Raw genomic sequence first — 138,175 nt, 5'->3', positions numbered from 1 at the left:
GCACACTCGGGCTGGGCCCGTCCTGGGCGGCCCCCAGATTCTGTGCACCGCAGACTCCCCGCCTAGCCGCAGCTCTGGCTCATAAAGTCGTCGGCAATAAAATTGCCTTCCCTGGCCCCAACGGCTGGGGATTTGCGAAATTTCAAGGAGGAAGAGCAGAGCTGACAGTGGCAGGGTCCCCAGCCTCACCTAGTAAGAACCTCTGTCTCCTGACCTGGCCCCCTCGTCCCGCCCCACCCCTGCGGAACGCTCTTAAAGAGGTCCTGCGGCTGGAAGTTATTAGCGCGGCGCTGGGGGCTGGGGACCGCCAGGCAGGGCGACTGTAACCGGGGATTCTGGGGATGCCACGGGGAAGCAAGCGCAGGTGAGTGGATTCTGCAGGCTCTCTGGCCGAATCCAAGGCCGTCCTGCCAAGGCTCGGAGGCCCCGAGGAAGTCTAAACACACGAAGAACCGGCCAGAGACCTGGATCTCAGGAAAGAGAACACAGCAAACCAGAGCTGCTGTTACTGCTCAGGAGGCCAGTAAAGACTGGCCTCCACTGAGGGCCTCCTGATTAGTCTTTCCATCTATCAGTCGATCTGTCTGTCTTTGACTTCCTATTAAGCTCCTATAGTTGAAGTATGGGTCCTTCAGCCTGGAGAGGCCCAGAAACCACCCAGCATCTGCAATAGTGGGAACCACCCACTGCCGGGGAGCATCAGGACCACTGGCTGTAGAAGAGTAACCTCAAGTGCAGACTTCATCTACCTAACCAGATCTGGAGACAGAACCCCTACAAACCCAACTGCAAATTCTGGGACCGGGAATATCCTTTTCTATTTTATCCGTGTCCCGTCTTCCTTCTCTCCCACACTTATTCTAGTCCTGGGCTCCCACCACGTCCTTCCACTGTAGGAAGAAGGCAGCTCTGGGACAGCACTGCTCACCAGTGAAGGTTCAACAGGGCAAGGATTTTGTTCACAGGTCACATTACAGAGGCAGAGAAGCCCCACCACTCTTGAGGAACTCACCATTCCTAGGGAATGTGGGGTTTTCTTCAAACAGTGCCATGAAGTCCCTCCTGGTCACCTTCTCTGCAGACTTCCTCCCACCATTTGCGCAGTGATCCTCTGAGTCCACCTGTCTGCTCTGCAGCAAGTGGAGCCTGAAGATGGGGTGCACCAAACGGAGCTTGGGAGAGCCAAGGCACCTGGATAAAGATTCCTTGACAAGGACTGGAAGGCACTTTGATAATGGGGGTCAGGGAACCTCATGTAACCTGAGGCATTGACCTAGTCCACATCCAGCAAAGGTGGAGAAACACAGGGTCTTACTGATAAAGGACTCCCTCCTATGACACTCCCCATCCCCTAAGACACACCCAGATACTCACATAGTACCTTCTCGGCAGCCTAAGCAACAGACTCAGCCCAGTGGGCCCACTGTTGGGTCAGAGAGCAGACAGTGGAAAGCTGAGAGGCCTCAGGACCTTGTTAACTGATTATTGATGGTGGCAGGTGGCAGAGAGGCAGGAGGCCTCAGCCCTCTGAGCCATGCTGGTGGTTTCACTTAGTCTGCAACGAAAGAAGGTCTTTCTAGGGAGGCTGCAGGAAGTGCCTAGCTCGTGTCCCGCCACCAAAAAGACACTCTGACCTTCACTCATGCATCTTCCATGTAGCTTTTATGTCATCTCTTCTGCTCTTACTCTTGTGTGTTCTTGTGGAGTGCTCCTGAAGGGCCTTTGCTTTCCTCCCCTTCTGTCTCTCAACCTTTTCCAGGCTTAGAGATGGGGTTGGACAATGGGCTTGGGCAATCCCCAGATGTAGGTGTGGGGGGAGGAGAGGGAAGGGGAGACTAGTCAAGGGAAGAGGTTGCTGACAGCAGAGCCCAGCTAAGGTCATCCCAGCAGCCAGGGATTTGTCCAGACAATTGTGGGGCCTCAGGAGGGGACTTTTCCCAGCAAAGCCCCTGGAACCTGAGCTGGGGAGAAACCAGATCCTCTGAGGGGTGTAGAAGGAGGGGGAATGATTAATGAGGGAGATTAGGAGATTAAACCTGGGTTGAGGAGGGGGTGCTCAGCTGTCTCCTAGGCTTCCCCCAAGCCCAGCTTGACAGTGGTGCTGTGCTCCAGCGCGCCTCTGCCGTGCCTCCCACCCCCACGGCCCAAGCCTCTCTGCCCTGGGTCCTTCTCGGAAGGACTTGAGCCTACATTCCTGCCTGCCACTCCCCTTCTTCAATGGATTCTCCCCATTGTCCCTTCAGAGGACATCTGGGGGCCCTCTGGTCCCTCACTTGGTAGAGATCCCCTCTTTCTCACTTAAGGATGCCTTCACACACACACACCACCTTCTTTCAGAATTCCCTTTCCCCATCACCCCCATCTTATTTCTCATTCCCTGACACTGCATCTCTGACTCGCCTTTGTCCACTTCACCCTCTCATCTTGCAGATGCCTCTACCAAGGCCTTCTCCAGATGTACCCCTCTTTTTGCCATCCAGAAGTGAAAGTGAAGTTGTTCAGTCATGTCCAACTCTTTGCGACCCCGTGGACTGTAGCCCACCAAGCTCCTCCGTCCATGGGATTCTCCAGGCAAGAATACTGGAGTGGGTTGCCATTTCCTTCTCCATATCAGCTCAATAAATGGTCTTCAGGCCCCTGGATTTCCCACCGCACACATTTCTCTGAGTTCTGTGGGTGAGGGGGAAGGGGGAACGGGGATCCTCAGAATAACTTCCTAGGGGTGGTGGATGACCGAGAAGGACAGCCCCAAGAGGTGTGTTTCTCCTCACCATCCCCTCATCTTAGAGAAAACCTGTTAACCAGGGTGAGAGGGCCATGGAAGAGCTGGGGCCGGAAGTCCTTCCATCTCACACACCTCTGGGATGGTTTTCTCTTTCAGAAAACGTTAATGCAGAGTGACCCGATTCAGACATAAATCTTCATTTCCTTACTTCCAGGACCCTAGGTCTGTGCGTTCTTAGGCTCTTTACACCGCCTCACAAAATGCTTTGTGCAATTGCTGCCAACTCGGGGGGTCTGCAGGCTGGGGCGGGGGAGCAGTGGGATGCTCACCACCCCCACCACACCCCGACACTGGCATACCCCTTGAGGCGCATTTTTCCAGGGAAGTCCCTTTTCCCTGTCTCCTCACCATCGCTCACCTCCAAGTCCTGGGAGAGGGACCAGCCTGAGAGGGACCTTTCCTCCTCTGTGCCAAAGGGGAGAGCAAGTCTCAGTGCCCAAGTGAATGTGGACCACAAAAAGAGCTTGGTGAGAAAGGGCATCAGGAGCATGGGCAAGCTTGGCCCTGCAGGTGAGGACCAACATTTCCAACCTGGCACCCCATGAGGTCTGGGGCACCTGGGAGTATACTGGGGCAGCCCTGCAGCTGCTTCTCTGAGCAGGCATGTGCATTCTAGGCCACTGAACCCAAGAGCAACGCAGGCTTGACTTGCCCACCCCGGCACAGATAGAGACCCAAGTGACTCCAAGGGGCAGGATCTGTGTGGAGCAGGCTGGGGAGGGAAGTAATGGACCCATAGCTAGAGAATGGCGTGGTGCCTGCAGATGGCTAGCATTAGCCAGCTGCCACTGCTGCTGACAAAAAGAAGGCTCTGCTGAGCTGGGGGTCAGGCGGGGAGCCATGCCACCCCAGATCAGGCCTGAGCGCCTTCTGGGGCTTCTTGGCTGCAAGTCATGTGTCATCAAAGGCCTCATCCTAAGGCTTGGTCCTCAGGTCTCCCCCAGAGTTATCTTCTGACTGAGCCTGCTAGACATCAAGCTACCGCCAAGCCCCAACTGGACTACTGTGCCAGAAAAAGTCCCCAGGGGTATTTCCACTCTCCTTACCTCCAACACCCCACCCCACCTGCCTTGGAAATGCCATTTCACACACAAATGCCTTGAGAACAATCTGAGTACTGTGGCTTGAGTGGGCCTGGGAGTACCCAGGGCTTAAATTCAGGGAGAAGAGAATAGGGAACCCTGGGATAGATATAATTAATCAGAATCCTCGAGATATGTGCTGGTGTCGAGGCAGGCCAAAGACACTGGAAGAAGGCCTGATTCTGATTGAAGAAAGGTTTTCTGGAGGAGGTGAATTTACGCTTTCAAGAACAGCTGTGGGCAGGGAATGGGGGATACAAATCAGGCATAAGGCCTGAAGCGTGGGAGGTTCAGGAATCCTGCATATGGTACCAGGAGGGAATTGTGCCTGGGCAGTGTCTACCCTGGGCCCTGTTGCCTGCCCAGTTCATACCAGGGCTCTGCCTTGCCATCTGCAGTCTCTCCACACAGGCCTTTTTTTGGCCTACAGGCTTCATCCATGGGGAGCAAAGCCCCGGCCTACTGTGTCCTGGGAGAGAGCTCAGGGTTTTTGCCCCCAGAGCCTCTGGCTCCTCTGGCCAGTTAAGGATCTTTCACTGTCCCCTTTCCCAAGTCCTCTGCCACCCAGTCTCCATCCAGGGAAGCTCAGGCACCTTCAGCCCTCACAAGCTACGCTCAGTGACCCCCTTGAACTCGTACTGTCAGACTTTGGCCAATGCCAGATTTGGGCTTTAACATCAGGTTCTGGCAACATCTATGCTGCCTGCACCATTCAGCTTGTCCCAGATTCCACAGCAGCCCATTAGCTTCTTACAGGAGGAATGCCTTGCTTTGGCCTCCAGTTCCCTCCTTTGTAGCAATCAACCTACAAGGAATGATTGCTAAACTACTCAAGAGAGTTCTCACCCTGCTGCTTCCCTCTTGTTCCCAAAAGGTGCCCTTTCTGGGAACCAGTTCCCTTCTCTCAACCACCCTCTCCACACCTTGGCTTCACCTAGCCCAGGCACCTGAATCTCACATGGACAGCCAGGTTTCCAATTGTGACAATCCCCAGTGTGTTCTTGCATCCCAATTTTTTTTTTCAAGGCTCCTCCCATGGTGCAATTCTTTGTATTTTCTTTAAAATATCACCCTTCTTCATTCCTGCAGTGGCCACTGTCAGACCCTAGCCCCATTCTCACCACTACTGAATTAGGACACCTGATGCACTCGGGTCTGCTTTACACGTGGTAACATTCAAGGACAGCGAGAGCGCCCCTTCCCTTCACCAAAAGAGGAAGGTATGAGTGACCTGGTTCACTCGGCTCACTTTCTGAGTTTTACATATGTAGGGTCCTCTACGGCTGTCCTCTGTTAACTCACTGAGGGAACACCAACACAGAAAGGCCCTCCTTTTCGATGAAACTCAAGAAGACTTCTCAACAGGGAAGCAGGACACAGGACAAAGCAGGAGTGTGTGGCAGAACGAAAAAGGGCAAGGAGAGATGCTTTTTTCAAGTTTTTATTTCAAAAAATAAAGCCGAAGTTAATTTCACATAAATATCTGGGGAAGGGAGGGGACAAGGATGGGTGGGGGCTTGGCCCCTACCTCCTCTTCTCTTTCACACTGTATTGCAAAAGCAAAGGGGATGGCTAAGGAAAAAACAAGGGGAAGAAGTAGTCAGTGGGAACGTTCTTACCCAGAAGGGCCCCCAGCCCACCTCTGCCCCGGGGACTGCCTTGGCACTGCCTTACTTTGCCGAACCAGTGGGACAGCCATATCTGCTTCATGGTCATGTGATCAGGGAGAACTTCATTGTCAAAAAGGAGCTGCACCTAGGAAGGAGACAGGGGCAAAGTTTCAGAAACTATCCTCTTGCCCAGGTCAAGAACTACCCAAGTATACCGTTGGCTCTGTTCCTCCTTTCTTACCCCTTTCTGCCCCCTCAAAAAAATCTACATGGGGATACTCACATGCTGGGGATTTAGCATCAAGCGATGACATAGGACCCTCCGGAGATGACGAACTTCAGCTCTAACAGAACACCGGACATATTTGTTCTGGGGGTTGGTGGGGGGCGGGAGGGACAGGAAGAAGACAAGATGTGTGAGGCAAGGGTCATGGAGTGCTGAGTCTCCTTAGAGAGGCCCTCCCCTCAGCCCTTCTTACCTGCAGGATGCTTTTATTCTTGTCTTTGCCAGAACTGGGGGGAAACAGACACAGGTTAGGGAGCCCTGGCTTTTCCCCTGCCCCCCACCCAGAACTAGGATATACTCTCTTGAATGGAAGACACTCCCTTACTGCTCGCCTTCTCCCTAGGCCCCTCCCTGGCTCTGGGTCACTGTCATTGTCACTTCAGATAGCCCATGACCTATCCTTCACCTCAGCCGCTCCAGGCATAGGCTCAGCTGCTCATCATAGCGATAGTAGTGGGCTTTTGAGTGGTCGAAGCTGCTGAAGGGGAGGCCAAGGTTGCTCAGGGCTGGCTCTGAGAAAGACAGAGTAACAAGGAAAGTGGCACATGTTCCACACTCCATTTTCCCCAGGTGGCAAATCTGGGCAGGAGGAATGCTCTGGGGGCTTTACCTTACCCGCCTGCTACCAAGCAACATACCTTCCCCACTGGGCTGGGTGACCCGGTCTAAGCCTCGGGACTGGTAGAATTCTCGGATTCGTTTCTCTTCACCTAGAAGAGGGTAGTATGGGAAGTAAAATATAAGCCCTCTCTCATTCTTTGTTCCTCGAGCTGTCAACCTCTTTACCAAAGCCCTTGCCACCTCAAGCTGCCCCCCAGCAACAGTGCTCTAGAGGCCCCTCAAAGTCCAGTTGGTTACTCACTGTCTTGCAAGCCTGGCACTAGCTTGTACACGATGTCCTGCATGACCCGGTCCAGTTTGAGGTTGAGCAGTGGTTGTGTCTCATGGATCTTGATGTTACACATGGGGCAGTACTTGCTGGTTTGGAGGTACTTCACAATACAACTCTTGCAGACTGTCAGGAGAGAAAGACTCTCAAGCCCTCTGAAAACTGGGTTTATGGGTTGGCTGGGTTTCCTGGGTGGTTAGGGCAAGCAGCCTAGAGGCTGACAGACAGCTTAGTGGGATACAGGGCTTGGAAAAAACAGCCAGGGTTCTGGGCACTCACACGTATGAAGACACTCCGTTATGGTGGTGGCATCCACGAAGTAGCCTGCGCACAGGCAGCAGACGATGTGCTCGTTCAAGTCTTTGATCTTCACTCGTACTTCCTCCTGCGGACACACCCTCCGTCAACGATCATTTCCCCAACCCCAACCCCCGTGCCTTCACGATCTGGAAGTGGCCACTTATCAGAGCCCCCGCCAACTCTGCACCCGGCGCCGTCAGCTGATTAGCTCCCAGGGGGCTGACACTCCCCCTCCACCCAGCAGAGGGCTCTGTGCACAGCAGGGGTTCTCTCTAGCCTGACTCACCCGACCTTCCTTTCCCAGGGGAGCCTACAAAACGTCAGCGGCGCAATGCGCAGGCGTCCTAGCCCAGAGTTTGGCAACCCAATCGCAATCGCGCAGGCGCACTGGCCACCCTGTCTCTGCGCAGGCGCACTGGGCGCCCGGCCAGCCACCGCCCGTCCTCTAGCCGGCCCCAGTTCTCACTGCTAGCCGATCGCAATGGTAACCCTGCCGCCCCTTCACCTCGTTCCGTAGTGGGTCCATCTTGTACACTGACTGGAGCTGGTTCCGAAGCCTCATCGCGATCGCAATCTGGCCCCCCTGAGGAGACGCCATCTTAAAGGCTGATCTCGGCCTGCTACTTCCGGTGCCGCCTGCGGGGCGGGACTTGTCGCCCCGCAACGAAGGCTTAGGTCTTTTCGGATTCGCTGACCCTCTGTAAGGCCCCGCCCATGTCCCTTCTCCCCGTGTGCTCACCTGAGCCCCATTGGCCCCTCCCCCTCCTCAATGTGTAATTAGGGAGTCCAGGGGGTTCGTGGGAAGGGGTCCTGTCTCCTCGACCTCCTGTAGTAATCGTCATAGTAGACCCTACATGATCTCGGGACTGACTTTTGGAGCCTGCAAAAGACTGCCGCCTTCTATCCCAAAGGCCCGGCGGTCTCCGCCCGCCACCACTCAGGGTTGTCGATCTCCTGTGGCGACGTCCCTGATAAAAGAAACCCCTCCGGGTCCCCTGCTTGTGTCCTACTACGCGCCCGCATTACGGAGCTTCATCCCGGTGGAAGGCCTTGTCCCCCCTCCACAAGGGAGGTTTCTTGGAGCTCTGCGGAATCTCGTAGAGGGTGGCGGGGAAGGAGGGACCCCAGGGACTTGGTAGTGATCGTGCCCACCCCCATCACTCCCTCCTGCCGCCGAGGTTGGGGGGGCAGGCCCTGGTTAATGATGATGATTCAATCATCGGCGCCTGCGAAGGCCTGGGACAGACTAATGCAGAGCAGATGCCCAAGGAGGAGGGGAGGACGGCTAGGACACTACCACACATGGACACGCTGAGGCAGCGAGCTCCCGAGATGGCATAGATCCAGTCCCGCACTTGGGGGGTATGCAGGGGCACTGGACCTGATACACCGACGTCCCTAGGTACTTTCTAAAAAGTGGGATTCAAAATCCATCGAAAACAAGGATAAGATTACTGTGGAGTATTAACATCACGTACAGTTGGATAATCAAGAAGCGAGAGATACCAGTGGAGACGGGGAAAAACTTTCTGGAGGAAGTGGGTCTTTGTGTGGGCACAATTCGGGATTGGGAGTAGGGGAAAGAAGTGTGGTGGAAATAGAAAAGAAAGGCACAGTGGAGAGGGACCTGAAAGAGGATAAGGTGTAGATTTGAGAGCAATGATAGAGAAGAATGAGAAGCAGTAGAACCTTATGGAGTTGGGACTTTAGTGTGAAAGCAATAGGGGAGAAAAAAAACTTTTCTGAAGAAAGGGGGTTATCCGATGAAAGAAACATATTCATTTATCTTCAGAGTGGATTAGAGGCAAGGAGTTATAAGTGATTTTTAAAAATAACTACTCGCTATAGCCACTGCTTACTTCCCTGTTCCAAGATGCCATTATCTCTTCTCTGGGTGACTGCAGTGGCTTCTTGCCTGCTTTCTTGCTTCTACTTTTACCCTCTTTAGCCTAGTCTAAACATAGCAGCTCACAGTGATTCTGGTAAAACATGAATCAAAATCCAAAAGGATACTTAGAAATGTTTTTTTGAGTTGACAGATGCTTATTATCTGGATTGTGTTGATGGTTTCATGGGTGTACACATATATCAGTGTATCAAATTGCACATCTTATGTACAGTTTATTGTATGTCGGTTTTGCCTTGAAGTTGTTTCAAATGTAAAAATCAGGTGTCTTTTCTGTTTAAAACAATCCAGTCATTTTCCAATTAGAATAAAAGCCTTCAAGACTGTGTGGTCTCTCACAGTCTCTCAGTCTCTCCAGACACACAGGACCTCCCACTGTTTGTTCCACAGGTACACCAATATATACTCTCATTGTATCCCCAACTTGAAATGCTCAGATATCCAAATGGCCCTTTTCTTCCTTCAGGTCTTTACTCCATGAGGCCTTCTGTGATCAATCTAGATAAATCATCATCTCCTACTCTTGTACTTTTCCCCCCTTCCTTGCTTTATTTTTCTTAGCATTTCTGAGTATATGGTATACATTTTCTTTTTCAGTCGCCTCCCCCACTGGAATGTAGCTGTTCAGTGGTAGGACTTTTGTTGTTGGAGAAGGCAATGGCACCCCACTCCAGTACTCTTGCCTGGAAAATCCCATGGACAGAGGAGCCTGGTAGGCTGCAGTCCATGGGGTCACAAAGAGTCAGACACAACTGAGCAACTTCACTTTCACTTACAACTATATTTCCAGTGCCAGGTACACAGTAGCTAGTACGTAGTACCAAGCACATAGTACCTTCAATCAAAATTTTGTGGACGAACACATGAATATGGGGGGTGGTGATGATGGCCTATATCAGGCTTTTATTAAGAATATATTTTTACTGTGCTGCGTCTTCATGGCTGCACAGGCTTTTCTCTAGTTGTGGTGAGTGGGGCTACTCTCTGGTTGCAGGCTGTGGTGGCTTCTCTTGTTGCAGGAGATGGGCTCTAAGGCATGCACAGTCTCCACAGTTGTGGGTCCTGGACCCTCCAGCACAGGCTCAATAGTAGTGGCATGCAGGTTTAGCTAGAAAGTGGCTCCAGAGTGTGGGGTCTTCCTGAACCAGAGATTGCACCTGTGTCTCCTGCACTGGCAGGCAGATTCTTTACCACTGAGCCACCAGGGAAGCCTGGCCTATATTAGGGTTTTATCTGTGGAAATGGAAAGGAAGGGCTGTGCATGAAACATTTCAAAGAATAATAGGAGGAAATGAATACGGAGCTTCGGGGGAAGCATTTCCTTCAGCTTGTTGGCTTAAGGTGGCTAGAGCAAAAGCAGGTAGAGCTGGCCAGAAGACTAGAATGGTAGGATGGAACACAGCAAGGGTCGCAACCAGGGACTGAGGTCACAGAGTTTTCTGGGTAGATGTATTAGATGGAACTATTGGAAAGGATGAAAACTGAGCAGATGTAGATATGAGTAAAGCTGAAGTCTGAGCTCTGAATGCTCACAGTCTTCAGTGGAAGAAGAAAAGTCAGTGGAGGAAAAAGATAAGCAGCAACTGTGAATGTCCAAAGATGTAGAATAATACAATATTATGGAAGCCAAAAGAAGGGATATTTCAAGAAAGAGTTGATGGTCAACAAAGTAAAACATGTCAGAGAAGTATTGGATAATAGACACTGGATACTGGATATCTCTGAGATAGGGTCCATGTAGTAAAGCTAACTTACAGTGGATTAAAAGAATAAATACTAAGGAAATGGAGGCAATGGATATGGGCAGTAAAAAAGAAAAAGAAACATAATTTCTCTTGAAGAGTTGGGCAAAAACTTTGTCCAGACAGTAGAGACCTAAGACAGTCGGCAGTAGGAGGGACTAAGTTGATAAGGAAACTGATGATATAGGAGTGGGGACCACCTCAACCATGGAATACTGCACCAACAGCAGGATGAAGAGAAGATGCAGGAAAACAGGCTAGGAGTGTGGCCTCTCCCTGTGAAGCTGCAGGTTTGAAGAGTTGGGCAGCCACATGCATGTGAGATATGGTGAGATGGATCCAAGGAAGTCTGTATGAGAGGTGGGGGTGCTGACTCCAGAGCCTCTCTTCAACATAAACCAATAGAACCATGCTTTTCATAGAGTCAGGGAATCAGCAAGGTAGAGGCAAACTGAGAAACTCCTAGGACTGTGGCTGACAGAACTGGATGCCTTTTGTCCCTGAAGCAGAGCACTGAAATATATATATTTTTTAATTCCCAGAATATATATATATATATACACACACTACCAGGTTTGTGCCCATTCTCTTCTAAGGATCAGTTGGGCAAGCTCTGGATGGCAGAGCCATCTGTGCTTACCTCAAAAGGCAGGATGTAGAATAAGGAGGTATAAAGGTCTGCACGATGCTTCGTTTTTCACTTGTATTGATTTATTCAAGAAGGATTTTATTCAGCTTGATTGGAGACACACCAGTGCCCACTCTCTCCTCCTAGAGGCCCACCCGTGGAGTGGCAAAAGAAAGTGAAAGATGCTCAGTCATGTCCAACTCTTTGCATGGAATTCTCCAGGCCAGAATACTGGATGGGTAACCTTTCTCTTCTCCAGGGGATCTTTCCAACCCAGGGATCTAACCCAGGTCTCCTGCATTGCAAGCCGACTGTTTACCAGCTGAGCCACAAGGGAAGCCCCCAAGGGAGTGGGGAAAGGGACTGACAAATTCCTAACCTGCCAGAGTTATTTAATCCACTGTCCCCCTAGGCTCTTTGTTCTCATCCAGGGGAATCTAGCCCATGCTATCTCTGAAAGGTTTGCCTGAACACCAGAGGTTTCATGCTCTCTAGTAGCCCAAGCCCTTAACTGCTGAGAAAAGATGCCTGGAGTTCTGTGAAGGCTTAGGGAAGGTGATATTATCTGTCTTCTTCACCAAAACAAAAACAGCTACCAATGGGCAGTACCTCCCCACCCCCAACCCTTTCAGAAGATTGTTGGCAGGGTGGGGGGAGAGCTGGATAAGTGGGTGATGAAGGTGGACAAGTCTGGGGGAGGATGTCTAGTGTTATTAATGCCCACTGCCTCCCTGCCCCATGGTTCCCTGCCTCAGCCTTCACCTTGAGGCTTCTGAGAACACTGAGGTTTTGTGTGGGGAGAAAGCCTACCCCCTTCTTCCTCTTCCTTATCTTCCTGCCCAGATGCCCAAATATCACTCCTGGTTCCCTCGAGAGAAAAGACCTCTTACCCTGCCCTAGGCTCCAGGCTGCCAGCCCATCTGCTAGGGAGAAAGGAGGGGCAGAGTTTTCCCCAGGAGACCCTGGAGAATCAACTGGAAGATCCGTGCTCCCGGGGAGACACAGCTATTAAGACTTAGAAGGCACTTCAGCTCACAAGGGTCACTGGCAGTCAGGATCAGAGCACCTGAGTGGGCTGCGGTGGAGGGGCCAAGGACTGCCACAGCAGGGCAGGGTCCTTTGGCCACCAAGTGTCTGAGACAGGCCAAGCTGCTCATCGGGTGCCCACCCTCCGAGGGATGGTAAGAACATCCGCCTCCAGGCGCCCAGTCTCACCGGCTCGGAGGCGCCAGGATTCCCCCCCCCAACCCCCGGGGGCCGGGGCGGGCCGGGGAAGGTAATGTAATTCCGACCCAGCTAACCCGATTATGGCGGCCTGCACCGGGCCGGGTGGCGGCAGGGGCGGGTCTAAGGCTCAGGGGCCCGGCAGGCCCGGGGTCCCATCCCGGGGAAGGATGCAGAGTTCACACGCTCCCAGCTCCTGGGTCCGCGGCCAGAGGTCACAAGGTCGCTGAGCGGCTTCGGTCTTTCCCCACCTCCCTTCTCTGACACGCTCCAGGCACAGTTTCCTGGGCTTGGGTGGGGTGAAGCAGCTATGCGAAATGAGGCGGTTAGGATCCTCCGAGGACTTCGTAAGGTTCCAAGTGTCGCCTGTGGCGATTTCGTTGGAGGCTGGGCAGGAGTGTGTGAGAATAGACTTCCTGGGCGAAGAGTCGGGGCGCAGAGTCCGCGTTGCTGGTTCCCTGTCGGGGGCAGAACGCCAGCCCCAAGTCCTCACCGACCTAAATTGGCTCGGGTACAACCACCGGTCCGCTTTACACCGATTTACGGAAATCGAAATTCTAAGAAACACTGGCCGCCCATTACTGGCGCTCTGGAGAGGAGTGGGGCCCCTACGGGAGAGGCCGGGAGGAGCACCAGGATCACTGGCCCAGTGATTCCCCGCCCTAGCTCACCGGACACCCTGCCACACCTCCAACTGTCCTCTTCCCCAGCCTCCAACTCGCCGGCGCCGTTCCCCAGCTGCTTCCCATCGCAGCCAGAAAGCCACAACGAAATTTGGTCTTCGAGAGCATTTAGGCGGGGGCCACAACGAATCCGGGAGTCGTCAGGCTGGACCCATCGGGAGGCGAAGAGTGGGGGCTGTGGGAGGCGGCACCTGCAAGGAAGTTGGTGAGGAGAGGAAACCCAGAGGCGGAGGCCAGTGAGGATGGAGTCGCCTTGCGCATCTCGGCTGACTCAGCGCGCAGCGGCCCGAGCTCTGGCCCCTCCCGTGCAAGTTCATAACACACTCGCCACCTTCCCCCTTCCAGTACCCTCACCACTCCCGCCGGCCAGTCTTGCCCGCGCTTGGAGCAAACAGGCGTCTCTTCCCCTTTAACGGGCCCGGCCCCGCCCCTGCCCTACCCCCAGCCCCCACTGCCCACCCAAGACTGATCTGTCAGTCACTGCCCCAGCCCAAGTCGGCCAACCCTCTCCACCCTGGACTCGGGCAGAGGCCCTGGCAGTCCAGCGTCCATCCGCGCTTCAGAGTCAAGAAGGGCGCTCCTGGGGCCCCAGGCGGTCGCGCTCCCCCGGGATGCGAGTCCCTGCGCCGACACCCGGCAGAGGCCGGCAAGGGCTGGGTTACTTCCAGTACATAGGGATGAAGATGTCCTGGGCGTCCCGGCGCCTCTCTGCGGCCAGCCCGGCAGGTCCCTGAAGCCACCGCCCTAAACGCTCCGCTGCTGGGCTCCCACAGCTGTTTGGGGGGCCCTCCCTAACCGCCAAACCTCCTGAGGTCCTCTTTGACCCGGACCCATGGAGCCGGGGGTGCTGGCCTCGCACAACCTCCCGCACCACGAGCCAATCAGTTTCGGCATCGATCAGATCCTGAGCTGCCCGGAACCCCCCGGGAGCGGCCTAGGCCCGGGTCGCATGGGCCAGGGCCATGGAGAGAGTGCGGCGTTCTCGGGTGGATTTCACGGAGCCTCAAGCTACGGCCCCGCGGCCTCGCTGGCCGCGGTCCCAGGCAGCTCTGGTGTTGGCCCGGGCGGCGTGATCCGCGTCCCGGCGCATCGTCCTTTGCCAGTGCAGCCGCCCGCGGGAGGCGCACCTGCAGTTCCTGGGCCCTCGGGCTTGGGCGGCGCCGGGGGCCTGGCGGGACTCACCTTCCCCTGGATGGACAGCGGCCGCCGCTATGCCAAGGACCGGCTCACGGGTGAGGTTGCCCGATCCCTCCAGTGTCATGCCCCACACTGACCCTGTTTTCTCATCTTTGATCCTTCTGCTCCAACTCAAGGTCCCTTTTATACCCTTCGCCCCTAATCCCAGGGGATCCTCCCTCAACTTGTATCTCTTGGTTCCGCTACTGAGAGGCGCTGGGGAGGTAGCTGCCGTCGATGCCCGCGCTCTCCTCTGCAGTTCACTGTCCGCACGGCGGGGAGGGCAGGGTGAACTTACATGGGAGGTTTCTCCCTCACCCAAGAGGGAGGGCCATTTCCGAGGCTCCCCTTTTTTGTGTAGAAGACTCTAGTGGTGCGGAGTCGAGGTTGGGGCACTGTAGGGACCCGGCGCGGGAGCTCTGTGGCCTCAGCAGCCGCGCTCTCTTCTGTGACACCTCGGGCCGCCCGGAAAACCTAGCCTTGCTCTTTCTTCCTCCTTGTAGCGGCGCTCTCGCCCTTCTCCGGGACGCGCCGTATAGGTCATCCCTACCAAAATCGGACCCCCCCAAAGCGGAAGAAGCCGCGCACATCCTTCTCCCGCTCGCAGGTGCTGGAGCTGGAGCGGCGCTTCCTGCGCCAGAAGTACCTGGCCTCGGCCGAGAGGGCGGCGCTGGCCAAGGCCCTGCGCATGACCGACGCGCAGGTCAAGACGTGGTTCCAGAACCGGCGCACCAAGTGGCGGTGAGGCGCGGGGCGGGTGAAAGACCGGGCTGGGCCAAGTGGCGGTGAGGCGCGGGGCGGGCTGGGGCTGGCCTCGCTGACCCCGCGTCTCCGCCCGCCCAGGCGCCAGACGGCCGAGGAGCGCGAGGCGGAGCGGCACCGCGCGGGCCGACTGCTTCTGCACCTGCAGCAGGACGCGCTGCCTCGGCCGCTGCGGCCGCCGCTGCCTCCGGACCCGCTCTGCCTGCACAATTCGTCGCTCTTCGCGCTGCAGAACCTGCAGCCCTGGGCCGAGGACAACAAGGTGGCTTCCGTGTCCGGGCTTGCTTCAGTGGTGTGAGCGACGCCTGCCCGAGCGAGCGAGCGAGCGAGCGCTCTTCCGGACCGAGGCGCCTCGTGGAGCCCCGGAGCTGGGGCCTAGGAGCGCATGGCCGCCCACTCCGTGGTTCTGTAGCAGTGGAGCGTGTGAGGGGAGCTGGCTTTGAGGCTATCGCCAAGGGCTCCTCGGCCACCGTCGGTTTGCAGGCCAACGTCGCGCAATTGCCCCGCGCGCTTAAACGCGATCTTTCCCGCCATTTCCCACACTCTTGTCGCTCGGCGGCTGGAACCGGGGGCTGAGGGGGCGGGACCTGCAGTTTGATAGCCAATGAGGTGCGGGGAGGAGAGCAGGCTGTCCTATGGCTGCCCTCTCGAGGGACTCCGGATTCTTCCGTGGGTGGGGTGGAACCAGGGTTCTGTCCGGCCCAAGCTGTTCACAGGCCCCGCTGGGATTCGGCAGCTGCAGCCTGCCGGGTCTGTACCAAAAGTGTGAGGGAAGGAAGGAAGACGCCAATGACAGGGGAGTAATGGAGGAGGTGCTAGAGGGCGAGTCTGACTGTGATGGGAACCAGAGGGTTATCCATGCTGGGCATGTCATTCTTCAACTGTAAAATAATCGCTAAGGACTTTGAGCCCCATATTGTCTGTGTGTTTAACCTGCTGACTATGTCCTCCCACTTGCACCTCCCAAGTGAGTGGTGGGCGAGACACACTTGATGAAAGAGAAAATCTAAGAACACTAATCAGGCTCTGGTGTCCCTCAGGGACAGAGAGGGAAGCAATGGACAAAGTTAATGGGCCCAGGGGAGTTAGGGTGAGCAGAGTCTGGCAAATAATAGGAAGTGATAGGCTTAAAAATAATCAGAGATAACTCTTAGGTTGGAAATGTAAAGGATCAAGAAATCAATGGTATTGTGGATGATGAAAGGGAAATTGGGAAGACAAGACCAAGATTAACTCTGCAGGCAAAACTAAATGCTAAACCTAGAGAGAAGGATCCCCTAGAGTAGGAAATGGCAACCACTCCAGTATTCTTGCCTGGATAATTCCATGGACAGAGGCACCTGGTGGGCTACAGTCTATGGGGTCACAGAGTCGGACACGACTGAGCGACTGAGCAAGCACACTGGAGAGAATACATTCTGGAAAAATGCCTTTCAGGGGAGGTCAGTTGACATCCACATAGAGGAGGAAATACATGGAATGATAAAAGCAGACAGCATCTCCAAGGGAGGGAAGTCTGAGTAGAAAAGCAGAGTTCTAAGGATTAAAGGTTTCTATCAATTTCTATAAACACATTTATAATGTGTAAGATGATTGAGGATATCAAAGTTAATAGTCTAAGGAAAGAAAAGAGAAAGGAGTATCCAGCTGGTAAAAGCATGATGTTCCTGAAGTTGCTAGAACTTATGGGTGGGCCAGGGGCTGCTGGGAAGCTTGTTGCTGGAAAGTTAAGGATTTGGGTACAGATCCAACAGCCTTGAGTTTTAAGAAGGAGCAAGATTTAAGTTGTATGAGAACAAAAGGGTCAATTGTTTCTTATTCTTATAGCACCCCCATTCTTCCTCCCCTGCAGGCAAGAGCAGTTGATAGAGTGAGGTAAGCTTTAGGCAGGGTCAGAGGCCAACTGTAGTCAAACTACCTGTTTCCCATGTTAGTGACAGCGAGGTCAGTCAGAGCACAAAGGGTCGACCAGAGGTGGGAGCCAGGCAAGAGGGTATCACTGTTGAAGTTCACCCTGATTCTTTTATGTTGTGTCATCTTTAACTCATAGATACTGTAAATGATACTAGAGAACTAAACTCAAATTTGGTATCATATAAACAGAACTTTTATAGACCAAAAGGATGGGTTTGGCATAAGTTGGGGGTATAGAGGGCATGTCAATTCCTCTTCAATAAATAGCAGAAAGCTAAGAAATCGGTCCTACCCTGTATAGACTGGGGCTTAACCAATTTGCTCCACTCCCAGCTCCATTTCTTGGGACTCAGGTTCCAGTATTTACATTTGACCCTTGGGCTTCTAAATCTGGATGGCTGCCTAGGTGCTAGCCTGAGGGAAGATCTCATGTGATGAGATGAATTCAACTTCACCCCATAGGCAGGTCACTGCAGGAGACAGGCATTTTCAAGTTCTTGGGTGGAGGAAGATTCACTCCTGGTTGAAGAATCTGTCCTTTCTTCCCTCAGCTGGTTCAGGAAGTCTCTGCTCTCACTAGGGGGTAAGTTACTCAGGAAGTATGGAGGAGCCAATTCCACCAGCCTGATAGAGACAGTCATAATTAGATGGTTTCCATGTCTTCTTTCATAATGCATATTGTTGAACTTCTTACTACCCCTTCCACAAACCTGTCTCCTCAAATCATGTTACTACAAACCGCAAAGACCCTCTCACTCCCCTCCATTCCCGCCCTTGCCATCCCACCCCCCACCCCCACTTAGCTTCTCTAAGTCTTCAGCTGTAATTTTGGCCCCAGGAAGAGGAATGGACAGTGCAGGAGGGGTGTCAGGGAACTCACATCTGTGGCTGAATTTCAGAAACAATGGAAAGACAGTTGTCTTTGGAAATGGAGAAACTGTGGTAAAGCACCCACAGTGGGGGTCTGGCAGGAGCCCTTCGGCTTCTGTAGCAGCAGTATGGGGACAGCTGGGCCACATGCTTATGGGTTAGAAGCAGGTAATTTCCAGTTCCATCTGTGTCTCGGGCCACCTCATTGAAAGACAAAGATATTGAAGGAATAAGTGAGAGTGAAGTGTCAGTCAGTAGAAGAAAGAAAGGGGGGTTGAGAAAGACTTATCAGCAAGGGTAGTGAGAGTATTAAAAGTAAGGCATACCTCTAGGTATTATAGCCCTACCATACTACCATAATGTATGGCATTTCCATAGCCCCTTATACCCCAAAACATCAAAGGAAAAGTTTCTCCTGGTTCTAAAGAGTTCTTTGAATGGCCACCTGGGTCCCAATTTCAGAGGTGGCATACATTAACCTTTGCTCCCTCTACTTTCTGTTCCTTTTATGATCCTTACCCCAACTCTTTCCCCTAACCTTAAGGAAGTATCCTGACACCAGCGCTTTCTGAAGGTCTCTGCGATTCTGCTCAGATCCAAAGGCTGGTTGAGACAAGGGAAGTTCAATCCGTTGCATGAGTTCTAGGAGTTCTCCCCGAAGTTTACGGGCCTGGCACAATGCTGCCCAGTTTAGACCCCGAGCCTGGCACCAAGCCTTGTCTGCTCCACCTAGGAACAGAAAGGGACCAGTTATAGCTAAAGTCGTTGAGACCCCTAAAAGAACCCAACTCTCAGTCAAAGGGCTTCCTTTTCCTGGGACTAGAGATCTGTCAGCTGGCTGCACACCACTTCCTCTCTTTGGAAAATCTGGGATTCTGTAAGAGGATGCAGAGTGGAGCACTCACTCTGTATAAAGGCTTCATACACTTGGATCAGAGAGCTGTGATCACCATCCACGTGTTCTAGCGCTCGACGCAGGGCAGCTTCTTCTGCACAGAGTGGAGGACGAGTAAACCCGGGGGCAGCTGGAGGCAGAAGAGAGGAAGTTCACTGGGGGCATGAGAACAGATAGCAGTACACTGAAAAAGGCAGCAATGTCACTCTGGGAACTTTACTCAAAAGACTTCTAGACACTATGCACTTTATTGGACATTGAAGATAAATAAATGAAAAACAGTTTCTGCCTTCAAGGAGCTTAGAGTCTAGTGGGAGAGACCAACACGTAAGATAGGTGTGTGGGCCAATATTTGAAGTTTGAGAATTAGCTGAGTGGAGAAGGGCAGAGAGGGTATTCTAGATGTGGGAATAGCATGTTTGGAGAACTGCGAGCACCTAGGATTATGGATAGAGGGAACGGTATGTGTGGCAGGGTGGCAGGAGATAAAACTGGAGGGAGGTATGGGCAAGGCTGTGCAAATGAGTTTACATTCTGTTTGGAAGGTAGAGAATAACCGATAAAGAGTTTTTAAGAGAATCCACATGTTTGGAAGAAGTTCACATGACTAGTTAGGAGGCTACTCAAGGAATCCAGCTGAGCAGCGATGAAGAGCTACATTGGCATTAACTCTGAGTATGGAGTGAAGGTGAAGCTGAAGTCGCTCAGTCGTGTACAACTCTTTGTGACCCCATGGACTGTAGCCCACCAGGCTCCTCCATCCATGGGATTTTCCAGGCAAGAGTACTGGAGTGGGTAGCCATTTCCTTCTCCAGGAGATCTTCCCGACCCAGGGATCGAACCTGGGTCTCCTGAATTGCAGGCAGCCGCTTTACCCTCTAAGCCACCAGGCAAGTCCTTAAGTATGGAGAAGAACAGGTGAAGAACAGGTAAATTTTTTTTTTAATTAGGAGATAAAAATTAAAAAAACAAACCTGGAGAAAGGTTAGTCTAGAATGATGATAGTAGAGCCGCTGAGGTGATGGTATGACTTTTTGGTGGTGGTGGTGAGGGAGCAGATTTAAAAAGGGCTCAGCTCAGCAACAACAGAGGTGCTCGAGTTCAGTTCTGGGTTGAAGTTTTGTGGACCATTCTGATAGGAACGGCCATCAGGAGTCAGATATATAAATCCAAGATTCAGAAGAATGATATTGTAGCATTTCAGACCATGAATGTGAATGAACTTGCTCAGAGAGTTCAGGGAATGAGAAGACAAAAGGGGCAAGGGGAGAGCCCTGAGGTTCAACTTACTTTGAGCAAGCAGAGGATGAAGCAGAGGAGGAAGAGCTCAAGTAAGAGATTAAGGGAGTGGCAAGAGAGGTAGGGTGAGAACCACAAGGAGCAGGTCACAGAGGCTTAGGGAGGGGGCAGTGTTAAAGTGGTTGCCATTCTCAAGTGTCAAAAGAAAGTCATGAACAGGGCTCAAAAGTGCTCACTGGATTAGGTCTCTAGGAGGCCACTGGTGAGCAGAAGTGTCACCCTTCTGCTGGGGTGGGCCTGAAGCTGGAATGCAGTGGGCGAGGAATACCCTAGATTGAGCAGGATAGAGATTATTCTGAATAATGAAGGGATTACAGGGTTGAGCACGACAGGTACAGTTTTAGTAAAAACAGGTAGGAGAGACTTGTTGCGGGACCAGAAGCAACAGAGACAGGAGAGGGGTAAGTGATGAAGCCTAACTCTTTAGGCAGTGAGGGCTGGGAACTAGAGCAAAGGGGAAGGGGCCAGCTTAAGGAGCACCAGAACACCAGAGGGAGGGCTGAAGTAGTCCTAAGAGCCAGAGAGGTAAGTGATTCATACCAGTGAGCATGGCGGCCAGGGTGAGCATCTCATCGACACAGTCAAACTCACACGAGGCCAGCAGGGCTTTGGCCAGCTCAGGGGCCAGGGGAAATTCTGATAGGATAACTCCCAGGTCTGACAGGTCCCCATCATCATCCAGGGCAGCCAGATAGTCTAAGTCTTCCAGGGCCTGCATCAGTGCTTCTGGAGCTGGAGAGGCAACAAGGATTACAGGTCAGGGGATCTCAGAACCTGGAGGGCAGCAGGATGTGGGCAGGAAGGGTGCTCACCAGGCCGGTCCAGGAAGTGACACTTCCCTGGCTCTGCAATCTGTCTCCTCTTTAGTAGTAACATCAGGGGGCTCAAATTCTCTGCCCACACTCTGGGCTGGGGCAGGCAGGGAGCCTCTAGTTCTAGGAAGGACTTAGGATACAAGCGGAGGCAGGATCCTGAGGGGAGAAAGATCTGGGAAAGAAGACCACTGTAGATTTCTCAGGGCCTATGGTTCGGTGACTCTTTTCGTGTTTGATCCTACTGAGGGCAAAAGCTCTTACCTGGTGGGATCCCTGCTGCCCGTAGTCGTCTTGCCTCTGCCTGACACTTGCTGACTGGTCTCAACACTTGAGATTCTGCTCGGATCTGAGGACTGTAAACCTGTCACCACCCCCAACCAAGGCCGGGACAGATGAGAGCGGGCTATTTCTATCTTTAGCCCCTGTGTCCCCCTCACTTCTCTTTCACTCACACTTCGAAGCTCCAGTCCTGAGTCAATGACATGTCGGATGGAGGGGAGGGAAAAGGAGAAGTCGGCCAGCCAGTGAGTGACCACAACCTTCCGGGCACCTGATTCTGTGTCCTCGTACACAGCCTGAACAGCTTGTCCACAGCCTGGGTGAAGGGGCAGCACCCGTGGTGGGGGCCCTTGGTTTTCCAAGGACCCTACCTTCCTGGACAAGGACTCACAGCACAGAGAAATTTCCTGAAGAGAGAGGTGGGGTGTTAGGGTAATTCTCACCTTTGTGGGTCAGATCCCTTTGAAAAATTGATGAAAGCTATGGACCTTCACTCTGAAAAAGTGTACATACTCATATAAAGTAGGGGTGCTATAATTTCAGGAACTCACTGAACTGCAAATCTCTACATTGTATGGAATCAAAAAGTTTTTATACCAAAACCCTGGAATTTTTCAAGACCCCAACAGAGAATAAGTACTAGAACTCCAGTGTTCCTAACCAGCATTGCTCCCATTCTCCCCTGGGACAGGAAGGGGCAGACATTCGACATGAATACCTCCTTTCGCGAGCCATTTTTTTACCTCCTCACTGGGCAGGTACACTAGCACATCTCCTGGAGCCTCCTTCCGACACAGTTCAAGCACAGCTTGGCAGGCAGCTTCTACTCGGTCAGTAGGGAGAGAGTCCCTGTAGACCGGAGCGGGACAGCTGCCAGTCTCTCTGGAGACACACACAATAGGAGGATTGCCCCAGAAGTCTTGCAGCTTAGGTTCAAGGGTTGGGTCGGTAACTACAACCACTCTGAGGTCCCCTGGACGGCTTCCCAGCCTGGCATCTCGCAGGAGTCCCTGGAGCAAATCTGAGGCCACTGACCGCTCCTGAGCCTCATCCAGGACCAGCACACCCTGGGCTCCAGTGCCCGGGGTTGAGGCCATCTCCTGCAGAAGCAGCCTGTCCCAGCAGAACCTGTTGACATTGGCAGTGGGCAGAGGAGTCAGTGTGGACACCGACCAGCCCCAGAAGTGCAGAGGAGCTTCTCCCCAGGGGGCCTAGGCTCTGACAGTAAAGGTCAGAAAAAGATCCTGTGACTGAGTTTCTGTGGCCTATTGATGACACTGTTATAAGCTGTACTCCAGTTAGGAAAGTCAGACTTTCATGATGAGGGTGAGGTTGAATGTCTGAGGTTGCTGGCTAGGGTTAAATGGCTGAATTCAAAAGTTGCATCATGCATGATTTAAAGGGTGAGCTAAGCTGAGGGAGGGTACGATGAGATGTCGGAAGCTGGGTTTGTTTCTACAGACTGAGGGGAGATTTGAGTTGGGCCTGCAAGGGGCCACACCTTAGCAGAGTGTCAGGCCCAGTGCAGTCTTCTTGGGGGATGCTGTATCCAACCTCATGACCCAGGGTCAGGTCCATTTCATCAGCAACTCGCAGGGCCAAGCTCAGGGCTGCTAGAGGGTAAGGCTGAGTCACAGTTACCCAGCCCTTCTGGAAACCTCTTGCCAGCACAAACTCTGCACACCACTGTGGGATCTGGGGTAAGCGTAGGAAAAGACAACCCGTCAGCGGGACACAGAACTCCAGTCAAAAGTGCTGGAGGAGCTGTGGCCAGTTTCATCTCTCCTTATTTGAGGAGTCCTCTGGTGCTTCAGTGTCTGTCTCCTTCTGACCACTTCCCCTATTATTCCACACAGCAACCGCCACCCCACGCCCCGCCTTGTCCCAGGAAGAGGCAGTTCCCACCCCCCGCCCCCCCCACCTGGGTGCTCTTGCCGCAACCAGGCTCTCCAGACACCAGTACCACTCCACTGGGGCTACTCTCCAAGTGCTCCAAGAAGATAAAGCGAGCAGCCCAGACAGGCAAGGATCGGCGCTGCTCAAGTAGTTTGTAGTAGCGGGAGGAGAAGGGGAGCCCGTCAAAGGGGTTCACAGCCAATTCAGACTCCTCAGGGTTTGGGCCAGACTCTTCTTCCAACCCGAGAAGCTGAGAGGCCATGGTGACCATCTAGCAGGACCTACAGAAGGCAGGGCATTCATCAAGGCCTCATATTTGGTGACTGACACCATCTTCCCACCTCAGCCCTGATCCCTAACTTGTACCCTCAGGTGATAATGCACTGGGGTTCATCCTTCCTAGTACTTCTTGTCTGCCGGGAAACAGGGAAGAGTTGAGTCTCCAAGTAAGGGACTATCAAAAGTGGACTATTGGGACTTCCCTGGCAGGCCAGTAGTTAAGAACCCAACTTCCAATGCAGGGGACGTGGGTTAGATCCTTAGCTGGGGACATAAGATTCTGCATATGGCAGGGCAACAAAGCCCATGCACCACGACTAAGAACTGACATAGCCAAATAGAAAGAGAGAAAGACCTGGTGGCCTGTGGGAAGGCCCCCTGGGGAAGAGAGTGAGGAACAGGAGTGGGGTCAGGAATCAGGGAGCAGGGCCACAAGGATCCTGGATTCAAACCTTTGCCTGCCGCTCTGAGACGCGTTGGAATGGCAGCCAGTTCCAGACCCACTCAGCAAGTCACCACAAACCCTGACCTGCTGTGAGGTACAAAGGTCAATTCCGGATCCACCCTGGGGCACAATCCTAGAGGCTGTTTTGGGGTGGGGCCATGTGCTCCACCTTATTTAATCTAGTTAGGAGCCTATGGAAAATAGGCTCTAGCCACCACACTGAGCATGTGTGAATTCTACAGACTTTGTGTACTGTGCTCATTAGTGAAAGGTATCCTGGGACTTGCAGTTCTGCCACTGTTTCCTCATGGGCTGAATTCTGAGGCCAGGGTCCACTTGCTGCTGGGCATTCAGCTTAGTTATACTTCCTTAATATCACTCATCTCTTGACATGAGGAGCTGAGTGCAGACAGTTCCATTCTGACCAACCCTCCACAAACCCACAAGGAGGCCCTCATTCCTGATCCCGCAACCAAGGGAAAAGGAACCTGCTACAGGGCTTTTGGGACCCAAAGAGGCAACAGAGACCTTGAGTGAAAACCCTGAATTTAATGTGACACTGGGGGGAGCCCCATTCCTCCCCTTAGCACCCACCCATCCGGCCTGTTGTGAGTTGGGTGAGGGCTGCCCCCAGTCTCCGTCCTGCGGCTCTGGGTGCCATCCTGTACTCAATCAGCCTCCTGGGCCTGCCTCTCTGTGAATCGCCTGTGGGACACAAGAAGACATTATATGGGCTTTGCTGTATTATTCCCTTTCTCCAACCTACCCTTTCCTACCAGCTGCCCTCTAAGCATCTCACCTTCTCGCGTATTCATACAGCGCCTGCTTTCGCTCCTGTAGACTCTCCTGCCGGGCCCAGGAGGACTTGGCAAATGTGAGGGCTGTGGGCTGAGGGGTTGCCGGGCCAGAGCTGGGGAACTGAGGTGATCACAATGTCAGAGGGCTTGCGAAGTCATCATCATTAAACACGCATCGAATGCCTACTTTGCAAGAGAGGTACTGTGCTAGGGTCTCAGGATCAAAAAACAGACGTCAGGACGGGGAATATGCAGACTGCCCCATCCCACCTCAAGTCCTGGAGCTGCTCATTTTCTGGGTCTCACCTTGGGAGTGGAGGCTGTGGCAAGGGACTGGGTCCCCTCAGTGATGTCTTCAGGCATGAAAGCTACGGCTCCCTCAAGCAGGTTAGTGATGGTCAAGTCTACACACCCAGTCCTGGCTGCGGAGGAGGGGGGAGGGGACAGCACGGTCTATTCCTCTGCTCACCTTGTCCCTGCACCACCCACTTTCCCTCTCTGTGCCTGTCTCCTTGGGTAACGCTACTCTTTCTCATACCTAGGTCTCTCTGGATGACGCCCAGTGGAACATGGGGTAAAACCTCCTTCACTCTCTGAGCCAGAGTTGCCAGATGCACATCAGGAGAAGGGCCAGGGGAGTGAGGGAAAGAAGACTGGGCTGCAAAAAAGAAATCCGAAATATGGTGAGTGGAAAACTCGAGGAGAGAGGCTGATTAGTACAGGCATAGGGAGGAAGTCAGAACAGGCTGCAAAAGAGTTGAAAAGCCTTATGCCCAGAGACCACACACCTGACTGCGGGCGCAATCTGGGGTGTCTCTGTCGCTTCACGTGCTCTGCTTTGTCTGCTGGAGTGAGTCGTGTCCCCGTCTGGCCCAATTCTTTGGCCACCAGCTAGGGAGGATTGGAGGATTGGAAGTTTCGCAAGTGTTCTCCTCCTTCCCCCTAAAGAAAGAACCTACTTCCACCCTGCCCATGTCCCCTACCACCTGTTGTACACGGAGGGCAAACTCTTCACTCCCCTCCCCCAGCTGTCGATGAACAGGACGGAGCCACCTGCAAAAAACAATCCAGGTCCACGTTGGGGTCACCCACTCTCCACTCTGATGCCTCTTTTCTTGGAACAGTGGTGGTGACAGTAGGGGAGGTAGTAAATACTTTATATTGCCTCTGTGGTAGAACCTTGACATTAAAAGATCTGCAAATGGACAGGGCAGACAGCTACTTCCTTGACCTTGAGGTGAGTTTCTCCCAGCCACCAAAAAGTGAGGACAGTTAATACCTTACTTGATACACCGTGAAAGGGACGAAAAGTGACCACAGCAGTTCTGAGACCCAGGATGCATCTGACACCGTCTGAGGGGAGGGCATGAGTGAGGTCTAAACCAGGGCCAGGAGTAGGAAACTTCCCCTCCAAACCCAGAGATTCCCTGTGGAACACACTCACCACGGAGACAAGGGGTCTCTGGACTCGCAGGGTAAGAGGCTGTACCACATCCTGGATAGAAAATGGCCAGGAACTAGAAGAGTGAAAAAAGTAAGATGGGATTCTAGCCAATCTAGTCAGCAGCTCATACCTGACTTAAAACAGATACTGCCACACTGTACAAATAGAAATGTGGGAAATAAATGGATTCAGGGGAAAGAACTAAAAGTGGGCAAAAAGTAAATAAACTAGGAAGGTAGTGGGGAGGGCTGTGAAAACCCGAGGGCCCCCAAGCCTGATCACCTACAGTTGGAGACAGATACCTGTGCTCACCCACCTGAAGCGCAGGAGCCCCTCCCGGCCATTGGTGGCCTCTTCCTCGGGAAATAGTAGCAGAGGGGTAGGGGGAAGCCTTGTTGAAGCACAGAATCTCTTGAGTGACTCCACCAACTCGCCCTGACCATCCATCTCCATAAAGCCCCGAGACCAGCACACAAAGCTTGGGGGACTATTGAGTAGAGGCTGGGAACCGGAAGGAGAAAGCAAGAAGAAAAGAATGCTGTGAAGTGAGAAAAATTGACATATGGGTAGAAAAGTGAGGTCGGGGTAAGGGTCAGTATCTTGTGGTCCCCATGGGAAACCCGAACACGGAGAGGGGTGCCTTGAGCTGGGCCCCAGGGAGCCAACTCCGTGGCACTCTCGGTTTCCTCCCTAACTCACGGTGCTACAGCTGGTGAGCAGGTTGACTATGTTGTGGTCGAAAGGTGTCACGTGGTTGGAAATGAGGACCCTGACACGGTGATCCCGCAGTCCAGAGTCCTCCTGCCGGGCCACGAGCCCCAGCACTGCACACATGGTCCGTACCACGAACCTGCGAACGCAGGCAGTGGTGACTACCTGGCCTTGGGCCAGGCCCAGCCCCAACCCTCCCCGACCGCCCGGGTCGGAACCTGCGAAAGACACTGTCTGGTAGCGCGCAGCTGACCAGGAAGACGTGGATCCCAAGAAACAGGCGCAGGACGAGGAGGCAGAACCCGACTGGAGCGTAGAGTAGTAGCGCGAGGAGCAGGAAGCCGTCACCCGGGAGCCTGGGGGCGAGAGGCGGGGTGATTGGGCGCCGAAGGCCAAGTGGACGCGGAAGTCGGTCTCTTCCCGCCGGGGCTCTTACCGGTGCGAATCAAAGAGCCGCTCCGGCCCCGGCGACGACGGAGGCTCCATTGCCGCTGCTTTAGGGTTGTCTGGCCGATGCCGCCATCTTTCCGCCCCGCCGCAGGGGCTCTTGGGAAGGCGGAGTCTTCGGGCATCCGCCCAGGGTGCCGGGACCTGAAATTCTGAGGCGCCCCGGAAGGGCTAGCGGTCCCATCATGCCTCGCGGACCCGTGGGCCACCTCATAACTCGCGTCCCGCGGGGACCACAATTCCCGGCATTCGCGGGGCGGGGGCGGAGTTGGCCTCCCGGAATCCTGGGTCCCAGCGTGCACTTCTGGAGACTTCAGGTACCGGCGTCCTCAGCGTCCAGCTGTCCTCCTGGTCGCGTCTAGGGTGCCGCCTCTGCGCTGGGCGGGCGAGGAAGCCGCCGAGGCGGAGCTGATGGCTGCACTGAGGGCGGGGCGGGGTGCTGGCTGGAGCCTCCGGGGATGGCGGGCTTTGGGTGGGGGTCGCTGGGGAAAGGGACCCCTGTTGACCCCTGACCTCCGGGCCCTGCTGACGTCAGGAACTCCTGACCTTCGGACCCGAGTGACTTATGGGACCCCCAGTTTCAGGGCCCGGTTGTCTGTGGGGGTCCCTGAACCACCGACATGCCTGAGGTCCTGGACTTCGGATCTCCGAGCACGGCTGATCGCTGGGACCCCAGATCCCCGGACTCCGGAAGACTCCGGAACTCCCGGAACCCGTCCGCGCGTGTGGCTAGCGGTGGCGCTGGGCGCTGGAGGGGCGGTGCTGTTGTTGTTTTGGGGCGGAGGGCGGGGTCCCCCGGCTGTGTTCGCCTCGGTCCTTGGCTCGCCGCCCACCTCTCCCCGGAGCCAGTACAACTTCATCGCGGACGTGGTGGAGAAGACGGCCCCTGCCGTGGTTTATATCGAGATCTTGGGCCGGTAATGGTGGGGGTAAACACTAAGGCACCGAAGCCGCGGGCTAGAGGGCGGGCGAGAAGGATGGGTCTGAGCCTCCTCACATCTGTACTGTCCCCCCGCCCCCCTTTTTCCAGGCACCCTTTTTCGGGCCGCGAAGTCCCTATCTCGAATGGCTCAGGATTCGTGGTGGCTGCCGATGGACTCATCGTTACCAATGCCCATGTGGTAGCTGATCGGCGCCGAGTCCGTGTAAGGCTACCTAGCGGCGACACGTATGAGGCCGTGGTCACAGCTGTGGATCCCGTGGCAGACATCGCCACGCTGAGGATTCAGACCAAGGTGGGGGTCGGGGCAGGCCATGTCTGCTCGGGGCTGTGAATTTGTTCACATCTCCAGATGCCGGGTCTCTTGTACCCATTCTCCCTTAGGAGCCTCTCCCTACGCTGCGCCTGGGACGCTCAGCTGATGTCCGGCAAGGGGAGTTTGTTGTTGCTATGGGAAGCCCCTTTGCACTGCAGAACACAATCACCTCCGGCATTGTCAGCTCTGTTCAGCGTCCAGCCAAAGATCTGGGCCTTCCCCAAACCAATGTGGAGTATATCCAGACTGATGCAGCTATTGATGTGCGTCCTGATATGAGAAAAATGAGACTCGGTTGGGGGAGAGGGGAGGGGTGTGTGGTACAGGCACCAGTTGTGATAGATGGTGGATGAGCCTATATACCGGGATTGGGTCGCAAAAAATGTGGCCACTCCTTCACGGGCTGGGAAAGGAGAGGATCTGGAGAAAGTGTCTACATCCTGATTGTGCCCCGAGGCATAGAGTCCCTGGATCTCTGCCATATTTTCTCGTTGTCCTGCAGTTTGGAAACTCTGGAGGTCCCCTGGTTAACCTGGTGAGTGTGACATCCTTTCCAAGAATCCCTCTCTCAGGTCAGTATGGGAAGGGGTGGGTTTCCCCTAATTCACTGATGTTTGGTCAAGTTTCTGAGCAGTTTCTTGTTGGCTGTCTCCCAGAATCCAACTAGATCTCCCCCAAAACTCCCTGCCACTCTTGCTCAGGTACCCCCATCTCCTATTATTTGTCTGGACTAGAGAATAGTGGGCTGTGTCCCAACAGGATGGGGAGGTGATTGGGGTGAATACCATGAAGGTCACATCTGGAATCTCGTTTGCCATCCCTTCTGATCGCCTTCGAGAGTTTCTGCATCGTGGAGAAAAGAAGAGTAAGCCTGGCTTTCGGGGAAACGGGTTTCTTTAGTGGCAGGGGTGGGGAGGGTTTGCTGGAAGAGGGGTCAATTGGGAGGAGGAGGGGAAGTAAGGATATACCTGGGTGGGACTCATTTGTCCTTCTAACACAGATTCCTGGTTTGGAGTCAGTGGGTCCCAGCGCCGCTACATTGGGGTGATGATGCTGACCTTGACTCCCAGGTATGAGCTTTAGGGGTAGTGACACGTAGGGCCATCAGTGTAACCAGTGGTGGGTACCTGGCAGTTCTGTTGAGCTTCGTTCTTAGTTCTGTTTTTATTTAAGATGAGTTGCCTCATTCCTTTCTCATTATCTTGATTTTTCTCACCTCACTCTATTTTGCATACCTCCCATCCTGTTATTGCTTAGATTTACAATAAATACCCAACCTTCCAGACGTGCCTTCCCTATGAGTATTTTCTGTTCCGGCCAACTTGATTTCCTAATTCCGTGTTTTTATGTTGTTCTTGTTTTATATAGTTTAATATCAGATTGATCCTTCTAGGTTAAGCTAAAGTTATAGCATTTCCTAAGTTATAGCTGCTTTTAGGATTCTAGAATGACATTAGTGCTATTGATTTAACCCTGTGTGTCATTTGGAATGTTACCTTTTATATACACATTCTGCTTCCTAACTGCTAGAAGGCAGAAAGTGAATTGTTTTTGTATCAAGAAGGTCTGGTGCACGCCCTGCTCACACACTTGTAGCGTGCTGATGAAAGATGTGAGGCAAACCCTGAATGGGGAGAGTGCCCTGTGACCACCAGAGTGATCTGTGTCCTTTCAGCATCCTTGCTGAACTACAGCTTCGAGAACCAAGCTTCCCTGATGTTCAGCATGGTGTGCTCATCCATAAGGTCATCCTGGACTCCCCTGCTCACCGGTGAGGGAGAGGCTGCATTAGGAGGTGGAGATGGGTGGGGTGTATGCGCCCTTGAAGTGGGCCATCTAGTTCCTCCTTTATCTCTCTATCCTTTGCCATAGGGCTGGTCTACGACCAGGTGATGTGATCTTGGCCATTGGGGAGCAGCTGGTACAAAATGCTGAAGATATTTATGAAGCTGTTCGAACCCAATCCCAACTGGCAGTGCGGATCCGGCGAGGACAGGAAACACTGACCTTATATGTGACCCCTGAAGTCACAGAATGAATGGATCAGCAAGAGTAGGAGGCTCCTGCTCGGATTTCAACCTTGGTTTCGTGGCTTGGGCTCTGAGGGCGCCTGGACAGAGGATTAACTGAACCAGTTGGGGGCAGGTCCCTCCGACTACCACCACCACTTCCTGGGCTCTGAAGAATCACAAAAACACTTTTTATATAAAATAAAATTATACCTAACAACATGTCTTACTGAAAAATGAGGGGAAGGGTGGAACACTGCTCTTTCCCCCCACAAAAAGGCTAGAGGTAAAGCTTTATCTTCCAGAACTGAGGGGAGATGCTGGAATTAAACCATTCTGACCTCCCTATTCAAGAAAACGAGCTGCTGTTGTCGGTTGTCCTGGGCAGCCAGTCAGGTGTGCCTCTCTGTGTTGTGCTTGGCTTGGTGCTGGGCCTGGGAGCAGAATGCCCCGTGCCTGGCAGCAGATCAGGACAGCTGGCCTAAGAAAGAGGGCAGTGATTTCTGCTTGATGGTTCCACATCTGCAGTGCACAATGGAAGAGTGCTGTGGGCATGCTGACGTCAAAGATTCCTTGGTGAGCTCCTGAGGTAATGGCAGCCTCAGACCCCTGCCGTTAGGGGCCAGTGGTGGTCTGCAGAGGAAGGTAGTGGCACCTTAGATGATCTGGTTACTAGTCTGGCCAGGGTAGCGTTCAAACCTCCTGTTGGCCTCTTCACTGAAGGCATCCCCTGCAAGGTGAACAGGTGGTTTGGGTAGGAAAACAGACCCATTGTGGGGAAGGGTGGGTGGAAGTGGAGAGACTGGGAGATCCAGAAGTGGGTGGGGAGACCTAGAAACAACTGAGGGAGATGGGAGTGAAGGCCTTTCCCTCCCACCCCCAGGCCTTCTGGCTTCTCTTCCCACCAGGTACCAGTGTGACAGTTGTGCACCCAGATGCGGTGCCCGTCATATTTGCAGTTACATTTCATGGCGTTGTTGGTGAAGTCGCTCTCTGCTACTTCAAAATTGGGGTTGATGACCACCTGTGAGTAGGAGAAAGCCAACAAATGAGCTGCATTCCTCAAATCCAAAGGTGTCTTTAATAAACACTCCTCCCACTCAACAACTGGAAATCTCAGAGCCCCGGCACCTGCAGAATGTAGTTTCCTGGTTTTACATCTGTGATGTCAATCCATTGACAGTCGATGTCATGCCGGTAGAGATCCCAGCAACCCACAGTGATGCCCTGCTCTCCAAAGTTGGCACACTCATACCTCTTGGAGACATCTGAGGAGATGAGCGTATGTCGTGTGAGGCAAGGCTGTGGAGATGAGGTTAGTGCAGTCTATTCTAGGCCCCAACTCACCCTCCTGACATTCGGTGTCTTCTAGACAGAAACTAGCTTTGTGGCCCTCAGCCACCTTGGTGCCGTTGGGGGTCAGGATATCGTAGTGAGTGAAGATGTCCATACTGTGATAATGCCTGTGGGGACAAGGGGATCCCTGATTCTTTCCCTGCCCCCAGCAGGCTTGCCTCTTCCCCAGTGGCCTTGCCCTTCTGCTACTTGACCCTCTCACCCATGACATTCATGCCACACCCAGGAGTGGCGCCCAGCCTTGGGCCTGAAGTCAGCACGCCCCAGGTTGTGGATCTGGGAGGAGAATCTGAGCAGACGCCGGTGGCCGTAAGGCCAGTTGGCTGAGCGGGCTGAGCTGGCCAGGCAGTTCTCCTCAGCGGCACAGTACAACATGTGCAGAGGCCGGTCCTCGATGTAAGCCGTCTCCTGCACCAGTGCGGAGTGCAACAGCAGGTCTGAGGCGGCTGCACCGAGGGAGGGAGGAGAGTTAGACGCCACTGGAGAGGGGCAGGGACAGGTGGGAGTGCTTCCATCCCCCTCCCCCAGGAAACAGGTGAGACTGCCTCTCCACAGGGAAGGTGTACCCCTCCAGATTGCAGCTCTTCCTGCCAAGAGGTGACCCAGAGCCTCCCCTCCCTGGGTTGCATCCCCCGACACGTCACTCACTTTCAGAACAAATGACTCCAGCAGTAAAATGGCTTCCTGTCCTCCTGCAGGTGACATGGGTGCCATGGTGAGCACATTGGTCCAGGGACAGCTCAGTGCCTGTGCAGCGCACTCCACTCATCACCACCTCTGTTACATTCCCTGAATCCCAGTACCAGGTCTCCTGGGGACATACAGAGATGTTTTTGTGAGGCCACCATCCAGCTTCCCCAGCCAAGGGGCTCATTTTGACAGACCTCTGTCCCAAACACCACCTCTGGAGGCAATAGCCTTGGTTCCCTTCTCCTTCCCACTCACCTGCAGGCCGTGGTTGGCATAGCCCAGTCCAAGCTGCCTGCAGGCAACCATGGCCTCCAGGGTTCCCCAGTCATCTCCACAGATGAGGCCCCAGCGGAAGGACCCAGGTCCCCCTATTTGCACCTCGACTCGCCCTTCATGTCGGCTGCGGCCCCCACTGAGTCGGATCTGTAGTGACGCAATGGAAGTGCTGTGGAAGCTTTTGGGGTGGAGTAGTGGGAGTCCACAGTGGGCCTGTGGCTGAATGGTGATTCAGAAGCACTTACAGGGCTAGCAAGTGGTGGCATCAAGGGGGAGCTGCCTGATGATAGGGGCCTGGGGCAGTGGGCAGTAGGGCCATCAGACTGCATCATGACCAGGCAGGACTGGATAGGACATGAGATTCCTGAACCAGGGTAGAAAGAGTGACTGACCTTGGTCTCTACCCCAGTGTAGGGCAGGTTGCATCGGACGCCAGCATCTTGGCTATGGGAGCAGTCTTCAGCTGTGATGTTCTTGTGGGGGCACTTCCAGAGAGAGAGCTCCTGTCCAGAGCATCTAACTTCACTTAAGTGGATGGCACCCATGCCTAAGGTCAGAAGTCAGAGATCGGGAAGTTCTAACTTTACTGTCTGCCCAGGGGCCTCCTTCCTAAGGAATGTACCCCTCCAGGAGTATGTACCTCCTACCTCCCTCTCCCTCCAACCTGTACCCGCCTCACCCTGCCCCATGCGGGCACCGCTCAGAGCCTCTCGAGCACTCCCGAAGCCTAGCTCCCGACACACCACGCTGGCTGCTTGCACGTCCCACTTGCGATCACAGACCGTACCCCACGTGCCAGCCTTCAGGACTTCTACCCGGCCCTCTCCTGGGTGGGCTCCGCCCTTTAGACGCACTCGGACCTATAGAGGAGAGAGAGGTGCCCAGCAGTGAGTGGGGACATCAGCACAGAGACAGTAGACCTGGGAGATCAAGGAGATTCTGGTGGGAGGGAGCAGGTGGTCTCAGGTCTGTGGCCCAACCCCTGGAAGGTTCCTCTCTGTCCTCAAAGGTCAGAACTATGCTTAATCAAGGGATGGCCAGGCTACGGGGTTCTTCACCTGGGCGGTGGGGAAGGTCATAGTTTTTCACACACCTCCCCCTGAGGCTTCGACTGTTGCTTCTTCTGGCCACTGGACGCTGCGTAGAGAGGGCTTGGCACACAGCTCACCACCGCAGGGGCCCCCCCCAGGCACCTGGTGGTGTCATTGGCTCGATAGAACTCCAAAGAGCAGAGGGAGAGATGGGCCTCCGTGCCCACGCACGCCACCCCATGCAGACCAAAGGAGTGTTGCTGCCGCTGGGCCAGCAGCCTGGGGGGACAGGAGTGGGAGCAGTAGGGTGAAACGGCGCTCCTGCCTCTTTGCCCGCAGCCCTCCCCCCACGCCATGCCTCCACCATCCCCCAACCTTCCATGACCGCTTTAGTTCTTCTCTTCTCTGCAAAAACACAGAGACAAAGAGACAACGGTAATGGGGAGTTTCCAGGCTGAAAGAGCCCAAACAGGGGGGTCCTTGGGTATGTTCTGCAACAGAAGAACCCTGTGGGAAGGAAGGCTAGTTTTGACTTGCCTGACAGAAAGCTTGTTCTGTGTGCTTTCAGGGAGCTGGCCCTAATGGAGGCTGAAGCTGCTGTGCAAAGAGATTAGGAAGCCAGGACTGACCGTCTGGAAGAGATAGGCAGGAGGGAGTAGCTAACAGGAAGCCTGAATGGCCAGAGTAAGCGGATCTTTATTACGACTGAAAGAACTAAATGAGTCAGGATGCAAAGAAGTGAGTAAGTCTTGGGTTTACATGGCTTCTTAAGGCCAGAGGGGCTTCCAGGCCAGAAGATGATGGGCAGTTACAGTGAGAACAGACCAGAGGTGAACACAGGAAAGACGCGAGCTGGTATATATGGGAATGACGATGTACAAATACAAGACAGAGAGAGACCGCAGGACCAGAGAAGGAGAGTGAATATGAACACCAGAAGGGTACGCGTGACCCCAGACCTAAACCTGAACTGCATGAGTCTTTAATGAGGTAGTCCATGCTTCCGTAGGTTTAAATGTAACAGAAAGAATGTTCCATAGCCACCTGAGCAGGAAAATGGGACTAAATTAGAGACGTTAAAACTTTGAAACGCAGCAGAGAGATGCTGGAGAGAATGAGGGGACTTGCTTATCAACACCCACGGAATGGAATGTTGCAGTGAGCCGTGTGATAAGAGAAGTGCTTTCTTCCCAGAAGAGCCGGTTTGAACCCAGAGAGGGAAGGAACCAATGAGGTCTTGTGTTGGTGGGGTGGGCCTGTGAGGGTGGTCTGGAGGCGAATTACTGCACTAATGTGCTCTATTACTTGATGTCAGAGGAGGAATATGATGATTTGAAGCCACCGGCTAGGAAGACACAGAGAGAGGGATAAGTTATAGACAAATCAGACAAAGGAAGCCTGGAGACTTTACAGAATACCTTTGGAAGCTCAAGATAAGTGGACTCTGAAGCTCAAAGAGACTCAGTATTCTTTCAAAGTCCTTTCTGGCTGAAAATAAAAGTGAAAGAGGTCATCACTTTAATGTGGGGGTCAGGGAAGGCCAGAGTATGGCCATGTTGTGCAAGACAACCTAAGCTAGAAGGGCACTATGGGAACACCCCAAATTCCAAGGCATGCTGAAGGCACCAGAGGGAGGAGCTGGGGAGTGAGGGGTGTCTGGGGCCCCTGAGAGACCCTGGAAGGCTGTGAAGAGAGGAGGAGACGGTAGAAAGGGCTGACTTCTCCACAGCTCACCCACTGCTGAAGGAGCTCTCCAGGGGACTTTTCATGCGCGAACTGCCTTCAGAAGCCAAGTGAGACGCAGTCATTGGGACTGGCACCTTTTTGTTCCCTGGGGTTCTGAAGGAGCCCAGGAGGAAAATGATGGAACTGGGAGCCTAACTGTGTTAACTGGGCCAGAGGGCAGGGCTGCCATCTGACTCCTGCCCTGGGAAAGGTTCCACAGGGGATCCTGAGTCTCACTTCCAACCCAGTAGCACTTATTCCATTTAACAATTAATCAAATAAAGGTAGGATGGGAACACTGATCCCTCAGGGAAACTTAACTTCTTGGGCGAGAGGCAAGCATGGCGTCTGAAGGACAAGAGTGCCAGAGTATCTACTAAAATCTGCTGGGGGAAGATAAGTAAGCATGTGGAACAAGAGGAGTCAATGGGCAAACTTCTACGGAGATTTTTCAAAAATCCTGTGATGAGCAGAATTCCTCAGACAAAAAGCATAAGGGGAAAAAAAAACAACAACCCAACGACAACAAAACAACCCCCAAACAAAAGGGACAATCTTACTTTACATTTTGGTGAATCATCTGGAAGGTGGCTTATAACAGTTGCTGCTGCTCCTCGACCTCCTGGTGGAGGCGTCTCTTGCACCCCTTCCTAACCACAGCCCGATGCCCCCGACTCATCACTTGGCACTCCCTCTCCTCTCCACCCAGCCTAAACTTTATTTACCTCTTAATTGGCCCCCTGCCCATTCGGGTTTTGGGTTTGGCTTTAAGCTTGGTGACTGGTCTGAAAAAAGGAGAAAGAAGTTAGTGGCAGTAGTGGTCAGGTGCGTGACCCGGGAAAGGCAAAGGATTCTGTCTTCTTTCTGTCTCTAGGAAGGACCCTTCATGCAGAGCACAGGAAGGGGCAAAGCAAAGGCAGTCAGATTTTCCACATACACTGCTGAATGCCACTTAACTATATGTTTGGAATACATGCTGCTCTCTGGATTCAGCAACACTGATGAGAAATCTGGTGATGTCAGGCCAGGTGGTGAGGGGAGAGGAGATAGGAGGAATGGTGGAGGGAGGAGAGAGTGTGGGAATGTGGGTGAACGAAGGGAGGTTAGGAGTTAGTGGGGGAGGAAGCATGCAGGCGGCTGAGGCTGGAGTCCAAGCTATCTGGGGGCAGTATAAAGATGCGGAGGTCTCTACATTATTTCCTCCTTGTGTTTCCTAAATCAAAACGTACCCATCCCCATGCCTGCCTCCCCTCCCCTCCCTCCTGGAATGGCCACTTTCCAGCCATATCCCTAATTCATCAGCTTGGGTTCTGGGATGGACATGGATAGGCTGCCTTCCATCCATCCACCTCCTGGGGCCACAGGGATGAGCAGGAGGTCCCGGGGCTCTTGCCCCATTACCTTCCAAGGGGTTTGGAGCGTCGGGCCGAGGCTTTGGCCGCTCGCTTCCTCAACTTTCTGTGAGGATAAGACAACAGCAGAGTCAGGAACAGTCTAGAACCAAGTGGGAAAAGTTGGTGGAACAGGGACCAGGGGCAAGATTTCTGTTTTAGCAGTTAGTGGTCTCCTGGTGGCAGGATCTTATAACATTAGATGCCCCCAAGGCTCTACCCTTCACAGCTGTTTGGCCTCAGAAGCACATGAATGAGACGGGTGAGTTGCAATGAAGGACGTGGCCCCAGGGCTGATAAAGACCCTGTACCAGGACCCACAGAAAGTAGGCTAAGGCAGACGGGGAACAGGATTCTTGGACTGATATTAGGGCTGCTCTAAACCTAGGGGGGAGGGCTGGGGGAACAGGTTAAAGTGGAAGGGTGTTAAGATTGCCAGACTGACTAGACAAGGAGAGAGAACTAGCCTGGTCACACCTAGGGAGGCTGTGTATTTTTTTCCTGGATGCGCTCCGGCTTCTGGAGTATCCAGGCCTGAGGCCAGTGAACGAGGACCAAGGAACAAGGCTGGACAGCAAGGGACATTAACTGGGTCTGACTGGGGAGCATGAGGCCAGGATGCTTAGGATGACAGCATCCTTCCTGTCTAAATTAAATCCCATATGCTTTAGTCATTCACAAACAGCTCATCTCCCAAACTTACTTCTAGGGAATTAAGGTCTAAAACCTTATTTCTTCTTAATTGCCCTAAATATTTGACCTATTTCACTCTTCGAGAGGTTATCTTAAGTCTGATGAATGGAAACTAGGTCTGTTTCTCCTCTCATTCTCCCTTTGATTTCAAAGACTTTCATTTTGCCCACTCTTTGTCCTGTCCAACTATATATAGATGAACGCAGGTCTTGTCTGTCTGTCCTTACAAAATTTATGGAATTCCCCATTATCCTCTTAGTTATCGTGTCCTTGAACATGTTCCTGTTCTGCTGTTTCTCTTGAGTCATACTTGGATGTGGTATATTACATGCAGATGTGCTAGGATTTTAATATATGGATTTAAACAAGGCTGAATCTGCTTGGTATTTCCTACCTTGGCTTCTTCCTGAGGATGATCTTTGCCAAAACATCCAATACATCCAACATTCCTAACAAAGAGTCTACAATAACGCTTGGGTCCCTTTCCTGAGACACTACTAAGAGTTTAGAACCTTTCATCAGATAAGTATAGTGTAAAATGTCTTCTCCAAATGTCTTTTTTTCAAACATGTCTGAAATGAAATATATCTGGCACTTTCTATCACCAGTAACCAAGAGAAACCATGTAACAGTACTCAGAAAAATGTAGTATTATCTAGAAATTGAGAAGGACTTCTTCTCTAGTTATTTAAGGACTTTATAAGCTCTTTATAATTATATGGTATATATAATTATTAATATATATCAGGCAAACATAGGTTACATTGAGGCCCTGGCACTTATTTACGACCAGTGCTGAATCTGTCTCTCTTTTCTAAAGCCACCACCCCTAACTGTTTCTGAATTTCTTTCTCTAGGATCCTTTCTCTCTCAATTGAGAAGTTGCAAATAGCCTTTCCTCAACTGAATCCTTTTAAACATATTCAAATCTCTCTCTCTCTCTCTCACACACACACACACTCCACCCCACATTTCTTCTTAGTAGAAAAACTTTTCAGTAGTGTCAACACTCATCATCTTTCCCACTCTCTCCTTAATCCACTCCTTTCTGTCTTTCCCTACCCATCACTCTGTGATAATAAATCTAGAATTTTTTTTTTATCTCACATACCACTGACTCTTGGTAGCATCTGACACTGCTGTTCTCTCTCCCTCCTTAGCTGTCACAACACTATTAGCTTTATTTGAGTCCTTTCTTGGTCTTCTTTGCAGGCTCCTCCTCTATATAGTCATTTACTTTTTTGGAGCTTTAAGGCCTTCTTCTCACTTCACATCCTCACTTTATATGTTCTCATTTACATCTAACCTTGTATATCCCATTGCCTTCTTGATGTTCCTACTTAGATATCTCAAAATTATCTAAAATTTAATGTGGGTCCAATTCTTTTAGCAAAATCTATGCCAGGAACTTAGGAATCAACCTTGACATCTCTCTCTTCTTCGGCTCTCAAAGTCAATCCATAACCGAGTCCTGTCAGTGTTCCTTCCTGAATGACTTTCTAATGCATTTGCTCTTGCTCTTCTCTAAACCATTCTCAAAATGCAGTCAAAGTGGTGTCTGGGAGCCACAAACCTGATCACGTCCTCTCACAGCCCTCCTCTTTAAAAAACTTCAATCACTTTCCATTACTTTTATCATAAAGATTCAAATCATTACCATAGCCTACAAGGTCTTCTATGATCTGGTGCCAAATTAACTCTCTTATCACCTCTGTAGTCTCAGCACCTTGCACAGTGCTTGGCAAATAGTGGGAGTTCAATAAATATCTGTCAATGAATATATCTGAATATGAACAAGAATATCTGAAATGAACTAGAAGAGTGCCTTCTTAAATAGCACTTAAGCTCTTAGAACCTCAATTTCTTTGCCTGCAAAAAGGCATTAAATGGTTCAGTTATCTGTACATTCTTTTCCTCTTCTAAAATTCTACAACTTTCACATGTTCTAGGGTAGAAGTACCAAATCAAGTTGAAAAATGATAAACACATCACATTCTGATTTTCTTATTCTCTAAATCTTACTAACTTCCTCTAAAAGCTAGCAGATGCATCTTCCTTCTCCAAGGAAGGCAGAGTTATTTATAACTATCCTGCCTAGCCTTTATAATTGCATTACCTATGAGGAGTCTCCCTCTGTCTGACTTGACCTGTGAAGGAATATCTACATCAAATTCTCATCACAGAATCTCCCAGGACCACTGTAATCTCTTTCCCTACTAAGAATGAACTCTGTACTTAATATAGATCTCCTTTTCCAGCCTTCATACTCCAGACTCAGTAAGAGATTCCAATATGTACAAATATATTCCTGATTTCTGAAACTTTCTTGAGTCTGTGCATACTTGGGGACAATTCCTGGGCCTCAAAATTCCCAGAGATGGCCCATATCTAAAGCTAGTTCATGTTAACTTGAAGCCCAGAGATGCCGGGCACCATCCTTCTCTTAAGCAGTTTCAGAATCATTTTAATTATCTCTTCTTTTATTTTCTGTATTCTATCAGTCATCCTACATCTATTTATTCCTTTCTCTTTGTCGTCATCCTCCTAATCAGCTTAATTTTATAATTCCTAATTAATCTTACTGCATCTAGAACCTCCTCTTCCAATTCACTACTATCAGACAAACTTTAAAAAAACTGGCCTTATTTTTATCACTGTCTCATACAAGTACTTTTATTTTTTAATTTTTCATAGGATAAAGATAAAACTCTCCAATCTGGCATTAAAAGTGTTCCATTTCCTAGCCTTACTTTATCCATTTTTCTTCCACTGTTTCTCAGTATACATCTTCTCTCTTTCTTCCCTGGTGGCTCAGCAGTAAAGAATCTGTCTACAGTGCAGAAGACATGGGTTCAGTCTCTGGGTTGGGAAGATCCCCTGGAGAAAGAAATGGCAACCCACTCCAATATCCTTGGCTGGGAAATCCCATGGACAGAGGAGCCCGACAGGCTACAGTCCACGGGGTCACAAAAGAGTTGGACATGGCTTAGTGACTAAACAACAATCTTCTACTCTAATCAACTGTCTTTCAAAAGTTCCTATTCATTTTCATCTCTGTGAGGGTCAACAATGACATCCAAGTCACTAACTTGCATTCATTTCTCAGTCCTCATGTTCTCGGAAGCATCAGCAGTAGTGCCTCAGTTGATTCCTCTCTCTCTTCCCTGAAGCACTTTACTTGGCTTCCAGGCCTCCACACTCCCCTGGTTTTCTTTCTGCCTCACCTCCCTGTTTGCATTTTGCCTCATCTTCCTCCCCTCCTAATGTTTAAACTCCCTAGAGTTCAGGCCCTGCGCCTCCTTTTCTCTATTTACACTCCCTCCCTTGGTGATGTTGCCCAGTTTCAGGGCTTTAAATACTTGCATTCAGCTGAACTCTAGAGTCATATGCCCAATAGCCTCACCATTTCAGTGTCTAAAGCACCTCAAATTTAACTGGTCTAAAAACAAGTCCCTAATATACCATCTCCACTCTCCCATCCCCACAGAAAACATGCCCCACTCACTGTCTTCTTTATCAAATGAGGCCAACTCCATATCTAGCTCAGGCCAAAAACCTTGGAATGATCCCTAATTCCTCTCATTCTCTCATACCACAATGAATCCATCAGCAAATCCTGTTGGCTTTATCTTCAACACAGAATTTGATCACTTTTTCACCGCTTTCGCTGGTCACATCACCTCTCACTTTCTTTAGCTGGCTTTCAGGAGACAATAACTGCCTAACTAGTCTCCCTGCCTCCTTGACTCTACACATTCCTTACAGTCTATTCTTAACAAAACGGCCCAAATAATACGCAAAAAGTGGAAGACATGTCACACCGCTGCTCAAAACCTCATCTCACACAGTAAAAACTAAAGTCTCTCAAATGGCCTTACATGATCTGGCTCCTCATTCTTTCCTTATCTCCTCCTAAATTACATCTCCTGTCATTTTCTGCCTTATTCCCTTAGCTCCAGCCCCAGTGGCCTCCTGGAGTATGACAAGAATTCCCCCTAACTCCTCACCCTGATATTTTCTCATTTATGATGGCTTTTCCTGGAGATGCTCGTCAAGATTTTTGCAGAGATTGTGCCCTTTAAATATTTTCTCAAATGATGCCTCCTCTGACTTATTTTAAAACTGCAATTCCAGTCCCACTTCCTAACATTTTCCCTGCTTTATTTTTACCTATTACACTCTTTGCCATCCTTACATTTTGTAATTTTACTTTCTTCCTGATTCTTCCCTAGTTCATGAGATCAAGGATTTTTGCTGTTGTTGTTCACTGTTGAATTCCTAGTGTCTAACAGTCCCTGGCACACAATAGGCACTCAATAAATGTTTATTCTCTATACCTTTGTTCACGCTACCCTCTTCATCTGAAATCCTGCTATTTAAGTAGCACTAATCTTTCAGAACCTGGAGTTTGGATTTGGGAAGGTAAAGAACAAGCACAGGGAAATACAGGCCCAAGGGAGATAACAGCAGCGGAGCACAGCACACAGATGTTTTAAACTGTATATGAGTCGCTATACCAGAAAAAGGATATTCCTTGGGGCCTAAAGAACTTTCAGATGTGTCTCAGAGCCAAGGCAAAAAAAAAATTTCAGCAAGTGTGGAAAAGACTGGAGGCTGGATAATGTACTGACTTTCAAAAAGGAGGAAAAGGATTCCTCAATTTACAGATAATTTATGTTCTAGAATAGTCATTAAGTAGAAAGTTTGTGAGCATTGAGGAAAAAATATGGTGATCCTTAGAAATCTAAAAGGATTTCAGTAAAAGTCAGCTCAATCAAACCACCATGATTTCCTTTAAGATTATTAAAATTGCAGAATGGCTGTGAACACAGTATATCTGGATTTTAGCAAAAGACTAATAAAATCTCCTATAATTTCATTATAGATAAGATGATGAAATGTTGGCTGTATCACTGTAGTGTTCAGTTTGTCTCAACTGTTGAAAAAACATTTCACAACTAATGATTAAAGGTTTGATGTAAATCTGAAGGATTCATAAGAGGAGTTAGACTTCGGTTTTAAAGATTTCAACATATTTAACAGTCACTTCGTTGAAGTCAGGAGGGATAGGTATCATGTCTATTGATCAGAGGGGGCAGGGAGGGATGACAAGTGCAAAATAATGTCAAGATTCAAGATAATCTCTTGGGATCATTATGGTTTTTAAATGATGTATCAAACATGAGATCATGTATCAAACATTTCATAGGGTAAACTCAACAGATTTAGGTTCAAATAAGCTGCTCTATCAGTATCAAGGAGGAGGGAAGACCTAATTTAGGTGATTACAAGGTCAATATGAGCAGTGGGATGCTGCCTCAACGGAAAGGCAGTGCAAAATCTAGATGCTTTCATTAAAAAGAGCTTTTATGGTGTACCCTGCCCCGATCAGCCCTACATCTGAAGTAGCGTGCCCAGTAGGTCACCCAGATGTTAAGAGCTCTTCCTGCAAGTCTGGTCTAAGGAAGAGCTGAAGAAAATGATCCTTTTAATTACAAAGAGATCTCCAAATTTAAAACGGCCAAATTAGATGCTGCAGGGAAGCGAGACGCAGTAAGCAAAGAGCCGGTCCCGAGTGTGATACATTCCCCGGAAGCCGGCGCGTACACCAGGGCTCCAGTGCAGGTGGAGAGGACCGGCCTCCAAGGCTGAAGGATGTTCTGGAAAACTAGCTTAGCAGTCCTGAGTGCTCTCGCGCTCACAGACGCCTAGAGGGCCGCCGGGACCCAGAGAAGGGCCCCGGCCTCTTCCGGCGCCCTCCGGCCTTCGGGGATTGGCGGCCAGGATGGGACCGCCGCCCCGCGGGCGCCCCGGGCCTGTCGCAGTCAGACTCACGGCGTCTGGCCCCGCCCGGGTGCTGCCTCGGCGGGGCGTGGTCGCCAGCCCCACCCCGCGACTCGGACCCGCCGGCTCCCGGGCCGCTGGGCGTGGCCCCGCGAGGCCCAGCTCTAGCCCCGGGGCGCGGAGACGCCACCTGTCGACCGGCGGCCCCGACGCCACCGCCGCCGCTCGCCCCGCCCCGGCTCTGGCCACTGGGGCCAGAACTTCGCTGGTCCCCGCAGCAGATCCGCCTCGGGGACCGCTTCGTGGGCCAAGATTTCTCTCTCAACTCTAGTTTCACAGAGGCCTCCACATTTCCCCCGGCTCCCCAGGTGAACCAACCCCTTCAGAGGTCCCTCAACACCACTCCTTAACAAGCACCCCTCAACTCCAGACTGCTGCACCAGCGCCCACGTCCCTTCACCTGTAGAAGGCCACGTTGACCCGCTTTTCGCTCGGGAAGCCCAGCATCCCGCAGATCACGTGGCTGTTGTGCGCACTCCAGCCTTTGTCACACACTTGCGACCAGCCATCCGGAAGCCTGACTTCGACCAGTCCCTCAGTCACGGGCAGGGGCCGTCTGCCCCTTCCAACGGCTGGCCGAAGCCGCACCTCCTCCACTTGCAGGTGATGCTCTACCTGGGGATGGGACCACAAGCAGAGGAAGGTATCCCAGGGGCCCCTTTCCCATGTCTGGCCACTTAAGAAACCCTGATTGAGTGTACTGGCTGTGAACCCAATGGCGAGATGGGGCTGAGGTGCACGCTCTGTGAGGTGCAGCCACCAGAGTGTAAGGACTTGCTGGGCTCTGAGAAATGACTAAGGGTCCAGAAGAAGCTGGGGAAGGAGCATCTAACTCTGCTTGGAGCCTGAGGGAACTCTTCACAGAGTGGCACTGAAGAAGTAGGAAAAAGTAAGAGTGAAAGGTTCCCTCAGGAATATCTGAACTGAGAGAGAGCACAGGTGCCCTGGGGACCAAGGATGAAGTTGGAGAGATTCATGCCAGGCTTAGTAACTTGACTGCTAATACTAAAATAAAGCTGGACTATGCAAGTGCCTCAGAGCTCTATCATTTTGCCCACTCCCCCAGTCTCCCACTAACCCCAACTATCCCATTGGGCACATGGGATCCCCTACATTCTCGTATCTCCACTCATAACCACCCCACAGCCCTTTCTGTCTTGCCGTCCTGGGTGGTATGTATGCATGTGTGTGTGTGTGATTATGAACTACAGACCTCAATGACATTGGAATCTGAGAAGCCAGGGAGGCGCTCGTCCTTGCAGATGACCCCAGCGTCCTCATCGTGGGTACAGTCACTGTTCCCCCAACCCCGGGAGGCACATTCAGTCACACTCCGCTCAGTCCCTCTGCAGCTCAGGTTGTCCAGCCAGATGCGGCCTGTGTGGGAGGGGAGATAAGGGGATAGAGAGGCTTGGAGAGGTAGCATGGGGATGTTGGTGAGAGTGAGCATGGAAGCCTCACACCTGATAATGGGTAGGGAAGCGACAGGGGACCCTGGAAAGGCATAGGAAAGAGAGTATAGGACTGATGGAGGGTTGATAGTGTTCTGGGGATACGCCAAAATTTGGTAGGGTGAATACAAAGACCCAAGAGTCGACTTTGAAGTTCTGATCAGCCCTTACCCATTCAATGACAGCTGCCTAGTGTGCGTGAGGCACTCTGCCAAGGTATGTACATACGTGATCATTCTTAGAACAGAGCTGCCAGAAGATATCATCACCATTTTGTATAAAGAATTTGAAGTTCAGGGAAGTGAAGTAGCTTGCCTAGGACCATCCAGCCAATGCATGAGGGCTTAGGGATTTGAGCCATTTGTGAGACTTGGAAATGTAAGATCCTTTCACCTTAGCCTTACATTCTCCCATGTGACGGCTCTGTGCTGCCATGATGCCCCATGTTCTTCTCTTGACCTGGGCCAAACTGAAATGAGTATCGCTGACTTTCTCTCAGAACTGGTGGCCCCTCAAAGGGCCACGTGCAGGGAACCCTCGTGCATATCCGGACAGGACTTACCCAGCTTCTGCTGGGATACCTATCTCTTGCCCCATTAGGCTGTTGGAACTATCACAAACTATTGAGATTCTTTTACTACTTTCCTCCACTCCAGGTCTGATTCAGTCCTTTGATGCCACCCAGAAAAATCCCTCAGTCAAATGACTGTCTTCAAAGTTGAATTCAACCATCATGTAATTATTATCCAAAGCTTTTTCATTTCATATCAAATATCCCTGGTTTATTCAGCTATTCCTCCTTGAAATGTGGCTTCCAATCTTTTACATCTGGTAGCTCTCCTCTGAAAGTACTTCTATTTCCAGGAACCTAAGTTCCCTATTCAGGGATTAAACCTGTGCCCTCGGGAGTGAAAGCGCCAAGCCCTAACTACTAGACCACCAGGAAATGCCCAGTACTTCCATTTTCTATTGTCTCTTTGAAAATGTGGCATCTAAAGTGATAGTTTATTCCAGATGTGGTCTAACCAGTGGGAATGGGGGGTTAACTGCAGATTGCGCCAGCTCCACCAATCCCACTGTGAGTTTATACAATGCAAGTGCCCCCAGGTCTCAGAATTGCTCCTAAGCCCCTACTAACCACATCCTGAAGTTTCTACTTGTCTTTGGAAGCCCAGCTTGTCGGTTTCAGCTCTAAATTACAATCTGATCTTGTTGGCTGCAGTATCTGCGATCACTTCTGTCTCTGGGACATCCAGACGTCAGTTACCTGCTCTCAGCTTCCCATGAAACCAGCTGGTCTTTAATCATACAGGGCTCCTCTGTGTCAGGGCTGTCTTTGCATGGGGCTTTGTAGAATCATACTTTTGCAGAAGAAAGTAACTTACAGATCATCTAGTCATTTTGCACATGGAGGCATCTGAGGCTCAGAGAAGGCATCGATCAGCCTAAGTTCACGTGGCTTTATGTTGGTTGGTTTCCCCTCCACGGGTGTACTTGACACTGGCTGTTGTTGGTGTTCTGTGTCCCTGGGGCAGTTCCCTCCCCTACATTTAGGCTGTACTTTGGCAGTACCTAGGCTGTGCCTGAAGCATTGCTCACCTGTTCCAGGGCCATATTTGGCACTGTGGGTCCAGCCTGTGGCCTCTGTGAAGCCCAGCTCCCGGCATAGGACATGAGCAGCCTGCAGCGTGAAGTCATCATCGCAGATGGTGCCCCATTCACCAGCCCGCTGTATCTCCACGCGGCCCTCGAATGGCTTCCTGGGGAAACCAGCCAGCCGAAACCGCAGCCCCTGGCTCCCGGCCCTCTTTTCAGGTGCCGTGGATGGGGTTGGAGATCCCAGGCACGAACTGCACAGCAGGCACAGCAGCAGCCCCCACAGGCTCCACTGCCAAACACTGACAGGTCCCATGGCAGGGAAGGCCTGGGTGCCCCAGAGAGAGAGGAGCTGAAATTGAGAAGCCCAGGTCTCAGAGAGAGGTCATGAGAGGAGAAGAGACACCGGCTAAGACCAGAGACAGAGGGCCAGTGTGACAGAAAGGGAGGGACCCAGGGGCTGAGAGAGACAGAAAGAAATCCATCCTAAATAAGAAGAGAAATGCAGAGTAACAGAGGCACAGACTGAGACGCCCAGACTGGTGGGGGGGGAGGGGGGAAGAGAGAGAGAGAGAGAGAAGCCTCTCCCTCCCTCTGTAAAGAATAAATGCTCACTATTAGTTGTTATGTCTCATAATGTCCTTTCCCTGGTTCTGCTATCATCACCTCTATCCCGACTCACGGGTCAAGGACACCCAGTGATCAAAAGACAGAGATTAGAGACCGAGATCAGAGGCCCATCAAGATAGATAGGTTGAGACTGAGCAAGAGACACAGAGAGGGAGACCCAGACAGACAGGATGTGAGAGGGAGGGAAACTGTGGGAATAAAAGGGGACCAAACAGACAGTAGAGAGAGAGTGTTGAAAATGGACAGAAGGGGGTCAGGAGAGAGTCTGGCACACAGAATTGGGGAGCAACTGAGAAAGGCAGGCAATGAGTAAGGAGGAGTTCAGTTCAGTTCAGTCACTCAGTCTTTGCGATCCCAGACTGCAGCATGCCAGGCTTCCCTATCCATCACCAACTCCCGGAGCTTGCTGAAACTCTATAATTGCCTTGAGAACCCCACGAACCTCATGAAAAAGCAAAAAGGAGGAGAGGGGCTGACAAAAACCAAGGAGCAGAGGCAGGAGGGACCCAGATGATCCTGTTCAGCCAGTCAGAGAGAGGACAGATAGTTCCTGATTGTGGAAAGAGGCAGGCAAGAAGGGGCTTAGGGCACCCTCAGATCTCAGGTCCCCTAAATGGCAGTCAGGCTGAGAGTCCTTTCTGGGCAGATTCCAGGTAGAAAAGGCAGAGAACCAGAATGCATTGGAGAACTTGGTACACATCCTGCATGCCCTTGCAGGGTCAAGGGGCCCAGAAGGGCCAGGCCTCAAGATGGGGGTGGGGTGGGGTGGGGTGGGGTTGTCCAAGCCTCCTGCCAACACAGCCATCTCTTTCCCGGGGCAACAGGAGGCAAGAGCACTAGTCGGCTTCTCAGCTAAGGCCTTCCCTCTGTCGGGAGAACAGCTCCTTTACAGCAAACTCCCCCTACCCCCCCACCCCCACCCCCCTACCCCATGCTTCCCCCAACTCAGACAAACAACACAACAGGGAAGCTTTGTTTGGGGACATTTTGGCTTGGGGACCTAGGGAGAGGGCCTCACAGAGGAGCCCCTAGCCTTCGGGCACTTCGGATGCCCTATTTGGAACACCCTGTAGCCCTCACTCCCCAATATCTGCTTCCTTTCTCCACTCTTCTTGTGTCTTCTTTGACTATACAACCCTCAGTAGCTTGGCTTTCCTTTGATTCTATCCTACATCACTCCTTTTCCCAGGTCCCTCCATCATCCTCTCCATCTACAACTCTCCTTCCCACCGGGAGCGTGACTCCCCCTACCTTTGGCTGAACGGGGACCCTAGCGGCTGGGAGAAGAGTCTTGATCCTGTAGATCAATCCTAGGACTTCCAAAAAAAAGTACTTGGGAGACTGCCCCTCTTTCTCCCCCGCCCCCCCTCTTCGTTCCTCCCACGTCCCCTTGAGCCCTCCCACATTCCGCCTTCTCCCAGGATCCCTCCCAGGCCAGTTCCCTCCTCTTCTCCCCTCCTCCTTGGAGCTGGCCGCTGTCGCCGCGCAATCTCCCTCCCGCCCCCCTCCTCGCCCCTCCCAGCCTGTTTAATAAAGCTCTCTTTTCCCGCGGGTTGGGTGCCGGGCAGCTGCGGTCAGAGAGCTGGACACACGGGAGGCCATGGGGCCGCAGACTATCTCGGGCTGCGCCCCATGCGGCCACTCGGCTCCGAGCTTCGGGAAGTCTTCAGTCCCCAGCCCCAGCCCTTCCCCCACGTCCCCGGCTCTGCGGATCGTAAATAGCCGAATTCCCGCGGAGCAGGGGTCGAGTCAGGTCCGGGGAACTGAAGCCTCGAAGGCCCAGACAGTCCCTCCAATGCCCCAGGGTGCCCGTAGGCATTTTCTAGATGATGTCACGGCCTTCACTCTGATGTCACGTTGAGCATCTGACGTTGTACGCAGTCCCCAAGCCTAAGAGCCAGAGTCCTCTGACCGAAGTTACGAGGTTTCTCTCGGTGAAGCCACTAGTGCGAGACCTAGGGCTGGGAATGGGGGTCTGGAGGTGGTACCCCTTCCCCTTCCTCTGGCCCATCTCCTTCCTCCCCTTTCTGGGTTCGCGGAGGCTGGGGAGGGATGGGAACGCCTCCCGCGAGCCCCGCCCCGCCTCGCCCCGCCCCGCCCCGCCTCCTGGCCGCCGGGCCAGGAAGCGCGGAAGGAACCGCCGGGGGCCATGGACGGGGCCGTGATGGAAGGGCCGCTGTTTTTGCAGAGTCAGCGTTTCGGGGCCAAGGTAGTGTGGGCAGGGGTTGCCGAACCCCATCCGAGCTAGAGGTGGGCGACTGAGCCCAAACGGAGGGAGGGGGCGCGCGGCGGGTAGGGGAGCGGCGCCGGGACCCGGAGAGCCCTGTGACGTTCCCGCTAAAATGCTTTGCACGTTCTTCGGAGAAGCGTCCGCTGGCCTCCGGGTATGCCTCTCTAGCCCTGGGGAGACAGAGCGGCATCCTCTTGGAGAAACTTCGCCAGCGATCGGGAGACCTTAGTGTTGAAATCGGCCCGCGCGGGTCTTTTCTTTCCCCGTCGGGGCCGGGCAGCCGGTGCTTGTCCGCTCCCTCCCCAGCGTCTCTCGGCTCTTTCCCCAGAGATGGAGGAAAACCTGGGCGGTTCTCTACCCGGCCAGTCCCCACGGTGTCGCGCGGCTCGAGTTCTTTGACCACAAGGGGTCGAGCTCTGGAGGTGGCCGAGGGAGCTCGCGCCGCCTGGACTGCAAGGTGATCCGTCTGGCAGAATGTGTGAGCGTGGCCCCCGTGGCGGTGGAGAGCCCCCCTGAGCCTGGCGCCGCAGCTTTTCGCCTGGACACCGCACAGCGATCCCACTTGCTGGCGGCCGACGCCCCGTCCAGTGCAGCCTGGGTGCAAACGCTGTGCCAAAACGCCTTTCCGGTGAGGGGCCCGGGGCTGCACTGGGCCCAGGAGGCGAGGCAGGGTGGGAGCAGTTACAGCGGCAGAGGAACTGGGCTGGCTCAGACCCTGGGAATCGCGGTGAGGGAATCACAGCCTCCTTCATACTCCTTCTCTTTACCCCAGAAAGGCAGCTGGGCCCTGGCACCTGCCGAGAACCCACCCAAGCTTTCTGCCCTGGAGATGCTGGAGAACTCGCTGTATAGCCCCTCCTGGGAAGGTAGATGGCCTGAAAAGCCCCAGCAGGGATGGGGTGGAAAGAAAGTGTCCTAGGAGGGGAAGTAGGAAGCTCCTCAGAGCTGGCTTGAGAGAGAGAGAGAGAGAGTGTGTGTGTGTGTGTGTGTGTGTGTGAGAGAGAGAGAGTGTGTGTGTGTGTGTGTGTGTGAGAGAGAGAGAGTGTGTGTGTGTGTGTGTGTGTGTTTGTGTACAATTTGCTCCCTTCCCTACCCCAGTCCTGGCCAGGTCCCAGTCTAATTGTATATTCCTTCCAGGATCCCAGTTCTGGGTAACGGTGCAGAAGACTGAGGCCGCTGAGCGCTGTGGGCTGCATGGCTCCTATGTGCTGAGAGTGGAGGCGGAGAGGCTGACTCTTCTGGCCATGGGGGCCCAGAGGCGGATATTGGAGCCACTCTTCTCCTGGCCCTACACTCTGTTGCGTCGCTATGGCCGTGACAAGGTAGAGTGCTGTCAAGACAGGACTGGCTGACTGGGTTGGACACCTGTGGGAGGAGGGGTGGACAGGAAGGTGGGAGACTGCACTCTAGATAACTCTTTCTTGCCTAGACCATGACCAACCTCCCTTTCCAGTAGTCTCTTCTTTGTAGGTCCCCTAATTAGTTCTAGCCCTGTGACTCACCTCCTCTGATGGCTCCTGGTAACGTGTTTCCCTCTACATCCTCTTCAGGTCATGTTCTCTTTTGAGGCTGGCCGCCGCTGTCCCTCCGGCCCTGGAACCTTCACCTTCCAGACGGCACAGGGAAATGACATCTTTCAGGCAGTTGAGACTGCTATCCACCGACAGAAGACTCAGGGAAAGGCTGGCCAGGGGCAGGATGTTCTCAGAGCTGATTCCCATGAAGGAGAAGTGGCAGACGGGAAGTTGGCTTCCTCCTCGGCCCCTCTGGAGCTCCCAGGCAGCCCTCCAGCCCTGTATGCTGAACCCTTAGACTCCCTGCGCATTCCTCCAGGCCCTTCCCAAGATTCCCTGTACTCAGACCCCTTGGACAGCACCCCTGCTCGGGCAGGGGAGGGGACACAGTTAAAGAAAGCTCTCTACTGGGACTTGTGTGAGCATGTGCAGCAAAAGCTGATAAAGGCCAAGTTGACAGACCCTAAAGAAGACCCCATTTATGATGAACCTGAGGGCCTGGCCCCAGCCGCTCTCCGGGGCCTTTATGATCTGCCTCAGGAGCCCAAGGATGCATGGTGGTGCCAGGCTCGGGTGAAGGAGGAAGGCTATGAGCTCCCCTACAACCCTGCCACGGATGACTATGCTGTGCCACCCCCTCGGAGCACAAAGCCCTTCCCAGCTCCTAAGCCCCAGGGCCTGGCCTTATCTGAATCTGGTGCTGCAGCTGGCAGTGGCAGCCAAGGCCGTAGCTCAGACACTGCCCTGTACAGCCAGGTCCAGAAAAGCGGGGCCTCAGGGAGCTGGGACTGTGGGCTCTCTGGAGCAGTGACTGACAGCACTGGGGCCAAGTCAGAGGGTTCCACGTGAGACCTGGGCGAAGCTGAGGCTGCTGACAGGAGGACCATGGGGAAGGAGCACGGGATCAAAGAAACCTGTTAGGACCAGCAGGAACCAGAGGGGCCTGTGTGCAGAGACCAGGGTACAAGGGGAGTCAAGGGAAGGACGATCTGTCCCAAGAAGTCATGGAAGTGGGACAGAGTCAAAAAGGGGCTCAGGGATGGGATCTGGGGGAGGCCAGCACCTCCAAGTCATCCCCACCAAAGGAAGGGATAGCTGCTGGAGCACAACTATAGAAAAGGGTATTTGGTCAGAGGAGGTGTGGTTTGAGAGGCTCGTATGCACGTAAAGGGAGACACTGAGTTGTGTCAGGATCCCTCCCCCTTCATTGTTCTTTACCATGTATATATATATATTTTTTTTCTTTTTTTTTTTTTTTTTGGCGGGGGTAAGTTTTATTCTCATTAAAGTCAGTTTGGATTTAAGAGGTCTGTGTCTGTGAACAGTCATAAAAGGGACAGAGAGGCAAGATGTGCTGGGCAGACATTAGGAGAACCAGAAAGGTGTTGGGGGCCACTGAAGGAGGAAAATGCCCCAGGGAGGGGGTGACCATTCAGAGTCTGAAAGGTCCAGTTAGGCCCACCTGGGGTGGGTGGGGCCCTGGGCATAATGTCGGTAACCCTCAGTTTCCCCTGTTGCCCTTAGGTAAAATGGGAAAGCTTAATTATAGGCACAATCTCACAGGGTTGTTTGTATGGAAGGAGCTAAATTTCTCAAGTACTTAATTGATTTGAAGTGCAGAATAAACATTTTACAAAAGGTAGTTATTCTGTGGATGGACAAGGCTGCTGGGAGGGTGTGAGGAAAGGGGAACAGGGAGGGAATAGGCCTTTTTCATACCACCCTCTCCCCTGTTCTCAGCTCTAGGATGCCCCCCTCCCCTTGTCTCTCTTTCTCTCTCTGTCTCTCTCACACACAAACACAGTTTGCATGTAGCTAGCAAGCACCAGCCACTTTTCTGTTTGAAGGCTGATGGGACTTGCAATGTGATGGGAGGGGCACAGGCTTTGAAATGAAGCTTAGATTTCACTCCTACTTGTTTTTCATGAGCTTGGAAAACCTCATCCTTCTCTCCTGAGGTCCAGTTTCCTGAAGGTGACCTGACATCATCCACCTGCTTACACAGAACTACAAGGAGAAATTTGGGTCTGGGAATACTCCTAACAACGGTAGAGACCTACTGGGTATTTATTCTTCATTTGTGTTAACAGTATCAAATGATCCAAAAAAAAAAAGTCCCTTCTTGGAGAAAGAAGAAGGTCAGAAGGGTCTCCTCATAGCCTGAGGAGTGGGGTGCTGAAAGCATTGGAGGCAGAGGAGGGGAAGGCTCTGTTTCCCAGTCACCTGGAGCTCGCAGAGGGTCAGGTGGACAGAAGGCAAATCGGCCACAGAAAGCCACTGTGGGACAGATCTGGAACCTTGGCGCGGATGTGCTTTAGCAGGGGAGTCGGACTATGGTGCTAGTGACTTAGGGCCCTGAGGGATACTCCTCCTCTGCCTCTTCTTCCTCCTTCTCTTCCATAGGAGGCTGGAAGAAGACTTCTGAGGAAGCTTTGCTGGCTGCTGGCATCTTGGGGGCTCTGCCAGGGGCTGGAGTCATATGCAGAGGGGCCACTGTAGCTCGCACTCGATTTATTTGCAAAGGCTCAGCCTGCAGAGAAAGCAAGAAGAGCTCTCTGTGAAGACTAGACAAGTCCTGATTTCCTATTCCATTCCCTGCTGGGTCTCCAGTCCTAACTCCTTCTTGGGTCCCATGAGTGACAGCCTCAAGGCCCAGAGCAGCGGAGTCCCCGTGGCTCTAGCCTCCACAATGCCTGTCTCCGGGCTGAGTGTCCTCCTCTGTTTGCTTGCCTACCAGCTAACTTATGGTGGGTTTTATTCCCACCTCTAGACTGTCTGTAGTTTGGAAACCTCTTTCTCTTGTAACTTCAGATAAAACAAAAGCTTTTTCCTACAGGCTTTGTTACTGAGAAACAAGGAAAAGATTTATAAGAGCACAAAAGGAAGCCCATATACTATAGAACATGGATTTCATTAAAATAAATCCTCCCCCCACCCCAATTCCTCTTCTCTTTTGAACTCTTGTCACTGGAGCCGTGTCTCTAAGCTTCTAACCTTGGTCAGCCTCCCTTTCCTCATCTGTAAAATGAGCATAACACTTACCTTGTAGGGATGCTGTGAGGATTAAATCAGAAAAATATATGTGAGAGTACACGTCATAAAACCTGGCAAATAACTGTTGCTTCGTAAATACTAATTTCCCTTCCCTTGGGCATTTCTTATCCCACCGTCTTTCAACAGAGGCTGCGGTTGTGGTTCCAGTGCAGCCAGTTTGCTTAGTGGGACAGTGATCTGTTAAATGACTACTGAATTTCCCAAACACCTCAATTAAGATAGCTAAATATTTATGGAAATGCCCAAGCAAAAAAAGTCCCACTACTGCGTAAGGTTTGTAATTTTCTTTGTCTAGGGCAAAAGGCTTCTCTTCCCATTGATCTTCCCATTGGTTGTTCCAGAGGAGATCAGGGAGGATCTCCCTTGGATGGGGGACAGGGGAAGAGGACTTTGGCATTCTGGGCATAACGGGGAAGGAGGGAAGTACCTTTCTTACAGCCCGGCTCTTCGAGCTTGGGTGGAACCGGCCATGAGGGTTGGCAAAGGTGCTGCTCAGGTGTGAGTACAGGTGGCTCCAGACTTGCAAGGGGTTGTAGGTGGATTCTAGTTCAAGGTCATCAAGCATGCTCTGAAGAAGAGAGAGGAGGCGCCTCACTGGGAAATGCGAGGTCACAGAACCCAAGATGTCAGGCAGAGACCTGAGCGTGAGAAGCTGAGGAGGTGTGATGGCCCCGGGCTTCACTGAAGGGTGTGAGAGAGATGCGTGTCCTCCTGGGTGTTCGGGCCCCCAGGTCTGAGCGCTTGTGAAGTGTCAGGCAGGGGTTCAAGAAGTAGCAGCAACCGAATGGTGAGGGACACGGAGCATTCTGGCCCCAAGAACCATGTCACAGGATTCTGAGGGGCCAGAGTGCCATGAAGGTTACAAGGGAGCCAGTGTGTGAGGCTGTGAGGGAGGGCGGAGTCGGGGGCTGAGGCGCTCAGCCTGCAAAGCAAGCACACGGTGTTCTCGGCCTGTGAGGCGAGCATAACCGGAGGATATGCGAGCAGAGCATTCCTGAGCAGTCAGGTTTTCCGGCCACAGCATCCTGTGCCAGGAAACAACTGGCCCTGAAGTGAGACGCTGAGTGAGCCACGGCCACTCGTGCCCACCTCTCTCGCATCCCTATGGCTGCCAAGCCAAGAGCACAATCCCAGGCTCTGTCCTCTCAGCACCTAAGCCAGGAATCCAGCAGCAGGGGTGTGGTTCTCTGCGCCGTGAGCCCCCCTCCCACCCTCAGCTGGCGGGGCTGGCAGAGGAAGTCCAGAATCCAAATCCAAGATGAGAGGAGGGGAAGGAGAAAAGTGGCCTTTAGAGCTGTTCCCTCCTTGGCATCATAGTCTCATTTTAAAGCTCTTCCTATTCTCAGCGCCTATATTGGCTGCCCTTTCCTCTTTCTCTCAGAGATAGAGACATACAAACACAGGCACACACACATGCATTCAGAGGTTGCAGAGAAGGACCCATGAGAACACACCATCACGCACATGCGTGCTTTCTTCCGTCTTGCCTCAGTTCCTTGCCTTCTTCTCTGTTCCTCTTACCATACTCTTGGAACCACTTCTCCCTCTGCTCCCGGGTCCTTTCCTTCTGGGGCTGATTCGTTTCCCTCATCCCTTTCTTGAACTCCATTCTCTTCTCTCCCCTCTATCCCATGAGACCTGGGTTCACTTGCCTCCACAGCCTTAAGGCTGTCAGCAGGCATGTCCTCAGGTAGCAGGGGGAAAGGGCTGGGCAGCATCAGTTCCCGAGTGGCCACTGCCTTCACCAGCAGAGTGGGAGAGTGGGATGGCAGGATCACGTAGAAGGTGCTAGCGGGCTCTCTCAGTTTGTGTTCTCGGTTCAGGGGCTCTCCCTTGGCCAATAGCAGCCATTCTCTTTTCTGAAACAAAGACATACAAAAATGTAGGCTCATCTTCAGTCTCTGACATGTTTGGAAGGTTAGTCCCAATTGCTGGCCTGTTTACTCTCCCTCCCCTCAGCTAGTTCTAGACACTTTAAAGCAGTGCCATAATTTTGTACGGCACAGAACTCTGAGGAGGTCTGGTAAGCCAGGCAGGTGGTAGGTGCCTGCAGAAGTTCATGGTTTCTTAACATTTTGCTTGTTATCTGGAGATGTACCGTGTTCCTGAAGAACAGATCCAAAGTGTCTGGAAAGTACCTGATGCTTCTCAAGTCCCTCAAATTGGATAGAAATGATATAGAACTCATGGTATATGTGTGCATGGGGAGAATTTGCCCTGGTCCAAGGACATGGACTTTTTAAGACTGGAAGGGATGTTTGCTGGAAGGGATATTAGGAAATTGCAGGGTACTCCATTTCAGTTGGCTCAAGTAAAAAGTGAGGGCTTATTACTAGACTCTCAATTCTTTTTTTTTTTTTTAAGTATTTATTTATTTATTTGACTGCACCAGGTCTAGTTGCAGCATGCAGGATCTTAGATTTTGGAGCAGCATGCAGGCTTTTTAGTTGCAGCATGTGGGACTAGTTCCCTGATCAGGGATTGAACCTGGGCCCTCTGCTTTGGGAGTGTGGAGTCTTAGCCACTGGACCACCAGGGAAATCCTTCAAGTAACTTCTGATCTGGCTCAGGGTTTAGATTATTATCATTACTTTAATCTTTTTTTTTCATGCTGGTTCATGTATTTATTTGTAGATTAGTTTATTTATTAAGAATTTGTTGAATGCTCATTATGTCCCAAGCACTAGGCATGGGTATATAGAAATTCATTAGACATGTTCCTTGTCTCCTTAGAGCTTATAATATAGTAAGCAGGTTTGTAAACTAATCTTTGTCCAAGATTTAGGATGACCAACTGTTTCAGTTTGTCCATCTTTAGCACTGAAAGTCCTGTATCCCAGAAGACACTTCAGTCCTGGGCAAAGTGGAGCAGTTGGTTACCTTTCTAAGACTCCTTGGAGAATAAAATATCTTGCCACCGTGGCAAGTCTCTGGGGGCTAAAACTATGGCAGTGTGACATTTCTTACACCTCAGGCTTATAAGACAAATTCACAACTGTTATATCCTGGGATTACAGGGTGCTTTAAAATTTCTGGACTAATTTACAGAGAGATTGACAGAGGCTCTGGAAGAAGACAGGCAAATATACCCTTATTAGAATGGTAAAGATATTAATTTATCTGCATTTCCCAGGAACATTCTGAGAAAGTAAGAGGTAGGGAAATTGAACTTTAAGGCTCCTATTTTGTCTCTGAATTTCTAACCTTTTCCTGGACAGTGATTATTTGAAGTCCTGGAACCAAGCTTGAACATGTTACCCAGGTCATGGGGTGACTTGTTCCTATAGGCATTGTACCTGTGATGAAAATATTTAATTGACAAACCAGGTATCTGAGGTTGAGAAAAGGCAGTGGCATGGGGATGTCTCAGAAGACCTTTGGGGTCCTCAAAGTGAACAGTGCTTAATGACTGGGTTGCTATTGTTCAGTCACTAAGTCATGTCTGACTCTTTGCGACCCTGTGGACTGCAGCATGCCAGGTTCCTCTGTCCTCTACTGTCTCCTGGAGTTGGCTCAAATTCACGTCCATTTAGTTGGTGATGCTATCTAACCATCTCTTCCTCTGCCACCCCCTTCTCCTTTGGCCTTCAGTCTTTCCCAGCATCAGGGACTTTTCTAGTGAGTCGGCTTTTCCCATCAGATGGCCAAGTGTTGGAGCTTCAGCTTCAGCAACAGTCCTTCTGATGAATATTCAGGACTGATCTCCTTGGAGTCCAAGGGACTCTCAACAGTCTTCTCCAGCACCACCATTCAAAAGCATCAATTCTCCGGTGCTCAGCCGGAGAATTCTTTATGGACCAACTCTCACATCTGTATATGACAAATGAAAAAACCAGAGCTTTGACTATACAGACCTTTGTTGGAGAAGTGATTTCTCTCCTTTTTAAGATGCTGTCTAGGTTTGTCATCGCTTTCCTTCCAAGGAGCAAGCCTCTTTTAATTTCACAGCTGAAGTCACCATCCACAGTAATTTTGGAGCCCAAGAAAAGAAAATCTGCCACTGCTTTCACTTTTTCCCCTTCTATTTGCCATAATGTAATGGGACCAGATACCATGATCTTTGTGTTTTGAATGTTGAGTTTCAAGCCAGCTTTTACACTCTCCTGTTGCACCCTCATCAAGAGGCTCTTTAGTTCCTCTTCACTTTCTACCATTAGGTTGGTATCATCTGCATCTCTGAGGCTGTTGATACTTCTCCCAGCAATACTTGATTCCAGCTTGTGATTCATCCATCCTGGCATTTTGCATGATGTACTCTGCATAGAAGTTAAATAAGCAGAGTGACAATATGCGGCCTTGTACTCCTTTCTCAATTCTGAGCCAGTCTGTTGTTCCATGTAAGATTCTAACTGTTGTTTCTTGACCCTCATACAGGCTTCTCAGGAGACAGGTAAAGGGTCTAGTATTCCCATCTCTTATTTCTCATAGTTTGTTGTGATCCACACAGTCAAAGGATTTGGCATAGTCAATGAAGCAGAAGTAGATGTTTTTCTGGGATTCCCTTGCTTTTTCTGTGATCCAACGGGTGTTGGCAATTTGATCTCTGGTTCCTCTGCCTCTTTGAAACCCAGCTTGTACATCTGGAAGTTCTCAGTTCACATACAGTTGAAGCCTAGCTTGAAGGATTTTGAGCATAACCTTGCTAGCATGTGAAATGAGCAAAACTGTATGGTAGTTTGAACATTCTTTGGCATTGCCCTTCTTCGGGATTAGAATGATTAGTTGACTGCTGAGTACTTTAGAATATGTTTTTTCTAATTCAAAAGAAAGGAGCATGAGTTGGATGCTGAATTTACCAGAAGGTGGGTGAAAAAATTTCTATATTTATGTTGTGGTTAGGGGCTTTGCTACATAAGGTGCCAGGGAGCTTAGATTTTAGGAGGTGGAGGTGGATTCTTACTAGAACAGGTATGACAGGGGGAGAATTGAATGGCATACTGTATTCCAAGTTCAGCCTGATTAAAGTCATCCTCCCCACTTCTAATCACTAAAGCTAGGAAGGAAGGTGTGGTATGACAGCCACTGTTGGTTTCCTGGCCACTGGTTTCCCACCCCCTTTCTCTCTGTTAGTCTTTCAGTGATTGTAATGTGGACTTAAATAATGAGACATCAGCAGAAGTTGCTAGGTGTGGCTTCTGGAAAAGCTTTGTAATATGCTGGCAGGCTTTTTGCGTCTGCACCCTACCCCTTCTTTCTCCCTAGGACAGGACTTGATCTTAAGGCGCAGCAGCTGTCTTGTGACCATGAGGCAGCAGGCATGAGGATGAAGTACACCTGCTAAGGATGCTATGGGGAAAACGGCAAGAGCCTGGGTCCTTGGCAGCACTGATCAACTGCATCAGCCCCAGAATTCTGTCCTTGCACTTTTGTTATGTGAGAAAAATAAACTCTTAATTACTCAAAGTAGAGTTGGGTTGGTTTTCTGTTAGTTACAGCCAGATGGATCTTTTACATATTTCAAAGAAAAAGAAAAGGATGTGGTTATTTACTTCTAGTATATGGGAAAACAGGAGTAGAAAGGACAATTCAATGGCACTGGTGTAGGCCTTGCTAGAAGGGCAGGTGGGAGTTTATCATCATCAGGTAAAAACTCTAATCTCACTAAACCATTCCTCCCTTGACTTGCCATCAATGATGAAAAAGTGAAAGTATTAGTCACTCAGTCCTGTGTGACTCTTTGCAACCCCATGAACTGTAGCCCGCCAGTCTCCTCTGTCTGTGGAATTGTCCAGGCAAGAGTACTGCAGTGGGTTGCCATTCCCTTCTCCAGGCGATCTTCCTGACCCAGGGATTAAACCTGGGTCTCCTGCATTGTGGGCAGATTCTTTATCATCTGAGCCACCAGGGAAGCCCATCAATATAATGACCTGGGACCAAATCCATCCATTAAAGAAGCACTGACCAGCTCCTGAGTGGCAGTGTTCCTGAGGCAGCCACTGAGAGTGGGGAAGAGCCAAGAGCACTCATTTTGCATTGCTTGTGGGAAGAGACACATTTTACTGTCATAATGTGTCTAGTAAGAGAAATTACAGCCAGTTATAGTACAGCCATGCATACCTGGGGTTTTTTGGAATCCGGAAGGGTGTCAGGAAGACGCTGTTAATTTGGCATTCTTTGCTTATTCTCTCCCTCCAGAAGGCAGGATGCAGGAGGGGGAGAAAAAGAAGCCACAGTGCCAGCTCGCCTGCTGCTCTCACACTGGCCTCCACAGAGGAGACCACGGGAGACGGGAAACGGGATTCCAAGCCCCCGAGCAGCAGACTCTATATTCTTGTCACATGAACATGGAACATTCTCCAGAATAGATCATGTGATAGGCCATAAAACAAACTGTACTAATTTAAAAAATGAAAATCATCCAAAGTATCTTCTCTGATCACAGTAGAATGCAATTAGAAATCAACAAAGAAAAGAAATTTCGGAAATTCATAAGTATAAGAAAATTAAATAACATACTCCTAAGTAATCAATGGATCAAGGAAGAAATCACAAAGAAAATTAGAAAACAATTTGAGATGAGTTTAAGTAAAAACACAACATACCAAAACTTATGAAATACAGCCAAAGCAGTGCTTAGAGGGAAATTTATAGCTGATAACTCCTCTATTAAAAAGAAGAAAGATCTCAAATCAATAGCTTAATCTTATACCTTAAGAAACTAGAAAAAGAAGACCAAACTAAACTTAAAGCAAGTAGAAGGAAGGAAATTAAAAAATTACTGGAGTAGAAAAACATAAAATAGTATAAAAATAATAGAGAAAATCAATGGAACCAAGGTTGGTTCTTTGAAAAGATCAATAGAAATGTAAAAACTTGTTAGCTAGGTTGATAAAGGAAAAAGAGAGAATATCTAAATTACTAAAATAAAAAATAAAAGAGGTAGCAGTGGTTAGGACTCTGTGCTCCCAAAGCAGGGGGCCTGGGTTTGATCCCTGGTCAGGAAACTAGATCCCACACACCTCAGTTAAGATTTACATGCTGCAACTAAGACCTGGCACCGCCAAACAAAAATAAATATTAAATTAAAAAAAGAGGTAGCATCACTACTGACCTTACAGAAATGAAAAAGATTATAAGGGAATATTATAAACAATTGTATGACAACAAATTAGGTAACCTAGATGAAATGGACAGATTCCTAGAAAGACACGAACTGCTAAGACTGACTCAACAGGAAATAGAAAATCTTCTGAATAAATAAATCTGTGTCAGGAGTCCCCAAGACTACTCCTGGGTTGAGTGATTCACTAACAGGACTCACAAGACTTAGCATAAATATGACTTATTATGGCAAGAGAATACAAAAGAAAATCAGCATGGAGAAAAGGCTTATGGGGTGAAGTTCAGAGGAAACAAATTGTAAGCTTTTAAAAGTCCTCTACCTATAGAGTTGGGCTTCCCTGGTGGCTCAGCGGTAAAGAATCCTCCTGCAATGAAGGAGTTGCAGGAGATGCAGGATTGTTCTCTGGGTTGGGAAGATCCCCTGGAGGAGGCATGGCAACCCACTCCAGTATTCTTGCCTAGAGAGTCTGATGGACAGAGCCTGTAGGCTACAGTCCATATGGTTGCGAAGAGTTGGGGGCATGACTAAAGCAACTTAACATGCACACACACACAAACTGTAGAGTCACAGAACATACTTAATTCCTCTAGTGTTAAACTGTGACAATATATGTAAAATGTTGTCTCCCAGAAGTCATTAGAGACTCAGTGCCCAACAGTTTTTTGGAGGCTGGTCACATAAGCACCTTGTATCCAGCACATCCCAAAGTTCTAGACCCCTTTTGCACAGTGAGCCACTGGGGGATGGTGGGAACACTCCCTAAATCCAAATTCCCATATGCTAGACAAGGGTTAATCTCGTAAGCAGGACTTCCTAAGGAAAGAAATCTCAGTCCTGCTATATTAACTTTTTGGCACAATCTATAACAAGTAAAGATATACAATTAGTAATTAGATTTTCCACAAAAAAAATCAAGGCCTAGGTGGCTTTACTGGTGAATTGTGCCAAACCATTAAATAAATATCATTAATCTTTCACAAATTCTTCCAAGAAAATAGAAGATGAAGGAAAACTTTGCAACTAATCTACGAGGCTAGTATTATCCTGATGCTAAAGCTGGAAAAAGACATCACAAGAAAATTACAGACCAATATTCCTTATAAATATAGATGCAAAAATCCTCAGCAACATACCAGCCAACCAAATCCAGCAAATACAAAAAGGATTATACACTAAAAGTGGGGTTTATTCTAGGAATGCAAGGTTGGCATAATATCTGAAAGACCAAACAATATAATACATCATGTTAATAGACTAATGGACGGAACTACACAATTATCTCAACAAAGGTGGGAAATGCATTTGATAAAATTCATGATAAAAACATTCAACAGAATGGAACTTCCTCAACCTATCAACGACCTCTATGAAAAACTTACAGTTAACACCATAGATAGTGGTTAAAGACTGGGTGCTTTGCCCCTAAGATTAGGAGCAAGACAAAGATGTCTGCACTTGTCATTTCTATTCAACAATGTTGGAGATGTATTGAAGGCCAAAGGGCAATTTCCCACATTTCTGGACTATTAGCCCCCCCTAGGATTATGAGCATGTTAATATCCTAGCACTTGAGGACTAATATTTTTAAATTTTTATTTATAAAAATATAATAATGTGACATTTCTCAACATCAGAGAGCTAAGGTGCATATTCATACCATTTACCAGTTCTGTGAAGGTCGAAATAGATGTGACAATGGGTACACGGGTGGGGACAGGGAAAAAAGGATGAGTAGGGGAAGGCTGTGGTGGGAGGCAGGAACAGCTTCATTGTGAAGGTATTTAAGCAGAATCTGGAAAAAAAGTTAAAAAAATTTGTGTGGCTAGAGGCAAGGGGAAGGGAGCAACTTGTAAAAGGGTGTGGGGGTGTGAAGCAGTTTAGCATCTTTGGGAAACATTTAGTAATTTACAAGTATGGCTGGTGTGGAGGATAGAAGGGACATGGTGAAAGATGAAGCAAGAGGCTGGGGCACAAGAAGGCTACTGATGCTGTGCTGTCCTGCTATTCTAGCCCCTGTCTGTATACACTGGAGGCTGCATACTCTAACTACATTCTGATCATTTTTAACAAATGGCTCTTGACCTGCCATCACCCCACTCTCAGCTTAGATTCTGGCTCTTGACTCTTTGGCTAATATAACCACGGAATTTCCATTTCCCCACCCATTTACAGCCCAACCAGGTCATTGCCTATGTACTTCAACTTCTGCTGGGCATACCTTGGCTTGAATCCTGTCACTTCTGTGGCCAATTAGGGCAGACATGGGCTGTAAAGCTCTGGAATGTGTATCCAGAAACTCTGATATTTTAAGTTGGAAACTGAAAGATCTATTAAATATTTAATATAAAGATCTATTAAATAGGTGGTATTTTCATTTCTTTTCCTAGTTCACACAGACATGACTTTGTAAGAGAAATGAGGATGTGGAAAGTGAGTCACTAGCTACATAATGGGGACTATGTAGTAGGATTTTGTAACTGAAAAGATGTTTTCCTAGTGATGAATAAATTCATCTAATAAATACTTGGAAAAATTATATATATAATTCCCTACCACATTCTCCAAAGTGGTTATCCAAGTTTAGAAAAAGGCAATAACAACAGCAAAAAAATAAACAATTAGGGGGACTGGACAAAGGAAATAAAAGGTGCTGCTCCATGCTCCGTCGCTTAGTCATGTCCGACTCTTTGCGACCCCAGGGACTGTAGCCCGCCAGGCTCCTCTGTCCATGGAATTTTCCAGGCAAGAATACTGGAGTGGGTTGAAGGGTGATAGTAGAGCCAAGATTAGATAAGATCATAAAAATGTAAACCGCCCACTTTTGCTAGAAGCTATGCCCAGGAACCTGAAAATGAGAACACGGTGGAACCAGCCAACTAACTGAGGGTAAACTAGAAAATGTATTACAGATTGTCCAGCCAGACAAAGGATGCAAAAGGGAGTAAATGAACATTTAATAACCTTCAACTTCTACATTTAAGTGGGTTGGAATGGCCAGAGGCAGACTGGTTTTCCTGCCTAGAATATCTGTGAAAGCTGAAAAATATATAGAAACCATTTGATTGAGGGCTGTGAGAAAGTGCTGAGACAATAGAAGTGAGAGGTAGCTAAGTTTCTGGAAAAGGAAGAATTCAGAGAATTAAGGCAGGTATTGTAATCCTGAGGGCATATGTTTATCTTGAGTTGAAGGGAATGGTGGTTGGGAACTGAGAATCTAGGATTTATATCTCCTGAGGCACTTGCAAGGGAACAGAGAAACTAGCAGGACTTTTTGGTGGAGGCTTGACAGGGGTAAGATGGGTGCTCAAGTCAATTTCTCACTTAGCATATTTGCCAAATACTGGGACTGCATGGAGCAGAGGACAAAAACACCCAAGGAGAAAGCCTCTAGAAGTAGAGCATTTTAGCAGACTTGAGAAACAGTGATTAGAGTTGGGATCATCATGCGTATTATAGACCAGGTTTTCAGTGGGAAATTCTAGAGGGCCTGGAGCAAACCAGGAGGTAGATTGAGACTTAGCAGAACTGCAGTCCAGCCTTGACTTAGCACAGCTCCTGAGTAGAAAAGGATGATTTGTCAACACTATCTGCTTAGTGCAGGCCAGGATAAACTTGCTCAGAGGAAGCTAACACCAACTGGAGCCTTTATAATTTCTTTAGGCACAATGAGCATCTTTCATTAAAATATTACCAGGTTCACCAAAAGACAAGACACATGTCTAAAAAACCAAATGAAGAAAGAGACAATAGATACAGAACTACAAGTGATCCAGGTGTTGAGTTTAGCAAAGTACCGTAAAATAACTATGATTAGTTTGTTTTAAAAAACATGTTAAAATGTGGAGAACTTCTCTAGAGAATTAGAATCCATAAAAAAGAAACATATGTAATTCACAGAACTACTAACCAACCATTATGTACAAATCATATGCCAGATGTATGCCAGGTGCTTTACACATGTAGTATTACTTAGTCATCTTTAAAAACCACACGAGGTATTTTTTATTGTCTTGTTTTACATGTGAAAGAGACAAAGGTTACTAATATGTCCATCATGCACCTTCTCCCTCTTTTCCCTTCTCTCACACTCCACTTCTCCTCATGAAAGGAGAAGCTGTGTGGATTCTATTCCTGTATATTTTAGATAGGTAAAGAGAGGCCTAAGAGGGAAGAGACTATGTCAGAGAGGCTAAACCAATCTGTAGAATATATGTACATATACATGGCTGAGAGAGGAAGGAGATAGAGGAACAGGGACTGGAACAGAGTCTTAGTTTTTGTGTGTGCATGTATTTGAAAGGCTCTTAGAACATCTCCAGGTTAAATGTGACTGAGGAGTAGAGGAAGAAAATTTGAAAAATATCATTGTGGGTAATGAACTATTTCTTATTTGGTGTTTTTTGAAAGCACACATAAATTTATTTTAAAATTACAATTTGTCTTCTGAGTAGTGCTTCAGTTCAGTTCAGTTCAGTCGCTCAGTCGTGTTCGACTCTTCGCGACCCCACGAATCACAGCACGCCAGGCCTCCCTGTCCATCACCAACTCCCAGAGTTCATTCAGACTCGCGTCCATCAAGCCAGTGATGCCATCCAGCCATCTCATCCTCGGTCGTCCCCTTCTCCTCCTGCCCCCAATCCCTCCCAGCATCACAGTCTTTTCCAATGAGTCAACTCTTCGCATCAGGTGGCCAAAGTACTGGAGTTTCAGCTTTAGGATCATTCCTTCCAAAGAAATCCCAGGGCTGATCTCCTTCAGAATGGACTGGTTGGATCTCCTTGCAGTCCAAGGGACCCTCAAGAGTCTTCTCCAACACCACAGTTCAAAAGCATCAATTCTTCGGCACTCAGCTTTCTTCACAGTCCAACTCTCACATCCATACATGACCACAGGAAAAACCATAACCTTGACTAGACGGACCTTAGTCGGCAAAGTAATGTCTCTGCTTTTTAATATGCTATCTAAGTTGGTCATAACTTTTCTTCCAAGGAGTAAGCGTCTTTTCATTTCACGGCTGCAATCATCATCTGCAGTGATTTTGGAGCCCCCCAAAATAAAGTCTGACACTGTTTCCACTGTTTCCCCAACTATTTCCCATGAAGCGATGGGACTGGATGCCATGATCTTCGTTTTCTGAATGTTGAGCTTTAAGCCAACTTTTCCACTCTCCTCTTTCACTTTCATCAAGAGGCTCTTGAGTTCCTCTTCACTTTCTGCCATAAGGGTGGTGTCATCTGCATATCTGAGGTTATTGATATTTCTCCCAGCAATCTTGATTCCAGCTTGTGTTTCTTCCAGTCCAGCCTTTCTCATGATGTACTCTGCATATAGGTTAAATAAGCAGGGTGACAATATATAGCCTTGATGTACTCCTTTTCCTATTTGGAACCAGTCTGTTGTTCCATGTCCAGTTCTAACTGTTGCTTCCTGACCTGCATACAGATTTCTCAAGAGGCAGGTCAGGTGGTCTGGTATTCCCATCTCTTTCAGAATTTTCCACAGTTTCTTGTGATCCACACAGTCAAAGGCTTTGGCATAGTCAATAAAGCAGAAATAGATGTTTTTCTGGAACTCTCTTGCTTTTTCCATGATCCAGCGCATGTTGGCAATTGGATCTCTGGTTCCTCTGACTTTTTTAAAACCAGCTTAAACATCAGGAAGTTCACGGTTCAAGTATTGCTGAAGCCTGGCTTGGAGAATTTTAAGTATTACTCTACTAGCATGTGAGATGAGTGCAGTTGTGCGGTAGTTTGAGCATTCTTTGGCATTGCCTTTCTTTGGGATTGGAATGAAAACTGAACTTTTCCAGTCCTGTGGCCACTGCTGAGTTTTCCAAATTTGCTGGCATATTGAATGCAGCACTTTCACAGCATCATCTTTCAGGATTTGAAATAGCTCAACTGGAATTCCATCACCTCCACTAGGTTTGTTTGTAGTGATGCTTTCTAAGGCCCTCTTGACTTCACATTCCAGGATGTCTGGCTCCAGATGAGTGATCACACCATCGTGATTATCCGGGCTGTGAAGGTCTTTTTTGTACTTTTTTTGTGTATTCTTGCCACCTCTTCTTAATATCTTCTGCTTCTGTTCGGTCCATACCATTTCTGTCCTTTATCGAGCCCATCTTTGCATGAAATGTTCCCTTGGTATCTCTCATTTTCTTGAAGAGATCTCTATTCTTTCCCATTCTGTTGTTTTCCTCTATTTCTTTGCATTGATCGCTGAAGAAGGCTTTCTTATCTCTTCTTGCTATTCTTTGGATCTCTGCATTCAGATGCTTATATCTTTCCTTTTCTCCCTTGCTTTTCGCTTCTCTTCTTTTCACAGCTATTTGTAAGGCCTCCCCAGACAGCCATTTTTCTTTTTTGCATTTCTTTTCCATGGGGATGGTCTTGATCCCTGTGTCCTGTACAATGTCACGAACCTCATTCCATAGTTCATCAGGCACTCTATCTATCAGATCTAGGCCCTTAAATCTATTTCTCACTTCCACTGAATAATCATAAGGGATTTGATTTAAGTCATACCTGAATGGTCTAGCGGTTTTCCCTACTTTCTTCAATTTAAGTCTGAATTTGGTAATAAGGAGTTCATGATCTGAGCCACAGTCAGCTCCTGGTCTTGTTTTTGTTGACTGTATAGAGCTTCTCCATCTTTGTGGGTAATGAACTATTTCTTATTTTGTGTTCCTTGAAAGCACACATAAATTAATTTTAAAATTACTATTTGTCTTCTGAGTAGTGCTTCTTTATATGCCATTTATATGGAGACTAAAGCACGTGGGGCCACTAGATTTGTTAGTGTTACAAATAGGTAAATATACTATGTTTAGAGAGGTTTAGTATATGGCCTAAGTGCACACAATTTGAAAATAATGAAGCTTTCAGAAACCTAGGACTATCTGATTCCAAAGCCCAATGCTTTTCATGGACAATATAAATTGTATTTTACCACAACAGATTAGAAAACTGCCTGGCCTTACCATCACCCTGATAACAAAACCAAAGATGCCACACAAAAAAGAAAATTATAGGCCAACATCACCGATGAACATAGATGTAAAAATCCTCAACAAAATTCTAGCAAACAGAATCCAACAACATATAAAAAGGATCATACATCATGATCAAGGGGGCTTTATCTCAGGGATGCAAGGATTTTTCAATATATGCAAATCAATCAATGTGATACACCATATTAACAAACTGAAAGATAAAAGTCATATGATCTACTCAATAGATGCAGAAAAAGCTTTTGACAAATTCAATACACATTTATGATTAAAAAAAAAAACTCTCCAGAAAATAGGCATAAAAAAATCTCAACATAATAAAGGCCATATGTGACAAACCCACAGCAAACATTATTCTCAATGGTGAAAAACTGAAAGCATTTCCTCTAAGATCAGGAACAAGACAAGGATGTCCACTCTCACTGCTATTATTCAGCATAGTTTTGGAAATCCTAGCTACAGCAATCAGAGAATAAAAAGAAATAAAAAGAATCTTGACTGGAAAACAAAAAGTAAAACCCTATTTGCAGATGGCATGGTACTATACATAAAAAACCCTAAAGATGCCACCAGAAAATTACTAGAGCTAATCAATGTATATGGCAAAGTCACAGGATATAAAATTAATAACATAAATATCTTGCATTCTTATACACTAACAATGAAAAGTCAGAAAGAGAAATTATCCCATTCACCATGGCAACAAAAAGAATAAAACATCCAGGAATAAACATACCTAAAGAGACAAAAGACCTGTATGCAGAAAACTATAAGACACTGATGAAAGAAATCAAAGATGACACAAATAGATGGAGAGAGACCATGTTCCTGGATTGGAAGAATCAGTATTGTGAAAATGTCTATACTACCCTACCGAATCTACAGATTCAATGCAATTTCAATCTCTATCAAACTACCAATGGTATTTTCCTAGAACTGGAACAAAAAATTTCACAATTTGTATGGAAACACAAAAGACCCTGAATAGCCAAAGCAATCTTGCAAAACAAGAATGGAGCTGGAGGAATCAACCTGACTTCAGACTATACTACAAAGCTACAGTCATCAAGACACTGGCACAAAACAGAAATACAGACCAATGGGACACTGGCACAAAAACAGATATACAGACCAATGGAACAAAATTGAAAGCCCAGAGATAAACCCACGCACTTATGGGCACCTTATCTTTGACAAAGGACGCAAGAATATACAATGGAGAAAAGATAGTCTCTCCGATAAGTGGTGCTGGGAAAACTAGACAGCTACATGCAAAAGAATGAAATTAGAACACTTTCCAACACCATACACAAACATAAACTCAAAATGGATTAAAGACCTAATATAAGGCCAGAAATTGTAAAACTCTTAGGGGAAAACATAGGCAGAACACTCTTTGACATAAATCACAGCAAGATCCTCTATAACTCACCTCCTAGAGTAATGGAAACAAAACCAAAAATAAACAAACAGGGTCTAATTTAACTGAAAAGCCTTTGCACAGCAAAGGGAACTATAAACAAGATGAAAAGACAACCCTCACAATGGGAGAAAATAGTAGCAAATGAAACAACTGATGATTAATCTTCAAAATATACAAGCAACTCATTCAGTTCAATACCAGGAAAACAAACAATACAATCAAAAAGTGGGCAGAAGACCTAAACAGACATTTCTCCTAAGAAGAAATACAGATGGTGATTAACTCAGGAAACAATGCTCAACATTGCTCATTATTAGAGATACGCAAATCAAAACTACAATGAGGAGGTATCACTTCACATGGGCTGGAATGGTAATCGTCAAAAAAATCTATAAACAGTAAGTGCTGGAGAGGGTGTGGAGAAAAGGGAACTCTCTTACATTGTTAGTAGAAATGCAAATTGATATAGCCACTATGGAGAACATTATGGAAATTCCTTAAAAAATGAGGAATAAAACTACCATATGACCCAACAATCCCACTACTGGACATACACCTTGAGGAAGTCATAATTAAAAAAGACACACACACCCCAATGTTCATCACACCACTATTTACAACAGGTACGACGTGGGAGCAACCTGGATGTCCACTAACAGATGAATGGATAAAGAAGCTGTGGTGCATATACACAATGGAATATTACTTAGCCATAAAAAGGAACACATTTGACTCAGTTCTACCACGGCAGATGAATCTAGAGCCCATTATACAGTGTGAAGTAAGTTCAGACAGAGACAAATATTGTATATTAATGCACATATATGGAATTTAGAAAGATGGTACTGATGAGCCTAACTGCAGGGCAGCAGTGGAGATGCAGACACTGAGAACAGACTTGTGGACACAGTAGGGGAAGGAGAGGGTGAGGCGAATTGAGAGGGTAGCATTGAAACTCATACACGACCATAGGTAAAATTAAGTAGCCAGTGGAAATTTACTGTATGATGCAGGTAGCTCAAATCTGACGCTCTGTGATAACCTACAGGGGTGGGATGGGGTGGGAGGTGGGAGTGAGGTTCAAGAGGGAGGGAACATATGTATACCTATGGCTGATTCATGATATATAGTAGAAACCAACACAATACTATAAAGCAATTATCCTCCAATTAAACATAAATAAATTAAAAAATTAAAAATTTTAATGGTATTTATGGGCATTTATTGAGAACCTGCTGTGTTCCAGGTACTGTTCTAATCATGGGAACTATAAAGAAAAATGCGAAGCTGCTTGTTCCCAATAAAATCATTATTGGCATAAAGTACTACTTGAATTATATTGAAAATATTCCTACCAAATAAAGAAAATGAGAAAAGAAAAAGAAAAAAGAAAAGAAGATTGCCTGGTCTTGACTTCCAACAAAGAGAGATAGCAAAAGAAGAGTTTCTACTCTAAACCTAAATTTGAATAAGGCTGAGGAATTAGTTGGTAAAATGGGGAAGTGGTAGAAATTTCAGGAAAAGGCAACCATGTTTTCCTAGAGTCTGGGTAGTCAAATTTATATCATACATAGGCTTTAACCAAAATCATAGGATCATATATTTTAAAAACAAATTGAAATATACTTTTCTCCGAAAAGAAACAGAATGCACAAAGTCTACTGGTAAATATAGGCATCCAGAAAGGCCTCATTGCAGGAGCAACATCTGAGCTGAGTCCTTCAGAATGAGGTAGAATTTGAATAGATGGAGATAGGAGAAGGGACATCACGAAAAAAAGTTCAATGGTGGGGTGATTTTAAGTTTGTATATTAATTTGGTTGGACTGTATGATACAGGAAGGAGAATAATGGGAGGCAAGGATGGAGTTTGAATACCTAGCTAAGGAATATAGACTTTAAAATATGATTAATAGTAAGCCACAAAATAGTTTTAAGCTGAAGAGTGGCAGGATCAGTGTTGTGTTTCAAGAAGATTAACCTGGCAGCAGTATGGAAAGTGGATTGGGAAGGGGAAACACTAAAAGCATTGAGCCGAGTTAAGCGATTACTGTAATATTAAAGGAAAGAGGGGAAGGGGACTTGGCCTAAGATAATGAGAATAAGATAGAGAGGAAAAAATACATACAATAGATGTTATGGTGTTAGAGCAGGCAAGACATAAGTAATCAGGTGACATTAGGGGAATGCTTCACGAAGATAAAACTGACCTAAAGAACAGAGCAAATTAGAAGAGTGACTGGACATAGGGAAGCGAATTAGGAGTTTATTGAAGAAGTCTTAGTGAGAACAAGCGGTGGGAAGGGGAGGGGAAGAACAGTTACAACTCATGAGAAAACATTTGATATGACTTAGGAATGAAATGGGTGTAAATGGTGAGAAGGCTGAAAGTGACTGAGGTTTCAAGCCTGGGTGAGTAGACAGTGGTGGAGCTGCTATTAACAGAAAGACAGAAGTTAGAATGAGAAGTTAGCTGGAGGGGAAACAACAAAGTGAGAAACAGAAGTAAAAAAAAAAAAAAAAAGTCAAAAGATTTACATGGGGAGCCGATGACATCAGATTTTGAAAGAACATATGAAAGAGGTGTGAGAAAGAATTAAACCAAGGATGGGCTTAAAGAAGTGCTGAGAACTTGTAAAAATAGGACCAGGAAGGTTAAAACTCTAAATAAGTCTTGTCACGTAGTAGGGACTCCAAAAATATTTAGTGTTGAATGAATGAACAGAAGCTTGTGAATTTTTCCCTCCATAACACACTGCCTTTCAGGCTTTTTGCTGCTTGGAGATGCCATGTGAGAAGCAAGAAGAGAGAGCCATCCAAACACTATTTTGCTTCTTTCCTTTCTAGAAAAGGAGAGTGGTCTTTGATCTGATGGAGTGGAGCACAAGAAGCACAACATGGGTAAAGAACTAAGTACTTACTACCAGTTTAAGTGAATTCAAGTCTGGTGAAGCACAGAGGCATGGGGTGTTAACTGAAGGGAGAAGGATTAGCTTTCGGGTTGTAGTCTGAGTTTATCTGGCTACACTGGTAGCAGAAACTTAGCCAAGGAGTTAAAAGTATGACATATATTTTTAAAAAGTACGTAGTCAGCAGAACTACATTCAAATTCTGACTAGATCACTTCAGTAGCTGTGTGACCTCTGGTAAGTCACTTGATCTCTTCAGTCTTCCTTATCTGTAAAAATAGGGATAGCAATCTATCTCATGGAATTACTGCGAGGATTAAATGAGTTAAGATATGTAAAGCACTTGGTTAAGTGACTAGCTCTTATTATAATAAGTGCTACCAAAAACGGGTATCTGCTAGATTTGGATCAACTACATACTTGGGAGTTCCCATGAGAGGGGAGTGATAAAGAAGAGGTCTCTCTGGCCTCTACAATTATACCTGGCACACAGTGCTCAATATGCACGCTTAGTTGCTCAGTCCTGTCTGACTCTTTGCAGCCTCAAGGACTGTAGCCTGCCAGGCGCCTCTGTCTGTGGGATTCTCCAGGCAAGAATACTGGAGTGGGTTGCCATTTCCTACTCTAGGGCATCTTCTCAACCCAGTGACCAAGCCCGAGTCTTCTATGTCTTCTGTATTGGATGGCGGATTCTTTACCACTGAACCACCTGGGAAGCACTCAATAAATATTTGTTGAATGAATAAATATGGATTCTCACACCCCAAGTTCAGAGGCAGAGAGACTCTAATCTCATGTAATGTAACCCAGGATGGAAAAGAATAGTCTTTCCCATCCTTACTATAAACTATTATTGCTACATAATACCTCATTGCTTGGGTGAATTGTTCCTCTAACCTTTCCTCTATTTCAATTTAACCATTCCTCTATTTAGGACATTAAAGTTGTTTCCAGTTTTTTACCATTGTAAATAACACTGAGATAAACATGACCATACGTATATCTTTTCTCTCTTTTCTCATTGTTTTCTTGGGCTATATTCCTGGTAGAGGAATTAAAGTGTTGAGGGTTACCACTTTTCAGAAAATTTATACTCCCTCTATCAGTGTATTAAAATGCAAATGTCTGTTTAAGATATCATGTTCAAAAGAATGTATTGAAGCCCCTTGAGAGAAATTTCTCCCCAGGAGATCTCCAAGATCCTGAGGAATCAGGTAGAGTATAGTAAACTGAGCGGTTGGGCTTTAACAGTCAGGAGGTATCTGTTGCCTCCGCTCTGCAAAGATAGGAGATGAGTGTTCGTCAGATAGGAAACAGGAACTCAGTGGGTGGACCTAAAAGGGAGTGTGGGCTTTGAAACAGGAAAAAAGTAGTCTGCTTCTGATAGTGAAAGAGACACATTATTGTGTTGTCTTGATCACCCATATCCTACTGGGTCAAACTGTCATTCTGTAGCCACCAAGCAGTTACAACCCTGGACTGTATTTGCAGTTTTTTCATTTTGCTTTCTCAGTGTTGTGTTTACTGTTCCATGTGGATCATCTTTTTAGATTTTTCATTTCAGGAAATGGTAGACCAGAAACCAGGCAGTTATTTGATACTTTCCTCTTCCTCTCTCCCTATATCCAATCCTTCACAAGTTCTCTTTCTCTAAGATACTGCTTTAATTGGTTTACTTTTCTCATTTTTGACTTCAATATCCAATTCCAAGCCAAAATCGTCTCTTGCCTAGACTACTTCAGTGCCTTCCTACCTCATTTTCTTGTTTTCATTTTTGCTTCAGAAAGTTCATTTCTAAATTTTGGCACAATTAATCATTTAAACATTTAAATAGATGATGTCATTTCTAATGATTTCTTCCTGTACATAAAGTCCCACGTCCTCAGTTTGGGCTAGAAATTCTGGTATGATTTTACCCTGCTCACTTTTAGCTCCTTACCTTTTGGCTCTCTCTATTCTTGCTCATTTTGTTTCAGTCACAATGATCATTCCACTGTTGATTGGAAGATCAGCTCTTTCTGGCCTTTGGGTCTTTGCACATGCATTTCTCTGCACCTGGAATGCCACCCTTCACCTAGCTAATTCCTTCATCTGGCAGGTCTCAGTCTTCCTGCCACCCTTCACCTAGCTAATTCCTGCCACCCTTCACCTAGCTAATTCCTTCATCTGGCAGGTCTCAGTTTAATCGTCACTTTCATAGAAAGGCTGTATTATAGCAAGCCCTTGTTTTCCTTCATAAACTTCTCACAATTTTGAGACCACAGATGATGTCTACCATAATAGACTGAATATCTGGGACTTAGCACAATTTCTAGCATAGACTATGTGTTCTTCATTGAAATAAAACATAATATCCAGCATAGTGATAGGAAGAAAATAGGATTTAAGATATAGTTACTTAAGGACAATTCCCTGTTGCCATTAAAATGTAAAATCAGGGATTTTCAAGTTTAGTATCATATAACTGAATTCAGGAATTATTCTCTATAGCATGAAACCAACAGAGGCAAGTCATACTTAATCCATATTTCAAAGTATGTCCAGTTTTTCTCTGTCCTCTGACTGGGACAGATTTGGGATCAGGGCAGGATTAAATTAGCTGCTTCCCTATGGTGGGTACTTTAACACTCTTCATCACCTGGTGACGTGGGTACTCACCAGTAGGCTGTGACACAAAGCATGGAAATGCTGCTGATTTGTTTCCAGCTCATCCCATTCCAGCCGCCAACAGCTTGTGGGTCTGAGGATGAAGGGGAGTCCATATGTCAATGATTCGCAGACCCCACTGGATTTTAGAGCCCTGGGAAGAGACAATGGAAGTGTGAGGCTCCTTAGTGGTATCCAGAACCTTGACCCAGATCCACTTAAATTTAGCTTAAGTCTAAGACTGTATTGTGAAATCCTTTAGGTTAGGGCCTGTGAATTATTCACCTTAGGATGTACCTATCAGGGTATATGGCACACAGCAGAGTCTCAAAGTCTGTGAATTAATGAACACAGCACCTATTCTGAGACCTCAAGACTCTGATGGGTATTTCCTCTCCTGAGCTTACTCTGTCCCATTCATTCCTGCTGCAGCAACCACATTACACAACAGTATGCTAACGATCTGCATCCCAGACCTGGTTCTTCTGTGGCAAGATGCTGATGGAAGACACAGTTAAGAAGAGATTGCGTTTAAGCAGTTTCCCCAGCAGCATCCATGGTCCCAAGTCCATAGACAAGCTTACTCAGATACCTGTACAGGGGCACTGTGATACAACTAGGAAGCAGTAAAAGTGGTCTTTGCCATCATTCCTAATTCAGCTCTGGAACTGATTCTCTTGGAAACAAGAATTCTAGTACTTAAAGAAATAGAAAGGTGAGGTAGATTCTAGGTGCCACTCATTCCTTGATCAGATCTCTTTCCTGATGTCTAAACATAGTAGGTGTTCAATAAACATGTGCTGAATAGATAAACATTGTTCTGTTTCTTTTTTTCCTCTGCATTCTCAGAGACTTTCTGGATTTTCAGTCTTCATTCAGACTTTAGAATATTCTACTAAGATATATCTTTCACTGTCTCCTCATTCATCTCCACATATTGAGCAGTCTGACCTTGAAATTTCATGCCCACACCTGTAGTTGCTACTCTGGAATTGACCCCCTGCTGCCTGACACTTGGGGATGCCCTTGCCCTCCCTCTATCTTAGTCTTCCTAGCTGGAACCAATAAGAATAAATATTTGCATGGATTAGGGAGGTTCTCTTGAACCATACTTGATCACCCGGAGCTTGTAACAAGAGGCTGATGACTGGGAAACCATCTGGTAGAGGGTGCTGAAGTCTCCTTTGGGGTCATCCATCCTCAAGGAGCCATCAGCTGTTCCAGGGAGTAGGGATGGGCTGAGAAGTCGTTCTTGGAGATCACATTTCAGGCACACTACAATAAAAACGGCATTTGGGGAGGGATTGTTTGTCACAAGTTACCTCAGGCTATATAATTAAGAGAGATCATCTGCCACCCATTCCGTGTCCACCAGGCAAGTAAGGGTTGGGAGGCAGGGAAGCGGACAGAGGAGCAGGTCTGAAATAATATTGCTCTACATAACAGGTAATTTTATTTTCTGGGTGTGACATGATTTTTTTTCTTGTTTTACTTCTGGGCTGGCTGAGCAGTTTCCTCATAGTGAGAGATCTGGCTTGTGTTTGAGTCCGAGAGGAATGTGTGTCCGCTGTGGAGGAGGCAGTTAACACTGCAATATGCAGGGCCTTTTGGCAATCATAGAAGGAAATTTTGCCCCTCCTGCTTCCCTGTGGCTAAGCTTTGGCAAGACTGCAGGTCAGATGAAGGAAGAGCAGGAAAGCAGAAGTCAGGCAGTCAGCTGACAGCTACTGCTTCTCTGTGAGCTCTTCCAGGACATTCGAGGGAGGGGGAGGACTAAGTTCCTGAAATGGTTTATTTTATAATTCCCCAAGTGAATAGAACCTTTTGGACCTTGCAACATCACTGCGGCAACATACAACAGTTCTGAGGGTGTTTGAAGTATGTGTGGAGGTTTTTATGCTTCCATAAGCTTCTTCTCCAGCAGGCGTGTTCACATGTCACAGTGTACAATGTTCTGTTGCTCTAGATTTGAATCCTTGATATTAAGAAGGTTTTAAATGAAATATATATTGGGTTTAAGTATTGTTAACAAATTATGAATATATGAGTGTTCTGTACTTGTGAGAAGGTTAGCTGTTAATGTCAGTGATTTGTGAAATGACTGAAGTACCTGCAACATGAGGTAAAAACAAAAGTAGAAATAATGTAGAAAAAAATAGATCTAGCTGGGCCTGGCATCCAGACCTGGATATCACTCTGGATGAGAGAGCTCTTTGCCAGGTGTGTCCCAGAGCCCAGGAAGTCATTAGGAGGGACTCTGCCTAGGACTCCTGCTACTGCGAAGTCGCTTCAGTCGTGTCCGACCCTGTGCGACCCCATAGACGGCAGACCACCAGGCTCCCCCGTCCCTAGGATGCTCCAGGCAAGAACACTGGAGTGGGTTGCCATTTCCTCCTCTAATGCATGAAAATAAAAAGTGAAAGTGAAGTTGCTCAGTCGTCTCCAACTCTTAGCGACCCCATGGACTGCAGCCCACCAGGCTCCTCTGTCGATGGGATTTTCTAGGCCAGAGTACTGGAGTGGGATGCCACTGCCTGCTCTGGCCTAGGATTCCAGCTTCCCCTTACTTCCTCTGTGCCTGACTGCTTCATTGTTGGGTCCTTGGGCTTTAGGATTAGACAGCTGTGCGCATCTGGCTGAGGTTCTTGACTCTGGCTGCAATAAGAATCACCTAGTGAACTTGTCAGTTACGGATGTCTGGCACCTACCTCACACCAGCAAAACTGGTATCTCTGGGGCTGGAGCTGATATTGGTATTTTTAAAAGTTCCTCATTTGATTCTTACTGTAGCCAAGGATGAGAACTACTGGAACTGTAGTCTCAGCAATGTTCCAAAGCTGGGAAAGATATTTTAGCAGGGTTTGAGTCTAGAACCAGGTATGCTTCTCATCACTCAGACCCAGGTGCAGAGACAGCAGAGACCAAAATGAGAAAAGAAGTTCATTCAGGGCAGACTATGCTCTGTCAGGAAGAGGCCTCTGAGGAAGCATCTAGGGAGAGGGTGAAGGACCCTAGGTGGCTGCAGAAGCAGGTAGTGTTGGGTGGAGAACCTTGTAAGCAGAAGTCAGAATGAACATCTGAGGAGCAGTCCTCAAAAGATTATATATTAGGAGAGCTCAGGGTTTCAATTAGCTTTTTTTCCCTTAGGGAAACACATTTCTAGAAATTCACATAAAGAGCAATGCATCAGTTTTGTGAACAATGGATAACTATAATATGGTCTTTATTGTGCTTGTTTAAACTCTCATGTGGGTCATACCCACCCCAGGAGAGGCCTACCTTCTTTGGACCTCATTCCAACTTGTGCCTAAGCATCTGGATTCCAGCGAAGATGTTTTCAGCAGTTCTACCACCATCCTAGATCTAAGTTCTACCACCCACCCTGAAGACCTGTGGATTTCCAAAAAATAACTGCAGATGGAGATACATTCTGGGTCTGACCCTGGTGTTGAAAGCCATGGGAAAAGAGAGGGCAAAGCAGAGCATTCTCAGTATTACCATGGGCAAATGCCATGTAGCAGCAGAAGAAAGGCTGGCTGCAGGAGATCCTGGCTCTGGATGGCCCTAGCCCTCCTATTGAGAGAAGTGCCCAGCAGGATGCAGGTTGCTTGGTAAGTAAGGGCCCAGGCTCTGGAGGTGACAGACCAGGGTTTGATGAATATCCTCTGGGCTGAGAGTAATCAAACGTATAAAATATAGATTTCTAATCCTAAGGGTTAAGAATGGGATTTGGAGTTGCTTGGCTTCAGATTTTGGCTTGGCTATTTATTTTCTGTGCAGCCCTGGGGGAAATATTTAATTCCTTTGAGTGTCAGTTTTCTCATCTGTAAACAGGGATAATATTATATTTATTGATTTTAAGACACACTTTTTTTCACTTACTATATGTAAGGCAATGGCACTCCATTCCAGTACTCTCGCCTGGAAAATCCATGGATGGAGGAGCCTGGTAGGCTGCAGTCCATGGGGTCGCTAAGAGTTGGACATGACTCAGTGACTTCACTTTCACTTTTCCTTTCATGCATTGGAGAAGGAAATGGCAACCCACTCCAGTGTTCTTACCTGGAGAATCCCAGGGATGGTGGAGCCTGGTGGGCTGCCGTCTATGGGGTCGCACAGAATCGGACATGACTGAAGCGACTTAGCAGTGTCTCTGTGTATGTCTTACAATCACCATGGACCAGGCAGACACTCTTAACCCTTACTTCCTATTCTAACCTAAAAGAACTCTCTCAGTAAGAATAAAATAATATTTCTAAGTGATAAAAAGCAATGTGTCACATTTAATTGGAATTGGTTTTCTTTCTTGGTGGTACATAAAATAATGGTATATCTTATAATTGACACCGTCTAGGCTTCCCTGGTAGCTCAGATGGTAAAGAATCTGCCTGCAATGCAGGACACCCAGGTTCTATCCCTGAGTTGGGAAGATCCTCTGGAGAGGAGAATGGCAACCCACTCCAGTATTCTTGCCTGGAGAATTCCATGGACAGAGGAGCCTGGTGGGCAACAGTTCATGGGATTGCAGAGTCAGACACGACTGAAGTGACCAACACTTTCACTTTTAGATTCAATGGCATGTGATAACAGTACCTGCATCATGTTGTTGTTATGGAGATGAAATAGGCTAATGCAAGGAGAGGAGTTAACACTGTTTGGGAAAAACAGATAAGAAGTGAGCAATTGGTCTTGGGCGAAGCAGGTGGAATGGAGGCCTTGGGAAGATTTTACACACACAGGAAAGACAGTAAAATCAAGCGAAGTTGTTAAAGGCATCCCAGGCCCTAGACTGAAATGGGGGAAAAGGGGAGATATATTAAGAACCCAATGGCTATCTCTATAAAGAAAGGACCAAGGTGTATCTTCCCCTTTGGGGACAGAAGCTGGTATCCATTTTTCTCATTAAGCGCACACTCCTAAAGCGGAAGACAATTTAGTCTTTTCCCTTTGAAGCTGTGGCTGACTATACTGATGGGTCCATTTGAAGGCCCTGCCACCCAGGTCTTAGAACCACCTTCAAAGGGGATGGAGACTAGAAATGGCTTTATCCCTACAATCTAGTGGGACCTGGATTAGCTATCACTGCCAACTGGAACAGTATCCAGGACCTTGCCGGCATGCCTACAACACTGGATTGACCTCTTGGTTTCCACAATTGCCAGAACGTACTTTGTTAGCATTGTCTAGGGCCACTAGTTGAACACCCTGGGGCTTGTTCTGTAGTTGCTTTAGTTCCTCTCAATTTGGTGTCTTCCTATTGAGAAGATCTCTATTTAATCATTTAGTTTTGGTTCTTTTCCTCTCCTTACAGGCCCTATTCATGTTATTGAGGTACCAGCTTACCTGAAATTATGTCAATAATATCTTCCACATCAAAAATGAAAACTGGAGAAAACATATGATTCATTGTTCTCTCATGTAGTGTAGCTGATGCCCTATTATTGAGGTGTTTAAGTCTCTACACTGAAACGAACTGGCTCTTGCTGTCTGGGTTTAATCAGGTTCAGTTTCCTAATTGAAAATTAGAAGTTTAGAAATTCTCATGCTGACATTGGACAGCCTCATCCTCTCCTCCTCCAGTCCCTAAACCTCAACTACTCTGTATTCTGATGAATTTCCAATCCTAATTCTAGACTAGGATAATCATTGTCTGTGTAATATATCTTTTAGGGAGAGTGTACTTGAATCATCTCTGGTTCTGGAAATGTTGCTGATACTCCGTGAAGGAAGAAGGAGGTGAACATGTTCTTGATCTGTTCCGCTGTTATGCAGCCAGGCTTTGAAGAAAATCTCCATGCTGACAATATCACTATCTATAGTCTGAAGATCAATGTCAGTTGCCAGGATAGAACTCTCTGCGGTAGAAAGGGAAACAGTAGTTACAGTGTTTAAATCTTTAGTTACAAATTTTGAAAAATATAAAATATTAAAAGCACCCATTTTTGAACCTATCAATTCTACCTCTAGATATCTAGCCTAGAAACATTCTTGAATAGTACCCAAAGAGACATATGCAAAGATGTTTAGCACAGCATTGTTGCAAAAGCAAATAATCAAAGCCCCAAACAGAAAGCAATTCAAATGTCCATCAATAGGGAAATATTTAAATAAATTATGGCATAGACTATGGAGTACTATGCAGCTGTTAACAAAGTTAAATGTACTGACATGGAAAGCTAGGAGATAGTGCATAAACAAAGTTCTAGAACAGAGTATAGTGTGACTCATTTATATAAAAATAAAACTGTTAGCCTAAGTGCATACATATGTATGGAAATGCCTTTTACAGAGCTCTGGAAGTCTACTATTAGATTATTAATAGTGGATAGGAGTAGAAATGGGGCAGAATTCTGAGATACATTCACTTTTTATTATTTATACTTCTATACAGTTGAATTTTATTGTATTTATGTATTTTCCATATTTAAAAAAATTTTAGAATACAAAAATAGCCAAAAATAATATAGCAATTCAAGTTCAGTTCAGTTCAATTCAGTCACTCAGTCATGTGTGACTCTTTGTGACCCCATGGACTGCAGCACACTGGGTGTCCCTGTCCATCACCAATTCCTGGAGCTTGCTCAAACTCATGTCCATCGCATCAGTGATGCCATCCAACTGTCTCATCCTCTGTCATTCCCTTCTCTTCCTGCCTTCAATCTTCCCCAGCATCAAGGTCTTTTCCAGTGAGTCAGTTCTTCGCAATCAGGTGGCCAAAGTATTGGAGCTTCAGCTTCAGCATGAGTCATTCCAGTGAATATTCAGGACTGATCTCCTTTAGGATGGATTGGTTGGATCTCCTTGCAGTCCAAGAGACTCTTAAGAGTCTTCTCCAATACCACAGTTCAAAAGCATCAATTCTGCAGTGCTCAGCTTTCTTTATGGTCCAACTCTTATATCCACAATGCAAGTTAAATACTTAGTTAATGAGGTCTTCAATTTTATGTTATTGTTTCACAGTGAAAATGTATTCAATTATTTCCTCTGTTATAAAACATAAATTTTAAAAAGACTAAAAGAGAAAAGATGAATTATAAGCTCCACCTTCTGATACAGAATTATACAAGTTTGCCATTGGCATACTATATCTCACAAGTGTAGCAGCCAAGAAGACAGGGATGGTCTGGTGGAGTGTGATTTGATTCCCAATCTGAATGAATGGGACTAGGTAGGCGGGGTGATGAGACTTTGCTGGTCTATTTCCTTCTTTAGGCAACACTAGCTCAGGAATTGGGATCTGGATCTGGACATAAAGTTGGTCAGTAAAAGCCAAATATAAGGTGATAGAGGAAGCACAGAGAGAGGAAATGAGACAAGAGCTGGAAAGAAACCGAAGAGGAACCTGGCTTTTTTTTGCCTCACCATGAGGGACTCTCAGAAATACTTTTACAAAGGGCCTAAGAAAAGTCAGTCACTCCAATGAATTAACTTCTATGTATGACTCATGGACCCCAAGGAGAACGCCGGTTTATTTCTAGAACAACATTCCTGAGGACAAGTCTGCAGAGGTGGCAGACTCTCCACAGGGAACAAAGGGCTTCAGTCCAACGTGTTGGCACCCACACAGGGAAAGTGTGGTGAGACTTAAGTGACTTCATGTCATATTTATCGACTTTTTATGTGGCTGAAAATGGGCACCAAATGCATTTCTCTTTGACCCAGTATAGTTAAAACTTTACCACTGGTTATGCTTGCCTTCTGAGGTGGACCATATTCTGCCTATGGGATGTGAATCTCTCTAAATAAATTTGCTTTCACTTAAAAAAAAAAAAACAACTTCTGCCATCTTCTGTGAATAGTTACGAGGATTCATTAGCTAATGAACTCATTCCATCAAGCAATAATATTAATTATGTACTACACAGAAGGTGAAATACTATATAAAGATATATGATACTGTTTACCTTAATGAGTTTATAAAGCAACATTGTTCTTAACCATTTCTCCTTAAACTCTCATCTACTGCACTGTTTTCAACTACTACAGTGATAAATATGAAGTCATTGTCAAATAAATGCTCTTCATAAGTGAGGAGAAATGTTCTTTTTAATAACGGGAAACTTATTGTGTCATAGGAAAAACAAGAAGTAATTTTTCTGAGTCTGGACTTCAACTTGAGTAATAAGTAGGGAAATGACTGAACAGCTTCTCTTCAAAGAAGCAAAACAGTTATTAAAGTATAAGGAGGCAGATATAGAACTAAATAAATGAAGTAGAAAAAAGGATCTCAAAAAGTAGAGCAGATGATACTGCTTTGAGTTCAAACAACAGAATTTTGGAGAAGATAAGTGTTTCTTTTTTTCTCCCCAGTGAAATGGTAAAAGACTAGAAAATTCCTACCGTGGGTATGGGGACAGAGCAAAGTATCTCCCCATTAAGAATCTGGAAATAAGAAAAATAGGGGTTTCCTCAGATAGTTAAAAAATAAAGTCAATACAGAGTGATTGGGTCAATGAAAAACAGTCACTTTAAACAGAATGGCTTAACTGTTTATAATAGCCAGGACATGGAAACAACCTAGATGTCCATCAGCAGATGAATGGATAAGAAAGCTGTGGTACATATACACAATGGAGTATTACTCAGCCGTTAAAAAGAATACACTTGAATCAGTTCTGATGAGATGGATGAAACTGGAGCCGATTATACAGAGTGAAGTAAGCCAGAAAGAAAAACACCAATACAGTATACTAACACATATATATGGAATTTAGAAAGATGACAATGACGACCCTGTATGCAAGACAGCAAAAAAGACACAGATGTGTATAATGGACTTTTGGACTCAGAGGGAGAGGGAGAGGGTGGGATGATTTGGGAGAATGGCATTCTAACATGTATACTATCATGTAAGAATCGAATCGCCAGTCTATGTCCGACGCAGGATACAGCATGCTTGGGGCTGGTGCACGGTGATGACCCAGAGAGATGTTATGGGGAGGGAGGTGGGAGGGGGGTTCATGTTTGGGAACGCATGTACACCCATGGTGGATTCATGTCAATGTATGGCAAAACCAATACAGTATTGTAAAGTAAAATAAAGTAAAAAAAAAAAAAAAGAGAGAAAGAAAAACATGCAAAAAATAAAAAAAAAAGTAAAATTGAAACTAAAAAAAAAAATAAAAAGAATGGCTTATAGACCAAAGCAAGATTTGGCTGGAGCCTATGGATGGTATTGGCTCATCCAAAGAATGAATGGATCCATTCGAAGGAGAGAGGGTTGACCAGAAATGGAGCATAGAGAAAGGGAGGAACAGCAGTAGATGCTGGCCTTGATCAGCCAAGCATATCTCAAAGGAGAGGGCGTGCTAGCTCAGTGAGGAGTCCCAGCAGCAGGAAGGCAGGATACATTTGTCAAGTTTCTGCTCTTCTTGGTGATTATAGTGGTTATGGTCTTTCCTCTAAAATTGTCTGGCCAACAACTTTAGCCTTGAGCTTGATAAGGTGAGTCTATCTCTGAGAGGATGTTGACAAGATCAACTTTCTGACTCTGTAAAGCTGAAGAAGCAAGTCTGAAACATGGCACCTCTGTGAAGGAAAATGCCAGTCTTCCCTGCAGACACACCATCAATGTTGCTAAGTTCTTTCCAACTTCTTTTTGTTTTGTGATTGAAAGTTTGTACCTTTTACTCTCCCTCAGCTATTTCTCTGCTTTCCTTACTATACTTCCTGTTTATTCCCTATATCTACACCTCTGTTTCTGCTTAGTTATGTTTGTTCATTTGTTTTGCTGTTTAGATTCTACATATAAATGAAATCTGAAAGTATTTGTCTTTCTCATTTCACTTAGAATAATAGCTTCTAGGTCCACCCACGCTGCTGCAAATGGCAAGATTGACTTGGTTTTTTTTTTTTTTTTAACTATGGCTGAGTAATAGTCCATAAAGGATATTCCACATCTTCTTTATCCATTCATCTATTGATCTTAGGTTTCTTTCATATTTAGGCTACTGTAAATAATGCTACAATAAACATAGGGATGCATGTATCTTTTAAAATGAGTGTTTTTTCTTCAAATAAACACCCAGGAGTGGAACTGATGGATCATATGGTAGTTCCATTTTTAACTTTTTGAGGAAACTCCATATTGTTCTTCACAGTGGCTGCACCAATTTGCATTCCACTAACAGTGCATGAGAGTTCCCCTTTCTCCACATTCTTGTCAACACTTGTTATTTGTTGTCTTTTTGATAATAGCCATTCTGACAGGTGTCAAGTGATTGTGGTGTTGATTTGCATTTCTCTGATGATTAGTGATGCTGAGCATCTTTTCATGTGCCTGTCGACAGAACATGTCTTCTTTGGAAAAATGTCTTTTTAGGCTCCTTACCCATTTTTAGATTGGGTTGTTTGTTTTTTGATGTTGAGTTGTATAGTTTCTATGTATATTTTGAATATTAATCCTTTTTCGAGATATGTCATTTGCAAAAGGCAGTAGGCTGCCTTTTCATTTTGTCAATTGTTTCCTTCACGTGCAAAACCTTTTCGGCTTGCTGTAGTCCCATTTATTTTTGCTTTGCTTCCCTTGCCTGAGTAGACATATCCCCCCAAATATTGCTAAGATTGATACTGAAGAGTTCACTGCCTATGTTTTCTGATTTTATGGTTTCAGATCTTACATTTAATATTTTAACCCATTTTGAGCTTATTTTTGTATACGGTGTGAGAGTTCTTTTCAACTTAACCTATAGATTCTTCAGAGAGCCACTGAGTAGAGCTTCTTCCTTTGAAACAGTTCTCAGTAATTGCATAGAGAGTTATGCTTCAGGTTTGAGGGGACCTTCTCAGAAACAGCCATATTATCTAAGCTAAACAGTAATGTGGGAACCAGAACACTTTAGAGGGGGAACTTCTTTTCCACATTCTCTGTCACTGGTCAAGGCATTCATTTCTTTGTGCCTGAATTCTAACAGTAGCCTCTTAGCTGCCCCATCAAACTCCATTCTTTCCCCTCTGGTACTTCTTACTACCAATTAATTTTTCTAAAACATAGTTTCACCACATCCTTCCCTTGCTAAAGAGCACATGCTGCCTTTCTGCTGTCAGCTTCTTTATTCTCTTCACTCATTCTGGACCATTTGTTCCTACTACTCATTACTCCTCAGATACCCCCATATGCATGTGCTCAAGTTGCTAAGTCATGTCTGACTCTTTGTGACCCTATGGACTACAGAGCCCACCAGACTTCTTTGTCCATGTGATTTTCTAGGCAAGAAGACTGGAGTGGGTTGCCATTTCCTTCTCCAGGGCATCTTCCCGAGCCAGGGATCGAACCCATGTTTCCTGCATTGGCGGGCAGACTTTTTTTTAACCACTGAGCCACCAAGGAAGCCCTATCATACATTCCTCTTTTTTCTACTTGTTGAGAGCCTATCAACACCCCTGCCCTTCCATCCTCCGGCTTAGTAGCTTGCATAGAGCTGAAGTTCAGCAAATGCCTATTCCTCAGCTCTTATTACTTTTTCCTGTAACTCTTCTGCTTCAACTAAATTAGTCTCCTTGCCGTGCTGTTTCCTTCCTTAGTGCTTTTTAAATCTACGGCCTGCAATTTCTCCAGAATTCAACTCAGACTGACTTTTTCTAGGAAGTTATGCTTAATTATGGGCTTCCCAAGGTGGTTCTAGTGGTAAAGAACCCACCTGCCAATGCAGGAGACATAAGAGACGCGGGTTCGATCCCTGGGTTGAGATGATTCTCTGGAGAAGGAAATGGCAACCCACGCCAGTGTTCTTGCCTGGAGAATCCCATGGACAGAGGAGGCTGGCAGGCTGTGGTCCATAGTGTCTCGGAGTCGAACACAACTGAAGTGACTTGGCATGCAAGCACATGTTTAATTATATTCTCCCTATCTGACTTTAATCAGTAGCCCCTGAGTATCTGTGGGCTTAGTTTGGGGAATACTAATTATACTTGTTACTTGTTTCTCCTGAAAGGTTTTCTGATTTTTTTTTTTTTTTGCTTGTTTGTTTAATGAAAGGTGGTGGAATGTAGTAGAAAGACAAGGGTTTGAGTCGTGGCTTGAAAGTTGTTAGCTATGTTATTTTGAGCAAAGTAGGGAAAGCACAACCTATTTCATAGTTATAGGAGGCATAAGAAATGAGATGATTATCTATGAATGGCATATAGCAGGTCTAACAAATGAAATTTTCTTCCTTTTCTCTCATCAACAAAATGAGTTGCTCTTATAGGAAAAGAAGATACTTTCCTTTTTAAAAAGTATTTTGCCCCCTACTTGCTTATCTTGGTGACTTTCTCCTTGCCACCAACAAGCATAAGAACATCAACACTTGGGACTGTGTTCTTTACAAATACAACTAAATGTACTAAACCTGGGGAATGCGGAGGAGACTTCTCAGACGAAAACCAGCTCTCATACTGACTGGTGAGCAGGGTAGTCAGTGGGACCGGTCCCACTGAGGTTATGAACTAAAACTTTACTGGAGTCAACGTGTGGCTCTCAGGCTCGGCCCTGAGTTGTTTGGGTGTTCCTGACAGGAGAGGAAGGCCTGGTCTGTTGCAGTTAAGCCGTAGCCAGCATTTTCGTTCAGTTTTTAGACTTACTCTGCCACCTTGTGGCCATAAGCAGTGATATCCTTCACTGAGCTAAGGTCTTCTGGAAGACCCACAATAATGGGAAAGACTAAGAAGACCTATGAGTGCCAAAGCATTGATGCTTTTGAACTGTGGTGTTGGAGAAGACTCTTGAGAGTCCCCTGGACTGCAAGGAGATCCAACCAGGCCATCCTAAAGGAAATCAGTCCTGAATATTCATTGGAAGGACTGATGCTGAGGCTGAAACTCCAATACTTTGGCCACCTGATCTACTCATTTGAATAGACCCTGATGCTGGGAAAGATTGAAGGTGGGAGGAGAGAGGATGACAGAGGATGAGATGGTTGGATGGCATCACTGACTCAATGGACACGAATTTGAGTAAACTCCAGGAGTTGGTGATGGACAGGGAGGCCTGGCACGCTGCAGTCCATGGGATCGCAAAGAGTCGTACACGACTGAGTGACTGAACTGAACTGAAGAAAACCTAAGGGTAATAATGTAATGCCTAAAGCAATGCTTCTCAGAAGTTAACCCTAAAATAGGGTTACAAAATTGAAATGTGCTTAAAATGGGAGAATTTAATACTTTAACGCATACATACATATGTAATGGTTATATTTCTCTCATGACATAGAATGTCTAAAGAAGAGGCCCAGGAAAATTGTGCTCCTGGCCAGTCCTGCACAACCTCCCCAGTCCCACAAAGGTCTTGACCTATAGGAAAATTCTATTTCTTTCTAAATGACTATGATGTTACCTGTCCTTTGGTGTCATGGATGGGCTTCAGGGGTTTTGGGAACCCTTGAAATTGAATACAACTCAGTTTGTAAGAGCATAGGTGTATTTTGGTGGGGTGGAGGAGATGGTTAGGCCCTTAGCTTTTATTAGATTCTCAGAAGAGCTCTGTGATCCTCAAAATGTCAAGAACTACTACAGAAACTATGTAATCATGGTACCTTAGCTTCCTGGGTCAGTTTACAATCAGTGCTATCTACTCTGTGAATACAGGACAGGAGTGGCTTTAGGATGCTAACAACTAGGATAAGTAACCAGAGCAGACAGTTTCCTCAGGAATAACTGTTCAGGTTCATTCAACCACAGTTTTTAAGTCAGTAACTGCAAGGGGATAGTCTCCAACACATCACAGTGTTAGGGGCAGTCCAGCTTGTCTTTCTGAACTTATAACCTCATTTGTGGTGGTGATGATTGAACCCTGGGAAAAAGGGAAAGCCTGTTGAAAGGAGGTGGTGGGGTAGTGGGAGTTAAGGCAGTGTGTCCTCTGTAGAGAAGTGAGCATAGTACTGACCAAGTGGTGATCATCTTCTTAGGGTCCCTGTCCATAAGAGGGGTTAAAACATCAGTAGAAGTGTAATGAGATAGAGAACATTTATTTCTTGGAACTATTCTCAGGGAGAATACTATTGCCATTCATTCATTCATTCACTTATTTAATTTGTCATTCAAATGATTATTAGTACCTTCCATGAGCTAGGCACTGCTTGGGGTCAACAATGAAGAAGACAAATTCTTTGCTTTTATGGTTTACCATTCTAGTGGGAGAACAGACAATAAACACACAAAGTGGAAAACAATTACAGAAAATAATAGGTAACTTTGAAGAAAAATAAATCAGGATATTTGCGTGTGTCTGTGAATTTTTCTCTTGGTTCGCCAGGGAAGAAGCATGCTCTAAGAAGGTAACAGCTGAGCAAAGACTTGAACCAAGTGAAGGAGGGAGTCATGAAAACATCTTGGGAAAGACTGTTCCTTACAGAGGAATCAGCAAGGTCAAAGGTCTTAAAGTGAGAATAACCTTGGTATATTGGAGGACTAGCGAGAAGGCTAAAGCAGAAAAAGGGAGGAAGTGAGGACAGGCAGGTAAGCAGCCGAGGTGAAGGATGAGATCTCCCCAAAGGAACACACTCATGTAACAACAGGTAGTCACTATACCTGTTTCTAAGAAGGGTGGGTTCCATTATTGCAAGCCTTTGACTCTGCTTAGGGGAGAAGTGTGCAAGACTGGGGCAGAAGAGAACCCGTACTCCTTTCCCTTTGCTTCTTTATAGCTCTTGGCTCCTAAACAATTGTTGAATTAGTATTCTAAAGATATTTGTTTGAAAGTGTGCCAAACTGTCAGCTTGTGTGAGATACCCATGTCTCAGTCCAGGCTTCCCACACACACTTTCCTGTCCTGTGGTAGTAATGGGCAGTGGTCGAAAAATGAGAGAGGAATCTGGGAGTCCCATGAGCAGAACTCAAGCAGAGACTCCTCAGCTTGTAGTGGACATGCCTCTTTTCCAGCCCTAGTCAGTTACCCAGAGAGGTTTACAATGGAAGGTCAAGCTGGTGCAGCCTAAGGTGGGCTAAAAGAAAAAGAAGGCTCGACTGTTAACTAAAGAATGTAATACTATTGATTCACAACGGATGATTTACATTATTAGAGACAAAATAGGGACATATGGGCATCTCTAGCTCTGAGACATGTCCTAATATAATTCCAAATGTAAGATTTCAGTCCTTAGTAAGTACATGAATTAGAAAAAAGAAATGTTTCCAGAGCAAATACTTTGGCTGGGAGAGTAATCTTTTCAGAATTGCTTTCTCAGGCCTGTTTGTTCCTAAGGGTGCAGAAGCCTGTGACTGGTTGTAGGGACTTCCCAATGGGAGAAGCTGCATGGGATCCTCACACATCTGGAGCTGTGGGAGCAACACCCCGTGACAAGGAGTGGACAATATTCCCTGCCATCCAATCCTCCCCCACCCCCTCAAGCCACATGGCTTCCTAGTTCCTGACCAGGGATCAAACCTGGGCCCCCTGCAGTGGAAGCACAGAGTCCTAGTCACTGGACATCGGGGAACTCCCATCCAATCCTGCTTTGAGATGCCTGACTTGCCCTGCCCTGGCCAGCCCAAATAGAGAGGAGATCTTGTAGATGCAATAAAGAGGGTCCTGGTTATGGATGGATATCTGTACGCCTATGGAAATCAGGTGTAGCACCTTACCCAGCTCTATAGACCTAGCATTAGCACAGGGTCTGGAATACAACAGGAAGCTCAGAAAATGCTTCACTGCACAAATAATCATAGCCAATATGCTCCTAACTTCCTCATGATCTTAGCCCAGTCACCACTTCTCTCTGAGTTCAATTTCTTCATCTGTAAAGTGGATGATGATAATACCTAGGCTTAGGGTTCAGTTCAGTGCAGTCGCTCAGTCGTGTCTGACTCTTTGCGACCCCATGAATTGCAGCACGCCAGGCCTCCCTGTCCATCACCAACTCCCGGAGTTCACTCAGACTCACATCCATTGAGTCGGTGATGCCATCCAGCCATCTCATCCTCTGTCATCCCCTTCTCCTCCTGCCCCCAAGCCCTCCCAGCATCAGAGTCTTTTCCAATGAGTCAGGTCTTCGCACGAGGTGGCCACAGTATTGGAGTTTCAGCTTTAGCATCAGTCCTTCCGAAGAAATCCCAGGGCTGATCTTCAGAATGGACTGGTTGGATCCCCTTGCAGTCCAAGGGACTCTCAAGAGTCTTCTCCAACACATCAATTCTTCTTTTCTTCTCCAAAAGCATCAATTCTTCGGTGCTCTGCCTTCTTCACAGTCCAACTCTCACATCCATACATGACCACAGGAAAAACCATAGCCTTGACTAGACGGACCTTAGTCGGCAAAGTAATGTCTCTGCTTTTGAATATACTATTTAGGTTGGTCATAACTTTTCTTCCAAGGAGTAAGCGTCTTTTCATTTCATGGATGCAATCACCATCTGCAGTGATTTTGGAGCCCCCCAAAATAAAGTCTGACACTGTTTCCACTGTTTCCCCATCTATTTCCCATGAAGTGATGGGACCGGATGCCATGATCTTCGTTTTCTGAATGTTGAGTTTTAAGCCAACTTTTCCACTCTCCTCTTTCACTTTCATCAAGAGGCTTTTTAGTTCCTCTTCACTTTCTGCCATATGGGTGGGGTCATCTGCATATCTGAGGTTATTGATATTTCTCCTGGCAATCTTGATTCCAGCTTGTGTTTCTTCCAGTCCAGCATTTCTCATGATGTACTCTGCATATAAGTTAAATAAGCAGGGTGACAATATACAGCCTTGATGTACTCCTTTTCCTATTTGGAACCAGTCTGTTGTTCCATGGTCAGTTTGAACTGCTGCTTCCTGACCTGCATACAGATTTCTCAAGAGGCAGGTCAGGTGGTCTGGTATTCCCATCTCTTTCAGAATTTTCCACAGTTTCTTGTGATCCACACAGTCAAAGGCTTTGGCATAGTCAATAAAGCAGAAATAGATGTTTTTCTGGAACTCTCTTGCTTTTTCCATGATCCAGCGCATGTTGGCAATTTGATCTCTGGTTCCTCTGCCTTTTCTAAAACCAGCTTGAACATCTGGAAGTTCACGGTTCACGTATTGCTGAAGTCTGGCTTGGAGAATTACTTTACTAGCATGTGAGATGAGTGAAATTGTGTGGTAGTTTGAGCATTCTTTGGCATTGCCTTTCTTTGGAATTGGAATGAAAACTGACCTTTTCCTGTCCTGTGGCCACTGCTGAGTTTTCCAAATTTGCTGGCATATTGAGTGTAGCACTTTCACAGCATCATCTTTCAGGATTTGAAACAGCTCAACTGGAATTCCATCACCTCCACTAGCTTTGTTCCTATTAGGACGGCATTAAATCTATTGGTGTGGCCCTGATGCCAAAGCAGTAGACAAGGGATCGATCCCTGGGTTGGGAAGATCCCCTGGAGAAGGAAATGGTATGGCCCTGAGAACTCAGACCAAGGAGTTTTGCCTTCTTAATGCCCAAGCGAGCTAAGAGAAGGATCTAATCTGAGGTGAAAGTAAAAGTTGGAGGAACCAAGAAACACTGTAAGATTTACTGGGGATTTAGGTAGAGTAAGGAAATGTTTTAAAAAAAGGGACAGAAACTAAAGAAAGTCCTAAAACATACCCTAAACAACAGCAATGAAAATCTAGATAACAGTTTTGTAATCCTCTATATATGTATGCATTTTTACATTATTAGAGGTATATCTTCAGGGTACTAGATTCTTAGAAGTGAGAGTGGTGAGTCAAAAGTAAATGCGTACAAAAAAAAACCAAACGCCTAAGTAGTTTTGTTAGATACTGCCAATTATTGTTCAGTTGCTAAGTCATGCGTGTCCAGCTCTTTGTGACCCCATGGACTGCAGCATACCAGGGTTCCCTGTCCTTCGCTATCTCCCAGAGTTTGCTCAAATTAATGTCCATTGAGTCAATGATGCCACCCAACCATCTCATCCTCTGTTGCCCCCTTCTCCTCCTGCCCTAAATCCTTCCCAGCATCAGAGTTTTTTCCAATGGGTTGTACCATTGTATAGTCTACCAGCACTGAATGGAAATGTGGCGTCACCAACAGAACGTGTTGTCACACTTTTTTTGTTGTTGTTGTTGTCATACTTTTTAACTTTTGTCCATTTAAAGATGGGAAATGGTATAGTCTTAGTTTTTATTTCTCTAATTATGATCGAAGTTGAGCATATTTTTATGTGTTTAAGGATCATTAAAATTTTTTTATTAATTAAAAAATTATCTGTATATGTCTTTTGTTCATTTTTCTATAGAGTTTTTGGTCTCCCCCCCCATTTGATTTTTAAATATTCTTTATATATTGGAGATATTTGTCCTTTCCCCCTCAAGATATAAGTTACAAATACTTTCTCCTAGTTTTTCAGTTGTCTTTTAAAAATAATTAATTAATTAATTTTTCATTTTTGGCTGCACTGGGTCTCTGTTGCTTTTCACTGGCTTTCCCTAGCTGTATGGAGCAGGGGTTACTCTTTGTCTTGGAGCACAGGGTCTGTGGCGCATAGGTTTCAGTAGTTGTGTCTCAAGGGCTCAGTAGTTGTGGCTTGCGGGCTCTAGAGCGTGAGCTTAGAAGTTGTGGCGCACAGGCTGAGCTGCTCCAAGGCATGTGGAATCTTCCTAGACCAGGGACTGAACCCATGTCCCCTAGCGGATTCTTACCCATTACACCACCAGGAAAGTCCCAGTTGTCTTTTTGATTTTGTTTATGGTGATCTTTGCCATGCCGAAGATTTTAAGTTTTACATAGTGAATTTTTATGTAGCTAAATAAATTATTGTACCTGGATTTTGAGTCATAGGTAGAAAATCTTTCCCTATGCTGTGATTATAAAGAAATTCACCAGGGTTTTCTTTAGCTACTTTAAAAATATCATTCTTAACATTAATGTCCCTGGTCCATATGGAATATTTTCTACATAGCTAACCGCTTGTCCCAGACCAGTTTTTGAACCATCTGTGCTCTAATGATTTGTCATCTTCATCCTATACTAAATTTATATATGTACTTGTGTCTATTTTTGACTGCAATCAATCTTTTTTTTTTTTTTTAACCCATTGGAATGGTTTTCAGTTTTATTGAAAGTCCCTTCGGGGAATCAATCTTTGTACTGTGCTAACTATGCTCTAGTGTTGGGTATATGATAGGTATGATTTCAGATAGAGAAGTGGCCAGATTGTACTATGATTGAGTGGGAGCAATCAAGACATTTGCCAAGTAAAGCAGGGGTGTGTTTATTTCTGAGTGTCAGTGGATGAGGGGGAAAGAACAGGAGGAAAGAAGAGTTGGAATTTAATCAGAATAACTTAAGTCATAATTTCCTAAATATATAGAGAGATGATGAAGAACTTGACTCTATTTATCTAAATAGAAGATGGAAGAGGAGGTAAAAAGAAGGAACCAAACTGCTGAGAGTGATAAGGGTCTTCCAATCTAATACCCGACGAACTCATTTTTCGGTCAACAACAGCTTTAAACTCTGGATAATATTAAAAAACAAAACAAAATAACTACCTGAGGTCTCCTGAGACTGAACAAAGATAGATTTGTGAGAAGAGTTGAAACTTAAAGTAAGTGATCAGCAAGGAATGAGTTTCCCATTTTTTTGTACCTTTGTCTTATAGGTAGCCTCCATCACAGCAGTGTGGGGTCAACTAAAGCTTCAGTACAAAGGCCTCTGTCTTTCACTAGCATTACCAGGGGAAGCAGTCTGGCGCAACCAGAGCCTCTGGTGAGTGAGGAAGAAATCCACAGAGGGAGAAAGCCAGGGTCAGAGAGTCCAGATACCTAGCTAATCCCAGGTGGGACAAACTGAAAGCAGTTCCTAGTTTAAGCTTAAAGAATGAAACTGAGATTTGAGTGAGAGGCCTACTGCAGGTCATGAAATGTTGCAGTTTGAGTCTAACAAAGCTAACTGTTTGCTAAAACAAACACTTTTCAGAGTAATATAATAGAGTCCAGAGTCTATACAACATACAGAAAATACAATCCAAATATTTTTGGCATACAAAGAATCAGAAAATGTGACCCAATTTTAGAGGAAAATAGAGTCAACAGATGCAAACTCAAGATGACAAAGATGTTAGAGTTATCAGACAAGGACTTTAAAGCAGCATAATTAAAATTATGGTCCTAAGGAATGGAAAATTTGTTCAATATGAATGAAAAGATAGGAAATATCAATGGAGAAGTAGAAAATATGAAAAAGTACCAAATGGAAATTTTAGAACTGAAAAGTATACTATCTGAAATGAAAACTTCCCACACGAGCCTAATGGCAGAACGGAGATGAGAGATGAGAATCAGTGAATTTAAAGATAGATCGACAGAGATCATCTGATCTTAAGAAGACAAAGAAAAGGGTTTGGACAAAATGAAACAAACAAGCAGAAAACCACAGAGCCTTAGGGAACTGTGGAACAATTTTAAAAGGTTTAACGTGGGTGATTGGAGTACTAGAGGAGTGAGGAGAGGGGATGAGACAGAAAAGGAGAATGTGAAGAAACAATGGTTACAAATTTCTCAAATTGGGTTAAGGATATAAATTTACAGATTAAAGAAGCTCAGTTAACCCAAACAAGAAATCTGTGCCCAGTCACATCATTATAAAACTGCTTAAAAACACACATGAAGAGAAAATTCTTGAAAGCATCCAGACACTCGATCCTTTACATAAAGGGGAAGGTGATTTAGGGACTGTGACTTTTATTGAGCAACCCTGGAAAGCAGGAAGACAATGGAGCAATATCTTTAATGTGCTGAAAGAAAAAAGAATCCTGTCAACCCTTTAGTCTATGTATAATAAAAACATGCTTCAAGAATGAAAGTGAAATTTACATTTTCAGATAACAGCTAAGAGCAGCTGTCATGACCAGAAACAAGCTACAGGAGATATTAAAGTTCTTTGACCTGAAGGAAATGATACCTAAGGGAAAGCTGGATCTTCAGGAATAAGTGAAGAACACTGGAAACAGTAAATATAAAAACTACTTTTCTCTCAGTTTCTATAATATACACATGGTTGTTTAAAGCAAAAACTTATAATATTGCCTTGTGAAGTTTATAATGTAGATTTAACACACGTGACAACTATAACAAAAAGACAGTGTGTATATGTGTGTGTATGCAGGGGGGTAAATGGACCCACATAGTTGCAAAGTTTGTTTAATATCCATGACATAGTACTGTATTAATTCTAAGTAGGCTATAAACAAGTTAAAATATATTTTAATCCCCACAAGTTTTCTGTTTTATGTGAAGTACTGTAATCTTGAGGTTTCTACGTTTTATGTGAAGTATACTATATTGACTCTAAGTAGACTTTCAAAAGTTAAGAATGTATAATGTAATCCCTATAGAAGCCACTAAAAATAATGCAAGGAAATATAGCTAAATTATAACAGATAAGATTGAATTCTGAATATGTTTGATAATCCCGAGGAAAGCAGGAGAATAGGGAAAAGATGAACAAAAACCAGAGAGGACAAACAAAAAATAAAACAACAGACAGACCTAAATCCAACAATGTCAATATTTACAGTAAATGTTAATGGAGTATACACTCCAAAAAAAAAAAAAAAAAAAAAAGCAGAGAATAACATAATAGGTAAAAAGTAAGACCCAATTATATTCTATCTATAAAAGATACACTTTAAGTATAGAGACACAAACGTGTTGAAAGTAAGTGGATGGAAAAAGATTAACCATAAATATGGTAAGACTTATGAAAAATAAAAACATATGCCCACACAAAGATATGTGTACAGATATTTGTAGAAACTTTAGTAACTACAGTCAAAAACTAGAAACAACTGGACATCTATTAACAGGAAAATGGTTAAACAATATGTGGCATAATCATATAATATAATGCTACTTAGAGATAAAAAGAAACTAATAACTACTTGTTGATATAAACAACATAAATGAATCTCAAAATCTAATGAAAAAGTCAGACAAAAGATTATATACCATTTATACGATCCTATTTATATAAAATACAAACTAATCTACAGACAAAAACCAGATCAGCGGTACACGTGAGGGATGGAGTGTAAAGGGGCAAGAAGAATCTTTTGGGGTTGATGGAAGTGTTCGGTATCTTGATTGTGGTGATGATTTCTGGACATACACAAATGTCAAAACTCATTGGCTTGTACAGTTTGGATGAAATTTGTGCTGTTCTTAGTCACTCAGTGGTGTCCACCTCTTCGCCACCCCATGGAATGTAGCCTGCCAGGCTCCTCTGCCCATGAGGATTCTCCAGGCGAGAATACTGTAGTGGGTTGCCACGCCCTCCTCCAGGAGATCTTCTCAATGCAGGGATCGAACCCAGGTTTCCTGCATTGCAGGCTGATTCTTTACATCTGAGCTACCAGGGAAGTCCATGAATACTGAAGTGGATAGTCTATCCCTTCTCCAGGGGATTGTCCCAACTCAAGAATTGAACCAGAGTCTCCTGCATTGCAGGTGGATTCTTTACCATTTGAACTACTGGAGAAGCGGGAATGAAACTTTTAGTATGCAAATTATTCTTCAAAAGAGGTAAGGAAAAAATTATAAGACCTAATTTTCAAATAACTTTAGGTTTTCTACTGAACTCTAAAAAAATTCAATTGTTAAGAACAGAAGCGGTGCCATTTTTCTGAGGCCATGCCTCCTGTTAATAAATGTCTCTGTTAAAAAATCTTTAGGTAATAAAAGAACAGTGGTTCTAATTTAGTCTTAATGCCACAGAGAAATGACTTCAATATAATTTTCAAAGACAAATTCAATGGATAGCTGCATTTTCCAATGTATTTTTAAGGATACCGAAAAGAGAAAAAAATCAGTAAGTAGAATTCTGACAACTGTACTGAAGCATGAATCATAGAAAAGTTTTTTTTTTTTTTTTTTTTTCTGGAATCCTTTAGGAAGCAATGAATCTTTATCTTGTATGTTTGGGCTGTTAACATTTGGTGTTTCCTGAGAACACATATGGATAAAATAGCTTGACATCGATCCCTGGCAAAGACTAGGAGGAACTACTAAACAGATGGTTTGTGAGCACTTAGAAAAGAAACCTGATATTCTTGTGGCACCAAGGCTGAGAAATGGAGGCCGGCTGACAGCAGCATTAAAATGATTTGTAACTGGCTGAAAGACTTACATACCCACCGAATGCAGACTGCTGTTAACGTGGATGACACCCTCTGGATGCCAAAATGCATTGATCACAGTGCCTGTCTTAGTTTTATTGTATTGATTACTTAGTCATTCTTTGGAAAGCTATTATAAAAATTTTATTACATGCAAATGAATATAGGCAACACATATTTAAGCTATGAAGCATAACAGCAAAATGAACACGCATAAAGCCTTTAACTTAAGATGTAGATCAACAATGCCAGTCAAGTATCTATATGCTTAGCTCTGATCTTCTCTAAGGGAAACACTGCTACGCTGGATTTTTAAAAATCTTATCTTTCCTTTTAAAGCTAGTTTTATTAAATACTTTATTATTTTAGTTTTGCTTGAGCTTTATAAAGAGGTACCTTATTGTCTACATTCTTGGTTATCTGCTTTTTCCCTCAGTATTGAAAAGAGTTGTCACCATTGTTGTAGGCAGCTGTGGGTCATTCATTTCCATAACTGTATGATATTCTACTTTGTGAATATATGTTGTAATGGTAAAAGAATCTGCCTGCCAACGCAGGAGGCATAGGTTTGATCCCTTGATCGAGAAGATACCCTAGAGAAGGGAATGGCAACCCACTCTAGTATTCTTGCCTGGAAAATCCCATGGACAGAGAGCCTGGCAGGCTACAGTCCATGGAGTTGCAAAGAGTCAGACATCACTGAGCAACTGAACATGCACACACATTTACTCATGAGTCATTCAAGGGACATTTGAGTACTCTAGTTTTTGGCTTTTTAAATAATGTCAATATTCATGTTCTTGTACATGTCCTCAAATGCACATTTATAAAAGGTTTTCTGGAGACATTCTCCTAGGGATGGAACTGCTAGGTTGTAGGGTATTATGAATGTTACTTTATGACAAAATGACAATTTGTGAAACAATTACATTCTTCCTGTCAGTATATAAGAGTTTCCATGCTCTGCTATTGCTAACACTCTTGTGAGACTTCTTAATTTTTCGCAAACTAGTGGGTATAAGATGGGATATCATTGTTTTAATTCGTGTTTTCCTGGTTATTAATGATGGTGAGAATTTTTCTTATGTTTATTTTTCATGAGATTTCCTCTTCTGTGACATACCTGTTCAGACTTTTTGTTTATTTAAAAATTAGATGGTCTTTTTTTAAAAATCAAGTTTCAGGCATTCCGTATTCTGGACACCAATTCATTATTGGTCATATGAGTTGTAAATATAGTTATGACATGTCATTATTTTCTTTATGGTGTTTCTGATGAATAGAAATTCTTAATTTTGAAGTAATCAAATACCATAAAATATCAATCTTTCACTTTATGTTTAGCAAATTTACTCTTCCTCCTCCCTAACTTTGGTGATAAAATTTTCTCCTGTATTTTCCTGCAAATTTTTAAAGTTTTAACTTTCATATTTAAGTCTTTAATCTATTTAAAATATAGTATTGTAAATGGAGCCTGGTAGGTTGCAGTCCATGGGGTTGCGAAGAGTTGGACACGACTGAGCGACTTCACTTTCATACCTTGGAGAAGGAAATGGCAACCCACTCCAGTCTTCTTGCCTGGAGAATCCCAGGGGTGGGGGAGCCTGGTGGGCTGCTGTCTGTGGGGTCGCACAGAGTCAGACACGACTGAAGCAACTTAGCTGCAGCAGCAGTAGCAGGGATCAAATTTCATTTTTTCCCATATGGAATACTTATAGTTCCAGTATGATTTAATGACTAGATCCATTCTTTCCCATTGCTTTGTCATGTCAACTTAGTCACATATTAAGTTTTCATACAATGTGGCTGTCTGTTTCTGGGTTCTCTCATCTATTTTAAACTGGACATTTGTCCTTCCCTGTAGAAATACAACACTATCTTAATTTGAACAGCCTTATATTAATAATTATCTTAATATCAGGCAAGGGAAACCTTTAGCTTTAGTATATATCTTCAGTTCAGTTCAGTTGCTCAGTTGTGTCTAACTCTTTGTGATCCTATGAACTGCAGCATGCCAGGCCTCCCTGTCCATCACCAATTCCCGGAGTTTACTCAAACTCATGTTCATTGAGTCAGTGATGCCATCCAACCATCTCATTCTATGTCGTCCCCTTCTCCTTCTGCCCTCAATCTTTCCCAGCATCAGGGTCTTTTCAAATGAGTCAGCTCTTCGCATCAGGTGGTCAAAGTATTGGAGTTTCAGCTGACACATCAGTTCTTCCAATGAACACCCAGGACTGATCTCCTTTAAGATGGACTGGTTGGATTTCCTTGCAGTCCAAGGGACTCTCAGGAGTCTTCTCCAACACCACAGTTCAAAAGCATTAATTCTTTGGTGCTCGGCTTTCTTTATCGTCCAACTCTCACATTCGTACATGACCACTGGAAAAACCATAGCCTTGACTAGACAGACCTTTGTTGACAAAGTAATGTCTCTGCTTTTGAATATGCTATGTAGGTTGGTCATAACTTTTTTTCCAAAGAGCAAGTGTCTTTTAATTTCATGGCTGCAATCACCATCTGCAGTGATTCTGGAGCCCAAAAAATTAAGTCAGCCACTGTTTCCACTGTTTCCCCAACTATTTGCCATGAAGTGATGGGACCGAATGCCATGATCTTTGTTTTCTGAATGTTGAGTTTTAAGCCAACTTTTTCACTCTCCTTTTTCACTTTCATCAAGAGGCTCTTTAGTTCTTATTCACTTTCTGCCATAAGGGTGGTGTCATCTGCATATCTGAGGTTATTGATATTTCTCCCGGCAATCTTGACTCCAGCTTGTGCTTCTTCCAGCCCAGCATTTCCCAAGATGTACTCTGCATATAAGTTAAATAAGCAGGGTGACAATATACAGCCTTGATGTACTCCTTTTCCTATTTGGAACCAGTGTGTTGTTCTGTGTCTGGTTCTAACTGTTGCTTCCTGACCTGCATACAGATTTCTCAAGAGGCAAGTCAGGTGGTCTGGTATTCCCATCTCTTTCAGAATTTTCCACAGTTTATTGTGATCCACACAGTCAAAGGCTTTGGCATAGTCGATAAAGCAGAAATAGATGTTTTTCTGGAACTCTCTTGCTTTTTCGATGATCCAGAGGATGTTGGCAATTTGATCTCTGGTTCCTCTGCCTTTTCTAAAACCAGCTTGAACATCTGGAAGTTCACAGTTCACGTATTGCTGAAGCCTGGCTTGGAGAATTTTGAGCATTACTTTACTAGTGTGTGAGATGAGTGGAATTGTGCAGTAGTTTGAGTATTCTTTGGTATTGCCTTTCTTTGGGATTGGAATGAAGACTGACCTTTTCCTGTCCTGTGGCCACTGCTGAGTTTTCCAAATTTGCTGACATATTGAGTGCAGCACTTTCTTTTCTTTTTCTTTTTTTTCTTTTACTCTATTTTACTTTACAATACTGTATTGGTTTTGCCATACATCAACATGAATCCGCCACAGGTGTACACGTGTTCCCAATCCTGAACCCCCCTCCCACCTCCCTCCCCATACCATCCCTCTGGGTCATCCCAGTGCACCAGCCGCAAGCATCCTGTATCCTGCATCAAACCTAGACTGGCGATTCGTTTCTTATATGATATTATACATGTTTCAATGCCATTCTCCCAAATCATCCCACCCTCTCCCTCTCCCACAGAGTCCAAAAGACTGTTCTATACATCTGTGTCTCTTTTGCTGTCTCGCATACAGGGTTATGGTTACTGTCTTTCTAAATTCCATATATATGTGTTAGTATACTGTATTGGCGGAGAAGGCAATGACATCCCACTCCAGTACTCTTGCCTGGAAAATCCCATGGATGGAGGAGCCTGGTGGGCTGCAGTCCATGGGGTTGCTAAGAGTCGGACATGACTGAGCGACTTCACTTTCACTTTTCACTTCCATGCATTGGAGAAGGAAATGGCAACCCACTCCAGTGTTCTTGCCTGGAGAATCCCAGGGACGGGGGAGCTTGGTGGGCTGCCGTCTATGGGGTCGCATAGAGTCAGACACGACTGAGGCGACTTAGCAGCAGCAGCAGCATACTGTATTGGTGTTTTTCTTTCTGACTTACTTCACTCTGTATAATCGGCTCCAGTTTCATCCACATCATTAGAACTGATTCAAATGTATTCTTTTTAATGGCTGGGTAATACTCCATTGTGTATATGTACCACAGCTTTCTTATCCATTCATCTGCTGATGGACATCTAGGTTGCTTCCATGACCTGGCTATTATAAACAGTGCTGTGATGAACATTGGGGTACACGTGTCTCTTTCAATTCTGGTTTCCTCGGTGTGTATGCCCAGCAGTGGGATTGTTGGGTCATAAGGCAGTTCTATTTCCAGGTTTTTAAGGAATCTCCTTAGTGGCTGTACTAGTTTGCATTCCCACCAACAGTGTAAGAGGGTTCCCTTATCTCCACACCCTCTCCAGCATTTATTGCTTGTAGACTTTTGGATTGCAGCCGTTCTGACTGGTGTGAAATGGTACCTCATTGTGGTTCTGATTTGCATTTCTCTGATAATGAGTGATGTTGAGCATCTTTTCATGTGTTTGTTAGCCATCTGTATGTCTTCTTTGGAGAAATGTCTATTTAGTTCTTTGGGCCATTTTTTGATTGGGTCATTTATTTTTCTGGAATTGAGCTGCAGGAGTTGCTTGTATATTTTTGAGACTAGTTGTTTGTCCGTTGCTTCATTTGCTATTATTTTCTCCCATTCCAAAGGCTGTCTTTTCACCTTGCTTATAGTTTCCTTTGTTGTGCAGAAGCTTTTAATTTTAATTAGAGAGAGAGTGCAGCACTTTCATAGCATCATCTTTTAGGATCTGAAATAGCTCAACTGGAATTCTATCACCTTTTAAATATATTTATTAGGATTAGCTTGTAAGTACATCAAAAAATTCTGATAGCATTTTGATTGGAATTGCATTGATAGATCAATTTGGGGAGAACTGTATCCTTATGATATTGAATGTTTCTATCCATTAACATGCTCCACTTAGTTATATCTTCTTTAAGGTGCCATCAGTAAAGCTTTCAACTTTCCCCAATAACTATTCTATGACTCTTTTCATAGAATAAATCATATTTTACGTTTATTTATGTTATTTTATTTATGTTTATTTATGTTATTTATGTTTATTTCATAGAATAAACATAGAATAAAATTCATAGTTTAAATCTTTTAAACTTTATTTCTAAATATTCTTTTATTATCGTAAAAGGTATTTCTTCAAAAATGGAAGTTTCTAAGAGTTTGTTTCTAATTATAGAAATGCTATTGACTTTGTATGTGTATCTTATATTTCTATATATCTATCTATTTATTTGGAGAAGGCAATGGCATTAGAACATTACAAAGGATACCCCAATCTCTTGAGGAGGAAGGAATTTTTAACTTTCTTTACCTATAATATTTCAGATTTTACATTAATATATATTGCTTCTAAAATTAAAAATAAGATTAAAAATCAAACTCTACCACCTAGAAACACTTTTCTGGACCACAGTGAAATCTGTTGGCTTTATTTCACTTAAGAATATAAAAAGACCATGGAAAATAATATTTCTCAGCTGTAAAAGACTACTCATTAAAATTCTGACCATTCTTTTAACCTTTTCATTTAATCCTTACCCTCATTGCTGGGCTCTTCAACAGGGGATGCTGAGTTAATACATTCTAGGACTCCCTTCGTGATCTCAACCACCTGAAGCTTCCTGATCCTGACTAGGTCTGTATCTTTCAATCCTTCCTCCAACTGTTTGACCACCTCTTTTCCAGGCTGTGAAGTCAGAACGGTAATCTGGAAATAAATCAAAGAATCATTGTGCCCTCTTTCGCTGATGTACAGAGTGAAGAATGTTAACAGGTTAGATCTAGAGGATAAACATCGAAGAAATTGGTAGTAGTGTCTTAGGGCAAAGAAGAGGATTTAATTGTAACTTGCAAATCAAGTTTTATTTGACAGATTCTGGTGGGAGAGGTCTGGTGGGATAGATCATCACAGCAGCCTTCCAAACAAACTGAATCTATCCCAGAAAGGGACTAGTGAGAAGCCATCCTTGTTTCAGTTTTTTTTTTTGGCCATGCCACAGCATGTAGCATATAATTCCCCAGCCGGGGACTAAATCCACACCACCTGCATCGGGAGCACGGAGTCTCAACAACAGGACTGCCAGGGAAGTCCCCCGCTGTGTTTCAGCTTTTAAGATTGCTTGAATCACAGGCAGTATCCCTCTTGCTCAAAATGCTTTGATTTCATGAAGAAACAAAGGAAACAGAATCCTTAAATTCCACTTGTTAGATGTGTACTAAATATCAGAGAGCTTATATGCTCTTTTCTCAGTGGTACTTCCATTGGATGTCTCTCCTTGCTCAATCTGAATCCAGGCTGAACACTAAACTCTGGAAGGCAAGTATTAAATATATGCAGTTTTCTTTTGTACTTAGACATTTAGAGCATAATTATTTTTAAACTCATTTGTTTGATGCCTGGTGTTACAGAGACTGAATGTATTTTAACTCATTCACACACCCAATGGAGTACCTAGTGATGACCTTCAAGTGAATGAAACAGAGAACAATAGAAGGATGGCAAATAATGAAGGATTTAGATGGACTTAAATGGGAAGAAAGCTTAGTGTCCTAAGGCCAGCATCTCTTACCTCCAGGGAACTGTAGGTCAGAGCTGCACCTGTGCTCATGTGTCTGCTGTACTGTTTGAACTGCTGGAGCCCATCCTCTATTGCCAACTGCAGAGAAGTGCCTTGTGGTCTGAAACAACCTTCTCTTTGCAGTATGCGGAGTTCTGAGATGCAGGCCTGCAGCCTAGCAAAGTTCCCTTTCACTTGCTGCAGAGAAAATGAATCAAGGGTGCACATCTTTAGTGACCCAGGTTACAGATTAATTGGCAGTCTAATTTATTATCAATTATTACTTAAGAGTACTTTTCCCTTCCTGAAAATCTATTTATTTGACCAAGATCTATGGAATGCATATTCCATTCTAGGCACTGCACTAAAACCTTCCCTAAATTTCCCTAAAATTTTGCACATTTCTCTAAAATTTGCAGCCAAAAGGCATTGATTATGTGGAGTTACTAGAAACAGAAAATGTGTTTTAATTCATTCACTCACCCAAAGGAAGGTTCAATTGTGATTGCTCAGTTTTATTGCAAATTGGAGGCCTAGCAGTGTCACTCTCAAAATGTGTCACTCTTCATTTCTCAGTCAGTCTAGGAACTGAGAGGCACTCTATTCAAGAGTGACATTTTACCAGAAATGAGGATTTTGATGTGGTTGATCATTTAAAACTGACAGTTCAGTTGCTCAGTTGTGTCTGACTCTTTGCGACCCCACGAATTGCAGCACACCAGGCTTCCTGTTCATCACCAACTCCCGGAGTTTACTCAAACTCATGTCCATTGAGTCGGTGATGCCATCCAACCATCTCATCCTCTGTTGTCCCCTTCTCCTTCTGCCTTCAATCTTTCCCAGCATCAGGGTCTTTTCCAGTGAGTCAGCTCTTCGTGTCAGGTGGCCAGAGTATTGGAGTTTCAGTTTCAACATCAGTCCTTCCAATGAATATTCACGACTGATCTCCTTTAGGATGGACCGGTTGGGTCTCCTTGCAGTCCAAGGGACTTTCAAGAGTCTTCTCCAACCACAATTCAAAAGCATCAATTCTTCGGCGCTCAGCTTTGTTTATAGTCCAACTCTCACATCCATACTTGACTACTGGAAAAACCATAGCCTTAACTAGATGAACCTTTGTTGGTAAAATGTCTCTGCTTTTTAATATGCTGTCTAGGTTGGTCCAGAGAAGGCAATGGCAACCCACTCCAGTATTCTTGCCTGGAAAATTCCATGGATGGAGGAGCCTGGTAGGCTGCAGTCCATGGGGTTGTGACAAGTCAGACATGACTGAACGACTTCACTTTCACTTTTCACTTTCATGCATTGGAGAAGGAAATGGCAACCCACTCCAGTGTTCTTGCCTGGACAATCCCAGGGACGGTGGAGCCTGGTGGGCTGCTGTCTACGGGGTCACACAGAGTCGGACACAACTGAAGCGACTTAGAGGCAGCAGCAGCAGCTAGGTTGGTCATAATTTTTCTTCCAAGGAGTAAGCGTCTTTTAATTTCATGGCTGCGGTCACAATCTACAGTGATTTTGGAGCCCAAAAAAATAAAGTCTGCCACTGTTTCCACTGTTTCTCCATCTATTTGCCATGAAGTGATGGGACCAGATGCCATGAGCTTAGTTTTCTGAATGTTGAGCTTTAAGCCAACTTTTTCTCTCCTCTTTCACTTTCATCAAGAGGCTCTTTAGTTCCTCTTCACTTTCTGCCCTAAGGGTGGTGTCATTTGCATATCGGAGGTTATTGATATTTCTCCTGGCAATCTTGACTCCAACTTGTGCTTCTTCCAGCCCAGCGTTTCTCATGATGTACTCTGCATATAAGTTAAATAAGCAGGGTGATAATATACAGCCTTGACATACTCCTTTTCCTATTTGGAACCAGTCTGTTGTTCCATGTCCAGTTCTAACTGTTGCTTCCTGACCTGGATACAGGTTTCTCAAGAGGCAGGTCAGATGGTCTGGTATTCCCATCTCTTTCAGAATTTTCCAGAATTTATTGTAATCCACATAGTCAAAGGCTTTGGCATAGTCAATAAAGCAGAAATAGAAGGTTTTCTGGAACTCTCTTGCTTTTTTGATGATCCAGAGGATGTTGGCAATTTGATCTCTGGTTCCTCTGCCTTTTCTAAAACCAGCTTGAACATCTGGAAGTTCACAGTTCATGTATTGCTGAAGCCTGGCTTAGAGAATTTTGAGCATTACTTTACTAGCATGTGAGATGAATGCAATTGTGTGGTAGTTTGAGTATTCTTTGGCATTACCTTTCTTTGGGATTGGAATGAAAACTGACCTTTCCAATAAGTTCTTACCTAACAGGCCCCTCAGGGTCACTTCAGTAAAGAAATGATGCTTGTCTGCAATCAGGTCAGGGAGTCAACATGTAAATCTCCTGACTGTCCTCACTCTCCTTCACAAAAACTTGTTCTCAGGAAGTAGTTTAATCTGATATGATTCTAGATCAATGTTACATCTCCTAAGAATATATACATTTTGAATAAATGTGGAATTAAAATTTGTGACACTATTTGAAGGAATGCCAGGCATCAATAGGAGGTGGGAGTGGGTGGGGAGAAATTATATTTGGGATGAAGACACTTTCCTGATCAAAGAGCAGAATTGAGCAATATTTGCAAAACACACATAAAATTCATGAGCATGTTACTTTGCTTACTTGCTCCTCTTCATGAATCTCTGGGGAAAACAGAAGAAATAGGATATAATTTTTACACAAAGAGAACTTGTAATCTAGATAGGAAGATAAGAAACCTACTCAAGAAATAAATGAGAACAAATGAGGCCAGTAGCCTTTAAGTATTTCTTTTCATGTACTCCATAAAAGAATATGAAAAATGATATACTCTATTATATATTATGTTGACATCTAGATTTAAAAATTCAAAGTATAAGTAGTTGTTAAGGACATATAACTTCCAGTATATTTAAATATCAATATTTAAAAATGACACTATAATACAACTTTTTAAAACATAATCTAATTGTTTATTAATCTAAATATTAATATCATAGGAATTTGATACTCTCATTTTTCAATTTTTAAAGTAAGTGAGCAAGCTTTTTTCTTTTTAACAGATGGAAATTAATATTATTCATTTTCTCCCTGAATTCATATTTCCATTTCAACTTCCCAAAGTTTTATCATAATATAATAGAACTTTCTGGTTGGCAATCTTTTATTGATTATCTTATCATATTTCTATGCATCAAAAATATATGTCATCAGATTTTAAAATTTCCTATGACTATAGCGATTCACGGGGTCGCAAAGAGTCAGACACGACTGAGCGACTGAACTGAACTGAACTGATAGGCTCTAAGGAGTTATCTAGATTGCACTATTTAAAAAATTATTGTTCATATCAATTGATCAAAACAACATATATATTATCTATTTTGATAATTATTGACATTAAGGATAAAATTTAATTAGAAATGCATCTCAGTGGTGAGCACATTGGGTTCTTTAATTAGTTAAGGTATGTGTGAATAAATAAATTATTGGTTAAATGGCACAACATTAAGTATTAATCCTATTCCTATTTTCTAGGAGGTTTCTAGTGCTGAGAAACCTCATCCTGATAAATACAGATGTCAAACAAACTGTCAAATTCATTCTGAGTTATATGCCAAAAATTACATATGGATATGCTAATAAAATTATTTTAATGATCTATTAGCTGCTACTCAATTTAGTCTTCCTTCAATTTTGTTAAAATTGGAGATTACCTGGTTGCAAAAGATTTTTAACCCAATCATTAATTCATTTTCTTTTTTACACTGATGTCAATATTTTGAACTATTCCTTTGTTTGGTGCCCTTGGAAGTTTTAAAACCACTTGGCAATTCATCACAGTAAAATTTATAGTGGGTGAAAGACATGTTCCTCTCACCTCATCCTTTTTATTTTGGGTTTTCTTTGTGAAGTGGAAGAGAAGTAATTGTTAAAGGGATGCTAGGAATGAAGAAGGAGCCTGACACCCTCCTCATAGGCATAGTTATAGAAGTTTTAGAAAAGAATACAGTAGAAATGGAAGATCTATATAACAGTTCTTGAAAATTATATATTCCTATGCCCTAGGAACTCTTATAGCCCTAGTTTTGTGTGTATCAGTCACATTTGGAAGAGACTTCTAGGCTACGGATACTTTAGAAATTTAGAAAAAGAGTTGTTGGAAAGGGGGTGAGATCGAGCTTAGAATTTAAAGGATCAAGTTTGTAAAAAGAATACCATATTTTAGGTGTATATGTGTGCGTTTGTTGGGGGGCTGGTAGACAGGCTGAAAGTTCAATATAAGCATCTATGGAGGTTGAAAGTGAATGGAGTGTGCCAGAGAGAAAGAAGGAATATGCCTGATAAGAGCAGAGGATGCTTGTTGAAGAGTAGTGGACAGTTTATGAATAAAGAAGCACTAGTCTTGGTTCAAGTTTTAGATCCAAATGCAACTGGAGTTCCTAACCTCTCTCTTCTTCTTGACTATGAGTCCTTAAGCTAAAATTTCTTCAACCAGAAAATGAGGACAATATAAATACTTGTCTTAAAGAATATTAAATGACTTAATTCGTGGCACACAGTATGTACTCAGTGTTAACTGTTTATTATTTTTTTTATCATGATGATCAAACTCTAAAAACACTTGAGACATTGCTGATTAAACAGAAGGGGTTTGTATTGTAATGGGCCTATTCTACAACTGATGAAAATAAGTGAAGAAAATATACTGTCTATGTAAATGACATAGGTCCATTCACTCATCCATTAAAAAAAAAACAATTATTATTATGTGCTTATGATGTGTGTGAGTGCATGCATGCTAAGCTACTCCAGTCGTGTCCGACTCTTTGCGACTTTATGGACTGTAGCTCGCCAGGCTCCTCTATCCATGGGATTCTCCAGGCAAGAACACAGGAGTGGGTTGTCATGCTCTCCTCCGGGGGATCTTCCCAACGCAGGAATTGAACTAGTGTCTTTTATGTCTCCTGCATTGGCAGGCGAGTTCTTTACCACTAGCACCACCTGGGAAGCCCACTTATGATGTACTACGAACCTTAAAAAAACATATAATTCCCACTCACTACTAACTTTACAACAAGTGAGATAAATAGCCTCGGAATATGAATGGATAAGAGCCACACGAGAATGACATTTTCCCAAAGTATACTGACCAGTTATTGTCTATTTCACTAGAATATAAGCTCAATATAATAATATATTAAAGGAGGAATCTGAGCTCTCTCTTCATTGCCATGTCTGCAGGGCCTAGAACAGTACCTGGAACACAGTTGTATTAAACAAATTATTTTTGAATAAATGGTAAAGGGATGCATATATAAAAAATTTCAGGGAGAGGAAAATATAAGATAAAAATATAGGAATTCTATACTTTGAAACTTTTCGATGTATCTAAAATTACTCAATAATGAGAAACTTATTGAAAAAATAAACCAGGAAAATAGTAGGAAAAAAAGGATACTATCTTATGGTAGGGAAGGTCTTTGGAAACATGACAAAAAAGGTATGAAACCACAAAGGGAAAAGTGAGAAGATCTAACCATATAAAATTAAATTTTTCTGTCAAGTAAAGGAGAATACAAATAAGGTTAAAGACAAAAAACAAACTAGGTAAGTATTTGCAATGTATATAATCAGCATGACATTAATCTTCTTAATATGTTAAAAAAGCACTTACAGGTAAACTAGATATCTGAAACACATTCTTCCACCAGCTAACAATACATATACTAGATAAAACACAAACATCTTTTTTTAAACTTTTTATTTTGTATTGGGGTATAGCAGATTAACAATGTTGTGATAGTTTCAGGTGAACAGAGAAGGTATACATATATATGTATCTAGTCTTCCCTAAACTCCTCTCCCCTCCAGGCTGCCACACAAGGTTAAGCAGAGTTCTGTGTGCTATACAGTACGTCCTTGTTGGTTATCCATTTAAAATATAGCAGTGTGTATATGTACATCCCAAATTCCATAACTATCCCTTCCCCTCATCAATCCCCCTGGCAAATAAGTTCATTCTGAGTCTGTGAGTTTGCTTCTGTTTCATAAGTTCATTTGTATCATTTAAGATTCCACATATAAGGGATGACATATGATATTTTTCCTTCTCTGTCTGACTTACTTTACTCAGTATGATAAATCTCTGTGCGCTGTGCTTAACTGCTCAGTTGTGTTTGACTCTTTGCAGCCCCATGGATTGGAGGCTGCCAGGATTCTCTGTCCGTGGGAGTATTCTCCAGGCAAGAATATTAGAGTGGGTTGCCATGCCCTCCTGCAGGGGATCTTCCCAACTCAGGGATCGAACCCAGGTCTCCCAAACAGCAGGTGGATTCTTTACCATCTGAGCCACCACGGAAGCCCTAGAATACTGGAGAGGGTAGCCTATCCCTTCTCCAGGGGATTTTCCTGACCCAGGAATCAAACTGGGGTTTCCTGAATTGCAGGCGGATTCTTTAACAACTAAGCTACCAGGGAGTTCAGTTCAGTTCAGTTGCTCAGTTGTGTCCAACTCTTTGCGACCCCATGAATCGCAGCACGCCAGGCCTCCCTGTCCATCACCATCTCCTGGAGTTCACTCAGACTCACGTCCATCGAGTCCGTGATGCCATCCAGCCATCTCATCCTCTGTCATCCCTTTCTCCTCCTGCCCCCAATCCCTCCCAGCATCAGAGTCTTTTCCAATGAGTCAACTCTTTGCATGAGGTGGCCAAAGTACTGGAGTTTCAGCTTTAGGATCATTCCTTCCAAAGAAATCCCAGGGCTGATCTCCTTCAGAATGGACTGGTTGGATCTCCTTGCAGTCCAAGGGACTCTCAAGAGTCTTCTCCAACACCACAGTTCAAAAGCATCAATTCTTCAGCGCTCAGCCTTCTTCACAGTCCAACTCTCTCACATCCATACATGACCACAGGAAAAACCATAGCCTTGACTAGACAGACCTTAGTCGGCAAAGTAATGTCTCTGCTTTTGAATATGCTATCTAGGTTGGTCATAACTTTCCTTCCAAGGAGTAAGCGTCTTTTAATTTCATGGCTGCAATCACCATCTGCAGTGATTTTGGAGCCCAAAAAAATAAAGTCTGACACTGTTTCCACTGTTTCCCCATCTATTTGCCATGAAGTGATGGGACCAGATGCCATGATCTTCGTTTTCTGAATGTTGAGCTTTAAGCCAACTTTTTCACTCTCCTCTTTCACTTTCATCAAGAGGCTTTTTAGTTCCTCTTCACTTTCTGCCATAAGGGTGGTGTCATCTGCATATCTGAGGTTATTGATATTTCTCCCGGCAATCTTGATTCCAGCTTATGTTTCTTCCAGTCCAGTGTTTCTCATGATGTACTCTGTATATAAGTTAAATAAGCAGGGTGACAATATACAGCCTTGACGTACTCCTTTTTCTATTTGGAACCAGTCTGTTGTTCCATGTCCAGTTCTAACTGCTGCTTCCTGACTTGCACACAGATAACTCAAGAGGCAGGTCAGGTGGTCTGGTATTCCCATCTCTTTCAGAGTTTTCCACAATTTATTGTGATCCACATATTCAAAGGCTTTGGCATAGTCAATAAAGCAGAAATAGATGTTTTTCTGGAACTCTCTTGCTTTTTCGATGATCCAGAGGATGTTGGCAATTTGATCTCTGGTTCCTCTGCCTTTTCTAAAACCAGCTTGAACATCTGGAAGTTCACGGTTCAGGTATTGCTGAAGCCTGGCTTGGAGAATTTTACTTTACTAGCGTGTGAGATGAATGCAATTGTGCGGTAGTTTGAGCATTCTTTGGCATTGCCTTTCTTTGGGATTGGAATGAAAACTGACCTTTTCCAGTCCTGTGGCCACTGCTGAGTTTTCCAAATTTGCTGGCATATTGAGTGCAGCGCTTTCACAGCATCATCTTTCAGGATTTGAAATAGCTCAACTGGAATTCCAGGGAAGCCCATGACAAATCTCTAGATCCATCCATATTGCTGTAAATGGCATAATTTCATTCTTTTTAATGGCTGAGTAATATTTCATTATATATATGTACCACATCTTTATCCATTTATACTGATGGACACTTAGTTTGCTTACAGGTCCTGGCTATTGTAAACAGTGTTGCAATGAACACTTGGGTGCATGTATCCTTTCAGATCATGATTTTCTCTGGATATATGCCCAGGAGTGGGATTGCTGGGTTATATGGTAGTTCTATTTTTAGTTTTTTAAGGAACCTCCATATTGTTCTCCATAGTGGCTGTACCACTTTACATTCCTACTAACAGTGTAGGAGGCTTCCCTTTTCTTCACACATCCTCCAGCATTTATTGTTTGTGAATATTTTGATGATAGCCATTCTGGCTGGTATGAGGTGCTATCTCATAGTTTTGACTTGCATTTCTCTAATAATTGGTGACACTGAACATCTTTTCATTTGCCTCTTGGCCATCTGTATGTCTTCTTTGGAGAAATGTCTATTTAGAATTATCTTTTAAATGCATAGTTGAATTCATAAGAAATTAAGGGTAATCCCCAAGTACCAAAGGAAACTACAGTGTGAGACAGGTATAAAAGCCTTGACTTATTTGCTGATCTTGGGAACCAAAGGGTTTGTGTTGAAAGGGAAAAGGAGACAAGGCATTAGGCCCTTGTAAAGAAGAGTTGGAACTGCCACCCTGGCTTAAAAAGTTAAAAGGTTATTTAAAGGTTTTTTTCTCAGTGAAAAGGTGGGCTAGAAAGAATCCACCCACTGCTCAAAGCAGATGATAATAAAACTTGTTGACTTATGTGAGCTCTGAGTAGAAATGAGAAAGAAATCACTGCTAAAACCTAGAAACTACATACATTCCTTTATGTCAGTTTAGGATTTGTCTTTATCTACAGAGTCTAGGAAACCTTAAGTTTAAAACATAACTTAAAGTGGTCCTGGGGTGATAGCAACTCAGGCATCTAACTGAAGCAAACACAAATCCTTTCTAGATGCACATATACCATAAACTAAAGGCCTCACAGAATTTTCACACATTAAGGTCAGTTTAAGATAAACTCATAATCCAAAATTACAAAATCAGTTAGAAAAATAAACATTATGAGTGAGAGTCCACAGAAACAACAAAGAGGAGAATTAGAATACCATTTCATATATTGGAAATATCAAATATATTTAAGTACCTTTAAGCTGTTTAAAGAAGTAAGAGGGATTATTCAAAAAGGACCCAAAAGATTTGAAAATTACGAGGCTATCTGTACACTGAAGTAAAGCGAATAATCAGACCTTTCAGTACTACTGGATACTGGCTATGAACGGACACTATTTTCAGAGGTCCTGAACATTATTGTTGCCCCCAATCAGAGCAGGGGCTTATGGCAGTCAAGTGATCAGGGAAATTTTATATTGGGTCTGATGAGTCCCCACATGCATCCTATGGCTATTTCTTCAGTTTTAGAAAGTATAAATGGAATAGACATGCCTAACAGCTGGCAGAATCCCCACACTGGTTCTCTGACCTGTGGAGTGAAGGCAACTATGGTGGGAATGGCCAAGAGGAAGTCTCTAGAGCTGTCTCTGTTTAGGAAAACAATAAGTGCAATACTGAATTCCTGGAGGGACTGTAGAAATTAGTGTACCATCAAGGACTTGAAAGATGCAGAGTTGGTGATTTCTACCACATCCCCATTCAATTGGCCTATATGGCCTGTGCAGAAGACAGATGAGTCTTGGAGAATGAGAGTGTATTATCATAAACTTACTTAGGTGCTAACTCCAACAGCAGTTGCTGTATTAGATGCAGTTTCATTGCTTGAGCAAATTAACACATCTCTTGGTACCTGGTATACAGCTATCGATCTGGTAAGTGCCTTTTCTCCACTCTTGTCTATAAGGTCCCACAGGAGCAGTCTGCTTTCAGCTGCCAAGACCAGAAACACACCTCCTTCACTATCCTACCTCATGGGTGTATCAGTTCTCCAGCCTGATGTCATAATTTAGTTCACAAGAATTTTGATTGCCATTCCCTTTCACAAGTTATCACACTGGCCCATTACATTAATGACATGCTGAGTGGACCTAGTGAGCAAGAAGTAGCACCTATTCTAACTTATTGGTAAGACATTTGCAAGCCAGTATGTAGGAAATAAATTCGACTAAAATTCAGGGGACTTCTACCTCAGTGAAATTTTTACACGTCCATTGGTATGGGGCATGTCGCAATGTCAAATCAAACGTGGCAAATCAATTTGTTGTTTTTGGAGTAGAAGAGAGGATCTAAAGTTCAAACTGCTTTTAAATCAGATGGTTGACATCTTTCTACTTTTAGTTCCATCTACATTCTTACTTTCAAAAGTACTTGATTTTGCTAGTTCCTAAGCCTTTTGAGAAATTGGTGGTTTAAACTTTCTTCTTTGGGTTTCCCACTACTGGCTTAAGATTTAGCTCCCTTGGGGACTGCTAAGTCATTTAACACTTTTCACTTGTATTACAGTTTCCAAAATTTTGTTGCAATTTTTTCCCCTTCATTCAACAAACATTCAAAGGTTACAAAAGAACATGTAGAAAAAGTCACCTTCCTACTCTTAGTTTTCAGCTAACCAGTAGTTTCCTGCAGGCAATAAATATTATCAGCTTATTTGATATCTTTCCAGAGATATTTCTTTACATAAAAGGAAATATAAATGAGCTTCCCTGGTGGCTCAGACAGTAAAGAATCTGTTTGCAATGCAGGAGACCTGGATTTGATCCCTGAGTCAGGAAGATCCCCTGAAGAAGGGAATGGCAACCCACTCTAATATTCTTGCCTGGAGAATTAGATGGACAGAGGAGCCTGGCAGGCTACAGTTCATGAGGTTGTAAAGAGTTGGACACAACTGAGCACCTATCACTTTCACTTTTCATCTTTCTTCTTACCGAAACAGAAGAGATTATGATACTCTTTTGAATCTTGATTTTGTTACACAGTATATTTGGGTAATCATTACATTCAATAGATAAAAAGTATCTTAATTTTTATGGCTAAATAGGATTCCATTAATAGATGGACCATATAACTCTATTTAACCAATTCCCTATTAATTGACAGTAGGTTATTTCCAATCTTTTGCTATTCTAAACAATTCTAAAATGAATAATCTACAACCATTTTTGCACATATGAAAACATATATGTAGGACAAGTTTCTAAAAGCAGACTTGCTAGGTTAAAGGGTATGTAAATTGTGATACTGTCACCACATTGCCCACTATAGCAACTGTGTTAAAATATATACCCAAGGGTGCCTGTTTCTTTAAATCCTCAAAAACTTTGTCATTTAACTTAAAAAAGTCTTTACCAATCAGATACTTGAAAAATAATAGCATCTCAAAGTAGTTTCAACTTGTATTTCTTTTATGAGTGAGACTGAACATATTCAATATTTCAAGGTCATGTGTATTTCCTTTTCTGAAAACTGTACATATATCATATTTCATTTCCTATTAGACTATGGTCATTATTTTTATTGATTTTGAGGAAACCTTTATGCAGTTATGGAAATTAACCCCTTGTGATATAGAAGCAAATATTTTTCCTCATATGGTCTTTAGATTTTACACCTAGTATTTTTTTGGCCAAGTGTATATTTTCTATTTTTACTCAAGTGAATTTATTAATCTTTTGCTTTCGGAATTTTGGGTTTCATGTTATGGTTAGAAAGGCCTTTCTTACTCTTACATTTCCCCCCAAGCTCTGCATGCTGTCAATTTATTGTCAATTAAGCCTTTCTCCTTCACAGTAATCATGATGTTAAGTTTTCTGGGTAGAGTGTACTAGAGGGACATTGCATGAGGAAGGTATGTTTCTGCTGAAACCAATGGGGTGAAGCCACCTCGTAGTGTTCCACCCAAATGCCCAGAACTTATAGGTCCTTGGTGTTACAGACTGACTGTTTGTGCCCCCTTAAAATTCATGTATTGAAGCCCTAACTCCCAATGTGATGAGAGGCAAAGCTTCTGGGACATAATTAGGTTTTGATGAAGTCATGAGTGGGGCCTCCATGATGGGATTAGTGTGTTGTAACAAGAGGAATAGACACCAGAGCTCTCTCTTCATGTACAATACACACATTAAGGAAAGTCCATGTGAGCACATAGCAAGAAGTCCATGTGAGCACATAGCAAGATGGAAGAGGGCTCTCACCAGAGCCTGATCAGGTTGGCACCCTGACCTTGGCCTTCCAGCTTTCTAAACCTCGAGAAAATAAATGTCTGTTGTTTAAACCAGTCAGTCACAATTTGAGCTAAGACATTAGGAACTTCTTAGCCCTAGCTGATCACCTGTCAGCTGCTCACTTAGCCAGGACACTGTATGCTTCAGACCTCGTGCCTGCACTGATGCCTGACTCTCTTTGCTCACCTGTCATTCCCTGCAGAGGTCTGTCTCTGGAGGTCCTCCCAGTGCTGCTGTTCTTTTCAGCATGGATACTGCTTACCCCAGGCCTCCTGCCCACAGTGGCACTCCACTCTGCATGTTTGTGCACTGGCCACTGCGCCTGTACCTGAAGGGTTCCTGTTTTCCCAGTAGCCATGGACCAGCACCAGCTTGAGCAAACCAGTATCTTCTGTGTATCCAGTGAGCTACAACCATACATTCTCCAACTGGCTCTAAACCCCAGCCTTGGGAAAGGGGTCCCCTTTCCAACTTTGTCCTTTGAGATCTCTTCCTCAGCCTGCAAGCATGCATGCATAGTTGAATAGGTTAAACTATGTTAAAATATTCTGTATAAATTTTCCTTTTTATTTTATTTTATTTTATTTTTTTAAGAAGCCACCCCAAACCCAAGTTTTATTCCTTATTATATGGTTATAAAATCCTAATTATCTACCAAGGCAGGAGAGCTGCATTTTGTGATTTAGGCAGTGTTTCCTTCTATCTTTGGTTTTCCTGTTCTTTGGGTTTGAAACACACAGTCTACACTAGATGTTTTTCCAGGGGAGCTTCCTCCACTAGGCAAACCAGACCCTGCTTTGCTACTGGTAGTTTCTACAGAACTCATGTCTCAGCTCCAGGGCTCTCCACTAACAGGTATGGGGAAAGATGATTACCGGTCATCTTCAACTGCTCTTGTGACATAAACAGCAGAAATCGCAGTCTGAAGAGTCTCAACCTCCTCGACACAATCTAGCTGTTACAATGGATGGGGAGGGAGTTGGAAGCACAAGCTCCAGTACAGGAAAAGCAAGATCTTGTTCTCTGACAGGTGGATTAGCTTTCAAAGTAATGGAGGCTTTTAATCCATGCAACCCTTTTTCAGCTTCTCCCACCATCAACAGAGGCCATGAGGCATGGTAATGGAGATCGTGAAGATCTCATGAAGATCGTGACTTTGGCTCCTCTGTCTGCCTCCTGAGATGATCTGAGGTTGCCCTGGGTACGGGCTGTAATAACAGGAGCACAATCGCAGGAACAATGAAGCACAGGCAGAAGGTGCCTCCAGTTTTACCTCAGTCTTGTTTGTTAGGATGGAGCTGATGCGCCTGTACTGACAGTCAGGAACAATTAGCACAGAGTAGCTCTATCTTCCCAGGGTGTTTTTGGTGAAATTTTGGCTGGGCCGAAATCTGCATCAGTGAGGACAGAGGTTGCAGGACTGGTCTGGGCATCTGGACCGGAGTAGAAAGAGAAACCAAACACAAGTCTGGCTACAAGTGGATTCTGGCACATTCTTAGATGCAGTTAAAAATGTCACGGTGTGCATAAGGAGCAGGCAAAGGAGTTTTCTGTGGGAAGTAATGCCTGTAGGCAGAATAAACTGTCCAGTCTACTCATGGGGAGGAGCACCCTGCAGTAAAAACAGAGGAGCTAGGGGGCCTCGAGGAAGGTGTTGGTTCGGAAGATGGAGGAGACAGTCTTGCCCGTGGCGTTGATGGTGCCTTCGCTGTCTGAGCTGGACTCAGAGTCGCTGCTCGCAGAGTAGGCGCCCAGGCCTGGGAGGATGCCGATACAGACAGCCGCGGACGGGCAGTGGATGGAGGGACTGCTCAGGGAGGTGCTTCCCAGAGACACACAGGACGGGGCTTCTTGATTCTTGTCATCTGGGTCAGGGTCTGATTTCAGTCTTTTCACAGTTTCCACTCTCTGAACTCTTATGCTTCACAGCTCCTGCCAGCAGCTTTGCCTGGGAGAACTGGTTCTTGGTTTCTGTGGGTTTCACAGCTTTCTTCTCCACTTCCTTCTTGTTTTCTGAAGAAATTCCAACCTTGTTGAGATTACTTCTGTATTCCTTCAGTTCTTTCAGTTCTTCTTCTCTTCGCTGTTTTTCTATTAGTTCTTGCTGCCGAGAAACCTCATCAAGGAAGTTGGTCTCATCTTCGTCTAAGCCTCTTACCATGTTTTTGAATTTGAACTGTTCTTCATACTCCTGCCGCTTCCTGTCTTTCTGTTCTTGTAGCCTTTCATACAGAGACCGAGGGTCATAAACCTCCTCTGGGCATTCTTCAGGATCTTCAGGTTTTCGAACTTTTTCCCATTCTTCTTGTCTCCTTTTGCGCCGTTCATCTATCTCTGCCTCAGATACAAACCTCTTCTTGATAACAAGGTTACCGTCATCCCCTCCATCCATAATGGAACAGTCGCCACAACAAAGTTCCGCCCCTCTTCCGGCCTAAATTTTCCTTTTTAAAATTACTGTGGTTTCTATCTCCTGATTGAACCCAAAATGATACAATCTGTTCTAGTACTTACACATTTTCAATTTTTACATTTAAATCTTTGATCCATCTGGAATTTATATAGGCATAAGTTGTAAGTAAAAATAGTTGGAAAAGACCCTGATACTGGGAAAGATTGAAAACAGGAGGAGAAGGGGACGACAGAGGATGAGATGGTTGGATGGCATCACTGACTTGATGGACATGAGTTTGAGTAAAGTCTGGGAGTTGGTGATGGACAGGGAAGCCTGGAGTCCTATGGTCCATGGGGTCACAAAAGAGTTGGACATGACTGAGTGACTGAACTGAACTGTGAGTGTGAATCTAACTTAATTTTTCTCCGCAACTACCTAGTTTGTTGAATACTGTTTCCACCTAATGTTAAATAGCATCCTTATTATACACTAAATCCCGCCATATATTTGGGTCTATTTCTAGACTTTAAATTATATTCTATTGCTTTGTTTTTTCAATTTCCAGTGTCACACTGTTTGAATACCTGTTTAATATTTGAGAGAAAGAATCTCCAGCTATTCTTGTTTTTTGTTTCTAATTTTATTATTAAATATCTATTCTGCTAGAAATTTTACTGGAAGTTGCACTGGATTTATAGATTCATTTAGAGATAACTGACATCTTTCTGGACTGAGTGCTCCCAAGAACTAATGACTTTTCGTTTGTTCAAGTCTTCTTTTGTGTTTCTCAATAGCATTTCAATTCATATAAATTTTGCACGTTTATTATTATTTTCATTCATAAGCATTATTTGATCACTTTGGTTATTATGATGAGAACTTTTCTGCCATTTTAACTTCTAGCTGGTTGTTCTGGAATAACAACCAGAATACAAAGGGTACTTTTGTTGTTGTTCAGTCGCTCAGTCATGTCTCTTTGTGATAGCATGGACTGCAGCACACCAGGCTTCCCTGTCCTTCACTATCTCCCAGAGTTTGCTCAAATTCATGTCCATTGACTCGGTGATGCTATCTAACCATCTCATCCTCTGCCACCCACTTCTCCTTCTGCCCTTGATCTTTCACAGCATCAGGGTCTTTTCCAATGAGTCAGTTCTTTGCATCAGGTGGCCAAAGTGTTGGAGCTTCAGTTTCAGCATCAGTCCTTCTAATTAATATTTACAGTTGAAAATCCTTAGGATTGATTTGCTTGATCACCTTGCTATTGAGAGAGTCAATTCCTAGGCAGGTTGATAAGAAGTCCAGGGTCCCCAAAAAGGAGAAAGGGGTCTGGGGCTCTCAAGGAAGAGACAGGGGTCTGGAATTCTCAAGGAGGAGAAAAAGACACTTTTCCCCCCTCTACATTCCTTTCTTTTTTTTTTTTCCCTCTACATTCCTTAGTCTTAGTCACATAAAATGTTGTTGTTTTTTTTTTTTAATCTTTAAGCCTGGAACTGATGATTACACAACAAACAACTCAGTTTAAACTCTGTACTAAGGATTATATAACAACAATGTATCCTGCTTGAGGACAGTTCCTCCTTCTTGAAAACCTTCTGACTAATCCTGTTATAATCAAAATGCAGATAATCACGGTGGTGTGATCTCTCACCTAGAGCCAGACATCCTGGAATGTGAAGTCAAGTGGGCCTTAGGAAGCATCACTATCAACAAAGCTAGTGGAGGTGATGGAATTCCAGTTGAGCTATTTCAAATCCTAAAAGACGATGCTATGAAAGTGTTGCACTCAATATACCAGCAAATTTATTGCTTCCTTCTACTTTTTTGCACTGTTCATTTAAGAATACTGGATTTTGGTTTGCCATTCCCTCCTCCAATGGATCATAACTCTCCATTATGACCTTGTCCATCTTGGGTGGCCCTACACAGCATGGCTTATAGTTTCATTGAGTTACACAATGTTGTGTTTCTGCTGTACAACAATGCGAATCAGCCATAACTATACACATACCAACTCCCTCTTGAGCCTCCCTCCCTCTCCTTCCCTTCCTTCTTTCTTTTTCTTTTTTAGCCACTCCGTGTGGAATTTGGGGTCTTAGTTCCTCAACCAGGGATCAAATTTGCACCTCCTGCAGTGGAAGCATGGAGTCTTAACCACTGGACTGCCAGGTAAGGCCCTCACTTCCTTATTCCTATATTTTAACTTCGTCTTACGTGTGTGATTATATCAGTGAAAATCTTTCCAATACTGTTAGATAACAGTGATGATAGTAAATTTATTTGACTTACACAGGAATATATTCCGGAGAAGGCAATGGCAACCCACTCCAGTACTATTGCCTGGAAAATCCCATGGATGGAGGAGCCTGGTAGGCTGCAGTCCATGGGGTCGCGAAGAGTCAGACATGACTGAACGACTTCACTTTCACTTTTCACTTTCATGCCTGGAGAAGGAAATGGCAACCCACTCCAGTGTTCTTGCCTGGAGAATCCCAGGGATCGGGGAGCCTGGTGAGCTGCTGTCTATGGGGTCGCACAGAGTCGGACACGACTGAAGCGACTTAGCGGCAGCAGCAGCAGGAATATATTCAATGTCTTTCATTAAGCAAGATCTGGTTTTTGAGTTGTCATAGACAGACACTACAGGAATAGCCACCCATTCCTAGTTTTTTAAGTTTTTTTTTTTAATGATTGGATATTGCATTTTATTAAATACCTTTTTTAGTACTTATGGAAAAAACACTATCATATTTTTCTTAGATATATTAACATAGTAAACTATATTAATAGATTTCAATATTGTACCATCTCTGCATTCCTGTACATGATTTTTTAAATATAAGTTGGATTCTACTGTTAATACTTTAGTTGGGATTTTGAGTGAGACGGATTTGTAGTTTTTCTTTCTTTGCAATATTTGTTGCATTTTAAGATCAATATTATGTTATTTTCATAAAAAGAATCTGGAAGGATATTATTTCTTTCTGCAGTATAAAATAGTTAAAAAAATGTAAAGATCTGTCCTTTAAAAGTTTGGTATTATTCCTCTGTAAAACTATCTGGTTCCAGTACTTTATTTTGGGGGAGGGTAGTTCTTTGATAAATTTCCCATTCCTTTTATGGAAAATGGTGAGTTTCTATCTCTTCTGAATTCACTTTTGGTAATTATATTTTCATGGAGAATTATGTATTTCACACAAGTATATCTATGGCTACTTTCTTTTTACCTTATTTTGTGTATACATGCTTTTCCCACTGCTCTTTCCCTAAAACTAAGTTAACTAATAATGGTTGATCTATATTTCCTATTTTCCCCTCAAACAACAAATTTAGATTTATTCATTTGTTCTACCATTTTCTATTTTCATATTCATTACTCTTTGCCTTTATTTTTTCTTTCTTTCAGCTTTCCTTAAGCTTGTTTTTTGTTTTCTTCTTGAGTTGCTTGCTTCATTTCAGTTTTTGTTTACTAATAGAATTAAAAATAATAAAATATACAGTTTAAAGATGATTTTTTCTCTAGCATTGCCTTTTTTGTATCACATATGTTCTGGTATGTAGTGTTTCATTATTATTATTTTCTAGATACACTACAATTTTTGCCTGAATTTCCTCTTTGATGCAAAAGCTATTTATTAAGCAGCATAAAAACGTCCAGGTGGTAGAGACTTTTTGTTCTCTGTGTCTGTTACTTATTTCCAATTTTACTGCACTGTGTTCAGAGAATGTTGACTGATTTATTTGTAGTTTTTAGAATTCATCTTAAGTTTTTGTGTTTATTTGTGGCTTAATATCCTGTCAACTTTTGTGAATATTCCATGAGCACTTCAGGAAGGTGCAGATTTTTTTAATACCTATATTTCTCTTAAAAATGTTGATACTATATTATTTGGTAATTGGTATTCAAAACTGTTATATTTTTAATAGACTCCCCCTCCAGGAAGCCCTCTGTATTGAATATATTTCTTATGCATCTCTTGATAATTCTCTACTCTTCCCTGCTTTGTGTCGATATTATAGTGCCATACTTAGTCTTGTTTAGTGCTTTTTGCTGCAAATTCAATGATGTCTGATATTAAATTCATTTTTTTTGTAGGGGTACATTTGCTTAGTATACCTTTGCCCTTCCTTTTATTTTCAACTTTTCTGAATCACTTTGTTACAGTCTCTTGAATACAGAATTTTGTTTTGCAATCAAATCTGTGCTTTTTAAATGTTTTAACAGGTAAGTTTAGGACACATTTATTAATGTGACAGATATAGTTATTTTTAGTAATATTATTTTAAGGTATACACTGTTTGCATAAATTTTGAAAAATCACTATACTGTGTAACTTTGTCTGCTCTATTATGTTTTTCTTGTCATAATCAGAAAGGTTTGTATTTGTTCTAGTGGTTGTCTTTATAATTCCATGTTTATAATTCCTGTAAGTTATTTATTAATATCCATTAATGAGCTATGAAAATCTCCACTATACAATCATAAAATTTGTACATTTCATTTTCTTACTCTCCCCACCCTCCTCAATTATAGTTTATTATATTATCTTTGGGCTTCCAAGGTGGCTCAGTTCTGAAGAATCTGTCTCAAATGTAGGAGATACAGGTTTGATCCCTGGGTCAGAAAGATCCTCTGGAGAAGGAAATGGCAACCCACTCCAGTATTCTTGCCATGGGAATCCCATGGACAGGGGGGCCTACCGGACTACAGTCCTTGGGGTTGCAAAGAGTTGGCCATAACCTAGTGACTAAATAGCAGCAACATATTATCTGTATTGGAGTTTATCTTTATATTACTTTATATAATATATTCCCATTATTTGCCACTTTTAAATGATTCTATTGAAGATCAGCTAGTAAGGATAAGAAAATAAATGTAATAGCCAAATTACAGTGCTACTGATCTTCAAATACCATTGTAGATCTTATATGATTTAAATAACTCCTTTGCTCTCAAAAAAAAGGTAAAAGAATTGATAAAATCTTCACAATAATGGAATTCTTTTGAAACTCTTTGAGAGATTAATCATTTTAGAATTTATTTATATTAACAGCACAATGGATATAAAAGGAATTCTAATATTTTAATTATGAATCCTTTGCCAAGATTCCTCATGAAAAGTTCACAATTATTTTATTATACTTATAAGTCAAATATGAGGAGATAAATTGAAGTGTTCAACTTGGGCAAGACTCCCTACCTGCTCTCTTTCTCCATTTATATTTTGAGCTAACTCTGCAGATACAAAATGTCCGATACTTAGATAGGTCAGAGAAAATGGATTTAAACAAAGACTGGACTCTTCTGTACATAAGGTGAGCTTCCCAGGTGGCCCAGTGGTAAAGAATCCACCTGCCAGTGCAGGAACTGCAGGAGACATGGGTTTGATTCCTGGTTGGAAATGATTCCTGGAGGAGTAAATGGCAACCCATTCTAGTATTCTTGCCTGGGAAACCCCATGGACAGAAGAGCCTGGCGGGCTACAGTTCATGGGGTCACAAAGGAGTCAGACACGACTGAGTGTGAGCACGCATACAGAGATACACAAGGTAATGGCATTGCTTCGGTGATTTTCTTGAGCTTTTGACCATGGTTGAACTTATCGATCTTCTGGAAGGAAATTTTGACTTCTAATCTTTCCTGACTTACTAGTCAGTGGTTTTTAGTCTAGAACTGTCTGTCTTTCCTAATAGAGTGATTAAGGGATCAAGGGATTCACCTAGAGACAAATGTACTGAGTACCAGAGGCATAGAACATAGTCACTAGAAGAAGGAAATAAAAATCCTTTTACCTTTGTTTGGGACATAAGCTCATTTCCCAGAAGCTTCCTATGCTGGATATTATCTATTTGCCCTTCCAGACCACTCTCAACTTTTCTCCACCCTTGTTGCCAGACAGAAGATAGATATTACAGCCAAATGTGGTCACGGGACAGACATGCACAAGGAAAATGGCACAGTAGAACATACTTGTCATATGGGTCATATGGCTGTAAACATCACTATCACTTTCACTCTGTCTGCGGTGTGCTTGTACGAAACTCCAGCTTTATGGAGTGAGAATTTTACATTTTGTTTAGTCATTCACCAGTTAATACATATTTGCAGCTCTGTTGTTTAGTGGGTACAGATTTAAGATTGCTGTCTTCTTGGACGTTCCTGGGAGTCCAATGGTTAAGAATCTGCCTGCCAATGCCAGGGACATAGGTTTGATTCCTGGTCCGGGAAGATTCTGCCTGACGTAACTAAGCCCATATTGAGCCCACATTCTACAGCCTGTGAGCCACAGCTACTGAAGCCTGTGAGCCTTGAGTCCGTGCTCCACAACAAGAGAAGCCACCACAATGGTGGCGCTGCAACTAGAGAACAGTCCCCACTTGCTGCAACTAGAGAAAGTCCATGAGTCGCAACGAAGCCATAAGTATTAAAAAAAAAAGATTTCTGTCTTCTTGTTGGATTGACTCTTTTTTTTTCTTTTGGAAATTAAAAAAAAATTATAGTTGATATACAGTGTTGTGTTAGATTCAGGTGTATAGCAAAGTGAATCATATATATTGATTATTACAAGATCTTGAACATAGTTCCCTAGCTATACAGTAGTGGGATTGCTGAATCATATGGTAACTATTTTTAGTTTTTTAAAGAACCTCCATACTGTTCTCTATAGTGGCTAAACCAATTTACATTCCCACCAAAGTGTAGGAGGGTTCCTTTTTCTCCACAACCTCTCAGGCATTTATTACTTGTAGATTTTTTGGATGATGGCCATTCTGACTGGTGTGAGGTGATACCTCACCACAGTCATTCGTATTTGCATTTCTCTAATAATTAGATTATTGAGCATCTTTTCCTGTGCTTGTTCGTCATCTACATGCCTTCTTTGGAGAAATGTCTATTTAGGTCTTTTGCCCATTTTTCATTTTATTTTTTTATATAGAACTGTTTGATATTGAGCCGTTTGTATATTTTGGACAGTAAGCCCTTGTCAGTCACATAATTTCCAGTTTCTCCCATTTTGTAGGTTGTCTTTTCATTTTGGTTATGGTTTCCTAGTTTGATTAGGTCTCATTTGTTTGTTTTTGCCCTTATTTCTTTTGCTTTGGGAGACTGACCTAAGAAAACATGGCTGCAATTTACTTCAGAGAATGTTTTGCCTATGTTCTCTTCTAGGAGTTTTATGTTGCCATGCTTCATATTTTAAGTCTTTAAGCTATTTTGAGTTTATTTTTACATATGGTGTGAGGGAGTGTTCTAACTTCATTGGTTTACACCTGGCTGTCCAGCCTTTCCAAAACCACTTGCTGAAGACACAGTCTTTGCTCCATTGTATATTCTTGCTTCCTTTGTTAAAGATTAATTGCCTGCAGGTGTGTGGGCTTATTCCTGAGCTGTCTATTCTGTTCCATTAATCCATATGTCTGTTTTTGTGCCAGTACCATGCTTTTTTTTGTCTACACCACATGGCATGTAGGATCTTCCCATGGCCCCTGCAGTGGAAGCGTGGAGTCTTAACCACTGGACCACCAAGAAGCCCCCATGCTGTTTTGATTCTTGTAGTTTTGTAATATTTTCTGAAGTCTTGGCTTGGGGGATGGTTATGCCTCCAGTTTTGTTCTTTATCTTCAGGATTGATTTGACAATCCTAGGCCTTTGGATTCCCTATAAATTTTAGGATTATTTATTCTAGTTCTGCGACTCTTTTATCATTGTGTGTGTGTGTGCTCAATTGCTCAGTCATGTCTGACTTGTTCAACCCCATGGACTGTAGCCCACCAGGCTCCTCTACCCATGGCATCTTCCAGGCCACTGGAAAGAGGGAGTGCCACTTTCTACTCCAGGGGATCTTCCCAACCTAGCAATCAAATCCTCATCTCTAGCATCTCCTGCATTGGCAGGTGGATTCTTTACTACTAATGCCACCTAGGAAGCCACATTTTATTAGGTGTACTGTTCTGATTGTTACCATGGGATATCTTTCCCCATCCTTTTACTTTCAACCTGCTTTTATTGTGTTTGAAGCTGGTTTCTTGTAGATAGAATACAGTTGGATAATCCCTCCATTTCCACCAATCTCTTAATTTATTGCCACGTTGAGTGGCTTGGGGGATCCTAGTTCCCTGAGCAGGGATCAAACTTGACCTCTTAGCAGTGGAAGCACAGAGTCTTAACCACTGGACTGTCAGGGAATTCTCTCTTTCAATTGATTAATTGAAACTGTTTACATTTAATATAATTATTGGTATGTCAGCCTATCAGGTGTTTTTGGGCTTTTTTTGCTTTCTGTTTGTTCCCTCAGGTTTTCATTTCTCTGTTTTCTTTTACTGTTGGATTATTTGACTATTTTCTTAAAATTCCATTTTGATTTATCTATAGAGTTTCTGAGTGTGTCTCTTTACACAAATTTTTTTAAGTGGTTGTTTTAAGTGTTACATTATTCATACATACATCTTTATCACAGTATACTGTTGTCAATATTTTATCATTTTGAATGAAGCATAAGAACGTTAATTTTCTTAAGTCCTTTTATCCTCCCATTTATAATGTAATTATCCTAAGTAGTTCCTCTATATACACCAACAACCATATCAGACAATGTTACAATTTTTCTTTCAATTGTCAAATATAATTTAGAAGATTCTGTAGAAAATCTATTATATTTATCTATATTTTAATTCTTTCTATTTTTTCTTCCTTCTGGATATTCCAAGAGCCTGTATAATTTTCTTTTTGTTTCAAGAACTCCCTTTAGTCATTCTGATAAGGTAGGTCTGTTGGTGACAAACTCTCTTAGCTTTCCTTCGTCTGAGAATATCTTGATTTCTGAATCATTCCTTAAGGATATTTTTACTGGATAGAGTTCTATGTTAGCAGTTCTTTTCTTTCAGCATTTGAAAAATGTGACACTTCCTCTGGCCTTCGTGGTTTCTAATGAAAAAAATCTATTACTTGAATTGTTTCTCCCTTATAGGTAAGGTGTCAGTGTCCTGCTCTCAAGAATTTTTCCTTGTCTTTGTTTCAAGAATGTTAATTATGATGTGTCTCAGAATGGATTTTGGTAGTCTCTTGAATCTTTAGATTTATAACTCTTGCCAAATTTGGGAAATTTCTTGTGGTTATTTCTTTAAATATTTTTCTAGTCCCACCCTCCTCTTTCTCATTCTTCTTGGACTGTGATAATATATTAGCTTTTTGTTATAGTCTCACAGATCCCTGAGGCTTTGTAAATTTTTTTAAGTCTCTTTTCTCTCTGTTACTCAGATTGGGTAATTTCTATTCTATTTTCAAGTTCCTTTAACTTCTTATTTTGCTGTTGAGCCTGTTTATAGTAGATTTTTTGGTTTTTAAAATTGAGTATTATATTTTTCAGTTCTAAAATTTCTATCTGGTTTTTCTTTCTATTTCTATTTCTTTGGTGAGACTTTATATTTTTCCATTTAAGCATGTTCATAACTGCTTGTTGGAACATTTTTATGATGGCTACTTTGAAATCCTTTTCAGATAATTCTAACATCTGTGTTATCTCAATGTTTGTTGTCTCCTTTAAGTTTGGATTTTCCTGTTTCTTGATAATCATGGGAGTTTTTTTTTTTTAAATTGTATTCTGGACATTTTGGGTATTATGCTGTAAGAATGAATCCTGTTTAAATCTTCTGTTTTAGCAGGACTTTTTTGTTACTGCACCAGTGAAGGAAGTGGTTTCCACATAATTATTGCCAGATTGGGGTGTGACTCTATTTGGTCTCTAATTATATCCCAGAAGGGAGACTGTCTTGTTATCTCTGGGTGGGGGTGGAAGTTCAGGTTCCTCATACGCCCCCCAGTGACACTCTGGGAATAGAGAAGCTTCATTACCATTACGCATTTTACTAGGAAGAAACTCCTGTAACTTCTGGCTTCCCACTAGGCTTTCACTGACACCACTCTGCCTTGGAGGCAAAAAGATGCCCCATTGCCACTCCCCACATGGCCTCCACTCTGCTGCCTCCAATACCACCTCAATAAGGAGGGGGTGAAATAGTTACCCTGTTAAAGTTGAATGGGTTGAGGGGAGTCCAGGCTACCATGTGGCTTCATGGACACTATGTGGGAGGAGGTCTTATTCACACTAGGTAGGAATCAAAGTCCTGGCTTTCCATTGGTTCTTTTCTGACTATACCAACAGCAAGGCTGCCTTAGGAAAGAAGGGAATTTACTAGAATCTCTGAAGTCTTTTGGGTGGGTGGGGGATGAAAGAATACTGGAGTGGGTTGCCATTCCCTTCTCCAGGAGATCTTTCTGCTGAATCATGGAAAAAGGAAGAGAGTTCCAGAAAAACATCTATTTCTGCTTTATTGACTATGCCAAAGCCTTTGACTGTGTGGATCACAAGAAACTGTGGAAAATTCTGAAAGAGATGGGAATACCAGACCACCTGACCTGCCTCTTGAGAAACCTATATGCAGGTCAGGAAGCAACAGTTGGAACTGGACATGGAACAACAGACTGGTTTCAAATAGGAAAAGGAGTATGTCAAGGCTATATATTGTCACCCTGCTTATTTAACTTATATGCAGAGTACATCATGAGAAACGCTGGGCTGGAAGAAGCACAAGCTGGAATCAAGATTGCCGGGAGAAATATCCATAACCTCAGATATGCAGATGACACCACCCTTATGGCAGAAAGTGAAGAGGAACTAAAAAGCCTCTTGATGAACGTGAAAGAGGAGAGTGAAAAAGTTGGCTTAAAGCTCAACACTCAGAAAACGAAGATCATGGCATCTGGTCCCATCACTTCATGGGAAATAGATGGGGAAATAGTGGAAACAGTGTCAGACTTTATTTTTTTGGGCTCCAAAATCACTGCAGATGGTGATTGCAGCCATGAAATTAAAAGACACTTACTCCTTGGAAGGAAAGTTATGACCAACCTAGATAGCATATTCAAAAGCAGAGACATTACTTTGCCGACTAAGGTCTGTCTAGTCAAGGCTATGGTTTTTCCTGTGGTCATGTATGGATGTGAGAGTTGGACTGTGAAGAAAGCTGAGTGCCCAAGAATTGATGCTTTTGAACAGTGGTGTTGGAGAAGACTCTTGAGAGTCCCTTGGACTGCAAGGAGATCCAACCAGTCCATTCTGAAGGAGATCAGTCCTGGGTGTTCTTTGGAAGGACTGATGCTAAAGCTGAAACTCCAGTACTTTGGCCACTCATGCAAAGAGCTGACTCATTGGAAAAGACTCTGATGCTGGGAGGGATTGGGGGCAGGAGGAGAAGGGGACGACAGAAGATGAGATGGCTGCATGGCATCACTGACTTGATGGACATGAGTTTGGGTGAACTCCAGGACAGGGAGGCCTGGCGTGCTGCAGTTCATGGGGTCGCAAAGAGTCGGACACGACTGAGCGACTGAACTGAACTGAACTGAAGTCTTTCCCATCCCTGAGACTCTGAACTTTGTAAAGGGGAGGAAGTAAAAAATTGAGTTTGTTTGAGGAGGAAAAGAGTTTTCTATATGTGAGGGAGCTTGGTAAAAGCATTGCCCTTAGCCCATCCTTTGCCTTCTGAAACTAGGGGGAGTTTCACCTGAGTCCTGTGTAAAAAATATTTTCATGTTTCTGCACAGATGGGGCTTTCTGAGCAAAAAACTAGAACCTGGGTCAAAAGACAAGTTTTAGAAATTAAAGGGTGGTAGAGTAACCAGAGACTTCTGAAGAAATTTAGGGATTTATTTCCTTGTGCTTACATTTCCAAGGGGGATGACAGAGGTCAGCTGCTTACATTCCAAAGGACTGTAAATGCCAAGATTTCTCTCTCTCAGGAGTGGAGGTGGGGGGCAAGACATGGCTTATTTACACTCTCATATTAATAATTTTGGGGTTCTCTTCCTTCAGTACAAATCCCCTGTGTGTAGGATGATATGAGGCTCTCATTGTGTTGCCTGTGAGTTATGGGTATGGGGAGCGGGCACAGTTACTGCTTTAAGCAATAATAACTGATCTCTGTTCCAGAACCCTCACCTCTGCTTTCAGGATAAAATGAACAAGTATAGATATACTCACCACAAAAGGGAGGATGCACTCGTGCTGATTTTGTACAATGTATAAGCTGAAGAGAGGGATGCGGCTGGGGCCCATCAAGCTGCAGGCTAGAGAGAAAAAGTTCTGCAGAGCCTCACAGAGGTTGGAGCAGACATCAGCCCAGGATGGTAGAGCAATATGCACAATGAGAAGCCTTGGAGGTTGCTGGTACATCTGTGTGGGATTAGAGGGCCTTTTACTAGCTATTTGCCCATGATACATGGCAGCCAGACCAGAGGTGGAACTGTAGCCACCACTGAGATAGTCTCTACACCTGTAAGGAAGAAAAGAGAAATCACTGGTTTTTGTAAAACTGAAGGTTGAAACAAATGAATACAGATCTAGCAGACTAAGTTCAGAAAGAAGTCAAACCAGGTGATGATTCAGGTTTCTCTGCTGCTGCTGTTAGGTCGATTCAGTTGTGTCCTACTCTGCGCGACCCCAGAGATGGCAGCCCACCAGGCTCCCCCGTCCCTGGGATTCTCCAGGCAAGAACACTGGAGTGGGTTGCCATTTCCTTCTCCAACGCATGAAAGTGAAAAGTGAAAATGAAAGTGAAGTCGTGTCCAACTCTTAGCGACCTCATGGACTGCAGCCCACCAGGCTCCTCCGTCCATGGGATTTTCCAGGCAAGAATACTGGAGTGGGCTGCCGTTGCCTTCTCCTCAAGCGTCTCTAGGCTATCCTAATCTAAACAGCTGCCAAGGTATCTAGATGTTTGCCTGTAATGTAAGGCTGAGGATGATTAGCAATGTTGAATGGAACTAATCAAAAAAGTCAAACTACAGTCTCAATGTAAGCTATCTGCCCTCAGGAACTTTGTTTCTTTACTGGCATTGTACTGTAGTATAATTTGTCTCCCTGACTGCCTCTCCCGTTGTACTGTGAGCTTTCCAAGGATAGAGAAATTACCAATTCTGTATATCAGAGCTTAGCAAAGTGTTTATTTTGTACATAGTAATTCTTAAAAATGAAAAATATAACTACATTTTCACCCTCCAAGACTCACTCAAAACCCTTTATGATTTGATCTTCAGTCTTATTGGAGGCTATTCTTTACCTCAAGTTTTTCACTGAAATAAAACCAAGTATACCATCAACTTCAGTGCATTTGCTCATGCTGTTTTCTCCAGCCCTGCCTTTTTTCTTTACTGGCTACTTACACTTATCCCCAGGGCTCAGATTTGGAAAGGAGAACAAATGAAAACTTGGAACAAACATCAGCAATGAGAAGGGAACATCATTACAAATACTCAAACATGGAAAAGGTTACAAAAGGATATAATGAACAACTTTATACCAGTAAGTTTAATAAAATGGGCAAATTTCTAGGAAACCATATTTAACAAACACTAAATCAAAAAGAAATTAAAAAAACATAAATAGCTTATAACCAGTGAAAAAATGTAATTGGTAGGCAAATATGTTCCCATGAAGTAAACTACAGGACCACATAATTCCACTGATGAATTCCATATTACTCTCAAAGATCAAGAATTTCAAACAGATTCTTGCAGAGCACAGGAGAACACCACTCATTTTAGTAGGTTGGCATAACTTTTGATACCCAAATCAGATCACTTTTTATAAGAAAAAAATTATAGGACAATCTCATCCATGAACTTAGATGTAAGAATCCTAAGCAAATTGAAAAAAATCAATATATAAAAGGAATAACACATCATCACCAAGCTGGGTTTATCTCAAGAACATAAGGTTGACATAACATTAGAAAAAGTCACTGTAATTCATCACATTGAAAGATTAAATATTATATGATCATCTCAATAGGTACAGGAAAACAACATTCATATATGATAAAGAATCAACCTCAGTAAACAAGTAGACAATAGGAATAATCTGATAAAATGTTATACAGTTCTTAATGTTGATCCTGAAAGTTTTCCAAGACAAGGAGGCTGCTATCATCACTTCAACACAGTAGTGAAGGTAGCAATAAGGCAAGACAAATAAACTTGGCACATTAAAAAAAAAAAGGGACTGCAATGGAAGAAATAAAACTGTCACTGTTTGCCAAGATGATATGATTGATTGTTCATACAGAAAATCTAAAAGAATATACAGATTTTATAATTTCATAATTTTCCCCAAAGCTCTCATCTTTTATTAAATTTTATTCTTAGAGATGGGCTTCCCAGGTGGCTTAGTGGTAGAGAATCCACCTGCCAAGAAAATCGACCCTTGAATATTCATTGGAAGGACTGATGCCGAATCTGAAGCTCCAATACTTCGGCCACCTGATGTGACGAGCTGACTCATTGAAAAAGACCCTGATGCTGAGGAAGATTGTGGGCAGGAGGAGACGGGGTTGATAGAAGATGAGATGTTTGGATGGCATCACCGACTTAATGGATTTGAGTTTGAGCAGAGCCTGGTGTGCTGCAGTCCATGTGGTTAGAATCAGACTAACTTAGCGACCGAACAACAGAGGACGGAGTGTGGGTTTAATCCCTGGGTTGAAAAGATCCCTTGTAGAAGGAAATGGCAACCCACTCAATATTCTTGCCTGGGAAATCCCATGGACAGAGGAGACAGGTGGGATACAGTCCATGGGGGTTGCAAAAGAGTCAGATGCGCTCCTTTGTGTGCTAGATCAAGCGTGCGAGATTCTTGTTGTTGTGTCCAACTCTTTGCAACCCCGTGGAGTGCAGTATACCAGGCTTCCCTGTCTTCCACTATCTCCCAGAGTTTGCTCAAACTCACGTCCATTAAGTCCATCATGCCATCCAACCATCCCATCCTGGGTCACCCCCTTCTCCTCCTGCCCTCAATCTTTCCCGGCATCAGGGTCTTTTCCAATGAGTCTGCTCTTCACATCAGGTTCTCAATAGTTATCTACTGTATACAGACTATCAATAGTGCATATATGTCAATCCCAATCTCCCAATTCATCACCCTACCCCACAGTCATTTTTATTTTTATTTTTATTTTCTTTTTTTTACTTTATTTTACTTTACCCACAGTCATTTTTAGACTGTACAATTCCAATACTGTTCTTTAAATGAAGTAAAAGGCAGCTTTCTTCCTTGTATCATCAAACGTGATAAATTAATGCATCTAAGGCATATGGGCATGGTTCTAAGCAGCATCTGACTATTTCCTATCTTATCTTATCCTATACTCTCCACTTTTGACAAGAATGCCCACTTATTGATGTTCTTCTGTAAACAGGTTAAATCTGGGCCGTGAACCACCAAAAGCCATCAGGTTACTCCCTTACCAAAAAACCTTTCAGTGGCCTCCACATAACACTTGGAACAAAATCTGAAATCTCTACCCTGGCTCCAAAATTCTGCAGGCATCTTCCTCCCAACTCTCTATCTTCATACCATGAGACACCCCGCCAATCCCTTCCCCTGCTCCACCCTCCTTGGCCTTGCCGGCACCCTTCACCTCCCCAAGGCAGTTGGCCCTGTGCTTTGGATCCTGCCCTTGGATAATTCTCTTTTGAGTAGTCCCCTCCTTAACCCTACTCATCCGTTAGGTCTCAAACTTCAGGTCTTTGTAGCTTAGGACCCTTTAATAAGCCCCTATAAAAGCGCCTGTAACTTCTATATTGGACACTTTATGTGTTATGAGTCAATGGTTCTCCCTCCCCCAGGGCTGCATTAAAAATTCCATGATCCTAAATACCTTTGCTTTCGTGAACCCTTATTTAAAAGACAGAGAAGGCAATGGCAACCCACTCCAGTACTCTTGCCTGGAAATCCCCAGGGACGGAGGAACCTGGTAGGCTGCAGTCCATGGGGTCGCGACAAGTCAGACATGACTGAACGACTTCACTTTCACTTTTCACTTTCATGTATTGGAGAAGGCAATGGCAACCCACTCCAGTACTCTTGCCTGGAAAATCCCAGGGATGGCGGAGCCTGGTGGGCTGCCGTCTATGGGGTCGCACAGAGTCGGACATGACTGAAGCGACTTAGCAGCAGCAGCATTTAAAAGAAAAACAAATTAAACATTTTCGTAGGCCCTCAAATTTCATTCCCCCACCCTCGTAAGAAAAACCAAACCAAACAGAATCCCTTTTCTTTGACCCAAAGGTTTCACTGTTGCCTATTGATTTACAAGAAGTTACTATATTTTCCTGCCCCCCTCCCACTCAAAGTGTCTTGGGCTGTCAGCAGGGCACCTACGCGGCCTGCCGGACTGGCCGCCTAGCCCCCAGGCGCGGGAGGGTCAGCAGAGGAGGAGGCGCGGCTGGGCCCGCCCTGTCAGAACCGCGAGCGGCAGGCGGCTTCAGACGCGCGTCTGACCTGAGCCTCCGGGCGGCAGGCTTCCCTGGCAGCTGACCGAGTCTGCCTGCCGACACCCCGTGAGGGCAGGCCCGAGCTCAGCCCAAGCCTTTCCTGCGAAGCGCTGCCGGCAACCCGGCTCCCAGCTTTTGGTCCTCTACCCTGTTCCCACACCTGCAGAGAACCCCCACTTCGTGAAGGCAAAGACCCGGCTACCGGACCCTTCCGGCCGTCGGCGTGCCCCACCGCCTCTGAGGGCGCCCCCCTCAGGCTGGGCGGCTCACTGCTGACGCCTCCTCAGGGTCCGCTTGAGGCTGCTCTTTGGGATGGCAGTCTTCAAGGCTGCACCAGGGTTAACAGCTCTTCTTTGGCGCTTAGGTAGAGTTTCGGATTTGTGTTGAGAATATTATGCCAAACCCGACACCTCCTCAAGCTACTCTTACCCCATGAAACTCCAGCGGTATCCCAATCTTATTCCTGGGTTCACTCATTGACTGCCACTCTTTTTCTTCCAACTTTATTGAGATATGTGATTGACATCCAGTATTGCTTTAACTTACATACATCACGAAAGTCTTACCACAATAAATTTACTGAATATCCATCATCTCACATAGATACACAAAAAATTTTAAAAAACACATTTTTTCTGGTGATGAGACCTCTTAGGATTTACGCTCTTTAACAACTTCCATATATAACACACAGCACTGTTATTTACATTGTACATTATATCCCTAGTACTTACTTATATTATAACTGGGATTTTGTACTTTTTGATTGCCTTCATCCAACCCAACCTGCCTCTGTCTCTGGTAACCACAAATCTGATCTCTTCACTATTTTTTTTTCTGTGTTTTTGAAGTATAATTGACCTTTAAAATTATGTTAGTTCCTGTTAGACAACATAGTGACTTGGTATTTCTATACATTTCAAAGTGAATATCACAGTGCATCGTTCCTTTGTCACTGTACAAAGATATTACATTGTTCAGTTCAGTTCAGTTCAGTTCAGTTCAGTCGCTCAGTCGTGTCCGACTCTTTGCGACCCCATGAATCGTTACTGACTATATTTCCGCACTGTACATTTCATACCTGTAACTAATTTATTTTGCAACTAGAAGTTTGTACTTGTTACTCCCCCTCACCTATTTCATTCCATACTCCCCTCTCCCTGCCACCCCGACCCGCCACCCTCTGGCAACCCCCTGTTTGTTTTATCTATACTCTGTTTCGTTATGGTTGACTGTTCGTTTTGTTTTTTAGGTTCCACGTATAAGTGAAATCATAAAATATTGTAATTGTCTGACTCATTTCACTTTAGCCTAACACTTTCTAGGTGCAACCATGTGGTTGCAAGTGGCAAGATTTCCTTAATTTAATGGCTGAGCAGTATTCTGTTCTATACATGTGCATGATTGTGTGTGTGTGTGCTAAACCGCTTCAGTCGTGTCTGACTCTGTGCGACCCAATGGACTGTAGCCCCCAGGCTCCTATGTCCGTGGGATTCTCCAGGCACGAGTACTAGAGTGGGTGGCCATGCCCTCCTCCAGGGGGAGTCTTCCTGATCCAGGGATCAAACCCAGTTCTCTTACATCTACTGCCCTGGCAGGCAGGTTCGTTACCACTAGCACCACCTGGGAAGCCCCATATATGTGCATATATATTTGTACACACATGTATGTCACATCTGCTTTATCCATTCATCTATCGATGGGCTCTTGGGTTGCTTCTGTATCTTGGCTATTGTAAATAATGCTGTAGTGAACATAGAGATGCATGTATCTTTTCTAATCAGTGTTTTCATTTTCTTCAGACAAATACGCAGGAGTGGAATTCCTGAATCCTATGGTAGTTCTACTTATAATTTGTCGAGGAATCTCCATGCCGGTTTCCATAGTGCACCAATTTAAATTCCCACCATCAGTGTATGAGGGTTCCCTTTTCTCCACACCCTTGCCAACACGTTATTTGTTGTCCTTTTGATAATAGCCATAGTGACAGATGTGAGGTGACATCTCATTGTGATTTCAGTTTGCATTTCCCTGATATTAATAATCTTGACCATCTTTTCATGTCCCTGTTGCCCATCTGTATGTCTTCTGAATGAATAAAGTGGACTTATGAACATGCTCTTGGAACTGAACTTGTTCATATGTGGTGGACTTACTATAGTTCTTAGTGTATAGAAATGCAATTGATTTCTGTATATTAATTTTGTACCCTGAAACTTTCCTGACTCGTAAAAGTGGGCTTATCATATATGGCCTTTATTATGTTGAGATTTGTTCCCTCTATATTCATTTTGATGTGTTTAAAAAAATAATTTATTTTTTGTTTTTATTTTATTATTATTTTTGATGAGTTTTTATCACGAATAGATGTTTACTTTCGTTAAAACTTTTTCTGCATGAGATGATCATATGATTTTTATTCTTCAATTTGTGAATTTGGTGTATCACATTGATTAAGTTTGAGAGAATTGAATCCCATTTGATCATGGCGTATGAGCCTTTTAATGTATTACTGAATTTAGTTTGCTATTATTTTACTGAGGATTTTTGCATCTATGTTCATCAGTAATATTGGCCTATAATTTTCTCATTTTTTTGTGATATCTT

General features: G+C 44.9%; 9 protein-coding genes across 10 annotated transcripts; 3 read left to right on the top strand and 6 right to left on the bottom strand.

The window, feature by feature from the left end:
* Nucleotides 1–5,323: 5,323 nt before the first annotated feature.
* PCGF1 (polycomb group ring finger 1) lies at nucleotides 5,324–7,575 on the bottom strand. The gene is made up of 9 exons (XM_052649214.1): nucleotides 7,458–7,575; nucleotides 6,932–7,037; nucleotides 6,626–6,778; nucleotides 6,402–6,473; nucleotides 6,170–6,275; nucleotides 5,957–5,990; nucleotides 5,761–5,847; nucleotides 5,542–5,622; nucleotides 5,324–5,439 (listed from the first exon to the last, which is right to left on the bottom strand). Exons 1-9 carry the CDS (start codon nucleotides 7,548–7,550, stop codon nucleotides 5,392–5,394), a joined length of 780 nt encoding a protein of 259 aa, XP_052505174.1. The 5' UTR covers nucleotides 7,551–7,575; the 3' UTR covers nucleotides 5,324–5,391.
* Nucleotides 7,576–13,967: 6,392 nt separating this feature from the next.
* Nucleotides 13,968–15,371, top strand: TLX2 (T cell leukemia homeobox 2). Its single transcript, XM_052649617.1, has 3 exons — nucleotides 13,968–14,367; nucleotides 14,815–15,052; nucleotides 15,155–15,371. Exons 1-3 carry the CDS (start codon nucleotides 13,968–13,970, stop codon nucleotides 15,369–15,371), a joined length of 855 nt encoding a protein of 284 aa, XP_052505577.1.
* A 1,861-nt stretch (nucleotides 15,372–17,232) lies between these two features.
* On the bottom strand, nucleotides 17,233–23,312 carry DQX1 (DEAQ-box RNA dependent ATPase 1). The gene is made up of 11 exons (XM_052649353.1): nucleotides 23,067–23,312; nucleotides 22,647–22,840; nucleotides 21,889–22,273; nucleotides 21,319–21,552; nucleotides 21,128–21,227; nucleotides 20,864–21,022; nucleotides 20,592–20,783; nucleotides 18,763–18,882; nucleotides 18,396–18,586; nucleotides 17,868–18,058; nucleotides 17,233–17,611 (listed from the first exon to the last, which is right to left on the bottom strand). Exons 1-11 carry the CDS (start codon nucleotides 23,310–23,312, stop codon nucleotides 17,455–17,457), a joined length of 2,169 nt encoding a protein of 722 aa, XP_052505313.1. The 3' UTR covers nucleotides 17,233–17,454.
* A 982-nt stretch (nucleotides 23,313–24,294) lies between these two features.
* Nucleotides 24,295–27,303, bottom strand: AUP1 (AUP1 lipid droplet regulating VLDL assembly factor). The gene is made up of 12 exons (XM_052647637.1): nucleotides 27,154–27,303; nucleotides 26,936–27,073; nucleotides 26,706–26,856; nucleotides 26,323–26,507; nucleotides 26,007–26,079; nucleotides 25,842–25,915; nucleotides 25,549–25,615; nucleotides 25,351–25,453; nucleotides 25,101–25,220; nucleotides 24,869–24,984; nucleotides 24,565–24,683; nucleotides 24,295–24,470 (listed from the first exon to the last, which is right to left on the bottom strand). The coding sequence occupies exons 1-12, from the start codon at nucleotides 27,201–27,203 to the stop codon at nucleotides 24,434–24,436; spliced, it is 1,233 nt and encodes a 410-aa protein (XP_052503597.1). The 5' UTR covers nucleotides 27,204–27,303; the 3' UTR covers nucleotides 24,295–24,433.
* Nucleotides 27,304–27,575: 272 nt separating this feature from the next.
* Nucleotides 27,576–30,638, top strand: HTRA2 (HtrA serine peptidase 2). Its single transcript, XM_052647636.1, has 8 exons — nucleotides 27,576–28,081; nucleotides 28,195–28,399; nucleotides 28,489–28,683; nucleotides 28,923–28,955; nucleotides 29,180–29,285; nucleotides 29,421–29,490; nucleotides 30,096–30,191; nucleotides 30,293–30,638. The coding sequence occupies exons 1-8, from the start codon at nucleotides 27,576–27,578 to the stop codon at nucleotides 30,456–30,458; spliced, it is 1,377 nt and encodes a 458-aa protein (XP_052503596.1). The 3' UTR covers nucleotides 30,459–30,638.
* A 76-nt stretch (nucleotides 30,639–30,714) lies between these two features.
* LOXL3 (lysyl oxidase like 3) lies at nucleotides 30,715–48,406 on the bottom strand. 2 transcript variants are annotated; one of them, XM_052648661.1, is made up of 16 exons: nucleotides 48,364–48,406; nucleotides 46,486–46,834; nucleotides 44,649–44,812; nucleotides 43,836–44,050; nucleotides 36,909–37,001; nucleotides 36,233–36,292; nucleotides 33,845–34,061; nucleotides 33,431–33,611; nucleotides 33,144–33,298; nucleotides 32,731–32,898; nucleotides 32,434–32,596; nucleotides 31,988–32,231; nucleotides 31,777–31,892; nucleotides 31,561–31,697; nucleotides 31,342–31,453; nucleotides 30,715–31,159 (listed from the first exon to the last, which is right to left on the bottom strand). In XM_052648661.1, the coding sequence occupies exons 2-16, from the start codon at nucleotides 46,796–46,798 to the stop codon at nucleotides 31,086–31,088; spliced, it is 2,412 nt and encodes an 803-aa protein (XP_052504621.1). In that variant the 5' UTR covers nucleotides 46,799–46,834; nucleotides 48,364–48,406; the 3' UTR covers nucleotides 30,715–31,085. The 2 variants fall into 2 exon arrangements, with proteins under 2 accessions (XP_052504621.1, XP_052504622.1); XM_052648662.1 differs by lacking the exons at nucleotides 36,233–36,292; nucleotides 36,909–37,001.
* Nucleotides 48,407–49,239: 833 nt separating this feature from the next.
* DOK1 (docking protein 1) lies at nucleotides 49,240–52,109 on the top strand. Its single transcript, XM_052649175.1, has 5 exons — nucleotides 49,240–49,321; nucleotides 49,671–49,970; nucleotides 50,115–50,208; nucleotides 50,480–50,664; nucleotides 50,893–52,109. Exons 1-5 carry the CDS (start codon nucleotides 49,262–49,264, stop codon nucleotides 51,703–51,705), a joined length of 1,452 nt encoding a protein of 483 aa, XP_052505135.1. The 5' UTR covers nucleotides 49,240–49,261; the 3' UTR covers nucleotides 51,706–52,109.
* Nucleotides 52,110–53,203: 1,094 nt separating this feature from the next.
* Nucleotides 53,204–132,416, bottom strand: M1AP (meiosis 1 associated protein). The gene is made up of 10 exons (XM_052648229.1): nucleotides 132,358–132,416; nucleotides 131,280–131,571; nucleotides 104,663–104,848; nucleotides 103,632–103,800; nucleotides 80,644–80,817; nucleotides 76,075–76,237; nucleotides 74,975–75,116; nucleotides 55,563–55,769; nucleotides 54,338–54,478; nucleotides 53,204–53,386 (listed from the first exon to the last, which is right to left on the bottom strand). The coding sequence occupies exons 1-10, from the start codon at nucleotides 132,414–132,416 to the stop codon at nucleotides 53,204–53,206; spliced, it is 1,716 nt and encodes a 571-aa protein (XP_052504189.1).
* Nucleotides 118,476–119,237, bottom strand: LOC128056451 (PSME3-interacting protein-like). Its single transcript, XM_052649222.1, is given in 2 exon segments — nucleotides 118,476–118,740; nucleotides 118,742–119,237. Coding segments are annotated over 2 exon segments (759 nt in total). The 5' UTR covers nucleotides 119,236–119,237.
* Nucleotides 132,417–138,175: the final 5,759 nt, after the last annotated feature.

Source organism: Budorcas taxicolor, chromosome 11 (genome assembly GCF_023091745.1).
Source record: "Budorcas taxicolor isolate Tak-1 chromosome 11, Takin1.1, whole genome shotgun sequence".
In the NCBI taxonomy this organism is placed as follows: Eukaryota; Metazoa; Chordata; class Mammalia; order Artiodactyla; family Bovidae; genus Budorcas; species Budorcas taxicolor.
This window is presented reverse-complemented; position numbering and strand designations above follow the sequence as displayed.

Excerpts from the sequence above, each read along its gene's own strand:
- M1AP (XM_052648229.1), bottom strand. The coding sequence starts at position 132,416 with ATGAGCAAATGCACTGAAGTTGATGGTATACTTGGTTTTATTTCAGTG. Across the intron at positions 75,117-76,074 it reads TACAAGCTCCGGGTGATCAA|GGCTCTAAAATCCAGTGGGG; the intron begins GTATGGTTCAAG and ends GTCTCTTCCCAG. Across the intron at positions 54,479-55,562 it reads ACAGCCTTAAGGCTGTGGAG|AGCATGCTTGATGACCTTGA; the intron begins GCAAGTGAACCC and ends TCTCTTCTTCAG.
- HTRA2 (XM_052647636.1), top strand. The coding sequence starts at position 27,576 with ATGGCTGCACTGAGGGCGGGGCGGGGTGCTGGCTGGAGCCTCCGGGGA. Across the intron at positions 28,082-28,194 it reads TATATCGAGATCTTGGGCCG|GCACCCTTTTTCGGGCCGCG; the intron begins GTAATGGTGGGG and ends CCCTTTTTCCAG. Across the intron at positions 29,491-30,095 it reads ATGCTGACCTTGACTCCCAG|CATCCTTGCTGAACTACAGC; the intron begins GTATGAGCTTTA and ends GTGTCCTTTCAG.
- PCGF1 (XM_052649214.1), bottom strand. The coding sequence starts at position 7,550 with ATGGCGTCTCCTCAGGGGGGCCAGATTGCGATCGCGATGAGGCTTCGG. Across the intron at positions 7,038-7,457 it reads TGGACCCACTACGGAACGAG|GAGGAAGTACGAGTGAAGAT; the intron begins GTGAAGGGGCGG and ends GTGTGTCCGCAG. Across the intron at positions 6,779-6,931 it reads AACGGAGTGTCTTCATACGT|TCTGCAAGAGTTGTATTGTG; the intron begins GTGAGTGCCCAG and ends CTCTCCTGACAG.
- DOK1 (XM_052649175.1), top strand. The coding sequence starts at position 49,262 with ATGGACGGGGCCGTGATGGAAGGGCCGCTGTTTTTGCAGAGTCAGCGT. Across the intron at positions 49,971-50,114 it reads TGTGCCAAAACGCCTTTCCG|AAAGGCAGCTGGGCCCTGGC; the intron begins GTGAGGGGCCCG and ends TCTTTACCCCAG. Across the intron at positions 50,665-50,892 it reads GTCGCTATGGCCGTGACAAG|GTCATGTTCTCTTTTGAGGC; the intron begins GTAGAGTGCTGT and ends CATCCTCTTCAG.
- DQX1 (XM_052649353.1), bottom strand. The coding sequence starts at position 23,312 with ATGGTCACCATGGCCTCTCAGCTTCTCGGGTTGGAAGAAGAGTCTGGC. Across the intron at positions 22,841-23,066 it reads GTTGCGGCAAGAGCACCCAG|ATCCCACAGTGGTGTGCAGA; the intron begins GTGGGGGGGGCG and ends CGCTTACCCCAG. Across the intron at positions 21,228-21,318 it reads CAGGACTGGAGCTTCGAAGT|GTTTACAGTCCTCAGATCCG; the intron begins GTGAGTGAAAGA and ends GGGTGGTGACAG.
- AUP1 (XM_052647637.1), bottom strand. The coding sequence starts at position 27,203 with ATGGAGCCTCCGTCGTCGCCGGGGCCGGAGCGGCTCTTTGATTCGCAC. Across the intron at positions 25,616-25,841 it reads TTCACGGTGTATCAAGTAAG|GTGGCTCCGTCCTGTTCATC; the intron begins GTATTAACTGTC and ends TGTTTTTTGCAG. Across the intron at positions 25,221-25,350 it reads CAGATTGCGCCCGCAGTCAG|CCCAGTCTTCTTTCCCTCAC; the intron begins GTGTGTGGTCTC and ends TCTTTTTTGCAG.
- TLX2 (XM_052649617.1), top strand. The coding sequence starts at position 13,968 with ATGGAGCCGGGGGTGCTGGCCTCGCACAACCTCCCGCACCACGAGCCA. Across the intron at positions 14,368-14,814 it reads TGCCAAGGACCGGCTCACGG|CGGCGCTCTCGCCCTTCTCC; the intron begins GTGAGGTTGCCC and ends TCCTCCTTGTAG. Across the intron at positions 15,053-15,154 it reads AACCGGCGCACCAAGTGGCG|GCGCCAGACGGCCGAGGAGC; the intron begins GTGAGGCGCGGG and ends CCGCCCGCCCAG.
- LOXL3 (XM_052648661.1), bottom strand. The coding sequence starts at position 46,798 with ATGGGACCTGTCAGTGTTTGGCAGTGGAGCCTGTGGGGGCTGCTGCTG. Across the intron at positions 32,232-32,433 it reads TGGAGTCATTTGTTCTGAAA|CCGCCTCAGACCTGCTGTTG; the intron begins GTGAGTGACGTG and ends CCCTCGGTGCAG. Across the intron at positions 31,893-31,987 it reads GTGTGGCATGAATGTCATGG|GCATTATCACAGTATGGACA; the intron begins GTGAGAGGGTCA and ends TTGTCCCCACAG.